Consider the following 144,179-nt stretch of genomic DNA (forward strand, 5'->3'; position numbering starts at 1 on the left):
TTTAAAGTGTAGTGAAATTGTTTTAAAAGGTATTTTGGAACTGAAGAAGAAGTAGTACAGCTGATGGGGCAGTTGCTTTGAACATGGCCAACCTGGATTTGATTCCTGGCACTCCATATGGTCCCCTGAGCCCAGAAAGGAGTGCTTCCTGGGCAGAGCCAGAGTAAGCTCCAGGAACCATTTTGTGTGACACTGAAACAAATCAAATTGAATGTTGAGAATTGGGAAAATTGTATACACATTAAGGTGCTTGTGTTGCATGTGCACAGCCCTCGTTCTACTGATGTCTAGCATCACATTGTCCCCTGAGCTATGCCAGAAGTGAGTCCTAGAACAAGGAGCTCTGTAGAGCAGTCACTGTTGGGTGTGACCCACGAACTCAGGGAAGAAATAGAGTCTGTCTCCCACATCTGTGAGAGCTCCTTTGTGTTGCTCTCTCCCATGCTGTGATTTTTCCCACAGTGATGCCCTCAATCTTTGATGTGCTTTTTGATGCATTCCAAGGAAAAGGCAGCAAACGTGAGCCTTGCCTATGTCCACAGAATTGGGTGGGTCTCGTGAAACTGAGCACATCTCCCAATGGGTGGGGAGGACTCCTCCCTGCTCCAGGGAGCACAATGTCTCACAGGACCCAAACCCTGTAACGCCCTTACCTGTTTTCATCTCAGGATTGTCCAAGGAGCATGAGCGACAGGAGATACCAAGAGTGTTTTCAATGAAATGAAATTTATTAACTATTTACACAATGACACAAAGGGGCTGCTCCAGCACAACCCCACCACTGGGCCCGCCAAACAATACACAAAAGGCCTAGCTGGATGAAGATCAGGTGGAAGACAAGGCTGCTAGGGGCAGCCAGGCTCAGGAGGGAGCCCCCCAGTGTCCTACTGGATGCTGTACCCATCCTGTACTGTACTCCTCTGGGCTACAGCAGGCTGGAACCTTCTCTTTGGGGGCAGGGAAGGGCCCACCAGCTCCACAGTCAAGGCTGAGCCCCCAGACACCCTGGGGTGCTCCCCAGGGAAGGGGGTCTTCTCAGTAGTGCCCAGTCCTGCGCTAGCACACAGAGGACGCTTCCTGGAAGTGGCAGTAGCAGGGGCAGCAGGATTGAAGGCCCTTCTTTGAGTGGGTTGGGGCCGAGAAGTCCCCCAGGCCCTCGGGCAGCGGGGGCCAGTGTCTGAGCCAGGGCTCATGGGGAAGCCCCAGGGCAGAAGGCTGTGTTGAGAGGCCTGGAGGAAAGCCAGGCTGGGCAGCTCCTCCTCCTCCTCCTCACTGGAGCCCTCTGCTGCCCCATGTGGCCCCTGGCCAGCAGGGGCCTCTCCCAGCATGAGGGAGACCCTGCTGTCCAGAGTAGGGGCAGCGAGGCCGGGACAGGGGGCCTGTTCTGCCTGAAGGGATGGGGATTCCAGGCTCCCCAAAGAGAGGACAGAGGCTTGAGTTGCCATCCCAATAGCCTCAGCCTGCACAGGACTTGAGGCATGTCCAAAGTCAGTCTCAGGGGGGCAGGATTCAGCGCTGGGCCCTGGCTTATGGCCCCAGGTAGGGGTTGGGTTGCAGTGACCTGCTGCACTCTCAGATGGACTTGAGTCCTTTGGAGTCAGTTGGTGTTGGGGACAAGCCTTCTGGACCTCCTTGTCTGGCGCAGTCCGTAGACGCTTTTCCACAATCTGAAGGAAGGACAGTGTGGGCATGTGGGGGTGCAGGGTGGGACAGAGAGTGACCGCAACTCCTCCCAGAGTAGAAAACCCAGATCTCTGTCCCACTAAGGGCCCTCACCCCCGCCAACCATTCCCTCACCCCATATTCACGTCCTCATCTTCCCTGAGGACTCAGAGGGAGGCCTCTGGCAATGGCCTGGGCAGGGAGGGCACCAAGTGACTAGGCCCCAGTGCTGCGCGCCCCTCCCTGATTCATGACCCACATGCTACTCTGAGTGCCCTGGGACCTGTCCCCTGTGTACCCTGCAGGGACTCTTTTCCAGGAATCACATGCAAAATGCCTCCTGTTTGCCGTGGTTCGCTACCCATTGCCTTACAGGAAACCCTCACATTATTCCCCTAGGTCCTGCATGGACCCCAGAGACCTATGTGCCTCACCTGTGTGGGGGTGAGTCCTTCCTCCTCCTCGAGCTCCTCAGCCAGGTCCAGGAGATCCAGCTGGGATTCTGGGGAGAGCAGGTGCGCCAGGAAGCTGGGGTGAATGACTGCCTCGACCTGGGAGGGGGAAGCGGGTGTGAGGGTTCTCATACGGACTAGGAAGGAATTAAGACGCAAACACACCCATTCTCAGCACAGTGCAGGGTCTTGGACGGTTGCAGAAAGTCTCTGTCATGTACACACATGACACAAAGTCACACACTCTTTCACCTCTAGGCACATGTACATGTATCCACACGTTTCTGCGCTGAGCCCACACAGTACACACTGATGGAGACACACAGAGATGTTCACACATCGACCAAACCCAGAAATTCTCAAACTAGGGCTAATGTTTGTACACAGGGAGACATATGTGCACACATACACACAAACACAAGTAGAAATATGTCACTACCAAGCCCTGGACAGAAGCAACCCTGCGCCCTCCCCACCCTACAGCAGCGCCCAAAACGCACCTTGGTGACAAAGGCCTCCTGGGAGCACAGCTGGTACACATAGCTCAGGAGCCCCAGGTCAGGGCAGGTCCCGGCCTCCTCCTGCTGCTCCTTCCTGCCCGCTGCCCTTCGGCCAAGGGGCGACCCGCAGACTGTATCGGGGGCCTTTAGCTGCTCGTCCATGATATCCATGTTCTCCTGCACGGTCTCAGGGGGGATCTCCCTGGGGGCCTTGGTTTGGGGGGCCCGCTGTGGTTTGTGCGTCTTGGGGTAGGCTGCCCAAGCCCGGGGTCTGGATTTCTTGGGGACACAGGCTGAGGAGGAAGAAGGAGAGAGGGACGTGAGGGGACCCCGCGTCCATTGCTCTCAGACACACAGCACTGAGCACAGAAATGGGGACGGATACCTGTGGGCTGGGTCAGGTCAGGTGTGTGTCTACATCTGTGTGTACTAGAATCCCCTAACTGCGTGAGGGATGAGGGGGCCCTCAACGGGAGGAGGGGCCAACCGTGTCCCCAGGGTCTCCAACCCCACTTCAAAGGTGAGTCTGACGCCCTCAGGCAGCGTGGTGTGTTCAGGGAGAGGGAGAAACCCAGGAACAGGGGGCCACTGAGCATAGGCCTGGGTGTCCCCGGGAGAGTGAAGGCTCCCTGGCAGGGGAGGAACCCTAGTGCCTTCCTGGGCCTATGAAAATTAGCTGGGGAACAGGGTCGGTACCTGGCTGCTGGCCTAGTGGTGGGCCTGGAGCCCCCTGAGGCTCAGGCCTGGGTGGGGCAGGGGTTGGCTGGCCCTGTACTCCGTTCATCCACTGCAGCTTCTGCGCTTCCATCTCTTCCTCAGCCTCAAACTCCATGAACCTGGTATGGGGAGCACAGACCCCATTGAGATGGGCTGGCCTAGACCACACTGGATGAGGCAGGGACAGGGAACACTCACGGCCAAGACCTCAGGAGGGTGGAGAATGGGTGGGCACAGACCCCAGCGCTCCCAGTGATTCCCCATATCAGCCTTTTGAGGGTCACAGAAAATAAGGGACTGTGACCTTCAGACTGTGGTCAGGAGCCCCAGAGTGGGGTGGGGAGAAGTGTCCCGGCCCCAGGAGGGACAAGATTCCGCAGGGGAAGGGCCTCCCAGGGATGCCAAGGACCCCTTGGCCATCTGGGAGCAGCCCCTGAAGCTCGGTACCGCAACCAGCCCCAACCCCTACTCTCTGCCCAGGACTGACTTACTTGGCAGCCATGTCATAGTAGATCATGCGGTCAAAATTGCTCATGCCCTCCCATTCCCGCAGGGCCCGGCGCAGGCCTTCCTCCAGGATCATGGTGGGCTTCAGGCGGGCCAGGGTGCGCAGCACCGGGCTGCAAGGACAGGCTCGGTAAGGGTCTGTATCTGCCAGGAGCCCCCGCTGCCCTACACCCATGCCTAGACCCCCGATGGCGGCCTGGTCTCCCCGTGCAGAGTTGACTCTGCCTCCCACACTGCAGCTCAGTGGCCATGCTGTTGTGATCCCTCAGCTCTGGGGATACGTCATGAGATGCCAAGGCCGAGCATTCATGGCCTGTCTGAACTCTGTTGCATCTGTGCTGTGTCTGGTCTTAGGAACAGAATGTCTGTCCTACAGACCACAGGTCGGGACCAACCCTGATGAGGGGACTGAGTTGAAGCTTTAGGGCATGATTGGTCACTATGGGATTTGAGCCGAAACCCCGGGATGGCATTCCTGAGGTCATGCTGTCATGGACCCTACCCTGGGCGTCACCCCAGTCCCTTCCTGTGAAGCTCCCAATAGGACTAGGACACCCGAGGGACTTACATGAGGAAGCAGGAAACGGCCTCAGTGTCTGGAGTCTGAGGAAGGTACCTCCGGGTCAGGACCTTGAAGCGCTGCCAGCGCCGAAAGTTCTCATAGACGCTACTGGGGCTGCTGGAGGTTTCAGGTGATGCCTGGTTCCAGGTGGTGGCTGGACCACTCTCCCCACAAACCCACTGGGGCAGTGGTCCACCACTGGTTGGGAGGATGATGGGAACCACCTGGGCCAGTGGCATTGGAGCCTGAGGAGGATGGTCTCCTGTCCCAGCCTGGGTAACAGTAGTAACTGGGGTGGGCATAACGGTCTCCGGCACAGATGACACCAAGTAGATGGGTGAAGGATGCCCATTCATGACAGATGGAACTTCTGGGCCCCCGCAGTTGAGTGAAGCCTGTGTCAGGATGACAGGCTGGTTCTGGGCTGATTCCATAAGCCTCACGTCAGGGTTGACCTGGATGATGACCTGGCAAGTTTCAGGAACTCGGAGACCATGCCTGGCAGCTCCTGCCACCACAGGCATCATGGTGAAAGGTGACAGCACCAGAGCGTTGCCAGCAGCGATGGCCGAGGTCACCAGAGGGGGCATCTGAATCGGCTCCCAGGGTGGTGGCTGGGGGAGCCCTGGATTGAGAAAGGGCAAGACCCGGAAAGCAGAGCCGGAGACCCCAAGGTTCATGGTCATCTCTGAGAGCAGCACAGGAGACACTGTGGAGAGGAGGGAGGGGAGTGAGAGGGAGACGGTGTGGGGGGGAGCAAGGCCTCACTGGCCCAACCATCTCTAGATCAGGCCCTTTGAAAGGAATGAGGTGGTGTGCCCCAGAGCAGCCCTGAGTCCCTGGCACAGGCCATCCCTCCTCTCCAGCTGGGTTATACTTCGTGGAGATCCTAAGGCTAGGGTTCTTGTGTTCTGGAAGAGTTCCATCAGGGATGACAGCAGGTGTGGAAATGGCCAGAGATTTCACCAGTCAGACACTTGGGGATGTTTCCAGAGTTCTGGAGCTGCTGATCATGTTAGATTGAAAGTTGGTAACATCTTCTAAATAATCTAAGACTTTATCCCAGAGACAGATACAGGATAATTAACATCAGGCATAAACCAGGTGCCAGGAAAGAAGATTGTCTGCCACCATAGTTACTCAGGTGGAATTGACGCAGAGACTCGCCCTAGAGACGTCCCAGAGCCTGTGTGCATCATGCTCAGGACAGAGGCCCTGATGTCTCCAACTGCTCTGACGATGCTCTTTCTGCCTCAGTACACTCACCTCTCCTCAAGGAACAGACCTTCACAGACTTTTCTCAGGAAAACCCCACATATCACACACACACACACACACACACAGAAACACACACTCATTCTCACAATCTCACACATAGACTCACACTTCCATTTGTCCCTTGTCTGTGAGGGAAGTATGCAATTCTCAATCAATCTTCACCTCAGAGCTGAAATGCTTGCTGGGGCTGCACCATGAGATGCCAGACCATGGAAGAACAAACTTCACCAAAAACAAAACAAGCCAGAACAACTCAGGAAGCTGAGTTGTAACTACGCTGAAGTCACCTGTCTCCCAACCTGCTGACCCAAGACAGCTGCTGGGCTCAGCCAGCAGAGAGTTTAAGTCTGCAGAAGTGTCAGGCTCTGACTGTGGCAGTTAGTCACTTGCAGCCCAGCTCTGGGGAGGACGCATCATGGCAGAAGTACACACACAGCCTCACTCAACAAGGTTCAGGCTGGACCATCTGTGCTGAGTTGTCCACATCAGGTTGAGCTCAGCCCAAGTCTAATTACTTCTAAACTTATTCTAGAGCACAGGAGGGGACATGGACTCAGCATGCCTGGGTCTTCCCTGTGCCTCCACAAAACAGTCCCTCCAGACACATGACAAGTGGCCCTGTTCCCCCATCCACCAGCGGGACACTCACATATAAAGCAGCCATATGCCTGCTGCCTCCCTCTGTCCATACCAATGACCTTCCCCCACCTAATTTGACACACCTCCAAGGATGCCCTCCCAGACCCCTCAGGTTCTCCTGGGTTCCCTTTGCTGTACAGGTGAGCTATCTATGGAGCCCAGGTCTTTCTCCTCTTTCACCCACTCAAAACGTGGTGTTCCCAGTCAGGGTGACTATGAACCCAAAGGATTTCAGGGTGGCAGAGACTTTCTCACATACACAGACACCCTCACAGGGTTACCTCCTCCTGACGCCATCGCCATTGATGAGGCCAGAGGCCACTGCAATTTATCAGCCTTCACAACGGCAAAAATCAGGACCAGGATCAGAGAGTGAACTGCTCACGCAGACGCTCAGGATCCCAGTGGGTGAGGGTACAGTTTGAATTCAAACTCAGAATCTTGGGCCCAAGACATTCTGCAGTGGGGGAGGGGAGGGCCAGGAGGGCCTGACTGGGGAAGCATTCCATGAAGGGCTCTGATTGGACGGCCAGAACCAGAACTTTCCTTCAAACTGCTCAGAGGCGGAGCAGCTCACATGGCCTCTTCCAGCCACTTAGACAAAGTTTCCCGATTCTCAGCACACAGGTTGGCTTGGTCTTCGCTTTATCCCAATACTTTATCCACCAGTCTAGTTGTGTGTCCCTCAAATCTCTCTCCTTCCTCTCTTCTTGTTGACCTCCTTCAACAGAGTCTACGCTTTCTTTGCAATATTCAGTCATTTGTGACTTGTGAACCCATGGAGGTCAAAAATTAAAAGGAGTTTTCCCAAGCAAATGCAGTGGGTTTTGCTTTTTTGTTTGTTTGTTTTGCTGATCCTTCATTAGGGTCCAATCCCTAGGACTGAAAATAATGTAGATTTGTCTAACATGTTTGACTAGCTTTTTCAAAGTTTCTATCTACTGGAAGCCCTTATCCTTCCTGGAATAGCCATGAAGTTTCATGTTAAAACAGCTACGGAGCTCAAACTTAGTTCTTTGCATTTGCAATACATTTTATGTATGATTTGCCTCCTAAATATAATGTTGAATCGAGGAATATCTTTAGTGGTTCAAAGCTAAGTTTTGCCAAAGGCTCAATGATGTGTTTTTAATGCATGGCTTGGTGTTCCCTTCAACTTCGCCTTGTAATACAATGCTCTCTCCCACACTAAACTGGTTTTCTGTTGTTAACATATTTCTAGACATGTACTATGAACTTAAATCCCTAAGGATCTCATTTTTATGAACTCATAACTGATTTCCACTCTGGTTAAAAGTACACGTACGTTCTACCAGCTGGCATGTGTAGTGATTTCTTTATATTGGTCAAACAGCTTCTGTCTTGTTCAGGAGACTCCATCCCCACAGCATGAACTTCTGCAGTCCCTAACTGAATCCTTATTATGCCTGAAAAGCCACCAATCTCGTGCATGACTGGCCGACATTTGCACCACTGCAGCCTGTAGGTGCGCGCGCATTGGGGCTGTCCTGGCTCAGTTCTAAGCAGTTAGAGGTAACGGACACGCACGCGCACCTGCATCTCTCGCGGGGTCTGCAACTGCCAATGTCCTACAGGCTATGGGTGTAATGATTCCTCTTTGGGATAGTCGCACCCATGCCTATGTCGGGCTCAACAGAGGGGTATGTGGCACTGTCCAGCTGTCTCGGGGGCGCGTCTCCCCCAGGCTGTGGCAGCGCCGCACGCCTGCGCCAGATCAGTTCCGGATCTGGACGCTGAGAGCTAGGGTGGTAAAGGACTCCTGGGACCATTCAGACTGCTACTTGGGATCGGAGCGAATGTGCAGCAGGGTAGGACCATTGCCTTGCCTATGGCCAAACTGGTTTCCATCCTCTTCATCCCAGATGGTACCCTGAGTACCGCCAGAGTAATTCCTGAGTGCAAAGGAATTCCTCAGCACAGCCAGTGTGGCTTCAAACCAAAACAAAAGAATCCCAAAATACAACAGCAATAAAACAGCAGGAGCAAACAAAGCCCTACTACCATGTGAACCTTTTGTGTAGGATGCAAAAGCAAACACAAAGTTTTTCCTTATTGAAAACTTTAGCCCTGGAACATGAAAAAAGTCAGGTCACTCCTAAATGGGGAAAATGGGAAGCTCTGACATACATAGAAAATACATACATAGAAAAGCTTCACCTTTGTTTCCCGAAACGTTTTAGAAACCAAAAATTAGGTTCCATCACTATTTCTTCGTCAATAATTGAATCAGTTTTCTTGACTTAAAATATTGAAACAATCATAATCTGACATCCAATTGTTGTGCAATTGGTAGCCTGTTTGGCAAGAGATGCAAGAATTAAGCAAATATCGACAGAGATATGTAAGGTTCAGTTGAACTTACAAAATTGACAGTGAAACTATGTTTTTGTATATTGTAATGCCTTAAAAACCTCTTAAATGTGTGTTCATCATCTGCAGTATTTTTGGACACAGACACAGGCACTTCATTTATAGAGAACAGGTCCAGCCCATAAATAAATATATAAATATATAAATATTACATATATTACATTTATATATTATATAAATATGTATTATATTTATATATTTCAGAGAGTCCGATAATCTACTGAGAGTATCCTGCCCACACTGCATCTTAGGCTATTCATCTTTGGATATTTTTTTCTTGTCAATTTTGTTTATTCTTCCAGAACCAACTGGTGAATTGGCTAATTATTCCTTTCATTTGAGAATTTTCTTATTTCTTATTTTTAATTTTATTTTTATAAATTAGTTCACAATATTTGATTAGATTTTATATTTGATCGCGAATCCCAGCACCATTACACATTCCCACTACCATATTTCGGATGTTTTCACCCCAAACCCCAACCCCTGCCCCATAGCAGAACCAAAATAATTTATTTTGCATTATTTGTTATGAATAAAGGTAAAAAAATGCTAAAAATGCTCCAAAATGTTTCTTTAGAGAAAAGTGTGTGAAGATTGTTGTATTTCACGCAGGAACCACTAAACCCTTTTATAAGAGATTATGAGCCTGTTGTTAAAGGTTCAGCCCTTTGTGCATAGATATTGGGCTGGAGCGATAGCACAGCGGTAGGGCGTTTGCCTTGCATGTGGCTGACCCGGGTTCAATTCCTTCGTCCCTCTCAAAGGCCCTGAAAGCTACTGAGAGTATTTTGCCCGCAAGGCAAAGCCTGGCAAGCTACCCGTGATTTATTCGATATGCCAAAGAAAGTAACAACAAGTCACAAAATGGAGACGTTACTGGGCTGCTCAAGCAAATCCATGAACAATGGGAGGACAGGAACAGCGATATACATATATATATATATATGTCTAAGATGGTTAAAATAATAAGCCTGTGTGCATAGTTTGAGTCATGTGAAAGCTAGAGAGAATTTTTCTCATTGCAAACCATCACTACTTCAGTCGGTAGCATTTCAAGTCCTCCTAAATGAGGATGATGGTCTAAGGTTAATCTTTGCAGGTCATATGTGCCTTCCCTGTTAACAAATAATTAATAACCAACAGTTCTAACCACTGCTTTTTGGGGGGGAACAGTATTTATTATTACAGTCATTGCATTTCATCTCACCAAAATGCCCAAGACATTCCACCACTATCCATGTGCTACTTCCAGCTTCACCTCTTGTTTTATCCAACTCCTCCCCCAAGTGCATGGTAATCTCAGGCTTGGAATTCAAGGTTAAGGGGTTGCCATGTTTGACACTCTCTCTTTCCTTGTTTTCTGACTCCCAATATCACACACGAGAGAGATTGTGTGAGTTTTGTCTTAATCTCTCTTACCTATTTCAACTAACTTACTTATTGAAATTAAGGCTTTTGTCTTAATCCCTCTGACTTATTCCAGCTCCAGTCAGAGATTTCATTATTTTGTAATAGCTTAGTAAAATTCCATTGTGTATGTCTGCATGTGTGCACGTGTGTCCTAACTTCTTTATTCATCCATCATTGATGTTTGGGTTGTCGCCATATCCTGGCTATTCTAATTAGTGCTTCGATGAACACAGGTATACATATATTTTTTCAAATTAATATTTTTTGTTTTTAGAGGGGCAATGCCAACAAGTGAAATCACTGAAACTTTTGGAAATTACATTTTTATTGTTTTGGTGAAATCTCTGGAGTGTTTACCCTAGAAGTTGAAGGAGTTCAGTTTCCCAGTGAGGGATCCTTTATTACATTCCTGCCAACAGTAGTTGTTTCTACTCTTTGTGACATATGCCATTTTCACTGGTGTGTGATAATATCTCATTGTTTTGACTTGCAATATCCTCGTAATATTTGATACTGATCATGTTTTCATACACTTATTGATCATTTGTATGTCCCCTTTGTGGATGGGTCTCACTTCTCTCCTTTTTTGATGTGATGATTTGGGTTTTGTTGAGCTTTTGCATGCTTTATACATCTTGATACTGGTCCTTTATTTGTTATATGTTTGAAAATATTTTCTCCCACTCAGTAGGACAGCTTTAAAATTTTATTTCAAGTTTTATTTGTTCTGTAATCACTTGTACATTTGTTTTAATCACCTTTGTATTTTTATTTCTTTTACCAGTGAAATCAAACCATTGCACACAGCTATGAGGTTCCTTTCCTAGACAGGTCTGTATATTCTTTCAAAAATGTATCCTATAATCGAAGTGACATCTGCACTTATTTGTTCATTGCAGCACTCTTTACAATAGCCAGAAACTGGAAGAAACCTGAGTGCCCAAGAACAGATGACTGGTTAAAGAAATTTTGGTACATCTACACAATGGAGTACTATGTAGCTGCTAGAAAAGATGAAGTCATGAAATTTACATATGTGGTACAACATGGAAAGTATCATGCTAAGCGAAATGAGTCAGAAAGAGAGGGTTAGACATAGAAAGATTGCATTTATCTGGGGAATATAAAGTAACAAAATATGAGATTAATACCCAAGAATAGCTGAGATCAGCACCAGGAGGATTGCTCCATAGCTTAGAGGCCAGCCGGGCATTCTAGGGGAAAGGGCAGCTCAGATAGAGAAGGGAGCACCAAAAAAAGGGTGTTTGGAGGATCCTCCCAGGAGGGGAGATGCATGTCGAAAGTAGACAATGGATTGAACATGTTTGTCACTCAATGCCTCTTTTGCAGACCACAACACCCAAAAGGAGAGAGAGAACACAAGGGATTGCCATGCCACAGAGGCAGGGTGGGATGGGGGGGATGGGGATGGGGAAATATTATCCATGGTGGTAGAAAATGGGCACTGCTGGAAGGATGGGTATCTAATCATTGTATAATCGAAAGCCAAGCACAAAAAATTATAAATCTAAAACTGTACCTCATGGTGTTTCACTAATAAAAAAACGTTAAAAAATAAATAAATAAATAAATAAATGTATTGTATGGATTATGGTCCAATTTCAAAGTCTATATTTGAATTAAATTCTCACTTTGAATTAAGTTTGGGTGGATATGAGATACGTATTTCTTTCTCTTTTTTTACATTTTTTTTTCCAGTTTTGCACACATGTTAGTTGAAGAGGACTTGCCTGCCCCACTTCATGTACCTAGCAACTTTGTCATAGATTTTTCAATAAATATGTGAGTTATATCTGTGTGCTGTCAATTCTACCCCATGGCCCTGAGAGTTTGCTTTTTTTTCAATAGATCACAATTTTGATTACTATGTTTTGCAACGTTGCTTCTGACCTTATCTTTAATGTGCCCCCTTCCAATCTTGATTCTTCCTATATCTTCCTATCTTATTGGTTAACCATATAGTCTTAGGCTATCCCCACCACCACCACCACCGCCAGTTAACTAATTTTCACCCATGGCCCTTTTGGGTATTTCTGGGATCTCACAACCGTACATCCTATATTGGGAAAATTTACTATAGTACAATATTAAGCCAGGAAAAGCAATACTTCCCTCCTTTTTTTCTTAGAATTGCTTTTAGTTCTCCAGGAGTTTTATGATTCTGTATTAATTTCACTAAAAGTTTTTCTAAATTGTTGATGAATGTCATCAGAATCTTGAACAGCTGCATTAAATATGTATAATTTGGGTATTATCATTTGGGCAATGTTAATTTTTCATACCCATAAACATGTAGTATTTTCCCATTCCCGGGGTTCCTTTCCTGTTCCTTTGTAAAATGACTGATAATACTCATGTAGTTTTTTACATTTGTTGTGAATATTAGTTTGATTTCTAGGTTATTTTTTTTTTGCATCACTCCCAGAGGAGCTCAGGTCTTACTGCTGGCTCAGTGACTGTGAGTGACACCCAGGGGGTTTGGGAAAATATGTGGGTGCTGAGGATCTAATTTGCCATGGCTGTGTGTTAGTTGAATCCATTTTGGATCTGTAGTTTTGCTTGGGGAGGTTTTATACTGATTTTTTTTATTTTAATTTTTGTTTGGGGTCTACACTAGCAGTGCTCAGGGCTTACTCCTAGCTCTGTACACAGAGGTCACTCTCGGTGGGACTTGGAGGATTGTGGGTGATATTCAATATTGGATCCAAGTCAGCATCATGCAAGAAGGTACCTTACCCACTACACTACTGCATTTGTTTCTTTACTGTCCTTCTAGAAATTCTATAATTCAGTGATTTTTCTCTTCTGTTGTCAGTTAAATAGCTTACATTATTTATTTAAAAATTTTCTTTTCTAGACCTCTTTTTTATTTGTTTGTGGGCCACATCCACTGGTGCTCTGGGCTTATCCTAGCTCTGCATGGAGAGAACAATCCTGACTGGCTAAGCAGACCACATGGGGAACAAGGGATCAAACAGATCAGTCATGTGCAAGTAAGCGCCCTACCTGGTTTGCTATATTTCTGGCCTCCATCTCTTGCTTATTGATGAGGACATGTGTACTGTCTTTTAAAAAAAAATTATTGAATCACTGTGAGACAGTTACAAAGCTTCCCTGTTTGAGTTTCAGTCATACAAGGATCAAACTCCCATCCATCCACCAATGCACATCTTCCACCACCAATGTCCCCAGTATACCCACCATCCCACCCCTCCCCCTGCCTCTATGGCAGACAATCTCCCCTCTGCTCCCTTTTGAATTGCTTGTTATGATTCACTTAAGAGGTCTCGTGGTCACAAGAGCCTTAGCGTGCTCTTGGAATTCTAACATTCTAGAGAAGTAAGGTGTGTAAAATCTCTGCAGCAAGCTGCTTGATTAGAGATTATTTTGTGTGCCTCTGGATCATGGCCATTAAGAAGCTTAAGTAGCAGCCAGAGGCAGTTTGTGGGCATGACAACCAGGGTCCTATGGGGATGGGGGAAGAGAGGGACCGGCCCATCCCCTAACCCTTGACGCCAGGAGTTTGTTGTCTCTGAACCCACTTACCTGCACTTCTCTCTGAGTTCTGAAAGTTGGCAACCGCCAGGGAGGTGGTGTTTAGGGGGCAGGTGGAGGGACAATGCCTGCCGCCCCCACCACCACCACCACCAAATCTGGGCATGTCAGTGAAGTTGGTCTAGCTTGAATTCTGGAGGCATCTCTGCAGTGAGCTGCTCTGTTCGAGACTCTTTTGTGTCTCTGGATCATGGCCCTTGGTTCCATCTTTTCCAGAGAAATTGGCATATGCCATACAGGGCACAACTGCTCTCCCACAGTGCACCACCGGCCTTCACTATGGCTTTTGTTCTCTTTCGAAATTTATGGGCCTCTGAAAATAAGGCCAATAAAGGAGCCTGTATAGCTGAGCCAGCGGTGGTTTGTCTGTGTAGCTCCCACATATGTCACTTTTGTTGGTTTACTTTCCTGGTAAACTTGGACCCAAGTTGTTGGGGTCCGACCAAAGGCACAGCAGCAATGAAGACACCAACAGGCTGCTGATGCGCTCGCCTGAAGGTACAGGTTGACCTGCTGGCAGAATCATACTCCCCACACCCACAGCCACGTGTGTCACTGATTCAATTTTGGCTTGTTCCATTCTAATGCTGAGTCCTACTATTGTATTCTTTACCTCTTCTGTTCAATTACTTATTATTTCTCTCCTCGGTCTTATTGTAGGTTCATTGACTCTTGTGATGCTTTAGTAGTTCAGTGGTTATATAGAACATTTTGTTGCTTTAGGTCATGTCAGTCAGTGTCAGAATTTATGAAGCACTTGAGAAGTGTTCTGGGCTTCTGTCTCTGTCCAAAGAATGGTGAAATTTCTTAACTTTTTTCATTATTACTAGTGCTTCATGTGAGTTTTGGGTTAAACCCTGGATTCAAGGTGCTCTGAGCAGTGAGGTACTGTTCCCATTGGTGTATCAGGCTACATTGATATATAAGGATTAAATTGTACTTTTGCTCTGCTTCTGCTGTACCACTTGAATTAAGAAATACCTTCTCATGATGTATTGCTATAGTGACAGCAAAGTTAGAAATGTGAGCGGGAGCTAAGCAAAGGCAACCAGGAGACAGCCAGAGGCAGGAACTCTGAGTGGCTCATTCTAGGAACCTAGCAGAGAAGAATAGGTCATCAGTAATAAGTCTTGGTTCAGAATGGAGCAGAAGGACCCAAACCCACCTGTTACCCGGGTGGAGAAGTAGTGAAGGGTCAAAGAAAGAATTAGTCAATTAATAGATGTCTCTATGGGACCTAAAGGAATGTGTCTATAACAAAGATTTCCAGCAACAGGAACCACAACTAAGACCCCTCTTGCCTCAGTGTAACTTAGTGTATTGTCACAACACAACCAATTGAAAAGCCCCATTTATTTGCTCCTCTTCTCTTTGCCCCCAGTGAGTGGTTTCAGGAATGTTCCTATGTCAAATGCTCAGTGCCCCTGTCTGGCTACAGTTCTAGAAGTTTACCTGGTTGTGGTCTGTCTTAACATGAAATAATTCACTCTCCTTTCTTAATATCCCAAAGTTTATTTTGGTGTGATGGATTAATCGAACTGTTACATTTGGAGGCCCTGGTATGATGCTAAGACAACTTGGAATTACTGGCTTGGTGGGTGAAAGGAGATCTGGGTCCTTATAGAAGGTGCCTGAGGGTACCAGCCTTTCTTAGCAGCCCACAGACTCCAGGAGAAGTTGGGCAGGCGGGCTAGGGAACAATGGGATTCACAGACAACAGGAACTTCCCTAACACCTTACCTGGACAGACTTACAGGAAAGCCCTTAGCTCCTCTCCCAGGGAGGGTTTGGATTCTGAGTCCTTTTCAGAATGTGGGGAGTGAGTTTCCCTTCTGGATGGAGTTTGATTCTCAGGTGCCAGGACTGGCCCCAAGCGGCCCACAGAGTGCTGCCTGTTCTGAACAGCGCCTTGACAATGGTTCTCACTCAGGGGCCTGGGAGAGACTGATCACCTACCTACTCAGTGTGAGGAAGGGTTAATTAGCCACCCATGTGTTGTGTTTGTCTTTTTTCTTTTGGGGAATTCCCAGGGATCCTGTATTTATTTCCCTGCTCACCATCTTTTTCTCTTTCCTTTTACCCCTCTTCATCTGGTGAGCTGAGACTTTCTTTTCGTATTACTCTGCGTGTGGAGGAGTGAGCAACTTTTCTGTCTTAGGAGGGTGGGAGGAAATATTTTGGAGTTACTCGTCTTTCTTATCTATCCTCAGAAACTCACCGTTATTTTACCAAGATTTCCATTCCCCAGGAAGCAAGGGGTTAATAGCTTCTGTGGAAGAGAGCATAAGGGGTCCCTGACAGTTTGTTTTTTAGTGGCAAGAAAACCAGAACTCCTCCTCTCTGTTGGCATCATCCAAGTTGCTTTAGTCATTTCTCTGAAACTTGTTAGCAGACAGGTTCCTACATGGAACACTGAGAAATTCTTTTTCTTTTTAAAAATGTTTGGGCCTGGAGCGATAGCACAGCAGGTAGGGCATTTGCCTTGCACGCAGCTAACATAGCCTACCCGGGTTCGATTCCCAGCATCCCATATGGTTCCCCGAGCACCATCAGGAGTAATTTCTAAATGCATGAGCCAGGAGTAATCCCTGAGCATCGCCGGGTTTGACCCAAAAAGAAAAACAAAAAACAAAAAACAAATTTTTTAAAATTTTGTAAGGTAGTTCACAATAAATGATTATATTTAATATGCAAACACCAATTCTACCACCGTTACACCTTCCCACTACCCAATCTGGGATGTTTCCATCCCAAGCCCCAGTCCCTGTCCCAAAACAGGGTCACGGTTCTCCCATTGTTCATTGATTTGGTCAAGCAGAGGGCCCAGTAACGTCTCCATCGTGAGACTTATTGTTACTATGACTGGCATATTGAATATATCTTATATTCAATGTCACCCCTTTGGGCGAGATACTCTCGTTAGCTTGCCAGCCTCTCCGAGAGGGGCAGAGAAATCGAACCCTGCTTGGCTGGGCTGGCTGTGTGCAAGGCAAACGCCCTACCTGCTGTGCTATCTCTCCAGCCCAAAACACAACTGAAATAATACATTTTGTATTGTCTGTTTTGAAAAACCACTGAAAATGCTACAAAAAAAGTCTCCAAAGAGGAAACAGTGTGAAGATTGTTCTATTTTGTCAGGGGCCATTAAAACATACTTTAGGATATCACTAACATGTTATTAAAGGTTCAGTGATATGAGCTTTCGTTTATATATATGAAAATATGTATCTATGCATATATATATTTCCCTAAAAGATTTTTTGCCTAGTATTTGTACCCCATCAAATGTGGTGTGGTACTTATGGAGAATGGGTAGGGAATGTCTTATGATGTGTTGCACGGTCCAGGAATATGTTCACTAGTCGGCCTGAGCCGACTCTCTTTGATTAGACTGTTCTTCTTTTTGAATCTCTTTGATTCCACTATTCTTCCGGCATTAATATATGCCTCAGAGACCTGGGCCCTACGCAAACAGGATGAGAATGCTATTCAGGTCTCCGAAAGAAGAATAGAGAGAGCTATGCTTGGAATATCACGTTTCACTCAAATGAGAGAAAGAATCCGGAGTTCCAACATCCGTCGATGATCAAGAATCAGGGACGCTGTCTCATTTACATAGGTGTCAAAAATCAGATGGGCTGGTCACGTAATGAGATTTAAAAACGACCACTGGACTAGAGCTGTTACCGACTGGATTCCACGGGATGTCAAAAGACCGTGTGGCCACCCACGTACCAGATGGTCAGACTTCTTCATCAAGATCATAAACGATCAGTTTGAGGCTCTTCATGCTCCCAGAGTGAACAGATGCCATTGGGCTACACTAGCACACGACAGGGACAAATGTAGACGTTACTGGCGCCTGCTCGAGCAAATCAACGTCTAACAGGAAGTTAAGTGATTAAGACGGCCTGAGCATGTGGGGAGAATCCTTGAGTGTGGTGGCAGTTGAGTTCGAGGCTTTCGGTTGCAGGAGCTTGGTCCCAGCTTTTTCTCCTTGAAGGGAGTAACATGACGCCTGACATAGCCAAGCCACCAGACTCTGCGCCAGGCTGCTTCACTCGGGGCGCCCCAAGGGGGGCGGGTAAAAGCCCTCCCTGCCCAAGAAACATTGAGAAATTCTTTTTTATTATTTATTTTTTTATTAGTGAAACAGCATGAGGTACAGTTGTAGATTTACAATATTTTATGCTTGGGTTTCGATTATACAATGATCAGATACCCATCCCTCCACCAGTGCACATTTTCCACCACCATGGATAATATCCCCCCACCCCCATCCCCCCATCTCCCCCTGCCTCTGTGGCAGGGCAATCCCTTTTTTTCTCTCTCTCTCCTTTTGGGTGTTGTGGTATGCAAAAGAGGCATTGAGTGGCAAACATGTTCAGTCCATAGTCTACCTTCGACATGCATCTCCCCTTCTGGGAGGATCCTCCAAACACCCTTTATTTGGTGTTCCCTTCTCTATCTGAGCTGCCCTTTCCTCTAGAATGCCCAGCTGGCCACTAAGCTATGGAGTAATCCTCCTGGTGCTGATCTCAGCTATTCGTGGGTATTAATCTCATATTTTGTTACTTTATATCCCCCAGACGAAAGCAATCTTTCTATGTCTATCCCTCTCTTTCTGACTCATTTTGCTTAGCAAGATACTTTCCATGTTGTACCACTTGTATGTAAATTTCATGACTTCATCTTTTCTAACAGCTACAAAGTACTCCATTGTGTAGATGTACCAAAGTTTCTTTAACCACTCATCTGTTCTTGGGCATTCAGGTTTCTTCCAGTTTCTGGCTATTGTAAAGAGTGCTGCAATGAACAAACAAGTGCATATGTCACTTCGACTACACATTTTTGCCTCTCTGGGATATATTCCCAGGAGTGGTATTGCTGGGTCAAATGGGAGCTCGATTTCTAATTTTTTGAGAATCGTCCATACTGTTTTCCAGAAGGGCTGAACCAGTTGACATTATTAAAAGATAAAATTGACATCTTCAGGGGCTGGAGCGATAGCACAGCATTTGCCTTGCACGCGACCGACACGGGTTGGATTCCCAGCATCCCATATGGTCCCCTGGAGCACCACCAGGAGTAATTCCTGAGTGTAAAGCCAGGAATAACCCCTGAGTATCACCAGATGTGATCCAAAAAGCCAAAAAAAAATTGGCATCTTTGTTCTTATGTGTGCAGCGATGCTAACTACAGTGATGATGTCATGCAACCAACTGCCTTTCATCTTCCTCTCCCCTTCCTTCTGCAGGGCAGAGACTGCTCTGTAAATAATGCACATGCTTTCCCCTCTTCTCTCCAGGAACCTGCAACCACAACTCTGTTCTGTTTCTAAGATTCCAGCTACTTATTCGAGTTCCTGTCTAAGCTGATTCAATATGTGTTTCTCTGTTTCTCACTGATTTGTTCACTTGGCAGCATGTCTTTAGTGTTCACCATGTGTCAGAATTTTCTGAGAAGCTCAGTAGTGCTCTGTTTTATGTCTATACAGCATTCTGCTACTTCCTCTTCTACCGCTAGACACTTGTGCGTTGCTTCTTCTATGCTTGTGCTATTGTGAATAATGCTGTGTGCTTGGTTGTAATATCTATTTTTGACTCTTTTCAGTCTTTTGGGCAACTGCCCTGGAGTCAAACAGCTGTACTATATGGGAGTCTTATTCTAATTTTTGTCTTTAGAATTTCATTTTAAATTACCGCTATTATTATTATTATTATCATTATTTTGTATTTGGGAGATATGGGTCCTGGAAGGAAGCCAGACCAGAAGGGTCCGTATTTAGAGGAGATGCAGAAACACTGACAGATATGGTGTCACAGTGTGTAGCCAGTCTGGTATGTGTTCTACCAAATAAACCTTCCTTATGTGGGAGTCAACAGGGTCAGTACTTAATGGACATCAAGTCGTGGACATGTGTCAGGAAGGAGGTGCCTGCAATTCTCTGTCATGCTGTGACCTGGAAGTACTGTGTCACCTGCTCCCAGGCTGCTGTCTTTCCCATTGGCTTTGTGAGGGTCCAGCTCTGACTCCAGACTTTTGAGTTACTTGTGCTTTATTGACTTCTTCACCTAGGAGCCCTTGGGTCTAATATTTTTCCCTCTCTCTTTGTTTATGAGCACTGAGGCTAGTAATGTGTATGGATTTGGGTTTATACATAATTAGGTGGTGATGGCAGGAGTGAAAAGGGGGGTTGGACTACATCCGGTGGTGCGTAGGGCTTACTGCTGGATCTGTGCTCAAGGATCACTCCAGGAAGCAGGAATACTCTGGGCGACCATATGTGGAGCTGGAGAACAAACTGGGGTCAGCTACACAGCCTTATCCTGGTTCTATCTCGTTGATCATACAAAATCGGGTTTAAGATAAACTGCTATTTAGTCATTGTATGACCATTAACAAATGAACTTTTCTTGGGTCCATTTATTTAAAAACGCAAATTATTTCTTAAGAGGTAAGTAAAAGGGATGCTGCTGGAACATAGTGTTTGTGTGTGTGTGTGTGTGTGTGTGTGTGTGTGTGTGTGTGTGCGTGTCTGTGTTTTATGATTAAAATCAGTTCTTTTATTGAGGGAGAGAAGTTACTCCAGTGTTCCCTGGTGGAGAGAAAGGGGGAAAGTGGGAAGTCAAGTTTGCTGGTGAGAACTTAAGGGTCTGCCAACATTGTCAGAATCCAGGCTTTTCCGGATCTTTCCATGCCTTGTGTCTACGGATCGGCAAAGGGTTCCGGAGAACCAAATGAGAGGATTCTTTCAGCTGTCAACCAAGAGGCTTTAGGTCTTCTCTCAGCCAAGGCATCCAGTGAAAATACAATTTATTTTTCAGAATCCTCTGGGCAATTAAATAGTCTCTTTCGCATTGTATTACCATGCCTCTGCTCCTTCTTCAAGCATTTTTCTCATCTCTCAATCAAGATCATTGCATTGACCAAAACATTTCAGAGAGCCGCGATTTTTGTGACATTCCTCAAGCAAGTTTATCAAGATGTTGCACTCTTCAGTTGTGCAAGTGTGGAGATAAGTCGGGATGCATCCTTAGGAGGAGGTGAAGGACCCTAGCAGAACAACCTGGACGGCGGCCCAGCTGGGTGCCTGCTGCAGAGCTGGTGCAGCGCTCTCGGTGCTGACCCGCCTGGCCTGGCCGAGACGCGGCTCAGGGCGCATGCGCGGGCGCGCCCAAGTACGGCGGCCGCGAGGGCCCGCGGCGGCCCCTCTGGAACTTAGTTTTGAGAAAATTAAATGTGGGGAACACTAGCCAATTAAAAATTATTATGATAATTCAGGTGATATGCTTATAATAGTGTAAATACCATTTATGGTTTTAATGGATAGTTAGAACAGTTCCCTGGAAGCCACTGCCCAGTCCCCACCTCAAATGATACTTCTAGTCTGTCGCTTCATTCCCCCCCTACATCCCTTGCTTGGTGAGAGCAGTATAATACATGTAAACGAGTATATGTATATGTATATGTATATGTATATGTATATGTATATGTATATTCCACAATTGTTAAGCAGATTGAGTAGATGATAGAACTTTGTAGACCAGCATTACTCAACAAGAGATCAAATAACTCCTAGGGGCCCTCCAGGATGTTACAAGGGGAACACAGGTTTAAATCTATAAATGGGTGATTTTTGCCTCTAGTCTTGTGACAAGGTTAGAATACCAACTGATAGAACGGGGTGCCACAAGAAGAAACAAGGCCCGAAGGGAGTTGTAGTCAGTGAAAGGGTGAGAAACAACGATTTGGGACACTAGTTTTGTTCACTGGTTCTGGAGATTACTAAGATGGTTCAAGTGTCAGCTCTGGATATTAAAGTATTTTTCTCTTCCATCAAATTTTACTCATATTGAGATAATATATTTGTGGTTTTATATATATATATACATATGCATACATATGTTGCATTTTGGTGATCAGTTCTTTGTGATTATTAATGGTTTTCTCTCTCCTTGGTGATTCTTCTTATTCTGAGGTTCATCCTAGTAGCATTCTAGCTAATTTAGATTTTATTTTTTGGGGGTCACACATGGCGATGCACAGGGGTTATTCCTGTCTCTGCACTCAGGAATCTTGGAAAATTTTCCCTGTGCATTGGAGAAGAATGTGTATTCTGCTTTTGGGGGATTAAAAGCCCTGTGAATATCTACTAGCCCTCTCTCTTCCATTTCTTCCTTCAGCACCAGTAGTTCCTTTTTTAGTTTTAGTCTCATTGATCTATCAAGAGGTGATAAAGCAGTGCTGAATTTTCTGACTACTATTGTGTTGCTAACAATGTCCTCCTTGAAGTTTTAAGCATTTTGCTGACCCCTCTTGGGCATGTATAAATTTAGGAGTGTAATTTCTTCCTGATGTACATATTTCTTGATTATTGTGAAATTAAATAAATAAATAAAATAAAATAAAATAAAACCCAGCTCCCGGAAGTGTGCGGCCACATTTGTGGCCTTGCAACCTCTTATTCTCAAGCTCTTGCTCTCAGAGAACCCAGCAGGCTACTGAGAGTATCATTCTCGCATATATTACTGACTGGGAACACCTGTAAAGGTGATTAGAGGCTGTCCCAAAAGCATCCATTGCTCTCGGAGAGCCTGGCAAGCTACTGAGAGTGTCCCGTATGGCAGAGCCTGGCAAGTCACCTGTGGCATACTCAATATGCCAAAAACAATAACAATGATGGTTCTCATTCCTCTGACCCTGAAAGAGCCCCCAATATGTCATCGGGCTACACTAGCATGTGACAGGGATGAATGGAGACGTGACTGGGACCGCTCGAGCAAATTGATGAACAATGGGGTGATAGCGATTGTGAAATGGCCTTTATTGTCACTTCTTATCTTTTTCATCCTAAAATTTATGTTGTCAGATGCTAGTATGGCTACCCTGGCTTTTTTGAAGAAATTGGTTGCTTGAAAGTTCGTTTTCCTTCCTTGACCTTGAGTCTATTTTTACTATGACTTTTTGTGTTTTTCTTATAGACAGCAGAATGATAGATTTAGATTTTTAATCCATTTTTCAACTCTGTGACTCTATTGGTGCACTTAAACCATTGACGATAAGAGGGAATATTTTCATTGGGTTTTGTGCCAACATTCTGTAGAAGATTGTTTTATTTTGGGGTTTTATTTCGTGTTACACTAGCCCCTTCAGTTTTTCATTTAAGGTTTAAATCTACAAAATTCCTGAGCTGTTATTAATTCATGAAGTAGTATATCATTCAAATCTGAATGAGAGTCTAGCTGGATACAGTATTCTGAGGAAATCATTTCATTGAGTTTTTTTTAAACTATATTCCAATATCTTTGGACCCGGAGCGTTTCGTCTGATAAGTCTGATGAAAATCTAAAAAGTTCTCCTTTGTATGTGATTTCTTCTTTGATCTTGCTGCTTTCAGTATTGTGTCTCTATCTTTGCTATTTGTCGTTCTCATTATGTTTCTTTGATTCGTTTTATTAGGGTCTTTTTTAGCTGGTACCCTTCGGGCTTCTTGGATCTGGAAGCCTGCATTCTCCAGCTCTGGGAACTTCTCAGTAGTGATGTATTTAAGAGTTACTACCAATAATGGTAGTAATTGGGCTTGCCTCCCTGTTCTGGTACTCAGATGATTTTTATGTTATGCCTTTTGAACTCAATCCATATATCTCTTACTCACCATTGAGCTATTTTGAAGTCTTTTACCATATTCTGTTGTTGCCTTTATGTTTTCCGGAGCACATCTTCAAGCTCACCGATTCTGTCTTTAGCCGTTGTTATTCTACTGTTGAGGGCATCCCCTGAGTTTTTTATTTCATCTACCAAATTTTTTATTAGTTACAATTCTGTTTGTAGCTTTTTTTTAAATTTATGCTCTCATTTCTTTCTGTATTGTATTGACTGCCCCTTCCACCATTTCTTTCATATCCTCTCTATTTTATTGGATGTCCATTCCACTGTTTCTTTGAGCTCAATAACATCCTCTTAGCTTCACCTCAGAATTCTTTATCAGAGAGATTCTTAATGTGGGTATTCCCTGTTGAGGCTTCAGCTTGATCAATAGTGTTCTCTTCTTCCCCCTTCAAGTATAGTATCTTCCTCTTTCAAGTATAGTACGTTGGTGCTCCTGTGCGAATTCTGTGGGACCTCTAACACTGATCCAGGCAATATTTTCTTTTGAATTAGGTTTGTACAGATTCTGGTGTTCACAGTTATTTTGTTGAATTTTGCTTGGAGTAGAACGGCAGACTACTGGCTTAATGCCGCTGGGGTAGCCAGGCTTTAGTCATAAGAGTTCTGTAGAGGAGGCTGAGATATGGGTCCAGTGCAGCATGAAAGGGAAATTAATTGTCATATGCATGATCTGCAGCAACCCAAGAGGCCATGACCCCTGCCACGGGTATACCTGGGGGGAAGGGTCCCTGCGTTGGTGCAGATCCTGGTTTACAATTCAAGTCTCACTTCTAGAACACTTGTAAAACCGCAGGTGTCTGCTGTCAGGTAGTTGCTCATTTGGGCCATGAGGTGCTTTTTAAAACTATTTTTGACAAGAAACTCATGTGGAAATTTGAGTCAGATTAGGAGAGTTGAACGGGTTCTGAGATACTGTTTTCATTAGAACAATGCTGCTGCACATTCCTTCAGTGCAACCTGGTTATCAGGATGGAGCTTTGTTGCTGGAATTCTGCTTGGAGCTGTACTTCTCACTGTTTCCCTACTCACTGCTGTACCTGAGAAATTTTTAGTGTTCTGCCTTCCATCTTCCTCTCCCCTTGCCTCTTCAAGGTGGAGACTGCTCTGTAAATAACGCACACGCTCCTCCCTCTTCTCACCAGGAACCTGCAACTCTTCATTCTGTCTTCAAGATTCCGACTCATTAGAGTACCTGTCTAGGCTGAATCAACATAGCATTTCTGTTTCTTGCTGGTTTATTCACCTGGTAGCATATGTTTAGGATTTACCATGTGTCAAAATTTCCTGAAAAACACAGTTTTTTGGGTCTTTTTAATTTGTATTAGTGAAACACCATGAGGTGCAGTTGTAGACTTACACATTTTTGTGCTTGGGTTTCAGTTATACAATGATCAAATACCCATCCTTCCACCAGTGCCCATTCTCCACCACCACTTATTCCAGTATCCCTCCCACTCCCCTACCCCCCATCCCACCCTGCCTCTGTGGCAGGGCATTCCCTTTTGTTCTCTCTCTCCTTTTGGGTGCTGTGGTTTGGAAAAGAGGCATTGAGTGGCAATCATGTTCAGTCTATAGTCTACTCTTAGCACGCATCTTCCATCCTGGGAGGATCCTCCCAACACCCTTTATTTGGTGCTCCCTTCTCTATCTGAGCTGACATTTACCCACAACATGTGTGACTGGCCTCCAAGCCATGGAGTAAACCTCCTGGTCCTTATCTCAGCTATTCTTGGGTGTTAGTCTCTTATTTTGTTACTTTATGTTCCCCAGATGAATGCAGTTTTTCTATGTCTGTCCCTCTCTTTCTGACTCATTTCGCTTAACATGATACTTTCCATGTAGTACCACTTGTATGTAAATTTCATGACTTCATCTTTTCTAATAGCTACACAGTACTCCATTGTGTAGATGTACCAAAGTTTCTTTAACCAGTCATCTGTTTTCGGGCACTCAGGTTTTTCCCAGATTCTAGCTATTGTAAACAGCGCTGCAATGAACAAACAAGTGCAGATGTCACTTTGATACACGTTTTTGCCTCTCTGGGATGTATTCCCAGGAGTGGTATTGCTGGGTCCAATGGGAGTTCAATTTCTAATTTTTGTAGAATCGTCCATACTGTTTTTGAAAAGAGTTGAACCAGTTGACATTCCCACCAGAAGTGAAGGAGGGTCCCTTTCTCTCCACATCTGCGCCAACACCGGTTGCTTTTGTTCTTTTGGATGTGGGCCAGTCTCTGTGGTGTGAAATGATATCTCATTGTTATTTTGATCTGCATCTTCCTGATGATTAATGGTGTAGAGCATTTTCTCATGTGCCTTTTAGCCATTCGAATTTCTTCTTTGAGAAAGTTTCTATTCATTTCGTCGCCCCATTTTTGATGGGGTCGGATGTTTTCTTCTTGTGGAAGAGTTAAAGGGGTCAGTGCTTAATGATGTGCCCAGAGGAGGGAGGTGTCTGCAAGTCTCTGGCCTTGCCATGACCTGGGGTTACTGTGTCACCTGCTCCGGGCTGCTGTCCTTCCTGCTTTCTCAAGGTCCAGCTCTGTCTCCAGGCTTTTTGTTTGTTCCCATTTGACTTGCTTGTGCTTTATTGACTTCTCCACCCAGGAGCCCTTGGGACTAATATTTTCCCCTCTCTCTTTGTTTATGAGCACTGAGACTAGTCATGTGTATGGATTTGGCTTTTTACATAATGAGGTGTTGGTGGTAGGAGTGGGGAGCGGGGGTTGGGTCACACCTGGTGGTGCTTAGGGCTAATTGCTGGCTCTGTGCTCAGGGATCACTCCAGGCAGTGCTCAGGGGGACCATATATGGAGCTGGAGATAAAACTGTGTTCAGCTACACACCTTTACTCTTGTTATATCTCTCTGAACCTACAAAATTGGGTTTAAGATAAACTGCTCCTTTGTAATTGTAATAGCAAATGAACTTTCCCTGTGTCTGTTTCTGTAAAAATGAAAACTAAGTATTTATTAAGAGGTAAGTAAAGTGGTTATTGCTGGAGCATAGTTTTGAGAAAATTAAAAGTGGGGAACACTAGTGAAATTTTAAAAAAATATGACATTTTAGGTGATGTGCTTATAATAGTTTTAATACCAGCTATGGGTTTGACAAACAGTTAGAACAGTTTCCTGGCCAACAATTGCCATGTTCCCACCTCCAGAACCATGTTATACTTTTAGTCCATCCCTTCACTATGCCACCACAACCCTTGCTAGGTAATTGGAGTATTATGCATAGAAGCATACATATTTAATACCTTTTTGTATCTTGAAATGCTGTAAACTTGTGCCTGTTTCTTATTTTCACAAAGAGTTTGAAATCAGGTTGAATATGGAAGCTATTTTTTGAAAGTAATTTATTCATATGATGCTTACTTGTATAGCCTTTATGTCTATTACATAGAGTAGGTAGGGATTGAAGGAGATTTTGTTACTGGGTTTAGGTTTGTAACATTCTTTAACTGTTATGGAATTGGAGAGTTACAGTTAAACCAGAGCCCTTAGGTAAGATTTTCAGTTGTAACTGTAGTCTGACAGTGTATGAGATGAGTTTCTAGTTCTCATCTGACAGGGTAGGAGATAAGTTTCTGTTGTTCTCGGTGAGTCTGTCTTGAGATTTCTCAGTTGTGTTAATATTTCAACATTATATATTCTGTGTCAGCTGAATCATGTCTTTATTTCTTATTTCCTTCATCTACTTTTGATATGGTAGTTCTTCATGGCCTACTTTCTTACTTTTCCTGGGTTCTCCTCAGAAATTCTCCAGAGTCACTCCTGTAGTACTCAGGGTCTCTGGATAGTGCTGGGCACCCTGTGGTTGTTAAGGATTAAGCCCAGGCCGTGCCCATACAAGTCATGCCTTCCATCTTGTGTAGCTCACGCCCAGCCCTTTCTCTAGATTTTAAGGGTAGAAACTTTGGGGATCTATTTGAAGACTTGCCCTTTGGGCTCAGAGAGTCCACAAGTCCCTGGTGGTACTTATTGACTACTACTGCCTCAGTCTGTGCGTGTTGCTGCTGGCATTTTTGGGGGGCATATGTGGTGCTGGGGGTCAAACTAGGGTTGGACATGTGCAAGGCCAGTCTCTTAACCCCTGTGATATATCTCTACACCTCACTAGAAGTGCATTAATAAGTTTTTTTTTCCTGGAGAGACTGCATTAATCACACTAATTTGTTTCACATGTTTATGCAACTAAAAATGCTGATTTGAATTTTGTATTCCACATGCCTATGCTTCTTTGGAAGTTTACTGTTTAACTTACAAGGGTATTGATGCTTTTCCAACATCTGTCTTTTCCTAATTTCTACTTTAAGCCAGGTTGTTCAGAGGATAAATTTTTGAAATCTTTTCAATCTTGTTACATTTTATCAGCATTCATTATGAGCTTTGGAGAACAAAATCAGTGTTTTTTTTTTTTTGTCCCATCTGAAAGTGCTCTGGGTGTAATGCAATCCATATGATCAGGCCTCATTCCTGGTGGAGGTCAGAGCAGCCATACTGTGTATCGGGGATCTAAGCCAGGTCAGCTATCTACAAGGCAAGAACACTTTTGCTGTTCTATCAATCCAGCACTTGAAATCAGTATTTATATTGGATTGTTGCTGGGTTTTATGTTCCAAACGAGGCTTCTGCAGCGATCACACATTCAGGACATACCACGATCATTAAGAATGCCAGGATGATCAGCATTAGGGGAAGGATTAACTCCCTCCACTTATTTAATTGCTTAATGTGCTTAATGAGACAGGAACACTGTATGTAGTAGATGATTCCACAAAAACCTGAGGCCGGGAAAGCAGATCTGCCCGGGAATGAGGCAACCAGGGCGCTCTGCTCTGATGAACTGGACTCGGGGTTTGCGGCTCCAGGCAGATTTCCTTAGAGCCCTGCAGAAGCAGCTCCAGAGTCTACAAACAGTCCGGGGAGTTCCCAGGGAGTGAAGGACCCTCTTGGGCCTCACCCCTGTACATCATCAGCAAGATTGAACCAGGAGAGCCAGGGTGGAAGGTTGGCCCCGAGAGAAGGGGCCGGGACCATCTCAATGTAGGTCACTGCTCTCCTTTAGAGGCCAGACAGAGTGCAGGGGTTCAGGGGCAAGGGGTCGCGCCAGGGGTCCCAGGACTTTGTAAGGGGCCAGATGCAGGCAAGCAGCGAGGATGCTGGCCGCAGCGCCCCCGGCGGCCGTCAGTGGTACAGCGGGGGCGGCGCCCAGCGGTACCCCTGATGTCACACTGCTGCTTTGTTACATGGAATGCGCATCCACCTATAACCTTGGACCTCAGCGCAGGGGCCTCAGAGACTTTCTGCGCTCTTTGCCTTCAGCCTTTGAGAAATGCTCGACACGTGCGTGCCTAAACTTAAGAACTGGAGGCGTTGGATCCGACCCTTAGTGCTGACCCTCTATCTGCTGGCCGTGGTCGTGACCATCCCCCTGGGTGTGTGGCACCTGCAGAAACTGGAAGTCAGTATCCACACCAAGGCGTGGTTTATCGCCGGGATCTTCGTGCTGTTCACCATCCCCGTGACCTTCTGGGAGATTTTGCAGCACTTGGTGCACTACACGAGGCCCGAGCTTCAGAAACCCATCATGAGGATCCTCTGGATGGTGCCCGTGTACAGCATAGACAGCTGGGTGGCTCTTAAGTATCCGTCCATCGCCATCTACGTGGACACCATGCGGGAGTGTTACGAAGCGTATGTCCTCTACAACTTTATGAACTTCCTATTCAACTACTTGAAGAGCCAGTACCCCAACCTGGAAGCTATGATGCAAGGCAAAGAGAAGACGCAGCCCCCCATACCCTTCTGCTGCTGCCCGCCCTGCCCCGTGGGAGAGGTGTTGCTGTACCGGTGCAAGCTGGGAGTGCTGCAGTACATCGTCATCAGACTGATCACCACCTACGCCGCCGTGATCTGTGAGATATTCAAGGTGTACAGTGAAGGAACCTTCAGCTTGCACAGAGCCTGGATGTATTTGGTCATCATCAACAACGTGTCCCAGTTCTTTGCCATGTATAGCCTCCTGATATTTCATAAAGCCCTGAAAGAGGAGCTGAGGCCCATCCAGGCAATAGGAAAGTTCCTTTGTGTGAAGCTTGTCGTTTTTGTCACATTCTGGCAAGCAGTGTTGATTGCTTTGCTGGTGAAATTTGGTGTAATTTCCCAGAACTCCACCTGGGAGTGGCAGACAGAAGAGACAGTGGCCACGGGGCTGCAGGACTTTATCATCTGCATAGAAATGTTCATTGCCGCCATAGTCCACCACTACACCTTCTCTTATGCCCCTTATATGGGAGACGAAGAACGAGGAACATGTTGCTCTTTGTTCCTAGAAATATGGGATATCTCTGACATCAAAAGTGACATTTCTAAGCAGGCGAAGAACATTAGCAAAACGTTAAGGGGGAAACCAAAAAGTAAAACTGTTCCAATGGACGAAGATGAGCAATTCAACCTGTTGTCTTCGTCACCAGACACTTCAGTCACTTCTTCCACATCACTGCCACACATTGGTAGTCACCAAGAGCTTGAAGAAGTCCTGGTAGAATAGAATGTGCCTAGTACAGTTACATATACGTAAGTCATGTAAAATGACACAGAAGAACACATGGAAGAAGCTGAGACTTCAGAATCCATAAGCCATAATCCATAATCCAGTGCTGTACTCCTCAATACTTTTTATTTCTCTGTGTTCCTCTTTCTTCCCTTCTTCATTTCCTCCTACTGTATTCCCCTCTCCCTTTCTCCTTTTTATTTTATTCTTTTTCCTCCCTCCCATCCTAGAGCAATGCAGAGGACCATCGCTTGGACAGCCAATCTATGGAGAAGACATCAGACATAAGGACGGTCGGTCCAGGTACAAGTTCCAGTTCTGCACAGACTCATTAGGCTCACCTTGACCTGCCTCCAGTGAGGCTCCCACACTCCCACAGGCAGACAGGGAGTGTCCCAGTGTCTGCCCACAGGAACTGAGGGGGGGTGTTTTCTTTCATTCTTTTCCTCCTTCCTTCCTTCCCTCCCTCCCTGCCTCCCTCCCTCCCTCCCCTACTTCCCTCCTTCCCTCCCTCCTTCCCTCCCTCCCTCCCTCCCTCCTTCCCTCCTTCCCTCCCTTCCTCCCTCCCTCCCCTCCTCCTATCCTTCCATTGTTCCTCCCTTCTTCCCTCCTTCCCTCCCTCCCTCCTTCCCTCCTTCCCTCCCTTCCTCCCTCCCTTGGTCCCCTCCTCCTATCCTTCCTTTATTCCTTCCTTCTTCCCTCCCTCCCTCCCTCCCTCCCCTCCTTCATTCCTTCCCTCCGTCCTTCCCTCCCTTCCTCCCTCCCTCCGTCCTTCCCTCCTTCCCTCCCTTCCTCCCTCCCTGCCTCCCTACATCCCCTCCTACTATCCTTCCTTTGTTCCTTCCTTCCCTCCCTCCTTCCCTCCCTCCTTCCCTCCCTCCTTCCCTCCATCCTTCCCTCCCTCCTTCCCTCCATCCTTGGCTCCCTCCTTCCCTCCCTTCCTCTCTCCCTCCCTCCTTTCCTCCCTCCTTCCCTCCTTCCCTCCCTCCCTCCCTTCCTTCCTTCCTTCCTTCCTTCCTTCCTTCCTCCCTCCCTCCCTCCCTGCCTCTTCCCTTCCCTCCCTTCCTTCCTTCCTTCCTTCCCTCCCTCCACTTCCTCCTTCCCTTTTCCTTCCTTCCTTCTCCTTCATACCATCTTTCTTTTCTATTTCTTTCTCTTTTGTTTTCTTCCTTTATTTTTTCTTATTCCTCTCTCCCTTTCTCTCCTTCCCTCTTTTCCTACGTCCTTCATCTTTCTCTTTTACTTCCTTCCTCTCTTTTTCCTTTCTCCCTTTCCTTTTTGCTCTCTCTACACCTTCCTACCTCTGTTCTTAACTCTTTCCTTCTTTCTCTTCCATTTCTTTCTTTCCTTACTTCCTTCATTCCTTCCTTCCATCCTCGTTTCTTTTTCTTCCTTTTATTTTTCTTCCTTTCTTTCTTCACTCATTTATTCCCTCCTCCCTCACTTCCTCCCCATTTCTTTTTCTTTCTTTTGTTTATTTTATTCTATTTTATTTCTTCCTTTATTTCTCTACCTTCCTTTTTCTTCCATTCTTCATTCTCTCCTACCATACTCCCCTCTCATTTTACCCCCTTTTTTTAATACGTTCGTTCTTTTTTCTTCCTTCCATCCAATTTCTTTCTTTCCCTCCCTTCCTTCAGTCCTGGAATCCTCCAGTTTTCTTCTTCTTTCCTTCCTTCTGGATTTCCTTCCTTCCTTCCTTCCTTCCTTCTTCTCCTCTTCCTTCCATTCTTTCCTTTCTTACTTTTGATACTTGCTTCTTTTGGTTTTTCTTTCCCTTATTTCTAACTTTCTTTCTTTGATTTCTTTCTTCATTCTTGCTTATTCCCTTCTCCTTCAATTCTGTCTTCTTTTAGCCTTTCCTCCCACCATTCTTTTCCTTCTTCTTTTTCACCAATTCTATCCTTTATTTATCTTCTTTTCTCAGGGCTTACTCCACAGTCCCCGCTTAGGGAACACTCCTATTGGTGATTAGGGGACCACATAAATTGCCAGGGATCCAATCTGGGTTGGCTGTGTAGAAAACAAATGCCCTACTGTAATAATAGTACAGGCCCTCCCGTTGATCATCAATTTGCTCGAGCGGGTCCAGTAACGTCTCCATTGGAGACTTTGTTGTTACTGTGTCTGGCATATTGAATACTCTCGGTAGCTTGCCGGGCTCTCCGAGAGGGGCGGAGGAATCGAAGTCGGGTCGGCCATGTTGGCTGCATGCAAGGCAAACGCCCTACCCACTGTGCTATCGCTCCAGCGTAATAATAGTAATAATAGTACAGCAGGTGGGAAATTTTCCCTGAACAAGACCGCCCTGGCTTAGATCTGCAGTATCCTGTATGGTGCCCCGAGAACTGCCAAGAGTAATTAGAGTGCCAGCAGTAACCCATGAGCATTGCCAGTGTGACCCAAAGAGCTAAAGAATGGCAAATGCCATACCTGCTGCACTCTCATTAGCAAGAAAGCGGTGGTGGGTTTGGGAGAATTGTATGAAATATTTGCACCTAAAACTCAGAAGATTGAAAGTTAGTTTCTTGTACAGAAAAATAAATGGTTCCAGGTCCTTCCCTAGATGTCCAGGCCTCACCTTTACTTGTGAATGATAGCCATGTCCTGTCCCTGACACTTTCTGGACCCGTGGAGGACTTCCCTGTCCTGTCCCAAGCTGTCTACTTGCCCCCCCACGAACAATGCCTGGGTCCTGTCCCTGCGTTGCTCTCTATCTCATCTAAGCTTTCCTCTGTCTCCAGTACAGCTGCCCAGGCAGATTAGATCCTATGTTCTGTACCATCAAATGGGCTTCACAGCTCTATCCCAGCAGTTCCTGTCATGCAGTCCTTGCTTTCCTACTCTCTGGCCATGTTCATGTGTGTGTGGGTGAGAGTCCTGTGCTCAGTGCCTTGTCACTACAGGGCATCTTGAGCCCTGCCTGGGTCTGAGCCCCATGTCTAGGAAAGACCTGATCCATGGAGAGAGGAGAGAGTCCAGAGAATGTGTGCTCAGAGACAGAGGGAGGGGGGCTTCCTTTTATCTACTGCCGAGTCCCACCCCAAGCCATCCTATTCTACGTTCTGATTGCCTGGTCCATAGGCAGAGATTGAAAGTGACCTAGCACTCTACACCTCAGCTTCTGCTGAAGAATTCCCCTAAATTATTAATTTATCCCCTAAAGCATTAACTCCTAATGTCAGGAGTTATTACCCTAAATTTATTTTAGGGATTGGGCCAAAGGCCCATCTTCTGAAATGACTTCTTGTTGACATGTGGGTGCTGGTCTTTCTTTGGACCCCTAGGATACAACTCCTGTTCCCTAACTGGAGCTCTGGTGAAGCTGTGGTTAGTTTCTATGATGGTGGTCGAATGATCATTGGGGTTTCAAGACTCTAGTGTGACAGACATGGTTAGACATGTGGCAACTAAATCCCATTTCACTAAAACCAAAGAACATTAGAGCAAATATTCTCATATGAAGAAATAGAAAGTATAAAGTACTCCCTTGCCCCTATAGAAAGACATAGAACCATTTCCAAGAGAAGAAAACAATTATTAACCTTGAAAATATATATCTATTTTGTAGCTGCTGTGCTTCAAACTTCTTGTCCCTGTGGTTTGCAGTGTTGGATTCTAGAGCAACTATTTCTGGGACCTAGGACTTGGTGGGTAGTCCTGTAACCAGTGCTTGTTATTATCATGGACGGGGTCTCTGCAGAAGTTTCTCCTATTTGGACATTCACTTTTCCAGTGCCCGTCCTGATGGCAGAAGTGGCATATCCCTTTTGAGTTTCTGTTGAAGTCCTCAAATGCAAAACCACTCTTGGGCTCTATTTCTTCCTGTGCCCTCTTGTTCTCTGTTGCAATAGATTGCCAAAGCCCCTTTCAATAGTTCTCCAAGGACAACCTCCAGACCCACACCTATCTTCTGAAACTTTCTCCGTATATCTGGGGCAGCCTGCATAAACATTTTTTTCCATAAGATTAGTTCACCTTGCATAGGATCAAGATTTAGGTAGTGTATTTTCTAATTGCTTCCCTGACACTCTAAAGATATTGTGGGTGTTTTCTCTGGTTCCTGCTCAATAATGATCAACAAAGCATAATTAAGGGGTCAGTCTCTGCTTCTTGTTATTTTCCCTACTCTGTAACTCACAGTGTCTAGGCACCAAGCAGCAGTTGGCTGGTTGTAATTCCATCCTGAGTCTACAGGAGAGACTGCCACTGCGCTGTGGAATATATTTTATTTATCAAAGGATTCTGAATTCTCCAGAAATGATTATATGACTCAGCTAAGTAAATAATCAAGTTATGTACTTTTGTACAGTACTCTTTTGTTTGTTTTTAAGTTTTGATTTAAGATGAGTATTATAACTTTCCATGCCATTTCACACATTTGCAGAAAGCCCTGGAACTTCATTATGTACTTCTCAGGGTCATTCGAGAATCTCCCTAGATCTGGCTTTATCTGGCCTATAACTTTCAAGGAGAAAGGCACATGGATCCTGGATATTTCCTGCATCCCTGGGGAGCCTCCTGAAATGGGCACAAAGCCATAAATCCTAAGTCTCCTGCTTTCCTGATAGTCAACAGGTCCACTTGTGGGTATGGATAAGGGAGAAACAACTCTGGGGCTATGAGCACTGCAGGAAGAGGGCTCTTAGGGGTTGTCCATTGTTCTAGTCTCATGGTATTTGGCAAGAAAAGAGGGTACCAATTTACAATTCCAACAAAGTCCAGGTTTTTCTCATAAAGCATAAAGCAGGTGAACATAAGGTGAACAATGTGCTTACCCATATTTTTACAAAACTAATAGAGTTCCCAGACAGCACTATGGTTTATACTTCCTTGTGCTGGCCATACTTGACCTCCCAAATTGTGTTGTGGCCAGACTTGGTACAGAAGTGGCTGAGTCCTTCTTTATGGAGAAACTTCAAATCAAACTTTCCCCAGTTGTTCATTGGACAGCCCGATAGTGTGTCCTCTGGAACCATTTGGTGGTTTCTCCATCTGAAAACATACAAGTAGAAGAAATATTTCGGTGGCTGCTGTGTCACCATTCAGTGAATTACACAAGCCTGAGGATATAGCCTTCCTGAGTTCCTCAAGTCAGTTTAGGAGACATTTTCTTGTACCACCTTAAGTCTCTTTGCTCATTTTTCAGTGCTCTCTGGTTTCATATTGGCTAGGCCTGGAACTCACAGCTTGCATTAGAAGCTTTTTCCTTATATCAAAGGTTAGCTGTCTGATAACTGTACAGGAGCAAATTATCCAAATGACAATACCTTCCTTCCCTCACCAGACTCAGCATCCTTAATGCCTGATGGTGAGCACCCATGAATGAGGCGTGTCTGTGCCTACTGGCAGCATAGACTGCCCTGGACATACAGAGAAAGTTTCAAATAGTAGGCTTGGTTTCAAGGGTTAGCCTTGGAGAACTACTGAAAGTGAGAAAGAAAGTCGATTGAAATAGGGAACAGAGGACACAGGAATCGAGCCTGAACTGCTGTTGCACTTGAGAACTTCAGAACTAGCTCCAAAGGGAGATGTTATTACTGCCATCAGGAAGGGCATTGGAAAAGTAAATGTACAAATAGAGAAAACTTCTGCAGAAACCCATTTCCATGATAATAGTCACTGATTAGAAGACTACCCACTAAAACCCAGGTCACAGAAATAATTATTTAGATTCCAACACAAACTACAAGGACAAGAACTATGAAGCACAAAATCTAGAAGATGCAAAATATCTCTTCAAGGCTAATAGTTAAATGTGTTCTTCACTTGTAAATGGTTCTATATGTTTCTATGGGTGTTAAGGGATGTTTTTATATTTTCTGTTTCTTCATATGGGAATATTCTCTCCAAAGTTCCCTGGTCTTAGTGAAATAGATTTTAGTTGTCACAGGTCTGAGCGTGTCTGTCTCTCAAGTCTTGGAGCCCCACTAATTATCTGACCAGCCATCAGGGACACTGACTCCTACCCCACTGTTCCAGTTAGGGAACAAGTGTGGCACCTAGGAGTCCCAAGCAAAACGAGCGTCCACATGCCAACAGGAAGGAGTTTTAGAAGATAGGCCTTTGCCACAATCCCTAAAAGAATTTAAGGTAACCACTACTCAGGGCGGGGGGAGGGAGACACAGCAGGAGCTGAGGTGTAGAGTCCCAGGAACAGGGAGCCAATCTCAGCCCATGGAACAGGGAGTCAATCTGAACACAGAATTGGAATGCTGAGGGTAGGATTTGGCAGCAGATTAAAGGAAGTCCCGAGTTGGGGTGCTCTCTCTATCTGTCTGTCTCTATCTCTCTTTCTCTGTCTTTCTCTGTCTGTATCTCTGTCTCTGTCTCTGTCTCTTTCTCTGTCTCTGACTCTCTCTCTCTGACTCTCTGTCTCTCTCTCTGAGAACATGCATTCTGGATACTGTCCTCCCAATAGATTAGGTAGTATGGTGTACCCTGACACGAGGCACAGTATCACTCGTGCCCAGATTCTGGCAGTTAGAGGCAAGGCTCTGATGCTCAGGATAGCTCAGGTACAGACAGGGCTCAGACATCCAGATAGTTACAAGGTACTGAGCACAGGACTCTCACCAGCAGACACATGGCCCTGGCTAGAGAGTAGCAAAACCAGGACTAAAAGACAAACTGCTGGGGCACAGCTGACAGGTCCAGTGATGGTGCGAAACCTAGGCATCTTGTCCCCATGGGTGGCGGTGGCCCCATGTGAGGATAGAGAACAGCTCCTGCTGCTCAACTATCAATTGGTTCTTTTGCCAAATGCAGCATCTCTTAGGCCCATCTCAGTTTTGAGGGGATACCTCAGTGCTCAGTGGTTACTCCTGGATCTGCCCTCATTACTTACTTCTGGCGATGATCAGGGAACCTTACTGGATGCTGAGGATTAAACCCGGGTTGGCTGTGGGAAAGTAAATGCCCTACCTCCTATACTATGGCTCAGTCCTTTCCTCCACCCACTTCTTGATAAGGTCTTTGGATATTTTTCTTTGATCTTTTTAAGTAGTTTAAATATCCTGGAGATCAACCCTTTATGATGTGTTGAATGCAAGTTTTTTCACATTTCGTTGGCTGTCTTTTAGTTTCAGCCTTTCATTTTTCCATGCAGAAACATTTTAATATAGTCCCATTTGTTTATTTTTCATTCTGTTTCCTTTGCCAATCATATTATTGAAGACATCTTTGAGGTTGAAATCTCAGACTATTCTGCCTATATCTTCCTAAATGTACTTTAGTTTCCAGTCAGATCTCAAGATCTTTTATTCACTTTGATTTGACTTTTGGATGTGGATCCAGCTTTAATGTTTTACCTGTGGTTATCCAATTTTCTCAGCAACATTTCTTGAAGAGGCTATCTTTACTCCTTTTCATGTTCTCACCTCCTTTTATCAAAGTTATGTCTATAAATATTTTTTTACCTTGAGTATTCAATTCTTAACATTGATCATAAAACCAAACGTTATTCCAGTACCTTGCAGTACCTTTATTCCAGTAACTTGAATAAAGCCTAATTTTAGGCCAGTACCTTGCAGTTTTGATCCGTATAGTTTTATAAATGTAGTTTCAAATTATAGGTAAAGAGATACCTACAAATCTCTTCTTTTTCAGTATGGATTTGACTTTTTGTGGTTTCTTGTGATTCCGTACAAACTATATTGCTGACTTTTCTAGGTCTTTGCAGAATGTCATCTGAATTTGGATGGGCATTGTGTTGAATATATGAGCTAAGGTAGATTAATAATTTTAATAAATTTAGTCTTTCTGTCTGTAATTGTGCATGGAATTGTTTTTTATTTCCTAAGGTCTTCTATGTCTTTATTAAGTGGTTGAAAGTTTTCATGATGTAGATCTACATCTTTTGTTAGGTTTAATCAGAGATTCTTGATATTTTGGAAACTGATATATTTATTTTGGACACTAATATAAATGGGATAGACTCCTTGGTGGCTTACTCCTCTCATTCACTGATTTGTATATAAGAATGACTCCAATGTTTGTGCATTGGGTTTTTTACAGCGAGTTTTACTGTATTGATTTATTAATTTTAGTAGCATTTGGTTGACTCTTTAGGGTCTTCAAAATATACTATCATGTCATGGTCAAATAGTAATGATTGGACTTCTTTCACAATTTGGGTCCCTTGATTCATTTTTCTTGCCTTGTTGCTGTAGCCAGGACTTTTAATACAATATTGAATAAAAGTGGAGGATGAAAGGATAGTGGACATCCTTGTACCTTATCTGAGAAGAAATATTTTGCATATTTTATTATTAAGAATGATTCTGGCTGTTGGGCTGGATGGATAACACAGTGATTAAGGTGCTTGCCTTGCATGTGGCTGACCCGGGTTTAATCCCTAGCATCCAATATGGTCCCTGCATCAGTCAGGAGAGTGACTCCTGAGTTTGGTAAGAAAACTGAAGGGTGTTACCAAAAATCATGAAAATAAAATAAAAACAATTAAAAAAAACAAAGATCTTGGCCTTGGGCTTGTTACAGATGGTCATTACTGCCTTGAAAAGGGTTTCTTCCACCCCTATTTTAATAAAGTTCTTTTTTTCAACATGAATGGATTCTGAAACTTGTCAGAAGTTATCTCTGCATTCACCAATATGATCTATGATTTTTTTCTTCCATTTTAGTAAAAACCTTCTTTGAAAGTCAGATAGAACTTTCCAGTAACCCCATTGGACCTGGAATGATGTTCTTGATGAGACTACTTAGTCATGATCGGTCTATTAATAAACACTACATCCTTCTCATTCAGATTTTTTAAATGATATAATTCTAAGAGGGCTGGAGCGATAGCCCAGCGGGTAGGGTGTTTGCCTTGCACGCAGCCAACCAGGCCGACCTGGGTTCAATTCTTCCGCCCCTCTTGGAGAACCTGGCAAACTACCAAGAGTATCTCACCTGCATGGCAAAGCCTGGCAAGCTACCCATGATGAATTCGATATGCCAAACACAGTAACAATAAGTCTCACAATGGAGACGTTACTGGGCCCGCTCGAGCAAATCAATTTACAATAGGAGGACAGACAGTGCTGATTCTAAGAATCTGTTCATTTCTTCCAGATTCTTCAACTTAATATCATAAAGTTTTTCATAGTGACCTCTTACATACTGAAATTCCAAGGGATCTGTAATGATCTACACTTTTGGTCTCTGGTTTATTTTATTTGAACATTTTTTTCTTTTCTCTTGATTGTGAGTGTAGTGAAAGGTTTGTCTCTCTTGCTTATCATTTGAGGAAGCAGCTGCTAGTTTTATTGATTCTTTGAATTTCTTTTGTGCTTTCTATATTATTGATTTCCTCTCTTGACTTCAATTTTATCCTTTCAGTCTTTGTATTTTATTTGTGGGCTGGAGCGATAGTACAGCGGGCAGGGTGTTTGCCTTGCACGTGGCTGACCTGGAATCACTTCCTCCGTCCCTCTTTGAGAGCCAGACAAGCTACCGAGAGTATCCCGCCCACACGGCAGAGCCTGGAAAGCTCCCTGTGGCGTATTCGGTATGCCAAACACAGTAACAACATGTCTCACAATGGAGATGTTACTGGTGCCCGCTGGAGCAAATAGATGAACGATGGTAGGACAGTGCTACAGTGCTATTTTATTTGTAGTTCCTTCTCCAGATTTTGAGACATGTATTTAGGTTGTTGATTTGGAGTTTTGGATGTGTAAGGACACCTGGTCCTGTTCCCCAAACTACAAATTGGCTTCAGGCCAATTTGTTTTCATTTTCCCAACCCCTTAGTTTCCTTGTCAGTTGCTTCTTTAAGCCTTTTCCAAAGAAGAGCCATTATCCAGTTATAATTCATGTGGGTCCAGACACACTCCGGTGTAGAAGTCAGGCTAGTATAGAGCTTGTCTCAGGGCCATCCAAGGAGGTATTAGGATTTAAGACCAATGTAAGGCAACTCAAGCTTAAAATAAGTGAATGTGATGAGTGCCCAGGTTCTTTAATCAGAGTCCACCTGCATTACTAGTATTTTAGAATTAATCCACTCACACATTAATTTATAGAAAAAGCATAGCTTTATAAGTATTCCTTGTCCAACACAACAAGAAATTGACATGAGCAAAACACACAAAAGGCATTAAGGAAAGATACAAGCAAATATCTCACTAACATCCTGATGTGTAATACTCAGGTAATTAACTGAAAGAACACAATGTTTCTAAATTCATTTCAAACAAACATTTGGTATGATCATGCACCAAATTATTTAATTTTATGCTCATCTTCAACATTTTGTTACACGCATGACAACTCTATTTTTCCTTTTCTTTGACTTTCTCTTTTTCTCTTCTTTACTTCAGTGAAAGGTTGGGAGTGAGGAAGCTGAGGTCTTGTGCCTGGCTCTGTGCTCAGGGATCCTGGCAGGACTCAGGGGACCATATAGGGATCAAACTGGCCTGTCACATGCAAGGCAAACACTCTACTTGCTGTAATATCGCTTGGGCCTCCTCTATTTCTTTTAAACTTTAAAATTGTGTAAAAACATTCTATTTGATGTAAAATTTAGCTTAACCACATTTTCCCCATCTGCAGTACACAGTTTAGATAATGTTAGACACTGTTCATATTTATATCTTTAAAACAGTGCTTGAAAATTAACACAATTTTATGAAAGGGGACAATATTTAAAATCAGTTATGTCTACCTTAGTTTGAAGTCAAATATTTCTTCTAGCTTTCTATTTTTCCTCCTTTTTAAAAAGGCCATTTTCCCACGAGACAATAACTTCTACTACAGTATTTAAAATCCTAAGTTCCCTTTACCCTAAGACATATTTTGTTTTCCTAAAATTCCCTATTCATAAAGCACTCAGAACTGTTCTTAAAAATATCATACTATCCAACCATCGCCATCCTGAGATGGTGATGTCTTCATAATCCCAGCTCTCAGTTTTGCAAAGAGGGATGGGGAGCTAACTGTCATCAGGTTGTGCTCCTTTTTCTTTCTTCATTTTACTTCATCAGGGGAACCTTTCTATGAAGAGCCCAAGTTGTGGTCTCACGTAGTAACAGAAAAGCATGGACACGTGGGTTCTCATCCTATCACAGTTCTGAGTTAAAATACTGGAGACATTCGCAAACTTGGTTTAAGAGCCACCGTTTCACAGCACCGTTTCACATGCATAGACCAGACAATATTGGTACACTGAAAATTACAAAACTTTCAAGTGTAACAAAAACCAAACACAAAAACATTATTCTATAAATAGCCAAAATCTTTAGAATACTTAAGAGTTAACTATTACATACTACACTTTTGCTCCAGCAAAACTTTGCTACGTGGCTGGAGCAATAGCACAGCGGGTAGGGCCTTTGCCTTGCACGCGGCCGACCCGTGTTCGATTCCCAGCATCCCATATGGTCCCCTGAGCACCGCCGGGAGTAACACCTGAGTGCAGAGCGAGGAGTAAGCCCTGTGCATCGCCAGGTGTGACCCAAAAAGAAAAAAAAACCCAAAAAACACAAAAAAAGCTTTGCTCCTGTTGTAAATTAACCTAGGTTTATTTTGCATCCTTAAAACCACAATTTCTAGGAAAACATATTAAAGAGTTTTAAAAACTCACATATATTATCATATATCAAGAATTATTTAATTTAATCACATATTAAGCACTATAAAAATTTCATATTTATACTTAAGACTTAGGTCATGACTGTGTTTCAGACCAGGTGTCAAAACTACCATATAAGATGATTTGTGTTAATGAAATGCATTTTCATGTTCTAGGCAAAATAGCAGTATAGCCTAAAAATTCTTATTAGGGCTCTCTGGCTTTGCAGAATCCAATAAAAAATTCAGAAACAAACAAAAAATTCTTCTTATAACTGTGTCCCGTTTTTTAAAACTTAATCCTTTATTTTAGAAATCACCCAAAGTCACAGGGTAACCTAGCAGTTTGAAGTTTAAAACGCCCCCATTTCTCTTCCCTTTCATCTGTAATCCATAGTGAAGAAACAATAAATTCCTGAGCTGGAGACTTCCTCCAGTCTCTTCAGGAGCATCGAGGAATGGAGCTATTGCTAAGGTTACCAAATCAGCCTAACAATTTAAACTTACCAAAAATCTCAGAGATCAAATATTGCTAGGTATGTTAAATTATTGGCTTTTTTGAAGTTTTTAATTGAATCACTATGAGATACAGAGTTACAAAGCTTTCATGACCAGGTTTTCAGGCATACAATGTTCCAAAACCCATCCCTCCACCAGTGTCCATTTCCCACCACAAATGACCCGGGGGAAACTCCTGTCACTGCCCCTCCCCTAGCCTGCCTTTATGGCAGGCGCTTTCCTTCTCTCTCTCTTAATTTTGTAGTCAAATACTTAATTTAAATTATGTAGCACATAATAATTATTTGAACCAGAGTGAGAGCATAGCCGGTAGGGTGTTTGCCTGTACATGGCCAACCTGAGTTTGATTCTTCCACCCCTCTCGGAGAGCCCGGCAAACTACCAAGAGTATTCTGCCCGCACGGCAAAGCCTAGCAAGCTACCCATGATGTATTCGATATGCAAAAAAAAAAAAAAAACCCAGTAACAACAAGTCTCACAATGGAGATGTTACTGGTGCCCGCTCAAGAAAATTGATGAACACGATGAACAACGGGAGGACAGAGTTATAGTGACAGTGCTATAATAATTATTTAATAATATAACATAAATTATTGTATTATATAACTAACTACAAGTTATATACTTAACTTTATAGTCATATAATTAAAATAGTAAAGATTTTTTTAAAACGACAATGTCTTCCAAATGGATCTTAATTTATATAAAAGCAAATATCATGCAATGTTTTATTATTCCATTCTTTTCATGGAATGATTATTCCTGAGCACTTCCCTTGCTTCCTATCCAAAATTTTCCTTAGAGTCTAGTTCTGGGAAGCCTTGTTCCACCAAAGTTCTCACAAAACAATAGCTACTTATTAATTTCAACATCATAATTGTAAAACTTTCAAGACAAATTTAAATCAATTACTTTAACATACATACTAACAATTTAATTAAAATGGTGATTACAATTAATTATCTTGATTTATTTGATTTGTTCTTTAATGAAACTGCAAGGAAAGACAGCTTCCAGGCTGCTCCCATATTAAAGTGGCCTCTTCCAGTTAGTATCAGGGCTAACTCTTCACAAGTAAACCCTAAGTTCTCCAGGGTATGGCTGGCTTGCTCTCCTTTCAACTTCACTAAGTAGCTGGCTGGAGTCCTCAGTCTAGTCATCCTAGAATCATTAAAAATATATCAAAAACCAGATAGTTCTAAATATTGGTACATGACACTTCACAACTGAACTCCAGCTTGTCCTAAGGGCCTTTAATTTTTATTTTAACCTGGCTTTAACGTTCCAGTATTTCAAATATACACAGATACAGTGACTAAAAAGATAGTCTCTCTCTCTCTCTCGCTTGCTCGCTCTCTCTCTCTCTCGCTCTCTTGCTCTCTCTCACACTCACGCACACACACACAGATTTGAGGGGCACTTCAAATATTTTTTATTGCATTGAATCACCATGAGATACACAGTTACAAAGTTTCTCATGATTGGGTTTCAGTCATACAATGTTCCAACATCCATTTCTTCAGCAGTATGCCAGTATGCATGTTCTCCATATGTCTTCCTTCCCCCCATCTGCCTGCCTCTATGGCAGACCACTCTCTCTCTCTCTCTCTCTCTCTCTTTCTTTCTTTCTTTCTTTCTTGAACACCCCCCCCCTCAGTTCCTGTGGGCAGACACTGGGACACTCCCTCTCTGCCTGTGGGAGTGTGGGAGCCTCACTGGAGGCAGGTCAAGGTGAGCCTAATGAGTCTGTGCAGAACTGGAACTTGTACCTGGACCGACCGTCCTTATGTCTGATGTCTTCTCCATAGATTGGCTGTCCAACCCATGGTTCTCTGCATTGCTCTAGGATGGGAAGAAGGAAAAAGGAAAGAATAAAAGAAAAAGAGGAGAAAGGGAGAGGGGAGCACGGTAGGAGGAAATGAAGGAGGGAAGAAAGGAAGATAGAGAAATAAAGGAAGAAAGAAAAAGCATAAAGAAGTGCAGCACTGGATTATGGATTCCGAAGTTTCGGCTTTTATGTGATGTTCTTTGTCATTTTAAAGGTCTTCAGGTACCTCTAACTGTACTGAGCACATTCTGTGCCATCAGTGTGTCTCCAAGCTCGTGGTAATTACCAGTGTGTGGTTGTGAAGTGGAAAAAGTGACGTTTCGAGGAACAAAGAGTTGCACACTCGTAATTCTTGATCTCCCATATAAGGTGTAGTGGTGGACTATGGCAGCAATGAACATTTCTATGCAGAATGTTTCTGTCTCTGCTGTCTGAAATCACATGAAATTTTACCAACAAAGCAATCACCACTGTTTTCCAGAAGATAATAAGCTTCACATGAAAGAACATCCCCATTTGCTAGATGGGCTCAGATCCTCCTTTGGTGTTTAATAAAATATCAGGAGGCTATACATGGCAAAGAACAGGGGCACGTTGATGATGACCAAATGCACGCAAGCTCTCTGCAAGCTGAATGTTCCTTCACATAGATGTTGCACGTCTCACAGATCTCAGCGGTGGTAGTGGTGGCCAGTCTGATCGTGACATACTGTAGCACAACCCCCTTGCACCAGGGCAGCAGAATTTCTCCCATGGAGCACGGAAGGAAGCAGAAGAAGGGAAGTGAGGACTTGTGCTTCTCTTTGCCTTTCCACATGACTTTAGGTTGAAAACAGCTCTTCAGGAAGTTGACTAGGAAGCTCGTGAATTTGTAGAGGACATAGGCCTCCTATCACTACCATAAGGTGTCCACATATTTGGTGATACTTCAGAGACACCCAGCTGTGTGACATGTGGGTGTGACATGGGCAACATCCTGATGATGGGCCTCTGGAACTTAGGCTTCGTGTAGGGCACCAAGTGCTGCAAGTTCCCCCAAGGGACATGAGGATGGTGACCATACAAGGATCCCCAAAATGAACCACACTTTGGTGTGGAAACTGACTTCCAGAGTCTGCAGCTGCCACACACAGGGACATGGCCACGACTATGGGCCATGAGAGGGTCAGCACTGCAGCTTTAGGCTACATTCAATTGCCTCCAGTTGTTTTTTTTTTTTTCATTTGTTTTGCGGCCACACCCTACAGTGCCCTGGGTTGACCCTGGCTCTGCATTTTAGAGGTCTCTCCTGGAGGCCTCAGGGACACCTGGGGTCTCAAGGATTGAGCTCCGGTTGGTCTTGTGCAGGAATCTGGCCTTTGCCCGTAGTTCTTGCACATGCACACACGCGCTAAGCATCCTTTTGCTATTATGCACCTCTTTGGAGCGAGGGGAGAGCGCAGACAGCAATATCGGTCAGGCAAGACCATTGATTGAATATGATGTGGTCAATTTCATTGTGGAATCATCCACTGGGAGACTCCCATATCCAACGTTTAGATTTAGCCTTCTGCAATTGTGAGATACCATAGATGGTCTTGGTCGACATGATGAACTCGGACAATCTCTCACCCTGTTCGTTCCATTCTAGGCCATGTGTCCTGATGTGGAGTTCTTCGGCTGATCTTCTCGGTCCTATCTTGGTATTAAAATCACTGACAATGATCTTGTAGAAGGTGTGGTCTTCTTTATAGAACTTCTCCAGCCACATCTGTTTAAGTGTAATTGTCCAATTCGGGTTGTTAGGCATTCGAATGAATCAATGTTTATGGCCAAGTTTGTGTTGACAAGGACACTGACAAGACCGACGCCTCTTTTGTCACATGTTCTGAGGAACAGCTCTTCCCCAGTGTCAAAAATGGCATGATGTGATTGATGCCTTCTCGTCTCGGTCAGACAAATGATGTTCTACTTGATTTTTCGCGCCTGCACCATCAGGTCCTCAATGGATGCATCTGATGCCAGCAGACGTGCACTGAAAGTACAGTCATTTTTGTCCTTCTTCAATTTGGCAGCCTATTTTGGCCCTGAGATTTTATCAGCCCAGCCTCTTCTTCCTCATCTTTTAATATGTGCCAGTTTTGTAGTGTAAAGTGCTATCTCATTGTTTTGATTTCCATTCCCATAATGATTACTTATGTATAGCATTTTTTCATATGCCTTTTGATCATTTGTATGTCTTTGAAGAAGTTTCGTTTTATCTCTTCTCTCCATTTGTTTATGGGGTTGGATTTTTCCCATGGTTCTATCAGTGCTTATATGCATCTTGGATATTAACAATTTATCAAATGAATGATGGTCAATTATCTTCCAGTTTGGGGGGAATCTTTGTGTTTTTGTAACAGTTTTCATTCAGATAAGTTGTTTTGATATTGTCCTGCTTATCTGTGTTTCTGTTTGCTTGGCCAGCGGCAGTTGGCTCCTTAAAGATGCCTCTAGCTTCAAGTGTCCGTAAGTGTTCTTCTGACTATGTTTTTTTTGGGTGTTGAGGTACTTAACCATTTTGATTTGACTTTTGTACATGGTATTAGAAAAGGTTCTGATTTCTTTTCTTTTTTTTTTTGCATTGACCAACTAGTTTTCCCAGCACCATTTGTGGAAGAAGTTCTCATGCTCCACCTAAGATGTTTTGCTTATTTACTCAAGATTAGCTGTCCATATACCTGAGGATCTGTTCCTGGGTTTTCAGTTCTATTTCACTGGTCTTAATGTCTGTTTATTATTTTACATACCAAGGTCTGTGGTGTTATTCTAATACCACACTGCTTTACTTACTACAGCTTTGCAGTATAGTTGAGATTGGGCAGAGTGATTCTTCCAGTTTTCTTTTTCCCTAGGATTTCTTTGGCTATTTTTGGTGGGGATTTGTCAGTCCATATAAATGTCAGGAACATTCAAGGGGCAATTTTTATAAAGAAGTGAATCTATAATGATTTATTGAATCATACAATTTCATTGAATCTGTATAATGCTTTGGAGGATTATTGCCATCTTGGCTACATTAATCCTTCTAGTCTATGAACAGATTGTATTCTCACTGGTGTGAGGTGGTATGTGTCCTTGTTGTCTTGATTTGGATTTCTCTGATAAGTGATGTTGAGCATTTTTTCATTTGCCTACTGCTCATCCACCTATCTTCCTCTGAGAGGTGTCTTTTCTCTAGCCTACTGCTTTATCATTCAATTCTCTTGTTTCTAGGAGGGTTTTTTTTTAGGTAGAGTGTTCAGAGATTTTAAGTACAGTATCATGTAATTTGCAAATCAAGAGAGCTTGACTTTTTATCTGGTTACCTTAATATCTTCTTGCGTGATTACTATGGCATGAACTTCCAGTACAATATTGAATAGAAATTGTGAGAAAGCCCATCCTTTTCTTGTGCCTCATCTGAAAGGGAAGGCTTTTAGTTTTCCTCCATGCAGTACTATGCTTTCTATGGATTTGTGTTAAATGGTTTTAACTATATTGAGGGAAATTTCTCCAACTCCATTTTTTTATTGAGAGTTTTTAATCATTAATGGATGTTGGATTTTGTCAAATGTGTTCCCTGCACCTATTGATAGGTTCATATAATCTTTATTTTTCAGGGCTACTGGTTTGTAGTTTTCCTTTTTTGTGCTGTCTCTGACTGCTTTTGGTATCAGGGTGATTGTTGGTTGCCCTGTGGAAACAAAAGAGCAGGATTTTGCTGCTGGACAGGATGGGAGATCTAAGAGAGCTCCTCACTCCTTTGACCTTTCTAAGCTATTACACAAATTCTGGAGCTTTTTCTACTGGGATCTAAGCAGATAACATCCTCTTCTATGCCTGGTGAAGGCTGTTCGTGGAAACACGAACCCATTTCATTGGGGAGCAAATGTCCTGGTTGCCTCATTTCCTGCTGCAGACCCGTTTTCCAGACCTCACAGTTCCATGGATTCACTCACTGCTCTAAAGATTCCTACTTCTCCAGCACCAACGCTCAGGTCTCTTGGCCGCATGCGCTCATCCAAACACTCATACAGGCTTTTCTTGGTAAGTGTTTGTCTAATATTACTGTGGTTACATTTGTGGCTCCTTTTTGGCTATTATTTGCATGGGAATTTTTTTTTTAATTTTTATTAGTGGAACACCATGAGGTACAGTTGTATACTTACAAATTTTTGTGCTTGGATTTCAATTATACAATGATCAAATACCCATCCCTCCACCAGTGCCCATTTTCCACCACCATGGGTCCTGGTATCCTTCCCACCCCCCATCCCCCCATAGCCCCATTCCCCCCCCCCGTCTTTGTGGCAGAGCATTACCTTTTATTCTCTCTCTCTCCTTTTGGGTGCTGTGGTTTGCAAAAGAGGCATTGAGTGGCAATCATGTTTGGTCTATAGTCTACTTTCAGCATAATTCTCCCATCATGGGAAATCTTTTTCCATTTTTTTGACCTTTGTGTGTCGCTAGAGCTGGAGAATTTCTTTAGACAATATAAAGTAGGTTACTGGCTTTTGTGTGTTTTTAAAAATTTAGCACAGCGGTAGGGCATTTGCCTTGCATGCAGCCAACATGGCCAACCCGAGTTGGATTCCTCTGCCCCTCTCAGAGAGCCCGGCAAGCTGCGGAGAGTATCTCGCCTGCACGGCAGAGCCTGGCAATCCACCCGTGATGTATTCGATATACCAAACACAGTAACAACAAAATCTCCAATGGAGACGTTACTGGGCCCGCTCGAGCAAATCGACGAACAACGGGAGGGCCTTTTTTTTTTTAATGTATTTGGCCATTTATGTTTTTTTATGGGGAAGAGTAAACTTATATTAAAAGTAATTGCCACTGGGGACAGAGTCCGTATTGCCCTTAAAAAATAATCCTCTGTTCAGAGCAATGACTCAAATGGCTTGAGAGCATGTTTTGCCATGAATCTCCTGTGCTGGGTCCCTGGCACTGCTTGGCCCCCAAAGGTCCACAGGAAGTCCCCAAGCAAATAACTGGGAGTCACTCTCAGGTACCACTGAGAATGGCCCAAATATCAGAAAGGGAAAAATGTTATTTCTGTCTCACTTTTCTTGGGTTTTGTATTTTTCTTACTGCCTTTGTTCTCTGTAGGTGTATGTTAGCACAGTGTGAATCCCTTATTTTATTCTGTAAATACATTATAGTTTTTTGTTTGTTTGTTTCACAGATAAAGTATTTTCTAGTGTTATGGTGACATGGTTAACCTGAAGTCGGCTTCAATCACAATTTGTTTCTTTAGTGCTTGACTTCCCAACGCTGTTATGGATGTAACAATATATTGAGAGCACTATTATTCAATACAGTTCTGATAGCTGCTGCCACAGAAATTAAGCAAGAAAAAAATTTAAATTTGTGTTCAAATTGGCAAAGAAATCAAATTCACTGTTTACAAATGACATATCAATAACCCTAAGACTGCATAACCAATCATTCACTAAACACTCCTAGAAGCAATAAATCTTTACAGGAAAGTTGCAGCTTACGAAAGCAAACAGGAAAATCTTTTGTGATTTTATATGTAAACAATGATAAAAGAGTGATTTAATTTAAAAATCCTGCTTATAGTTATGAAAAACATTAGGTAATGTGTAATCAATTTTTAGAAAGGAGGTGAAAGATTTACTTATTAAAACCTACAAAGCACTGTTAGGAATTTTGTATGTAGGAACCCAAAAAGGCTCCTCTGAAAAACTCCTCAAAACAATATATTTATATAGTAAAGTAGCAGGCTACAAAACCAGTGCACAGGATTCTAATTTATTCTTACATGTAAACAAACAAACAACAACGAAAAAAAAACCCAAATCCAGAATAGAAATAAACCCGATTGCAATCATGTAAAAAACAGAAACCCCTTAGTTTCACAAAGGAGGTAAAAGACCTATTTAGTGAAAACTGCAAAACTTCTGAAAGGAATTTAAAATGAACTAATGTAATAGAAAAATATTCTTGGTTTAAGGATCATAATAATTGCCATCTTGAAGATGACTATCTTAACTCAAAGTAGTTTACAGAAACAGCAATTGTGAAAAAAATTTCCATGGCATTATTCAAGGACATGGAGTAAATTTTTCTAAAATTTGCATTAAGCTACAAAACTCCTGACATAGCCAAAGCAATCTTGAGGAAAAATGGGAGGCATTGTGTCCCCAGACTTTAAATTCTGACACAAAGCTTTAGCAATCAAAATTGATTGGTACCGGAAGAAAAAAAGTCTCTTCTCAATGGCATAGGATTGAGAAGTCAGGGAGAAACCCTCAGATGCATGAGCAATTTATTTATGAAGAAGTGCATGAATTGGAGCAAGGAAACCTCTTTAGCCAATGATTACGGGAAAACTAGATAGTCACAATTAAAAAAAATGAAATTAGGTGCAAGCCTTCATCATACTTGGGTCTGGAGTGACCCTGTGCTTTCCCACAGTGCTTGCAATTATGAAACGTTGTGAGATCTTGACCTGCTCCATTCAGAGTAAGGTGTTAGAAATCTCAGACAATCGTGAAAAATAAGAAAAAGAATAAAACAGAAGCAATAAGGGAAAAATAGACCCCTCTTTCACCCTGTAAACAAAAATCAACTCAAGTAAATTAAAATATTTATATTGCACTTGAATCTTGAAAAATCCATTGGGGAAACATAGGCAAGACTCTCCAAAATCATGACCACAGTGAAGTCTGAAATGTAAGAACTCAAGTGGCAAAGGTAATAAAAACAGAAACGGAACTATATCAAACTAGAACACTTCTGCATTCTGTGAGCAATGTGCCCTACAATTAAAAGACATTCTGCTGATTGAAAGGATTTTGAGACTATACGCAAGATAAAGGACTAATATCTAAGATACATAAAGTGCTCTTAAAGATCTCCATCACTACATGCAAAAAAATGGGCTCAGAACTCTGCCTAACACCATGTACAAAAGTAAGATCAAAATGGATTAAAGACCTCAACATCAGACCAGAAACCATAAGGAACATTGAAGACAAAGTTGGCAAAACCCTCCATGACATTGAAGCTAATGGTATCTTCAAAGATGCCACGCCACTGACTGAGCAAGTGAAAACAGAGATAGATAAATGGGACTTTCTTAAACTAAGAAGCTTCTGCACCTCCAAAGAAACAGTGACCAAAACACAAAGACAGTCTACAGAATGGGAAAGAATATTCGCCGAATACACATCTGACAAGGGGTTGATATCAAGGATATACAAAGTACTGGTTGAACTCCACAAGAAGAAAACATCCAACCCCATCAAAAAATGGGGCAATGAAATGAACAGAAACTTTCTCAAAGAAGAAATCCAAATGGCAAAAAAGCACATGAGAAAATGCTCTACATCATTAATCATAAGGGAGATGCAGATCAAAACCACAATGAGATACCATCTCACACCTCAGAGACTGGCCCACATTCAAAAGAACAAAAGCAATTGATGCTGCCACAGATGTGGCGAGAAAGGGACACTCCTTCACTGCTGGTGGGAATGCCGACTAGTTCAGCCCTTTTGGAAAACAGTATGGACGCTTCTCAAAAAATTAGAAATTGAGCTCCCATTTGACCCAGCAATACCATTCCTGGGAATATATCTCAGAGAGGCAAAAATGTATAGTCGAAGTGACATCTGCACTTGTTTGTTCATTACAGCACTCTTTACAGTAGCCAGAAACTGAAAGAAATCTGAGTGCTCAAGAAAAGATGACTGGTTAAAGAAACTTTGGTACATCTACACAATGGAGTACTATGTAGCTCTTAGAAAAGATGAAATCATGAAATTTACACACAAGTGGTACAACATGGAAAGTATCATGCTAAACGAAATGAGTCAGAAAGAGAGGGTTAGGCATAGAAAGATTGCATTCATCTGGGGGATATAAAATAACAAAATATGAGATTAATACCCAAGAATAGCTGAGATCAACACCAGGAGGATTACTCCATAGCTTAGAGGCCAGCCGGGTATTCTAGGGGATAGGGCAGTTCAGATAGAGAAGGGAGCACCAAATGGAGGGTGTTTGGAGGATCCTCCCAGGAGGGGAGATGCATGTTGAAAGTAGACTATGGACTGAACATGTTTGCCACTCAATGCCTCTTTTGCTGACCACAACACAAAAAGAAGAGAGAGAACAAAAGGGAATGCCCTGCCACAGTGGCACGGGGGGATGGGGGGATGGGGGGGAGGGATATTATCCATGGTAGTGGAAAATGGGCACTGGTGGAGGGATGGGTATTTGATCATGGTATGACCGAAACCCAAGCACAAAAATTTGTAAATCTACAACTGTACCTCATGATGTTTCACTAAAAAAAAAAAAAAAACTCTCCATCAGAAAAATCGATTCAAAAATGTGGAAAGGAAAGGAATGACATGGTCTCAAGATGTGAAATTGACCCAGAGGCAAAGGAAATTCGTCATCATTGATTATAAGGGAAATGCAAATCAAAGTGAAAATAAGACATCACTCACATGGGGACTCACAAATGTGTAACACAAAGCCAGAAATGAGTAAGTGCCAGTGGGGGTGTGCCAGATAGGAACCTCATTTTTCATTGGAGAGACTGGTTTGGCTCAGCCTGAAGGACATCTCCACACCTGTACTCATCACAGCATTGTTGACTGCAGCCAGGATCTGGAAACAACGCAAGTGCCCACAAGAGATGAGTGGATAAAGAGCTTGTACAAACACACGTGCAATACCGCTCAACTGTGAGAAGAGGTGAAAGCTTCACCTGGATGAAACTTGGATGGAATTGGAAGCTGTTATAATAAGTGAGCTGAGAAGAAAAAGACAAATGCCAGATGATCGTCCTCATGTGGAGGATGAAGAAGCAAAGTAAGTGTATTTGACAGTCAGCAGTGGGAATGAACCCTGAGATGTGATTGTGACAGAACAGGGAATTGAGGGAAAACATTTGTGGGTGGGCTTTGATTAAGCCACACCTGGGCATGCTCAGGACTTACTCCTGTCCCTGTGCTCAGGGCTCAGTCCTGATGATGATCAGGGTGCTGAAGATCAAGTCTGGCTACATGCTCAATGAGAGCACTCTGCCTGTTGCACTACCTGATATTTTGCCCATTTTGTGCCTAGTATTCATTTGTCCTAGTGAATTTTTAAGCTCAATTCTTTTTATGAAGTAGTTTATTTAAAGAAACTCTTAGAGAAATTAGAAACACATAAAATATGAGAAACTAATCAGTTGCTGAAAATTTGCCTAGTTTGTGCCTACTGTTAATTTGTTCTAGTGAATTTCAAGCTCAGTTCTGTTTTATCAAGTTACTAGTTTATTTAAAGATGCTTTCTTAGAGAAAAATGATAAATATCTGAAATGTAAGAAATTAATCTATTTTTTGTTTTGATAGATTTCCTTTTTTTAAATAATTCCAAGAAATGACTGACATGTGCATCTCAAGAAGATTTTAAGTTATATATGACTGGTTAAATCAAATACTGGACACCATGCATGACTAGGTAGTTCGTATTTCTATAAAACTTTTCCCTTAATTATATTGTAAAGATTAATCTCCTTGAATTTTTTAAATTTAATTTTTATGAGTTTAATTTATAATTATATGTTGTAATGATAATATATATATATATATATATATTAGTGAGATACCATGTACAGCTACATGGTAACTAGTTTGTAAATAGACTTACAAACTGTCGTATTTGGGTTTCAGTTACACAATGATCAAGTACCCATCATCCACTAGTGCCCATCCATTCTCCACCAATGAACCCAGTAGCCTGCCCACTACCCCACCCCCACCCCACCGCACCTCTATGGCAGGGCATTCCCTTTTTCTCTCTCTTTCCTTTAGGGTGTTGGGGTTTGCAATAGAGGTATTGAGTGGCCACCGTGTTCGGTCTATAGTCTACTTTCAGCCTTTCAGCACGCATCTTGCATCCCCAGCGAGTCCTCCAAACACCCTTTACTTGGTGTTTCCTTTTCTGTCTGAACTGCCCTTTCCCCCAGCATGTGCTGCCGGCTTCCAAGATGTGGAGCAGACCTTCTGGTACTTATTACAACTATTCTTACCACTTTGTAGTAGAGTTTGAGAATGGAGAGGGTGATGCCTCCCCACCCTTTTCCCCAAGAATTGCTTTAGCTATTCGTGAGCATTTGTTGCTCCAAATGAATTTTAGGAGTGCTTGATGATCCATTTCTTTGAAGAATTTCATGGCTATCTTCATAGGGATCACATTGAATCTGTATAGTGCCTTGGGGAGTATTGCCATTTTGACAATATTAATTCTTCCTATTCATTATCAGGCGATATGTTTCCATTTCCTCATGTCCTCTTTTATTTTGTGGAGTAGCGTTTTGCAGTTTTCTTTGTAGAGGTCCTTTACTCCTTAGGCTGATTCCGAGGTACTTGATTTTCTGGGGCACAATTTTTGGGTACTGCGACTTTATTGTCCAAATCTATTGTTTCAAGGAGTTTCTTGGTAGAGGCTTTTAGGATTCTCTAGATATAGTATCATATCATCTGCGAATAGTGAGAGCTTGATTTTTTCCTTTCCTATATGGATGATAATATTATTATTACACATAGTTTAAATTCACTAAAGTCAAAGATAAAAGTTAATTTAAACCCTTTACATAATTTTATAGAAAAGAAGTATCCATTAATTTTGCTGAAGTGTATGTGTTTTAAATGTTTTGCATATTTTTTAGTCAGCAGATATACCATTTAAAATTAAAGTTGGTCGGGGCTGGAGAGATAGCACGGTGGGTAGGGCGTTTGCCTTGCACGTGGCCGACCCGGGTTCTATTCCCAGCATCCCATACGGTCCCCTGAGCACCGCCAGGAGTAACTCCTGAGTGCAGAGCCAGGAGTAAGCCCTGTGCATCTCCAGGTGTGACCCAAAAAGCAAAAAATAAATAAATAAATAAAATTAAAGTTGGTCGTATATTCATTGTGTGAATTAACGTTGAAAGCTATGTTTATTCTCAGAATTTCTTTCAAAGCGAATGGCCATAATAATATACCTATCTCTGTAATATACCTTTAATGTTATTGAGCATTATCGGAAACAATTGTTTTTACATAAATCTGAGTTGCATAACTTAAAAATGTTGTTAGTTCAGTGTATTCTTTGTTAAAAGACTAAGAAATTATATATATTATTAGGTATTAAAAGTTACTTGAAAGCCAAAATGTCCCATCTCAGTTTCTTAGGTTTCTGACAGCTCTTTCTGCAGTCTGAGCGTCCATGTGGTATAGAGGAGTAGGGGTTAAGGAGTCCAGGCGAGGCACCATTATTTCTGCTTTTAATACCTGCTCCTGTTTTCTGGGTTTTCAGACAGCATGTACGCTTTCTTGTTTTCTAAAATTTTTCTGTGAATAATGCAATAATCTATCCACATAACTAATCTGAAGATTGCAATTTGTTATTAAGGATGCAGTTTTATTTATTTTATAATGTCATGACAATACTGAGTAAGTTTCGCATTATAAACTAATGTGTTTGATTTTTAAGGTGGCATTGAACTGTATTGACTTAAACATCCTTTTTAATACATATGTAGGTTAACTTGATCTTATAATCCTATGGATAAACTTTTATAGCCAACCATTTGAAGCTGCATTGGAAGACATTTGGTCATAGTGCCTTCTTCTACTAGGTCAGTTATTAAGCACTTTCTCCTTTATGTTGATGAAATAATCCTCTATATTTGGCAGTTTGTTCAGAATTGTGGTTACATTTTCTGAAATATTTTATATGTAAAATTTGTATTTGGGGGCTGGAGCGATAGCACAGTGGATAGGGCGTTTGTCTTGCACGCAGCCAACCCTGGTTGGATTCCCAGCATCCCATATGATTCCCTGAGCACCGCCAGGAGTGATTCCTGAGTGCATGAGCCAGGAGTAACCCCTTTGCATCGCTGGGTGTGACCTAAAAAAAGCAAAATAAATAAATAAATAAAATTTGTATTTGGTAATAATATTTGCTTAAAGTTATTGTACACTTAAAATTTGAAATATTTTCAATATGCTTTGTATACTATATATTTACACTGAAAATAATTGACTTTATTTTAATGTTTAGTATAGAGCTAAACCATAATCCTATAAAAGATGAAAAACCAAGCACGTGGAATTAAAAAAAATAGGAAAAGCAAAACAAAAATTAGCAAGTACAAGTGAGAAAACAATAAAGATTAGTAATAAGAAAAATAGGAGAGATTTAAATACTTCAGTAAAATATAATTTTACTTTGGTGACACTGTGACTACAAAACATGTGGTAGAATCTTAATATAGTAATTACTTTTTAAAGCTCTTTTTGTAGGGCTGCTCTATGAAATTTTTACACCATCATATTTAATAGTAAATAATAAATTAGTTTTAGTCAACAATCATATTTAATAGTTTGCTTTTATGCATGTATTCACCCATGCTTGTAACTATAGAAAAGATTTCTTTTAGCTTCCATGAGATTTACATAGAAACGTTTATCGCAGAGGACCGAGCTCACCCTGCTGGTGAAACAGACCATGTACACATTCAGTCTCCATCACCAGACAACTGAATGGCAGCAGTCATTTGAGAAAATGATGCTGTTTTCTCCAATATCAGAATACAGTGTGATGTGCTTTTTCTCTTCAGCATTTCTTACCTGCATGCATTCCTTAAAGCTATACTTTTATTCAAATAATTTATCAGACTATTTGAAGTGTGCTTCCACTTATAAAAGTTATATTTGAGTTTTGAGAGGAGTTCATTTGACCTATTTTTTGGACTTAAAACAATATTAATTTGAGGCTGGAGCCACAAATTAAGCTGCACAGCGGGTAGGGCATTTGCCTTGCACACGGCCAACCTGGGTTCGGTCGCCAGCATCCCATATGGTCCGCTGAGCACCGTCGGGAGTAACTCCTGGGTGCATAGCCAGGAGTAATACCTGTGCATCGCTAGGTATGCCCCCTCCAAAAAAAGAAGTAATATTAATTTTAGGTAGCACTGTAGCAACGTCCACCAGTTGTCCATCGATTTGCTCGAGCGGGCCCAGTAATGTCTCCATTGTGACACTTGTTGTTACTGTGTTTGGCATATCAAATAGGCCACGGGTAGCTTGCCAAACTTTGCCATGTGGGCGAGATGCTTTCGGTAGCTTGCCAGGCTCTCCGAGAACAAAGATAAATAGTATTATTTAGTATGATTTAGGAGTGAACATTTCATTTGAGCAAATCTTTGAGAACCTAGGAATTATTGAAAGTAAATAAAACATTCCTTTACACTTGATCCCCTTAGTACTGTGAATCACTTAAAATATAGCTCAGTTTAAAAAATTAAATTTTTTCCTATTATTTTATATTTTATAGTATATCTGATGATGACAAACTTGATTCAGATTTTTCTGCCCCTAAAATAAACCTGAAAATTGAGTTATATGGCATAGTAATTGAATTTAAAGTTCAAATATTTATTTTTTTACTTGTTTTTTAATTTTTATTAGTGAAACACCATGAGGTACAGTTGTAGAAGTACAAATTTTTGTGCTTGGATTTCAGTTATACAATGATTGAGTACCCATCTCTCCATCAGTGCCCATTCTCCACCTCCAGTGCTCCCAGTATCCCTCCCACCGCCCCATCACCCCCATCCCATACCACCCCTGTGGCATTCCCTTTTGTTTTCTCTCTCCTTTTGGGTATTGTGGTTTGCAAAAGAGGCATTGAGTGGCAATCTTGTTTGGTCTATAGTCTACTTTCAGCATGCTTCTCCCATCCTGGGAGGATCCTCCCAACACCCATTATTTGGTGCTCCCTTCTCTATCTGAGCTGCCTTTTCCCTTTCCCCCCAGCATGTGCGGCTGGCCTCCAAGTCATGGAGTGAACCTCCTGGTACTTATCTCGGCTATTCTTGGGTGTTAGTCTCTTATTTTGATACTTTAGATTCCCAGATAAACGCAATCTTTCTATGTCTGTTCCTCTCTTTTTGACTCATTTCGCTTAGCCTTGGAGTGTTTTTATTCGGGTCTCTTTTAGCTGGCACTCTTCTGGCTCCTTGGATCTGGATGACTGCATTCTTTAACTTTGGGAACTGTTCAGCAAGATTTCTAAGAGTTTCATTGTATTGGTGGTGCTGTTTCTGTGCTGGTGATAGAGCCCAGGCCCATGTACATGAGGAGCAGATTCTTCATCGTTCAGCTGCTTCACCCCTCCCCCACAACTCAGTTTAAATGTAAAGGTAAAGGTAAAGGTAAAGGCCCTCCCGTTGATCGTCGATTTGCTTGAGCGGGCCCAGTAACATCTCCATTGGAGACTTTGTTGTTACTGTGTTTGGCATATCGAATACTCTCGGTAGTTTGCCGGGCTCTCTGAGAGGGGCGGAGGAATCGAACTCGGGTCGGCCATGTTGGCCGCTTGTAAGGCAAACACCCTTATTTTAAGAAATTCATTTATATAGTACTTTTTAGAATTGAGCAAGTAAAAATGTGAACAATTAAAGAGCTTTTTTAAAAAAATTTTATTTTATTTCAGTGCTATGGATCTTCTTGACTCAGTTGATATGATGAAACAAAATCTGCAAGATGGCAAATTCAAACCTGATGGATGTTTTTACAACAACACAAGAAAATAGTAAGCTTCCTTAAGTTTTTTTTTTAATTTTTAAGAATACAAATAAATTTATTGGCATTTAATGATTTTTTGAATTAAAGATCTGCTGTAAGTTATTATTTGATTTATAGCTGGAAATAGAGTGACTTTTCTTTAAAAAAATTTTAAATTGACAGGGCCAGAGAGACAGTACAGCAGAAAGGGAGCTTGCCTTGCAGGCTTCTGACATGGGTCCATCTATGGTCCCTTGAACCCTCAGAAGTGATCCCTGAGCACAGAGCCAGGAAGAAGCCCTGAGCACAGCTAGCTGTGGCGCCAAAACAAAACAAGACAAAACCAAAAAAATTGACTTGTGGTAAGTTAATTCTAATTTACAATTAGTATTACTGAAGTATCATTTACTTATATCTTTTTGAATTGCTCAATTCTATATCACAGTTTGTTATATAGCATTATCAATATAACATAATATCAGACACATTAAAACTGCATTATCAAACTTGTTTTTGAAAACCTAAAAATGTCAAGGAAGTCTATATGTTGCAATCCCTTTAGAAAATCCAAGCCTGCCCGCCCGCTCCTCTCTGGAAAGAAAGATGGCGGCCGCACGGGAGCCTTGTGGACAGCAGGTCTGAGCCGGGTTCAGCGGGAGCGGCGGGGACTTCATGGGAAGGGGGGCTTTGTGGGCCGTCCCCCACGCCCCACCGAGGTCGCCAGCTGCCCCCCACGAGCGGCTCTCCGGCACGGCCACGACTCCAGGGCACAGAAACCAATCTCTTAACTATCTAACTTTTAATAGAAATTCTTCCAGGGTCAATAAGTAAAATAGCAGAAATTCAAAACTGCGCGGCCGCAATTGCGGCCGCGCGACATCATTTTATTCTTAAACCAAGTTGTAGAAAGCAAATCATTTCACAACGCTGTTTCAGCATATCTGATTGTGGGGGGTGGGTCGTAAACTCTAAACAATAATTGTGCAGCTTCTATCCAAACAATCTATCTAGTCAAAGTAGAGAGAGTATTAACTAGAACTCATCTGCCTCACAAGAATTGGGAGGGGTGGGGGGACGTGGGGGTCTATTGGGGTTCGGGGTTAAAAATAAGTATTGGTAAAGGGAAATGTGTTTGATATTTACATGACTGAGACCTAAACCCGAGAGCTCTGTAACTTTTCCCACAGTGATTCAATAAATAAATAAAATATAAAAAAAAAAAAAGAAAATCCAAGCCTATAGTTACTCCTCTAAATTTTTTCCTTATTTCTAGAGCTGACAGTTGACTTATTAAAACTACTATTTAGGATTTAAATTACTAATTGGATTTAAATTACTATTTGGTCATTGTCATTGTCATTGTCATTGTCCTCCCATTGTTCATCAATTTGCTCAAGCGGGCCCAGTAACATCTCCATTGTGAGACTTTGTTGTTACTGTGTTTGACATATCGAATACGTCACAGGTAGCTTGCCAGGCTTTGGTGTGCGGGCGAAATACTCTCGGTAGCTTGCAAGGCTCTCTGAGAGGGGCAGAGGAATCGAACTCGGGTCAGCCATGTTGGCTGCGTGCAAGGCAAACGCCCCACCCGCTGTGCTATCACTCCAGCCCTGGGTAATTTAAATATTACCCAAAATGTTACCAAAAATATTTCAATGATTTGATAGAGCTATATTATGTTTATTCTAATAAAACTCATTCCTTTGCTTATTTTCCAAAGAGAATGATAAAATTATTGTATTAATTCAAAAAGGGTTGAATATAAGTAAATGTATAGGTAATGTTCACTTGGTATTGTATATTTAGAGAAAAATAATATAAAAATATTTAATGCTATTGGTTTGAGCATATTAAATGTATGGGTTTTTTTTATTTGAATATGGGAATTCTGCTGGTAGAACAATTCTTGAAGTAAATTTTGCTCTCCAAGTTACAGATGTAATCATGGAAGCATATTGGAAAACATAGGCTAAAAATGAAGCAATGAAAACAACTATCTTAAAAACAAATAATAAACTAACAGTAATGAAGCCATCTTCTCTGCCCATCTTCTCTGAAAACTAAAAAGAAGGCCAGGAAGGCATCCGGGACTCTGGTTTGAATTCAGGGACGCCAATTTGCTCCCCAGGTCAGTATTGAACCCCACCTATGAAGAGCATCGTCGTGGAATGAAGAGGAACAGCCATGTATTTCTTCACCTCTCCATAATTAATCATAGACATACACAGACATTCTAACTACAACAATGCACAAGAAACAACTTCAAATTACAACAGTCACAATAGTAAAGCAACACAGAAACCCACTAAACAGTGCAGATTCTAGCCCAGATGAACCAACCAGTAACAATGAACTATATAACCTCTCTGATAAAGAATTTAGAATGAGATTGATGAAGATCCATAGGAAACTCAAAGAAACAATGGAGTGCACCGCCAATGAAACACAAGAGGATATGAGAGCAGAAATAAGTAAAATACAAATGAAAATACAAGCATAAATGCCAGATCTAAAACCTGGAAGATGAAATGAAAAACTCACTGGGAAACCTCATTAACAGAGTAACAGCTTATGAACACAGAATCAGTGAACTCCAAGATGAGGTGCAGGAAATCTCCAGAAGACACCAGAAGATAGAAAATAGCCTCAAAATAAACCAACAGATCACAGGAGAACTTTGGGATAAATTCAACAACAATGTAAGAATCCTTGAGTTCCCAGAGGGACAGGGGAAAAAACCCTATGAAGAAGCAACTGTCAAGGCCATCATTTCTGAGTTCCCATAGCTGAACAGCACATGCACCCAAATCCAGGGGGCCCAACAGGTGCCAGCTAAAAGAAATAAAAATGAAAATACCATGAGATGCATCTTAATCAGAATGCTGAAAATGATAGAGATAGTATACTGAAAGAAAACATCACAAAAGGACATCACTTACAAAGGAGCATCCTTAATATGTACAACCAACTTATCGGATTAAATCTTCCATGCTTGAAGATAGTGGTGAAATACAGTGAATAAAATTCAATGAAACAAATGCCTCACCAAGAATACTTTACCCACCAGATTCTCATTCAGATTTTGAAGGAACAAAACACAACTTCACAGCTAAACTTCATAGACTTAAAGCCATTTAGATGGGTCACTTTAAGATAAGACAACCCCCACAGTCATAGCGAATTCTTACAAAAAGATGGCACAAGCCCTCCCCGCCCCTTAACGAAAATCTCTCTCAAAGTCAGTGGGCTAAATATACCAATTAAGAGAAGCAGAATGGTAGGATGGATTAAAAAATTGAAACCAACACTCTGTTGTCTGCAAGAAACATATTTAAACAGCAAACATAGACTCAAAGTCAAAGGCTAGAAAACAATTGTTAAGGATATCACTTGATCACTTGACTTCCTGTTACTCATCGATTTGCTTGAGTGGATGCCAGTCATGTCTCCATTTGTCCCTGTCATGTGCTAGTGTAGCCCAATGGCATCTGTTCGTTCTAGGAACATGAAGAGCCTCAAACAGATTGTTCAGGGTCTTGATGAAGAAGTCTGACCATCTTGTAGGTGGGCGGCCACGCAATCTTTTGACGTCCCGTGGAATCCAGTCAGTAATGGCTCTAGTCCAGTGGCAGTCTCCAAATATCATTACATGTCCAGCCCATCTGATTTTCGACGCCTTGGCAAACAAAACAGCATCCCTGATTCTTGACCATCGAAGGAGGTTGGAACTCCAGATTCTTTCTCTCATTTGAGTGAAAAGTGACACTCCAAGCATAGCCCTTTCTATTCCTCTTTGGAAGACCCGAATAGCATTCTCATCCTGTTTTCATAGGACCCAGGTCTCTGAGGCATATGTTAATGCAGGAAGAACAGTGGAATTGAAGAGATGTGCCCAGAGCCGGAGGTTCTTTGTCCTCTTAGTTATTTCTTTGATGTTCTTGAAGGCGTTCTAAGCCGCTCTCTTCCTCCTGCGCAACTCAGGTGCCAGGTCATTCGTCATGTTGACTTCTCGACATAGGTACGCATAACTGTTGCATTTGGAGATGGTCATTCCGTTGAGAGCGATTGGAACATCAGGAACAAGACTGTTTTTCACAACATTGTCTTCGTGAGATTCAGCTGTAGACCGACCTTTCCACACTCATGGTCAAAGTCGGCCAGCATTTGTGCCACTTGGCTAAAGTTTGGTGTTATTTAGAACGATGTCATCAGCAAAGCGGAGGTGATGTAGTTGCCGACCCTCTATCTTCACTCCCATTCCTTCCCATTCCAGTCATCGCATGACGTTTCCGGGGGTGGCACTGAAGAGTTTCGGTGAAATGGTATCACCCTGCTGAACCCCTCTCTTGACATCAATGATCACTTCTTTGTAGAATGGTGAGATCCTGGTAGTGAATCCATAATACAGCTCACAGAGGACCCTGATTGATGTATTGAGTTTGAATGCCTGATAGGCTAGTGCTTCAATGACTGCTTCGGTCTCAACAGAATCAAAGGCCTTCTTTAAATCAATAAACCTTAGGGAGAGCGGCATCTTGAACTCCCAAGAAACCTCAATGAGCTTGGTTATCGTGTGGATGCGGTCAATTGTGCTGAATCCTTTGCAGAACTTGGCTTGCTCGCATGGTTTTCCTTCATCTAGTGTTCTGTCAATCCTATTCGGGATGACTTAAGTGAACAGCTTGTAGATGACAGATAATAAGGCAGAACATGTGACAAAAGAGGCGTCGGAGGTGTCAGTGTCCTTGTCAACATGAACTTGGCCACAGCATTGATTCTTTCGAATGCCTTACAACCTGAATAGGACAATTACACTTGAATAGATGTGGCTCACTACTGGCAGTTTCTATCTTTGTTGTAAACGCACCAACATCCAATTATGATGAAGGAGTAATTGAGAAGTCCTACATGCAGTTGGAGAACTTCTATAAAGAAGACCACACCTTCTATAAGATCATTGTTTGTGATTTTAATGCCAAGATAGGACCGAGAAGTTCAGCTGAAGAACTCCACATTGGGACCCATGGCCTAGAATGGAACGCACAGGGTGAGAGACTGTCTGACTTTATTGTGTCGACCAAGACAAAGACTATCCCGGGTAACTCACAGTTCCAGAAGGCTGAATCTAAACGTTGGACATGAGAATAAAGACCAAGTTACCAGAAATTGTGGGATGTATCTAAAACTGTTATAAGAGGAATGTTTAGTAAGAATACTGTAAGAATTCATCAGGAAGCAAGACCCACATATTCAGCTTAACTTCTCACTTTAAGATCTTGATAAATGACCATCAAAAGGAGCTTAAACCAGGTGGCAAGAAGGAAATAAAAAAAAAAACAGTAAAAATGAACGAGCTGGAATCACAAAAGATAAGCCAAAAGATCAATGAAACCAAGATCTTGTTCTTGGAAAAAAAAAAAGAAAGACAATAAACTGCTATCAAGACATACAAAGAAAGAGAGAGAGCCCCAATAAACTGAGAAATGAAGGGGGGACATCACAACAGAAACCACAGAAATTCAAAGAATCATCAGAGATTGTTTTGAGAATCTTCATGCAACAAAACAAGAGAAACTTGAAGAACCAGATAAATTCTAGTATTCCTATAAACTCCCAAGCCTGTACCAAATTTGGAATGCCTGAACAAACCTATTACTATTGAAGAAATAGAAATGGTAATCAAATTCTTTCCAGAAACAAAAGCCCAGGCCAAGATGCATTCACTGGTGAATACTTTCCAAACTTTAAAGAGGACCTACTGTCAATCTTTATAAAGTTCTTCCAGAAAATTGAAGAAATAGAAACACTCCCAAACAATTTCTATGAGAAAAATATCACCCTCATAAACAAAGCACAGATATTAAAAAAAGTTAGAAAGAGAGAGAGAGAGAGAGAGAGAGAGAGGGAGAGAGAGAAAGAGAGAGAGAGAGAGAGAAAATTATAGTCTGATATCCGTGATGAGCATAACTGCAAAGATCCTTAACAGAATACTAACAAAACAAATCTAGCAGGTCATCAAAAAGATCATACACCATGACCAAGTAGGACTCCTCCCAAGGATGCAAAACTGATATAACACTTGTGATTCAATCAACATAATACACTCTATCAATAAAAGAAAAGATGACAATCATATAATCACATCAATCAATGCAGAGAAAGCATTCAACAAGATCCAGTACCCATTCATGATAAAAAACCCTCAACAAAATGGAAGTTGAAAGAAATTTTCTCAATATAATCAGTCATCTCACATAAGCCCACAGCAAGTATTATAGATGGCAAAAAACTAAAAACCTCTAAGATTAGTTACAAGACAAGATTGCCTAATCTCACAACTCCTATTTAATATACTACTAGAAGTACTGCTCATAGCAGTTAGGCAAAAAAAAAAAATCAAGGGCATCCAGATATGAAAGAAAAAAGTCAAGATTGAACTATTTGCAGAAAATAGGATACCACATTTAGAAAATTCTAAAGATTCTACAAAAAAAAACCTCCTAGGAGAAGCCATCTGCTGAAATCCTCAACTCTTTGGGAGGTAAGCAGTTAAAAAGAGCTTTGAATATTTTTTAATTAAATCATTAAATTGTTAGTGATTAATACCCTCTGAATTATTCATTATAATTTTGACATTCTTTTTATTTTTTGCATTCCTAAATAAAATATGTAAACAGTAACACTACCAATGTGTCTGAGTCCTTTTGCCCATGTTACCTCCTATCTGCCTCTTCTTCCTTTCCTTCCCTGTCCTTCTCAGGTTCTTTTCCTTCCCTTCCTTCTCAGGTCTATAATCCAGAGTAATCTAGGTGTTCCTCCTTTGATAGCTTGCATTATCTCTCTTCTGGAGCTTCCCTTCAGAGACTGGGGAAGTTCTGAGCTCTCTTCTACAAGCTACTTTTCTCCTTCCTCTTCATCCTCTTATCTAATATTTTCTTGGCATCTATTGATATGATTTTTAATTTTTTTGTGTTGATGTAGTGCATTGCATTGATTGACTTGAGAATGTTAAATAATTTTGGAGTTACGTTTTGTGATTTTACGTGTGGTCTATCATGGAGAATGCCCTACGTGCATTGGAGAAGAATGTGTATACACACATACATATATATTGTGTGTATATATTTATATAATATATGTGTATATATACTAAGTTCCTCTCTTCTGTTTCTCTCTTCAATTCCAGTCAATTCCAGTATTTCCTCTTTTAGTTTTAGCGTAGCTGATTTATCAAGTGGTGACAGAGTGGTGTTGAAATCTCTAACTATTATTGTGCTGTCATCAATGTCCTTCAAGTCTATTGGTCATTTTATGAATTTTAAATGTGTTTAGGAGTATGTGAGTTCTTTCTGATGTTCATATCCCTTCATCACTGAGAAATGGCCTTCTCGGTCTCTTAAAAACTTTTAATACTATAGTCAATGTTGTCTGATATCAGTATGGCCACCCAGCCTTTTTTAGGGCTTGTGTGCTTGAAATATTGTCTTCCAATCTTTGACTTTGAATCTGTTTGCCCTTACTGCTTAAATTTAATTCTTGCAAGCAGTAGAAGGTTGGACTCAATTTTTTAATCCATACTGACATTTGATGTTTCTTAATTGGTACATTTAGGCCTCTGACATTGAGTGTGATTATTGCCTTGGAGTTTGTACCGTCTTTTTGTAGAAATTTGGTCTATTTGTGAGATTTCTCTCATCTACGGTAGCCCTTTTCATTCTCTTTTTACAGCAGTTTTGAGTCATAAAGTTCCTGAACTGTTTCTTATCTGTGAAGTTGTGTATAGTTCCTTCAAATCTGAATGAGAGTCTGGCTGGGTAAAGTTGTTCATTGAGTTTAATTATCTCCCACCATTGTCTTGGGGCCTCATGTAAGAAATCTTCTGTCATTTGTACCAACACTCCTTTGCATGTCATTTTTTTCTTTAATCTTTAAGTGCTCTATACCTATCTAAGACATTCATCATTCTGAGTAGTTTGTATTTTGAGTATTTTTAGTTGTATTTCTTTAATCTGGTACCCTTCAAGTCTCTTGGATCTGGGTGCTTGCCCCCTCCAGCTCTGGGAACTTCTCAGCAGTGATGTTTCTGATTGTTGCATCTTCACAAGAGTCGCCTTCCTATCCCTCTGGGACAATGATTATTTTTATGTTGTTCCTCTTGAATTAATTCTAGAGTTATCTTATCAACTGATCCTTCCACCAGTGCCCATTCTCCACCACCAATGTTCCCAGCATCTCCCCCCATAATCCCCATCCCACCCCCCACTCCTGCCTCTGTGGCAGGTGGATAGTACCTTTTACTCTCTCTTTCCTTTAGGGTGTTGTGGTCTGCAATCCAGGTATTAAGTAGCCATAATGCTTGGTCTATAGTCTAGGAAGATGTGTGCTTAAAGTGGGTAAAGGATCAAATGTGATGGCCTCTCAGTATCTATACTGCAAAACATAATGCTCAAAAGGGGAAGGAGAGAGAGATGGGGGAGGTAAAAGAGAGAGAGAGGGAAAGAGAAAGGGGGCTAGAAGGGAGAGAGAGAGAGATAGAGAGAGGGAGGGAGGGATGGAGGGAGGACTGGGGACACTGGTGCACTGGTGAGAAATGTACACTGGTGGAGGGACAGGTGTTTGAACATTTTATGACTGAAACCAGATCATGAAAACTTTGTAACTGTGTATCTCAAGGTAATTCAATTTTTAAAAAAAAGACCTGGAATCCCCAAAACAATCCAAATGATCAATGAAATCAAGTGCTGGTTCTTTGAAAAAATAAACTAGATCAATAAACCATTGACAAGACTCTCAAAGAAAGAGAGAGAGGGAGAACTCTAATAAACTGAATCAGAAATGAAAGAGGTAACATCCCAACAGAAACTATGAAAATTCAAATCAGAGATTACTTTGAGAATCTTTATGCCGTGAAATAAGAGAACTTTAAAGAAATGGATAAATTCCTGGACTCCTATATTCTCCCAAGGCTGAACCAAGATTTGGAAGAGGGAGGGAGTGAGAGAAATGGAGACAGACAGACAGACAGGATGTATTTGCATATGGAGAGCTGTAATTCTTTCCCATTTTCATCCTTTCTCTTCATTTAACCAATCTTGGTTGACTTCTCAGGATTTTTTTTTGAGAATTACGAGGGCCTTTTTCAGTTAGAAAAACAAGATCTTCTAAGCCACAGATTCCCCTCACTCTGGAACTTTTTGCAAGATACTTGCTGTTTTTTACCTCTATAAAATGGAGGTTAATGTAGAATTCATTGAGCTGCTTTGGGATAGAGATTTTAAAAAATGAGTAAGTTCCATTTTAAACAATACTATTTGGCTAATATAACAATTTAAACTTTCAATTTATTAAAAACAAACCTTGATTCACAAGTACACTGAGCTTTAACTCCACTAACCATGAATACTAAATGCATTCAAAGTACCATATCAGAGACAGCTCAATGAGACTGAGCACATGCTTTGTTATGTAGAAGACTCTGAATTGGGTTGGATCCTTGACACTGTAAGATCCCTCAAGCACCCCCAGAAGCAACTCCAAGAACAGAACCTGGAGCTGCCAGCCCCTGCACACTACCACACAAGCAAAAAGCACCATATCAAGTACTGGGGAAATCATAATGGATGGCAACATCCCTGTCTTCCAAGAGTTTACAACCTAATGGAAGATATATGTGCAATTAAATTACTCCAGGGCAGAAATGAGGGCTGTAAAAGAACTATGACAAAGTGGTGGATAGGACATTCTGATCAAACCCTCCGAAGGCTAAATGCTGAGGACTTACTCTTACTCTTCAATTTAAGGCCTGCCAAAGAGAACAAAAGGCAGATTCCAAGAGCAGAGGATACATATGTTATCAAGATGCTTGAGTAAGTGGATGAGGGAAATACTGAGCAATGGTGAATCAGAGATGTGGGAGGGAGTCCAAAGGAAACTAAGCCTGAAGAGTAATCCTAGAGAGTCTGGACTTATCTGGAAGGGCAGTAGGAGGGACTTGGGTCTGTGAGCTCCAGGTACACTTGCAGTGCTTGTGAAAGGAGGGAGTGATTGCGATATCCTCTAGAGAGGCAGACACTGAGGCAAGAAAGACAACCTCTTAGAATACCATGAATGCTATGAGGGGATGCCGAGATTTCAATGAAAAAACACAGGTTTCAGGGAGAGAGGAAGACATGCGTCTCTGTCTGCTGGATCAATGCAAGTCAAACAAGCACCTCTGTCCCACACTTAAGAATAGGTACTTAAGTGTGGATGCTGGTGGTGGGAAATGGGCATTGGTGGAGGATGGGTTGTTCAATCATTGTATGACTGAAGCTCAATCATGAAAGTTTTGTAACAGTATCTCACAGTGATTCAATTAAAAAAATAAAGTTAAATTAAAAAAAATAGGAAATGAGAGCATGGCAGGTAGGACCCGTGTCCTGACCTGGGTTCGATCCCTGAGCACTAACAGGAGTGATTCCTAAGTGTAGCACCAGAAGTAACCCCAAAACAAAACAGGACTGGAGATGTGGACCATCAGGGACACCCACGTCCATTCCCACCTGGTGCATAAGCACTCAGAGCAAAGTCAGAATGCACAGCACAGAGAAAGCTTCCTGGGCCTCCCCTTGCAGTGCTGTGAAGGGAACATCTTCACATCTAAGGTCTTCTAGAAGTAGCTAAAGGGTTCACTCTCTAGCACTGTCAAATTTAACAATGATAAATATTTTTTGCATACCTCAGGGAACTTAGAAGAAGAACAAATTAAAGCCAAAGTCAGTAGATGGTAAAGGTAAAGGCCCTCCCGTTGATCGTCGATTTGCTAGAGCGGGCCCAGTAACGTCTCCATTGGAAACTTTGTTGTTACTGTGTCTGGCATATCTCAAGGAACTTAGAAGAAGAACAAATTAAAGCCAAAGTCAGTAGATGAAGGGAAAAAAATAAAAATTACAGTGGAAGTAAGGAAAATAGAAATGAAAACAGATCATGTAAAAGATCAGTGAAATCACTACTCACAATGAGAAAGACAAATACAGGATGATCTCACTTATATATGGTATTCAAAGAAATACACCACAAGGAGAGAAATGTCAAAGACAAACCCATAGACTCTAACTCCCAAATTGAGCACACCAAGAGGCAGGGCAGGGTTGAAAGGTCCAGGGGACTATGGCTGAGGGATACTGTCACTTTGATGGACACAGGATGGTGACATTATACCCCAAAACATTTTAAAATGGAGGGCTTGACGCATAGCACAGTGGCTAAGATGCTTGCCTTGTAGGTATATGGTCAAATGAGTTCCAATTCCATGTTGCTACATGTGCCAGGAATGTTCTTGGCACCCAAACCACTGTCACATGTTGTGACTAATAACCAAGAACCCAAGCACCACAGTCAGAAAGTGTGAGCCCTGGGAACTCTAAACAAAGCACCACAGTGACCCCTCACCCTGTGAGCACTGCAGCTAGAGCCTGCATGGCTCAGCCAGAGGTGCATGCCGGCAAGTAGAGATGCATGCACCACAGCCACAGGAGCACAAACCCAAGAACCTGCAGCCTAATACTCGACCTGCTAGGAGCACCCCAGCAGAGTGAGTGATTTATCCTGACAAATGATGCCCCATCAGCACCCCAGAAGACTATGTGAGCCCTGCACCCTGCCCGCAACCCCTGCCAGCATCACAGTGAGAACTGCGAGTGCCACAATAAGGCTGCATGTGGACCCCATATGGCAGATCAACAACAACAAGGGGGAAGGTCAGGGGAGGGAATAAGAGTGTGTTTATAGAACCTCGGTGCCTGAGAACAGATGACTGGATAAAGAAACTCTGGCACATCTACACCATGGAATACTATGCAGCTGTTAGGAAAAATGAAGCACGGAATTTTAATGTAAATGGATGGACACGGATAGTATCATGCTGAGTGAAAAGAGTCAGAAGGAGAGGGACTGACATAGAATGACTGCACTCATTTGTGGAATTAAAAGAAAAACAATATGAGACTAACACCTGAGGACAGTAGAAACAAGGGCCAGGAGGACAGGTCATGGTTGCAAGTTGGCTTCAAGTGCTGGGGAGAAGGCAGTTTGGATAAAAAAGGAACCCCTATGACAAAGACAGTTGGAAGTGATCACTCTGAATAAGAACTGAATAAGAACTGCTGAAAGTAAGTAAAGGAACAAGCATGATGACCTCTCAGTATCTGTACTGCAAACCATAGTGTCCAAAGGAGAGAAAAAAGGAAAGTGCTTGCCATAGAGAGAGGCTGGGCATGGTTTGAGGGAAACTGGGGATACTAGTAGTGGGAAATATGCACTGGTGAAGGAATGGGTGTTGGAACATTGCATGACTGAAACCCAGTCATGAACAATTTTGTAACTATCTCATGAGGATTCAATTAAAATAAAAATTATTTAACACACATACACACACACACATGTTTGAGGCCACATCCAATGGTGCTCCAGGCTTACTCCTGGTTCCATGCCCAGGGATCACTCCTGGTTTGCACAGGGGACCATATGGAGTGTCAGGGATCAAACCCAGGTAGGCCACAGGCAAGAAAGGCACCATATCTGATGCACTATGTCTCCTGTCTTCTCTAAAACAAAGACAAGTGTGGCAGAGGTTGGAGTGACCTTGATGGATTGAGTGCATGCTTTGCATGCAGGCCAAAGCTTCACAGTTCCCTGAGCAATACCACCAGCAACTCCAGAGTACAGAGCCTGTGGTAACTGAGTATCTCTAGGTGTGGGACAAAAATCAGTGGGAGAAAGAGAAAAAGTGAGAAAGAGAGAGGAGAGAGAGAGAAGAGGGGAGAGAGAGAGAAGAGAGAAAGGGAGAAGAGAGGAGGGGGGAGAGGAGGAGGAGAGAGAAAAGGAGGGAAAAAGAGGAGAGAGAAGACAGGGAGAGAGAAAGAGAAGGGAGGAGAGAAAGAGAAGGGGGGAAGAGAGAGAAAGAAAAGAGAGAAGACAGGGGAGAGTGAGAGGGGGAGAGAGAAGAGAGAAGGAAGAGGGGGTGAGAGAAAGAAATGGAGAGGGAGAAAGAGGACAGACAAGAGAGAAAGAGAAAGAGAAGAGGGGAGGGAGAGAAAGAGAGAGAGAGAGAATGTGAGAAGAGAGAGCAGAGAGACAGCGCAGTGTACCCAAACTGCTCTAGAATCAGAACTATTAATGGTTTATTTACAGGCAGTCCGAAGAAGGTCAATGGGCCATAAGGGCACAGGCCGGTCTCTGGAAGTGCAGACACCAGTGCTGACCTCTGTCCGGTCAATTCCATTCACATTCTTTAACCAGTCATCTGTTCTTGGGCACTCAGGATTCTTCCAGTTTCTGGCTATTGTAAAGAGGAGCAGGGGATATTTTCCCATTTCCTCATGCCCTCTTTTATTTCCTGAAGAAGCATTTTGTAGTTTTCTTTGTACAGGTCCTTTACTTCCCTAGTTAACTTGATTCCTAGGTACTTGATTTTCTGGGGTACAATTGTGAATGCGATTGTTTTCTTTATGTCACTTTCTTCTCTTTCACTATTTGAGTATAGGAAAGCCATGAATTTTTGTGTATTGATTTTATAGCCTCCAACTTCACTATACAAGTCTATTGTTTCAAGGAGTTTCTTGGTAGAGGTTTTAGGATTCTTAAGTATAGTATCATATCATCTGCGAATAGTGAGAGCTTGATTTCTTCCTTCCCTATCTGGATGCCCTTAATATTTTTTTCTTGATTAATTGATATTGCAAGTAGTTCCAGTACTATATTGAACAGTAGTGGAGAGAGTGGGCATCTTTGTCTCGTCCCTGATCTTAGTGGGAAGGTTCTCAGTTTTTCCCCATTGAGGATGATGTTTCCTGTAGGTTTGTGGTAGATGGCTTTAACTGTATTGAGGAAAGTCCCCTCTATCCCCATTTTGGTGAGGGTTTTCGTCATAAAAGCTTCCTGGATCTTGTCAAATGCTTTCGCTGCATCTATTGATATGATCATATGATTTTCATCTTTTCTTTTATTGATATGATGGATTATGTTGACGGATTTCCGAATGTTGAACTATCGTGCATCACCGTGATGAATCCCACTTGGTCATGGTGTATGATCTTTTTGATGAGTTGTTGAATTCTATTTGCTATTATTTTGTTGAGAATCTTCGTATCCGTGTTCATCAGGAATATCGATCTGAGTTTTCTTCTTCTTGTGGTGTCTTTGTTTCCTTTTGGTATTAGAGAGATATGGGCTTCATAGAAACTGTTTGGGAGAGTTTCTGTTTTTTCAATTTCCTGGAAAATCTTGAGAAGAACCTACAATAGGTCCTCTTTAAATGTTTGGAAAAATTGGCTAGTGAATCCATCTGGACCTGGGCTTTTGTTATTGGGAAGACTTTTGATTACAGTTTCAATTTCCTTGATGTGAATAGGTCTATTCTGGTACACTGTATCTTCTTGATTCAGCCTTGGGGGATAATAGGAATCCAAGAATTTATTCATTTCTTCTAGGTTCTCTTGTTTCGTGGCATACAGACTTTCAAAGTAGTCTCTGATGATCTTTTGAATTTCTTTGGTTTCTGTTGTGATATCCCCATTCTTAATTCTGATTCGATTTATTAGGGTTCTCTCTCTGTTTCTTTGTGAGTGTTGCTAGTTGTTTATCTATCTTATTTATTTTCTCGAATAACCAGCTCTTGGTTTCATTGATCTTTCGAATTGTTTTTTTTTTTTTTTTTGGTTTCTACGTCTTTGATTTCTGCTCCAAGTTTTATAGTCTCTTTCCTTCTGCACAATTTGGGCTCCTTCTGTTGATCCTCTTCTAAGATCTTGAGCTGTGAAGTCAGGTTGTTTATGTGCATCCTTTCTTCTGTCCTGAGATATGCTTGCAGAGCTATAAATTTTCCCCTTCAAACGGTTTTTGCAGCATCCCATAAGTTTTGGTAGCTCGTGTCTTCATTCTCATTTGTTTCCGAGTATCTTTTGATTTCATCATTGACTTCCCTCCTGATCCACTCGTTTTGAAGCATTGAGTTTTTTAATTTCCAGGTGTTTGATTTGGTTCTCCGTATTTGTGTGTGATTCACTCCTATTCTCAGTGCATCTTGGTCTGAAAAGATTGTTGATACTATTTCTATCTTCCTGATTCTATTTAGGTATATTTTGTGGCCTAGGACATGGTCTATTTTGGAAAATGTTCCATGCGCACTGGAGAAGAATGTGTATTCTTTCTTTTTTGGGTGCAAAGCCCTGTGCAGGTCTATACGCCCTCCCTCTTCTATTTCTTCTTTCAAAGCCAACGTTTCCTTGCTGAGTTTTGTTCTCGTTGATCTATCCAGAGGTGATAAGATGATGTTGAAATCTCCAGCTACTATTGTGTTGCTAGAAATGTCCTCCTTAAAATCTGTTAGCAGTTGTTTTAAATATTTAGCTGTTCCCTCATTAGGTGCATATACATTTAAGAGTGTGATTTCTTCCTGTTGTCCGTGTCCCTTGATGAAGAGAAAATTGCCTTCGTTGTCTCTTCTAATCTTTTTCAATGCAAAATTAATGCTATCGGATACTAGTATGGCCACCCCAGCTTTTCTGAGGGAGCTGTTTGCTTGCAGGATTGTTTTCCATCCTTTGACATTGAGTCTGTGTTTGCTCTGGCTGTTGAGATGAGTTTCTTGTAGGCAGAAGAATGTTGGGTTCTGTCTCTGAATCCATTTTGCCATTCTCTGTCTCTTAATTGGTGAATTTAGACCGTTGACATTGAGAGAGATTATTGTTATGGAGTTTTGTGTCATCTTTCTGTAAGGGTGTGTTGTGGTTGTAGGGTTTGTCTTGTCTTATAGTAGCCCCTTTAGCCCTTACTTTAGGTTTGGTTTTGAGTCTATGAAGTTCCTGAGCTGCTGTTTGTCTAGAAAATACTGTACCACTCCTTGAATTTTGAGTGAGAGTTTAGCTGGATAGAGTATTCTTGGTGAAGCATTCATTTCAGTGAGTTTTTTTTTCACTATAGATTGCCACTGCCTTCGGGCTTGGAGGGTTCCCCCTAATGGAACTGCTGTGAATCTAAGGGATGCTCCTTTGTATGTGATTTTCTTCTTTGACCTTGCTGTTTGCAGTATTGTATCTCTATCAGGAGCATCAATCATTCTAACTATGATATGTCTTGGAGTGTTTTTGTTAGGGTCTCTTTTAGCTGGTACCCTTCGGGCTCCTTGAACCTGAATGGCTGCATTGTGGAGCTCTGGGAATACTTCAGCAATGATTTGTTTCACCGTGTTTTTTTCACTGGGATTGTTTCCCTGAGCTTCTGGTAGTCCAATGATTCTAATGTTGTTCCTCTTGGAATCATCTCCTAGGACTCTGATTCTCTGTAGAGCTAATTTGAGGTGCCTTGCCACTGTGTGTTGTTGCCTGTTGGCTTGGTGCAGCTGATCTTCCAGCTCACTGATTCTCTCTTCAGCTGTGGTCATTCTATTTTTGAGAGAAGAGACTCAGTTTTTCATTTCATCTACGGAATCTTTTATTCGTGACATTTCTGCTCTCATTTCCTAGCGCAATTTGTCAATTTTTTCTGTCATGTTACTGGATATCTGTCTAACTGTCTGATTGAGTTGATAGAAAATTTTCATGACTTCGTATCTGAATTCTTTGTCTGAGAGGTCCCTTAGGTGAACAGTATTGACAGATTCTTCTGCATTCTTTTTGTTGTCCTCCCCATGTGGTGGGGCTTTGCATTGTTTCTTCATGTTGCTGGGTTTGGGACAAGATCAGTGCAGTGTGAGCGGTGAAGAGGGAAAGACTGAGTCTCAGAGCTGCTTTTCTGCAGGCGTCTCTCTTTGAACACTTTAAAGATACAAAGTGCAAAAATATGGAAGACTAGTTAGAAATAAAAGTTGAATTAACAGCAATTATCTAGGTGATTTATAGATCTTTTTGCCTTTCATATAATTTTCAGTATGTTCTAGCTTTTCCAATCAGTATATAAGACTTTCAGAAGTTAAGGGGCGGGGGGGAGGTTAAAGGTAAAGGTAAAAGGTAAAAGCCCTCCCATTGTTCGTCAATTTTGCTCCAGCGGGCCCAGTAACGTCTCCATTGGAGACTTTGTTGTTACTGTGTTTGGCATATCGAATACGTCACGGGGAGCTTGCCAGGCTCTGCCGTGCGGGCGAGATACTCTCGGTAGCTTGCCAGGCTCTCCGAGAGGGGCGGAGGAATCGAACTCGGGTCAGCCATGTTGGTTGCCTGCAAGGCTAACGCCTTGCCGCTGTGCTAGGGGGGAGACGTTATTTTGAATAATTAAAACTATGATTTAAATCATATAAATAAATCTAAGGATTCTTAGAATAGGGTTGAGGATACAGTACATGGATTAAGGTGCAAGCCTTGCATGAAAGGAAACTTGGTTTGATTCCTGACATCACAAAATCCCCCACCCATCTCCAGCTTCATCCCTGGGACCTGTAAATTCTGGTCTCGAGGCCCTTGACAACCAACAGCGTTGCCTGGCCAAACTCTCAGGGCACAAGCAGCATCCTGAAATGAACTTCATGCCCAGCTGTCCAGGAAATGCCAAGAAGGGTCCCAGATCTTCAGAGCACCATTTGGGAGGTAGTAGCAACATACATGGCCCAATATCCCCAAGAAATATCCTTAGAATGAGTTCATCAGAGAAACTTGATTTTTTCACAAGACTGAGTGAGACTCATTTTAAAACAATTAAAACGGGATAAAACCATGAACATATCATCCTGAAAGCTAAGTTGCACTCCCACATTTGTTCACTTTTACTCTGGTTACTGGGAGAAAATGCAGCCAGAAATGAAACACTTCTCTTCTGCTAAAACAATGCCTGGGCATAAGCATACACACACACACACACACACACACACACATCAAATATGGGTATTGTTATTTGATTATTGCTTTTTATAATTGTTAATGTTAATGTTTAGCATGTATAAAGTTACTGTACTTCCTTCCACGACCATCAAACCCCCAAAATGGCTTAGAAATAATTAAATGGTGCCAGATCAAGTTCACCTGACACAGAGCTATATGACTGTAAAGTCAGCCACAAACAGTACTCCAGAGTTCAGAACTATATCTTATGTGGATGCACTGCAAAGGGGTACTTATGGATTAGAAGGAGTCAGAGAAATTGAAAAGCCTCTAGAAGGATGAGAGAGTTAACTAACGCTTCATTGCAATGGTGAAGTTACACTTTTTAGAAAATGTTTAGGTGGAGGAAAGAACAGGAGCACAGCTGAGATATTGAAACAAAAGCAAATGTTCCCCTAAGATGGGGAAACTACACAATCACATTAGTAAATACAACTCAAATTAGCCGGGGCCAGAATGGCAAAATACTAAAGACGGAAAAAAACAATTAGTAACCCAAAAAGTGATTAATGCTCTACTTCAAACCCACTCACCAACCTACCACTGCTAAGGCAGTGAACTTGAAAAGGAGATGGTAAGTTAGACCTTGCTCTGTGTTAAATTTTAAGTATCTGGTCATCTAACTCAGATAAATTAAGCTCCACTCTGAGAAATTGTTCAGAAATATCACCGTTTCACATGTCTACAAAATAATCCTTTGTTTAAGCAAATCTCTAATGTCTCTGTCTAGAGATCTACTATGGTGTAGTGATAACTCCACCCAGTGGATGATCCCTAGGATGTCATCTAACACATAGCCTCTCATTCCAGATAAGACAGAATCCACATCATAATAAATAATTTTGAGTTTATGGGTGTTTTTTGCTTTGTTTTTCAACATTATTCCTGGCAGTGCTTGGGGGGGCCGGGATCTGTTCAGGGATTAAACTTGAGAATCTTGCATGCACTCAGTCCATTATATTACTGATCCATAAAAATTCTTTTTGTTTGGTTTGTTTTGGGGGCCACACCTGGGAGGACTCAGGAATTACTCTCAGATATGTGCTCACATATCACTCTTGGCCAGGTTGAAGGGAACATATGGAGTGCCAGGGATCAAACCTGGTTAAATTGCATATAAGACAAGTGCTCAACCCGTTGTACTATTGCTCCAGCCCTACCATAATGTTTCTTTGATTAGTTACATTTCAGAGGTTGTATAGATAAATAATGACCAATAAACGAGAAAACGTTAAAGAAATACTTGATAAAATCTAGTAGAATAGAAGAGTGTTAAGTGACTCAATTGAGCTTTCATTCACCAAATAAATAGTGACAGTCTGCTTCTCACTCACTAATGAGTCCAAACTGATATATCCTGTAACTTAGATATAAACAAAGTTGAAAAACTTAATAACGTGTTTCATGTAACCAAGTAACACCTTCATGAATATATCACCATTTGATAGTAAAAGAGGAATCCTCAGTTTACCCTTGCCAACAAGAGGCGTGTCCACTGTTTCCCCTCACCAGCAGTTCCATTTCCCCCATTGATCTACTCCACCTCATCTGCAAGGACAAATCTTAAACATTCCTGGAGCTCCCCAGGACCATATTCTCCTGTCCTAGAATTAGGAGTCACAAGGCTAAGATAAGGAACAATACCTGAGGCAGATGATCCGAAAGATAAATCAGCATGACCACCCTGTAGATTCCCTGCATTCTCTGTTACACAAAGACCTGTTTTTTTCTGTAAAAGTCTCACAAAAAGACCCACAGGCCCACACTAAGTTCTCTCCCACTCTGGGAATCTCCTATTCCTTTCTCTTCTACTTATCAATAAACTTTTCTACTTTCTAACTCTGACAATCTTTCACAGTCATGGTCCTCCCATTGTTCATTGATTTGCTCTAGCGTGCCCAGTAACGTCTCCATCATGAGACTTGTTGTTACTGTGTTTGGCATATTGAATATGCCACGGTTAGCTTGCCAGGCTCTGTCGGGCGGGCGAGATACTCTCAGTAGCTTGCCAGGCTCTGGAGAGGGGTGGAGGAATCGAACTCCGATGAGCCATGTTAGCTGTGGGTAAAGCAAACGCCCTACCCACTGTGCTATCACTCCAGCCTGAGAATGTTTAGTATTTAATATTTTCATTCTTGAAAATATTGAAGAACCTGGATTCGTGAATGAACATAGAAACCGACTGCCGCCACTTCTGCTGCACCTGCATCAATAGTATTTGGGTGGTGGTCAATTTGACCTCGTCCAACAGTGCTCCTATTTTTCTGGCTCTCATGGAACACATGTGGTGCTGTGGATCTGAACTGGATCTGCAGCATGAAGGCAAGCATCCTACCTCCTGCTCTTTATAGTTTGGATTTTGGTTCACACCTGGCTTTCCTCAGGGATTACTCTTGGTGGACTCAGCGACCATATGGGATTCCAGGCATGGATCTCGGGTCCACAAGGACCTCGGGTCCGCATGTGCAATGGAAGATCCCTACCCATTGAACTATCTGTCCAGTCCTGAAACCTGTTGCTTTAGACGATAGTGGCAAAAGTAATTAAAATACATTCTGGCTTTAGAATGCAGTGCTAGAAGGGAAATTCGGCCCCCCAACCGCCGCCCCCCAATACAGGCAATTTAATATGAGTGGAAATATGTGACATTTTGGGATATCCCTGGTTAAGGTCTGAATTACTCCTGGCTCCGTATCGCCCCCTGGTGGTGCTTGGGGGATCATGTGTTGGGCTTGACGCACTGAGCGCGAGGTTCAGAGTGCGCAGGCGCAGTGCAAGTTCCTCACCCTCAGCGCCAAGTCCAGTCCCGCTGCTGGCGCAGGGCTAGCCGGGCTGTGTCGCTCCGGCTCCGGTCGCTCCTGTCTGAGTATGACCAGCCTACGGTGTCTGTACATGCTGCGGGGGTCTTTGCAAGACCCCAGGCACGCGGGCGGTCGCAGGAGGGGAGCCGAGGGTGCGGCCCTGGGTGAGGAGGCGGTGCCGGGTCGAACTCAGGGGTCCCAGCGCGGCTCCCTCCTGTCCGGCTCCAGCCGCGGGTCTCCCGGTGTAGACCCCGTCACCGTGTAGACCAGGGTCACCCGGTGCAGACCATGGTCGCCCAGTGTAGACTCCAGTCATGGTGCAGATCCCGGTCACCATGCAGACGCCGGTTACTGGTGCAGACCCCGCTGGCCGTCCTCAGGCAGGCAGTGAGCAGTGGGTTGCTTCCCAGGCTACCCCGCACCTGGTGGGCGGCCTGCCCTGCTGTCACTCAGGGCTCCTATGTGCTCTCCTGCCCTGGACTCCTCCCAGTGCTCTCCTCTCCTGGGCTCCTCCCTAAGCTCCTTTCCCTGACTGTTGAAACTCCTTTTACCCAGGTGTCTCTAGGAATGATCACAGATTAGCGGATGTTCATGGGCTCTCCTGGTGGCTCTCTCTGGCTGTGCAGTGCTCTTGAACCGCTTCCCCACCTGGGATGACCTTTGACTGAGGCCGACAGAGGAAAAACGAGGGCCAACCTGGTTGATAATCAGTTGCCTTATTCCATCTCTTATCTCTCCCAAACTCTCTCCACCACTTTCTCCCCATCTAGCCATGACTCACTCCACAACTTGCTCCCAACTCTCTCCAGCTCTCTCCAATCTCTCTTTAACACACTCCACAATTCTCTCTCCAACCCTCACTCGCTAACTCTGTCTCTTGCTCTGCCCACATCTCCAACTCTGCCTCTCTCCGACTCTACCTCTCTTTCTTTTTTCACCAACTCTCTGCAACCACATTTTTTACCACCTCTTCTCCAACCAAGCCTTCCAAACCGTGCCTCCCCCTACACCAGGTACAATCAACATATTCTTCACGCCTTACTGACCACTGCAGCCCACCAGGCCAAAACAACAATTAAGGTGTGTTTCTCCTCTCTTTGAACCAGAAAGTTAATTAACATCTTAATTCAACTTTCTAAAAATTGCCATTCTGTATTGACACAGTAATAGACACAATTAGGCTTGTAGGACAACTCTCCTGGGGACATCTCTCTACAGACTCAGACTACAGTGCTCAGGCTGGATCAATAATTCCTAACACCAGCAGGACCCAAATCTAGTTGTTACTTTTGGATCATGACAGAATTTGTCCATGACCATGTTCTTAACTTATAGTTTAGTATTAGGCAACTTTGACCAGGCCCATTTGGATGCCAGGGTAGCTTACCGCTTGCCCTGGGTCCATCCAGTCCCTCATCAGGGCCCTGATTTGGGGGATCTAGGCAGTAAGGGCAACTGAGGCTTAAGTTGAGAGAGCAGATGTCTAGGAGGTAATATTATCTGGAGTCAATCAAATCCCAAGTCACAAAAGCATGTCTTTTTAACTGTCTTCCTGTGTCCATACAAAAAGCCATTGCTCTGAGGTAGCTAACTATGCAAAGGACATTAAGAGAGAAAAACAATATTTACAAGTCAGCAGAGTCTGATCAGGAGGCAAATGTAATTGACAGGTTGGGGGAGCAATCAACAAACCCAAACTCCCTGTGGCTAGGAAGGAAAGGCAAACCAATGTTCTCCTACAGGAGAGAAATTGGGGACATTGGTTGTCGGAAATGTTCACTGGTGAAGGGATGGGTGTGGAACATTGTATGACTGAAACCAAATCATGAACAGCTTTGTACCTACATATAATGGTGATCCAATAAAAAAAAAGAATAAAACAATGAGAATTGGGGTAGGGTAGGGTTCTGTAAAGTAAGTATTGGTTTAACTATGTTTAAAGTTGAAAAGAGAAAATCATACATAGGGCAATTGTTCATCTAGGACAGCAGTTTAGGCCAAGTATTTGATATGGGATATTATAACAATTTGAATTAGGACGTGGCTGGGGTTATTAGAGAAAGAGTGTTGGATCATTTGAGGCTAATTAGGCAGAGCCTTTGGTGTGGGTTGCTAAAGAATGTGGATTGCATTCAGGTTTGGGTTTGGATTAAAGTTTTGTTTGATAAGGGTTTGACTGCTTTTAAAACTGAAAATGAAGTAAAGTCTAGGGAGATTGTTCAGTTGAGGATAATAGATAAATTAATGCCCAGCCTTTAGGTTGGATATTATAAGAACGTGGCTTTGCTGTTTTTGGTTTACTGTTATTAGGGTTTGAGTTCTGTTTGAGTAAGGATATAGACTGGGCTACAAGTACAAGCACTGTAGTAGCACTGTCCTCCCATTGTTCATGGCTCAAGAGGGCACAAGTAACATCTCCACTGTGAGACTTGTTACTGTTTTGGGAAAATAGAATACGCCATGGGTAGCTTGCCAAGCTCTGCCGTGTGGGTAGGATACTCTCAGTACCTTGCTGGGCTCTTTGAGAGGGACGGAGGAATCGAACCTGGGTCAGCCACTTGCAAGGCAAACGCCCTATCTACTGTGCTATCACTCCACCCACAATTACTTGATGAGAGTAAAGTATAGGGAGATTGTTCGCTTAAGGCTAATAGATAAGGTTAGGTCAAGCCTTTGGTTAGGCTTATGACTAGTGTTCTGTTTTAGTGAAGGTATAGGTTTGGCTATGTTCAGTATTGAAAATTGAAGTTAAGTAGGTGGCGATTATTCAGTTGAGACTATTACGTAAGATTAGATTAAACCGTTGGTATGGGTTGTTAAAAGAATTTTCTAAAATAATTGGACGAAACAGCTTTGAGTTAAGGAACTTCTCAAGAATTTTCAATGATATGACAGTACAGAAACAAAAACATCCCACTGTGTCTTTGAGTTTCTGGAGAGATGGTAGAGCAGAAAGACTGATCTGGGTTCAGTCGCCAGAACCCCGTCTGGTCTCACCAGGAGTAAGCCCTGAACATAAACCAGTGTGGCCCCTTCAAAATGAAAGAGCAAAAGCAAAATATGTCTTGGACTGAAGGTGAATTTCATGGCAGGGATTTTGAAGATAGAATGTAGTTTACAGTTGAAGGAATATTTTCCTCACCAGATCAATTAATTCTGTTCACACTTCTTTCATTGTGATCCTCTTCAGCATGAAATAGCCAGATCTCAGTTAGCCCCTTAATTTATATCTGACAATGGAGGATAAAAACATGTATAAAAAAGGAACATTAAACCCCCTCAGCAAAACCCCTTTGGATACAGACTGTTAAATAAGCATAGATCACCTGACTGTAATCAATGCAGAATTATTGGTGTGGATAAGATACCTTGAAACTAGGATTTTGTTGGACGCCCTCTTCCTGAGTCTCTAGCCCTGCGGCGTCTCCTGTCCTGTGTGCACACACATCTCTCTTCGAGAGCCAACAGGCATTAGGATGCTGTCTGGAGTACAAAACAGCAGAAGGAACTGTTTATTTTAAATACCTAAGTGGGAACCTGAAGAAATAGTATAGCACGTAGGACAATTACTGTGCACATGGTGAACCCAGGCTCCACTTCAGGTATCCTATGTGGCTCCCTGAGCACTGTCAGGAGTGATCTCTGAGCCAGGACTAAGCTCTGGGCACAACTGAGTGTGACTCCAAAACAAAACAAACAGTAAGAAATCGCCATTTATGTGAGAGGCTGAATCTGCACTCAGGGCAAGGCTTTCATTCTTGGTGGGGACTGGCTTGAGCCACTGCTTCTGGGGTCTCTTGAGAAACTGTGTTCTAAATCAGGCAGGTGATGGGGCTGCTTCCAGGGGGAAGTTCCCTAACAGCCCTGAGTAGGCATGCTCTAGCAAGCTGAATCATCAGGGTTTAAAGGTGTGTGCTTGGTGAGGAAGGGCTCTCTGCAAGGAGGCAGCAAAGACCTTCTGAGGAAATAAAGAATCCTAATATAATCATGTATGAAAAAACATCAACGGCTAAGACCCAGAGACTATAAAAACCCAGTTCCCGGAAGCGCGTGGCCACTAATCTTATTATCTCCTTCTGACTTTGAAGAACCGGGCAGGCTACTGAGGGTGTTCTGCTCGCATGGTAGAGTCTGGCAAACTTCCCGTGGCACACTCAATATGCCAAATACCAGAAAAAATGATAGGTCTCATTCTCCTACCCCTGAAAGAGCACTGAATATGGTTCTTTTAAAATCTCAGGGCTAGAAAGAAGACATTACTGGTGCCTGCTCAAGGCAATCGACAAACAACAGGCTGATAGTGATCATGATCGTGATGGTCCTGGTACCTGTAGAACCGGTGTCTGAAAGCCATTCTTTATTTTCAGTGACAAGATATTTGAAACTCAGGATCTTATAGATTCTCAGGGAATTAGACTACAACATAGTTTTTCAAAACTACTTACAACTCTAATAATTGAGAAACAGTAGGAAAACAAATCTTCAGTGTTAAACATTTTAATTATTTGCACTTATTACGATTAATGAGGGCTGGAGCGATAGCACAGCGTGTACGGTGTTTGCCTTGAATGCGGGCGACCCAGGTTCGATTCCTCTGCCCCTCTAGGAGAGCCTGGCAAGCTACCGAGAGTATCTCGCCCGCACGGCATAGCCTGGCAAGCTGCCCGTGATGTATTCAATATGCCAAAAACAGTAACAACAAGCCTCACAATTTGTTGTGAGACATTACTAGTGCCGCTCGAGCAAATCGATGAACAACAGGAGGACAGTGCTATGGTGCTACTATTTAAGAAAAGTTAAGCAAAAAATGTGTTTCCTAAAATATTTAGTGAATTTAAATTTATATAAAATTACATTGTAGAGAGGGAAGGGACAGACTAGACATGACAAAAATCAGTGGCAGAGGTGTTTGGACACATTAGTGGAGATGGAAGTGAATAACATATACCCCCAAAGCAGAAATATTAAAACAATTTTAGCTCAGTTGAGACACACCAAGAAGTGCTTGGGCTCCTCTTGGCTCTGTACTGAGGAGTCACTCTTGAATGCTCCAGTGAACGTACACTGTGCCGGGGACCAAGCCTGTGAGTTTACCCTGCAGTGCTGCTAAACCCTGGAAGACATCTGGGGCCTCCTGGGGCCTTATTGCCTCAGAAGGTGCCTGTCTGCTGCCCCATACAGGACTGCCCCTCTGTGGGTGCTGCGCCTGGGCAGAGGCCCAGGGCATCTCGGCTATGTTCCCCAGGAAGGCTATGTTGGCTGCTGGGCCTGCAAGAGCACAGGACACAACCTGGCAGTGGTGCGGGGCTGGGCGTGTGTCCGGAAGCACATGGCCTTTGCGCCCCTCAGTATGCATGTGCAACCACTGGACTGGTTCCTCTCTTGGGGTTGGGGAGACTACCCATATGATGCTCAGATGATCTGGGGGCGCCATGAGCAATTCTTTATATTTCTAAAACATTTGGTACCATGATTTCTAATGCTCTTGCGATAGGGTTCCATGGACAAAGTGTCCCTCTAGCACACCAGCACCAGAGTGCCCACTGCCCTCTGCTATAGTGATAGGGGCCCATAGACACAGAGTCCTACACACCAGCACCAGACCACACACTGCCCACTGCTCACTGTCCACTGCTACAGAGATAGGGGACCATGGACACAGTGTCCTACACACCAGATCAGAGCGCCTGTCTGTCTGTCTGTCTGTCTGTCTGTCTCCCCCCACCCCATCTCATTTCCCTTTTAGGCGGTATGGTTAGCAATACTGTTACTGAAAGGGTATCATGTGTATCCCTTTACCTCCTTTCAGCACTGCTCACTGCTACAGTGGTAGATGTCCATGGACACAGTGTCCCTCCACCACACCAGCACCAGAGGGCCCACTGCCCACCCCAGCCATGGCTCCAGTCCCCTCTCCCCAGTCAGTTCCTCTACCCCAGATTCTCTTCCCCTGCCACTCAGGATACTCCACTCTGTAAGTCAGTTCTTAGTTTTTATAGTGTCTGGCATTTATTATCTCCTTAGTATGTCTCTTTATGTGCCACATAAAGAGGGATAGATCTATGCACACCTACGTAAAGTTCATCAGTGGCAAGATTACAGCTGTCGAGGAACCGACCACAGGGTGATGGGGGCAGAATGGAGACATAACTGGGTGTGGGGATCGAAGAAACAACGGGTGAGGAGGAGGAGACCTAAAAAAGGTAGACAGAGGGAAGGCGGCAGCAGACCAGACACTGTTCCTGCGCATCGGTTCTTGGCAAGGAAAGCATGTTTTGAAGACTGAGGTGGAGAGCCTTTGTTCACCCAGAGCAGACCACAGCAGTGGGGCACTGTGGGGGCGTGGAGTGATGAAGATGCAGGGGTGAGGGGAGCAGAGATGAGGACATGAACATCAGTGGCTGCCATCCCACTGCTCTGTGTTCTCAAGAAGAGGCAGCAAGCTCTCCAGATGAAAGGGAGAGGAGGAAGTGGATGTGCCTCTTTTCTAAATGAGATACAGTTACAAAACCATGAGATACAGTTACAAAACTTTCATATTTGAGTTTCAGTCATACAATGATCGAACACCCATCCCTCCAGCAGTGCACATTTTCCACCACCAATGTCCCCATTATTCCTCGAGCCTAGCCTCTCCCTTCCTCTTTGGCAGACAATTTCCCCCATACTCTCTCTCTCTCTAGTTCTGGGCATTATGGTTTAAAATATAAATACTGAGAGGCTATCACATTCGGTCCTTTATCTACTTTCAGCATCCCGGTCGACCTATCCAACCATCATTGACCTACTGATCCCTCCTCTATTCCAATTGCCTTCTCCCCCATCTCACAAGGCAGGTTTCCAACTGTGGAGCAATCCTTCCTGGCCCTTGTATCTACTCTCCTTGGGTGTCAGTCTTGACGGAGCACAGAACCTGAATAAGATGGTGCAAACAATGTGACAATGTAAGCATCCCCATCCCTGCAACAAGGGACACATACTTATCATGGCAAAGGGACTCCATGATGGAATTGAGGACCGGGAAATTGGAGATGTTCCTGGATCATGTCAGTGGGACCTATATCATCACAGGGTCCTTCAGCTGAAGGAGGCAGGAGACTTAGGTGAGCGAACAGATGCGGTGAGAGAGGAAGACTCAGATTTGTTCACTGAGTATGCCAGAAGGGGTACTGGGCTAGGAATGGGGGCAACATCTGGAAGCTGGAATAGCCAAAGCGACCATGTGCCATACACCATCTAAAGGAATCAGAGGCTGCACCTCGATTTCAGACTTTCACTTCCAGCGACATCATAATGCATTTCCAGGGACTGGAGCAATAGTACAGTGGATAGGGCATTAGCCTGGCATGTTGCCAATCCAGATTTGATTCCCACATCCCATATGGTCCCAGGAACACTGCCAGGAGTAATTCCTGAGTGCCTGAGCCAGGAGTAACCCCTGTTCATCGCTGGGTGTGACCCAAACATCATAACACAGTTCCACTATGTTAGTCACCTACTTTGAGTTGAGCTGTCACAGCTTCCCTGGTGCCTGAGAGCTGGGCTAATCTTGGAGAATGGGAATGTGACAATCATCCTTTTCCCTAAAAATCCCACCAGGAGTCCTTGTAACCTCCAACTCACTACCAGTCTCTGGCTCTCAAAGGACAGAGGAGGTTTTCGGCATTTCAGTTACCCCCACCTCACTCTGCCACTCTCTAGCACTCCCAAAGAACAAGGTTTTTCAGCCCAGCTGAGCCTCAGCACTGCCTCAGCCCCCTACCCACCAGCAAGAAAAGCCTCCTCCTGTTTCCCTATGCCTCCTAACTTATCTTAATTTTTTTCATCTCCCTCCCATAAATAAATACCCAACCCTGTTATTAAACACAAAAAATGTCAAATTCCCCCACCAATGCATGCAACACAGAGAGCAGAACCAATCACCAGCACAACTCCCCTTTCAGGATCCATTCATTCTCCATGAGTCAGTTTTCTCCCGACCTTCCATATCAGCACTCACCCTTCCGTTGGCCTCTCTCTCCTTGTGTACATTCACTCACACACCTTCCTATCCCTTGGTTATCCATTCACCTTTGTCCATCTATCCATCCATTCTCCCATCATTCTCATAGAAATCCCCGATCAGTCAATATATCTTCCCTTTCCACCATCCAATGACAGACCCACCATCTTCCCTGTTACCCTCCCACCTGGCTTCCAGCACTCATCTTCCATCGAATTAATACCTTTAGACAACAAAAATACAGGAGAATATATTTAGTTCAGAGATAAAAAGGTAAGTAAAAGAAAAAGAATTATTTTAGAGCTAAACCTAGAAAATAATGTGAAGAAAATTCGGTAGGGAGATGAAATTATAGGGAGAATTTATTTAGCTGATACCAAAATTCAAGCCCCTCAGGAAAGGAGAAAAATGATAAACTCAAAGGAAAAATGCACTATTTCATGAATAAACAACAACTCAGGAACTTCGTAGACTCAAAACCAATCTTAAAAGAAGGACTAAAGGGGCTACTGTAAGACAAGACAAATCCCTACAAGCACAACAAACCTCTACAGAAAGATGGCACAAAACCCCATACAATAATCTCTCTCAATGTCAATTAAGAGACACAGAGTGGCAAAATGAATTAAGAACCTGAACCAAACATTCTGCTACCTACAGGAAACATATCTGAACAGCCAGAGCAAACACAGACTCAAAGTCAAAAGATAGAAAACAATCCTTCAAGCAAACAACTCCCTCAAAGAATCCAGGGTGGCCATACTAATATCCAACAACAAAGATTTTAGGCTGAAAAAGATTATAGGGGACAACAAAGGGCATTTTTTTAATAATCAAGGAATATGTACAGCAGGAAGAAAATCATGCTCCTAAACATATGCACATCCAATGAGGGACCACCAAAAAACTTAAAGCAACTTCTAAGAAACTTTAAGGAGGATATTGGTAGCAAAACAATAGTAGTTAGAGAATTCAACACCATCTTATCACCTCTGGATAGATCAACAAGATTAAAACTCAGAAGGAAGACATGGAAGAATGCCTTTGGAGGAAGAATGGCTTTGAAGAATGGCTTTGAAGGAAGAAATGGAAGAGAGAGAGAGCTAATAGATGTATACAGGCCTTTCCATCCCCCAAAATGTGAATACACATTCTTTTGTGCAAATGTACACATGGAACATTTTTCAAGATAGACTATGTGCTGGGTCCCAAAACATACCTTAATAGAATCAGGAAGATAGAAATTGTATCCACTAACTTTTCAGACTGATGCATTGATGTCTTACAGAAAACCCTCATAAAGTTGTGTGGACACTAAATCATATAGAGCATGGGGCAGGGATAACTGTCTGAAGATATTGCCTGGACATAAGGATCTTGGGTCAGAGAGATGGTTGGGTCAAAGTGCTGAGCATATGTTCTGCATGCAGGAGTAAAGGTCACTATCCAACACTGCAGGTCCCCTTAAAGCTAAAGGAGTGAAACCCTCACCCCCAGAGTCAGAAATTTCCCGGAAATTTCTGAGAAATGGTCAAAATACACAGAGAAACACATACAGAGAAATGTTGTCTATAAAATCATAAAACACACAGAAGAAAAGTTAGGGGGTATATTCTGGGATTTCAACATTAGGGATATGTTCAGACACATCTCCAATGGGGAGGGAAAAGCAATCAAGAATACATGAATGGTGCGAGTTTCCAAATAAAGGAGCGGGCACACAAGTGGGACTCAAGTGTTTGGTGGCCGAGAGCCACCTTTCAGGCTAGATGACAGCAAGAGATGGACAAAGGATTGCGGGAACAGGGGAACTGGGCCCCAGACTTGTCAGTAGCCAGTTTATTTCTCTCTCCTCCCAAAATGTAGTCTCATCTCTCTCCGTACTGCACAACCATCATTGTACTTTTGCTCATAGTCCCAGTCATCATACTTCCATCATCCTAGTTTCCTCATAGATCTCAAAGTCCTCTACTTCCAGTCATCGTCCTTGGATTCCTTGTCATCCTCCTAGTCCCCTCTTTCCCCTTACAGTATAAAGAAAGTTAAGTAAAAGCCCTCCCGTAGATCATCGATTTGCTCGAGCGGGCCCAGTAACGTCGCCATTGGAGACTTTGTTGTTACTGTGTTTGGCATATCGAATACTCTCGGTAGCTTGCCGGGCTCTCCGAGAAGGGCAGAGGGAATCGAACTCGGGTCGGCCATGTTGGCCGCTTGTGAGGTGAACGCCCGACCCGCTGTGCTATCGCTCCAGCCACTCACTCACTAAATGACTAATCCATTATTGTGAATAACTTTATGAAAATAAAACTTAAAAAATTATTTTGCATACCAAAAAAAAAAAACCTATTCCTGACAGGAACTACCTGTGATTTTGAACTCTCTCCAAATAGGCAGAAAGTAACAGAGCACCAAAGGCAATATAGATGCTGAGCTATCAGGGATAAAGAAAACTTTAGGTACAGGACACCATGCTCAGTTCCAGAAGTCGAGACGGGACAGAGAAGGAAAGATTAAGGACCTTGCTGTTTGTCTTAGTGTAAAGAAAACACCAAGAGAGGACAAATGTTCTCTGGATAACAAAAATATTTGCATCGCTAATACAGTTATCAGAATCTTCGTGCTTGGGTTGCATTACACAGTGCATAAAATCTCTACTCCACAATCCCAAATTTGGGGTTCTCTGCCAGCAGTGAGAGGGTTTTTCCCAGGCTTGCGTTCTCAATAAAATTCTTTGAGAACCTCACTTGAAGTCTGCGTATCTGCTGTTAGCTAGCACAAGGGAGTAGAAAGAAGCTCATTGTTCATCAACCATTGAAGGAATTGCCAGATGTAGCCCTTCTGCACATGGAATATGATTCTGTAGTTAACGTTTGAACTGTGGACATGACCTGATGTAGGTGGACCAGGAAAAGCTGTTCTCAGTGAAAGAGGCCACAGAACCACAGAACGCTAGATGGCCAGAGTGTGGGAAACTAGAGGAAGAAAGGAATATGGGGTTAAAGACTCAAGGATCAATGGGGAGGGAGAGGGTGATGGCTGAGTGGAGGAGGTTATGCACACCTTCTGAGGATACGAGCTCTATTTTAAAGTGTGGTGAAATTGTTTTAAAAGGTATTTTGGAGCTGAAGAAGCAGTACAGATGATGGGGCAGTTGCTTTGAACATGGCCAACCTGGATTTGATTCCTGGCACTCCATATGGTCCCCTGAGCCCAGAAAGGAGTACTTCCTGGGCAGAGCCAGAGTAAGCTCCAGGAACCATTTTGTGTGACACTAAAACAAATCAAATTGAATGTTGAGAATTGGGAAAATTGTATACACATTAAGGTGCTTGTGTTGCATGTGCACAGCCCTCGTTCTACTGATGTCTAGCACCACGTTGTCCCCTGAACTATACAAGGAGTGAGTCCTAGGACAAGGAGCTCTGTAGAGCAGTCACTGTTGGGTGTGACCCACAAACTCAGGGAAGAAATAGAAAGAGTCTGTCTCCCACATCTGTGGGAGCTCCTATGTGTTGCTCTCTCCCATGCTGTGATTTTTTCCAGCGTGATGCCCTCAATCTTTGATGTGCTTTTTGATGCATTCCAAGGAAAAGGCAGCAAACGTGAGCCACGCCTATGTCCACAGAATTGGGTGAGTCTGGTGAAACTGAGCACATCTCCCAATGGGTGGGGAGGACTCCTCCCTGCTACAGGGATCACAATGTCTCACAGGACCCAACCCCTGTAACGCCCTTACCTGTTTTCATCTCAGGATTTTCCAAGGAGCATGAGTGACAGGAGATACCAAGAGTGTTTTCAATGAAATGAAATTTATTAACTATTTACACAATGACACAAAGGGGCTGCTCCAGCACAACCCCACCACTGGGCCCGCCAAACAATACACAAAAGTCCTAGCTGGATGAAGATCAGGTGGAAGACAAGGCTGCTAGGGGCAGCCAGACCCAGGAGGGAGCCCCCCAGTGTCCTACTGGATGCTGTACCCATCCTGTACTGTACTCCTCTGGGCTACAGCAGGCTAGAACCTTCTCTTTGGGGGCAGGGAAGGGCCCACCAGCTCCACAGTCAAGGCTGAGCCCCCAGACACCCTGGGGTGCTCCCCAGGGAAGGGGGTCTTCTCAGTAGTGCCCAGTCCTGCGCTCCCACACAGAGGACGCTTCCTGGAAGGGGCAGTAGCAGGGGCAGCAGGATTGCAGGCCCTTCTTTGAGTGGGTTGGGTCCGAGAAGCCCCCCAGGCCCTCGGGCAGCGGGGGCCAGTGTCTGAGCCAGGGCTCATGGGGAAGCCCCAGGGCTGAAGGCTGTGTTGAGAGGCCTGGAGGAAGGCCAGGCTGGGCAACTCCTCCTCCTCCTCACTGGAGCCCTCTGCTGCCCCATGTGGCCCCTGGCCAGGAGGGGCCTCTCCCAGCATGAGGGAGACCCTGATGTCCAGAGTAGGGGCAGCAAGGCCGGGACAGGGGGCCTGTTCTGCCTGAAGAGATGGAGATTCCAGGCTCCCCAAAGAGAGGACAGAGGCTCGAGGTGCCATCCCAGTGGCCTCAGCCTGCACAGGACTTGAGGCGTGTCCAAAGTCAGTCTCAGGGGGGCAGGATTCAGTGCTGGCCCCTGGCTTATGGCCCCAGGTAGGGGTTGGTTTGCAGTGACCTGCTGCACTCTCAGATGGACTTGAGTCCTTTGGAGTCAGCTGGTGTTGGGGATAAGCCTTCTGGACCTCCTTGTCTGGCGCAGTCCGTAGACGCTTTTCCACAATCTGAAGGGAGGAAGGACAGTGTGGGCATGTGGGGGTGCAGGGTGGGACAGAGAGTGACCGCGACTCCTCCCAGAGTAGAAAACCCAGATCTCTGTCCCACTAAGGGCCCTCACCCCCGCCAACCCTTCTCTCACCCCATATTCATGTCCTCATCTTCCCTGAGGACTCAGAGAGAGGCCCTTGCCCATGGCCTGGGCGGGGAGGGCACCAAGTGACTAGGCCCCAGTGCTGGGCGCCCCTCCCTGACTCATGACCCACCTGCTGCTCTAAGTGCCCTGGGACCTGTCCCCTGTGTACCCTGCAGGTTCTCTTTTCCAGCAATCACATGCAAAATGCCTCCTGTTTGCCGTGAGCCGCTAACCATTGCCTTACAGGAAATCCTCACATTATTCCCCTGGGTCCTGCATGGACCCCAGAGATCCTATGTGCCTCACCTGTGTGGGGGTGAGTCCTTCCTCCTCCTCGAGCTCCTCAGCCAGGTCCAGGAGATCCAGCTGGGATTCTGGGGAGAGCAGGTGTGTCAGGAAGCTGGGGTGAATGACTGCCTCTACCTGGGAGGGGGAAGCGGGTGTGAGGGTTCTCGTAAGGACTAGGAAGGAATTAAGATGCAAACACACCCGTTCTCAGCACAGTGCAGGGTCTTGGACTGTTGCATAAAGTCTCTGTCATGTACACACATGACACAAATTCACACACTCTTCCACCTCTAGGCACATGTACATGTATCCCCACGATTCTGCGCAGAGCCCACACAGTGCACACAGATGGAGACACACAGAGATGTTTACACATCGACCAAACCCAGAAATTCACAAACTAGGGCCATGTTTGTACACAGGGAGACACATATACACACATGCACACAAACACAAGTAGAAATATGTCACTACCAAGCCCTGGACAGAAGCAACCCTGCGCCCTCCCCACCCTACAGCAGCGCCCAAAGCCCACCTTGGTGACAAAGGCCTCCTGGGAGCACAGCTCATACACATAGCTCAGGAGCCCCACGTCAGGGCAGGTCCTGGTTTCCTCCAGCTGCTCCTTCCTGCCTGCTGCCCTTAGGCCAAGCGGCGCCCTGCAGACTGTGTCGGGAGCCTTTAGCAGCTCGTCCATGATATCCATGTTCTCCTGCACGGTCTCAGGGGGGATCTCCTTGGGGGCCTTGGTTTGTGGGGCCCACTGTGGTTTGTGCGTCTTGGGGCAGGCTGCCCGAGCCCGGGGTCTGGATTTCTTAGGGACACAGGCTGAGGAGGAAGAAGGAGAGAGGGACATGAGGGGACCCCGCGTCCATTGCCCGCAGACACACAGCACTGAGCACAGAAATGGGGACGGATACCTGTGGGCTGGGTCAGGTCAGGTGTGTGTCTACATCTGTGTGTACTAGAATCCCATAACTGCGTGAAAGATGAGGGGGCCCTCAAAAGGAATAGGGGTCAACCGTGTCCCCAGGTTATCCAAACCCACTTCAAAGGTGAGTTTGACGCCCTCAGGCAACGTGCTGTGTTCAGGGAGAGGGAGAAACCCAGGAACGGGGGGCCACTGAGCATAGGCCTGGGTGTCCCCGGGAGAGTGAAGGCTCCCTGGCAGGGCAGGAACCCTAGCACCTTCCTGGGCCTATGAAAATTAGCTGGGGAACAGGGTCGGTACCTGGCTGCTGGCCTAGTGGTGGGCCTGGAGCCCCCTGAGGCTCAGGCCTGGGTGGGGCAGGGGTTGGCTGGCCCTGTACTCCGTTCATCCACTGCAGCTTCTGCGCTTCCATCTCTTCCTCAGCCTCAAACTCCATGAACCTGGTATGGGGAGCACAGACCCCATTGAGTTGGGCTGGCCTAGACCACACTGGATGAGGTAGGGACAGGGAACACTCATGGCCAAGCCCTCAGGAGGGTGGAGAATGGGTGGGCACAGACCCCAGCGCCCCCAGTGATTCCCCACATCAGTCTTTTGAGGGTCACAGAAAATAAGGGACTGTGACCCTCAGACTATGGTCAGGAGCCCCAGAGTGGGGTGGGGAGAAGTGTCCTGGCCCCAGGAGGGACAATCTTCCGCAGGGGAAGGGCCTCACGGGGATGCCAAGGACCCCTTGGCCATCTGGGAGCAGCCCCTGAAGGCCGGTCCCGCAGCTAGCCCCAACCCCCACTCTCTGCCCAGGACTGACTTACTTGGCAGCCATGTTGTAGTAGATCATGCGGTCAAAATTGCTCGTGCCCTCCCATTCCCGCAGGGCCTGGCGCAGGCCTTCCTCCAGGCTCATGGTGGGCTTCAGGCGGGCCAGGGTGCGCAGCACCGGGCTGCAAGGACAGGCTCGGTCAGGGTCTGTATCTGCCAGTAGCCCCCGCTGCCCTACACCCATGCCTAGACCCCCGATGGTGGCCTGGTCTCCCCGCGCAGAGTTGACTCTGCCTCCCACACCCCAGCTCAGTGGCCATGCTGGTGTGATCCCTCAGCTCTGGGGATAGGTCATGAGATTCCATGGCCGAGCAGTCATGGCCTGTCTGAACCCTGTTGCATCTGTGCTGTGTCTGGTCTTAGGAACAGAATGTCTGTCCTACAGACCACAGGTCGGGACCAACCCTGATGAGGGGACTGAGTTGAAGCTTTAGGGCATGACTGGTCACTATGGGATTTGAGCCGAAACCCCCGGATGGCATTCCTGAGGTCATGCTCTCATGGACCCTACCATGGGGGTCACCCCAGTCCCTTCCTGTGAAGCTCCCATTAAGTCTAGGACACCCGAGGGACTTACATGAGGAAGCAGGAAACGGCCTCAGTGTCTGGAGTCTGAGCAAGGTACCTCCGGGTCAGGACCTTGAAGCGCTGCCAGCGCCGAAAGTTCTCATAGACACTCCTGGGGCTGCTGGAGGTGTCAGGTGTTGCCTGGTTCCGGGTGGTGGCCGGAGCACTCTCCCCACAAACCCACTGGGGCAGTGGTCCACCAATGGATGGGAGGATGATGGGAATCACCTGGGCCACTGGCAGTGGAGCCTGAAGAGGATAGTCTCCTGTCCCAGCCTGGGTGACAGTAGTAGCTGGGGTAGGCAATACTGTCTCTGTCACAGATGACACCAGGTAGATGGGTGCAGGATGCCCATTCACAGCAGATGGAACTTCTGGGCCCCCCCAGTTGAGTGAAGCTTGTGTCAGGGTGACAGGCTGGTTCTGGGCTGATTCCACAAGCCCCACCTCTGGGCTGACCTGCATGATGACCTTGCAAGGTTCAGGAACTCGGGGACCATGGCTGGCCGCTCCTGCCACCACAGGCATCATGGGGAAAGGTGACAGCACCAAAGGGTTGCCAGGAGCGATGGCCGAGGTCACCAGAGGGGGCATCTGGATCGGCTCCCAGGGTGGTGGCTGGGGGAGCCCTGGATTGAGAAAGGGCAAGACCCGGAATGCAGAACCGGAGACCCCAAGGTTCATGGTCATCTCTGGGAGCAGCAAAGGAGACACTGTGGAGAGGAGGGAGGGGAGTGAGAGGGAGACGGTGTAGGGGGGAGCAAGGCCTCACTGGCCCAACCATCTCTAGAGCAGGCCCTTTGAAAGGAATGAGGTGGTGTGCCCTGTCTCAGCCCTGAGTCCCGGGCAAAGGCCATCCCTCCCCTCCAGCTGGGTTATACTTCGTGGAGATCCTAAGGCTAGGGTTCTTGTGTTCTGGGAGAGTTCCATCAGGGATGGCAGCAGGTGTGAAAATGGCCAGAGATTTCACCAGTCAGACACTTGGGGATGTTTCCAGAATTCTGGAGCTGCTGATCATGTTAGATTGAAAATTGTTAACAACTTCTAAATAATCTAAGACTTTATCCCAGAGGCAGATACAGGATAATAAACATCAGTCATAAACCAGGTGCCAGGAAAGAAAATTATCTGCAACCATCATTACACAGGAGGAATTCACGCAGAGACTCGCCCTAGAGAAGTCCCAGAGCCTGTGCGCATCATGCTCAGGACAGAGGCCCTGATGTCTCCAACTGCTCTGACGATGCTCTTTCTGCCTCAGTACACCCACCTCTCCTCAAGGAACAGACCTTCACAGAATTTTCTCAGGAAAACCACACATATCACACAAACACACACACACACACAGAAACACACACTCATTCTCACAAACTCACACATAGACTCACACATCCATTTATCCCTTGTCTGTGAAGGAAGTATGCAATTCTCAATCAATCTTCACCTCAGAGCTGAAATGTTTTCTGGGGCGGCACCATGAGATGCCAGACCATGGAAGAACAAACTTCACCAAAAGGAGAACAATCCAGAACAACTCAGGAAGCTGAGTCGTAACTACGCTGAAGTCACCTGTCTCCCAACCTGCTGACCCAAGACAGCTGCTGGGCTCAGCCAGCAGAGAGTTTAAGTCTGCAGAAGTGTCAGGCTCTGACTGTGGCAGTTAGTCACTTGCAGCCCAGCTCTGGGGAGGACGCATTATGGCAGAAGTACACACAGACAGCCTCACTCAACAAGGTTCAGGCTGGACCATCTGGGCTGAGCTGTCCACATCAGTTTGAGCTCAGCCCAAGTCTAATTACTTCTAAACTTATTCTAGAGCACAGGAGGGGACATGGACTCAGCATGCCTGGGTCTTCCCTGTGCCTCCACAAAACAGTCCCTCCAGACACATGACAAATGGCCTTGTTCCCCCATACACCAGCGGGACACTCACATATAAAGCAGCCATATGCCTGCTGCCTCCCTCTGTCCATACCAATGACCTTCCCCCAGTTAATTTGACACACCTCCAAGGATGCCCTCCCAGACCCCTCAGGTTCTCCTGGTCTCCCTTTGCTGTACAGGTGAGCTATCTATGGAGCCCAGGTCTTTCTCCTCTTTCACCCACTCAAAACGTGGTGTTCCCAGTCAGGGTGACTATGAACCCAAACGATTTCAGGGTGGCAGAGACTTTCTCACATACACAGACACCCTCACAGGCTTACCTCCTCCTGACGCCATCGCCATTGATGAGGCCAGAGGCCACTGCAGTTTATCAGCCTTCACAACGGCAAAAATCAGGACCAGGATCAGAGAGTGAACTGCTCACGCAGACGCTCAGGATCCCAGTGGGTGAGGGTGAAGTTTGAATTCAAACCTCAGAATCTTGGGCCCAAGACATTCTACAGTGGGGGAGGGGAGGGCCAGGAGGGCCTGGCTGGGGAAACATTCCATGAAGGGCTCTGATTGGACGGCCAGAACCATAACTTTCCTTCAAACTGCTCAGAGGCAGAGCAGCTCACATGGCCTCTTCCAGCCACTTAGACAAAGTTTCCCGATTCTCAGCACACAGGTTGGCTTGGTCTTTGCTGTATCTCAATAATTTATCCACCAGTCTAGTTGTGTGCCCCTCAAATCTCTCTCCTCCTCTCTTCCTGTTGACCTCCTTCAACAGAGTCTACGCTTTCTTTGCAATATTCAGTCATTTGTGACTTGTGAACCCATGGAGGTCAAAAATTAAAAGGAGTTTTCCCAAGCAAATGCAGTGGGATTTGCTTTTTTGTTTCTTTGTTTTGCTGATCCTTCATTAGGGTCCAATCCCTAGGACTGAAAGTAATGTAGATTTGTCTAACATGTTTGACTAGCTTTTTCAAAGTTCCTTTCTTCTGGAAGCTCTTATCCTTCCTGGAATAGCCATGAAGTTTCATGTTAAAACAGCTACGAAGTTCAAACTTACTTCTTTGCATTTGCAATACATTTTATGTATGATTTGCCTCCTAAATATAATGTTGAATTGAGGAATATCTTTAGTGGTTCAAAGCTAAGTTTTCCCAAAGGCTCAATGATGTGTTTTTAATGCATGGCTGGGTGTTCCCTTCAACTTCGCCTTGTAATAAAATGATCTCTCCCACACTAAACTGGTTTTCTGTTGTTAACATATTTCTAGACATGTACTATGAACTGAAACCCCTAAGGATCTCATTTTGATGAACTCATAACTGACTTCCACTCTGGTTAAAAGTACATGTACGTTCTACCAGCTGGCATGTGTAGTGATTTCTTTATATTGGTCAAACAGCTTCTGTCTTGTTCAGGAGACTCCATCCCCACAGCATGAACTTCTGCAGTCCCTAACTGAATCCTTATTATGCCTGAAAAGCCACCAATCTCGTGCATGACTGGCCGACATTTGCACCACTGCAGCCTGTTGGTGCGCGCGCATTGGGGCTGTCCTGGCTCAGTTCTAAGCAGTTAGAGGTAACGGACACGCACGCGCACCTGCATCTCTCGCGGGGTCTGCAACTGCCAATGTCCTACAAGCTATGGGTGTAATGATTCCTCTTTGGGATAGTCGCACCCATGCCTATGTCGGGCTCAACAGAGGGGTATGTGGCACTTTCCAGCTGTCTCGGGGGCGCGTCTCCCCCAGGCTGTGGCAGCGCCGCACACCTGCGCCAGATCAGTTCCGGATCTGGACGCTCAGAGCTAGGGTGGTAAAGGACTCCTGGGACCATTCAGACTGCTACTTGGGGTCGGAGCGAATGTGCAGCAGGGTAGGACCATTGCCTTGCCTATGGCCAAACTGGCTTCCATCCTCTTCATCCCAGATGGTACCCTGAGTACTGCCAGAGTAATTCCTGAGTGCAAAGGAATTCCTCAGCACAGCCAGTGTGGCTTCAAACCAAAACAAAAGAATCCCAAAATACAACAGCAATAAAACAGCAGGAGCAAACAAAGCCCTACTACCATGTGGACCTTTTGTGTAGGATGCAAAAGCAAACACAAAGTTTTTCCTTATTGAAAACTTTAGCCCTGGAACATGAAAAAAGTCAGGTCACTCCTAAATGGGGAAAATGGGAAGCTCTGACATACATAGAAAATACATACATAGAAAAGCTTCACCTTTGTTTCCCGAAACGTTTTAGAAACCAAAAATTAGGTTCCATCACTATTTCTTCGTCAATAATTGAAACAGTTTTCTTGACTTAAAATATTGAAACAATCATAATCTGACATCCAATTGTGCAATTGGTAGCCTGTTTGGCAAGAGATGCAAGAATTAAGCAAATATCGACAGAGATATGTAAGGTTCAGTTGAGCTTACAAAATTGACAGTGAAACTATGTTTTTGTATATTGTAATGCCTTAAAAACCTCTTAAATGTGTGTTCATCATCTGTAGTATTTTTGGACACAGACACAGGCACTTCATTTATAGAGAACAGGTCCAGCCCATAAATAAATATATAAATATATAAATATTACATATATTACATTTATATATTATATAAATATGTATTATATTTATATATTTCAGAGAGTCCGATAATCTACTGAGAGTATCCTGCCCACACTGCATCTTAGGCTATTCATCTTTGGATATTTTTTTCTTGTCAATTTTGTTTATTCTTCCAGAACCAACTGGTGAATTGGCTAATTATTCCTTTCATTTGAGAATTTTCTTATTTCTTATTTTTAATTTTATTTTTATAAATTAGTACACAATATTTGATTAGATTTTATATTTGATCGCGAATCCCAGCACCATTACACATTCCCACTACCATATTTCGGATGTTTTCACCCCAAACCCCAACCCCTGCCCCATAGCAGAACCAAAATAATTTATTTTGCATTATTTGTTATGAATAAAGGTAAAAAAATGCTAAAAATGCTCCAAAATGTTTCTTTAGAGAAAAGTGTGTGAAGATTGTTGTATTTCACGCAGGAACCACTAAACCCTTTTATAAGAGATTATGAGCCTGTTGTTAAAGGTTCAGCCCTTTGTGCATAGATATTGGGCTGGAGCGATAGCACAGCGGTAGGGCGTTTGCCTTGCATGTGGCTGACCCGGGTTCAATTCTTTCGTCCCTCTCAAAGGCCCTGAAAGCTACTGAGAGTATTTTGCCCGCAAGGCAAAGCCTGGCAAGCTACCCGTGATTTATTCGATATGCCAAAGAAAGTAACAACAAGTCACAAAATGGAGACGTTACTGGGCTGCTCAAGCAAATCCATGAACAATGGGAGGACAGGAACAGCGATATACATATATATATATATATATATGTCTAAGATGGTTAAAATAATAAGCCTGTGTGCATAGTTTGAGTCATGTGAAAGCTAGAGAGAATTTTTCTCATTGCAAACCATCACTACTTCAGTCGGTAGCATTTCAAGTCCTCCTAAATGAGGATGATGGTCTAAGGTTAATCTTTGCAGGTCATATGTGCCTTCCCTGTTAACAAATAATTAATAACCAACAGTTCTAACCACTGCTTTTGGGGGGGGAACAGTATTTATTATTACAGTCATTGCATTTCATCTCACCAAAATGCCCAAGACATTCCACCACTATCCATGTGCTACTTCCAGCTTCACCTCTTGTTTTATCCAACTCCTCCCCCAAGTGCATGGTAATCTCAGGCTTGGAATTCAAGGTTAAGGGGTTGCCATGTTTGACACTCTCTCTTTCCTTGTTTTCTGACTCCCAATATCACACACGAGAGAGATTGTGTGAGTTTTGTCTTAATCTCTCTTACCTATTTCAACTAACTTACTTATTGAAATTAAGGCTTTTGTCTTAATCCCTCTGACTTATTCCAGCTCCAGTCAGAGATTTCATTATTTTGTAATAGCTTAGTAAAATTCCATTGTGTATGTCTGCATGTGTGCACGTGTGTCCTAACTTCTTTATTCATCCATCATTGATGTTTGGGTTGTCGCCATATCCTGGCTATTCTAATTAGTGCTTCGATGAACACAGGTATACATATATTTTTTCAAATTAATATTTTTTGTTTTTAGTGGGGCAATGCCAACAAGTGAAATCACTGAAACTTTTGGAAATTACATTTTTATTGTTTTGGTGAAATCTCTGGAGTGTTTACCCTAGAAGTTGAAGGAGTTCAGTTTCCCAGTGAGGGATCCTTTTTTACATTCCTGCCAAAAGTAGTTGTTTCTACTCTTTGTGACATATGCCATTTTCACTGGTGTGTGATAATATCTCATTGTTTTGACTTGCAATATCCTCGTAATATTTGATACTGATCATGTTTTCATACACTTATTGATCATTTGTATGTCCCCTTTGTGGATGGGTCTCACTTCTCTCCTTTTTTGATGTGATGATTTGGGTTTTGTTGAGCTTTTGCATGCTTTATACATCTTGATACTGGTCCTTTATTTGTTATATGTTTGAAAATATTTTCTCCCACTCAGTAGGGCAGTTTTAAAATTTTATTTCAAGTTTTATTTGTTCTGTAATCACTTGTACATTTGTTTTAATCACCTTTGTATTTTCATTTCTTTTACCAGTGAAATCAAACCATTGCACACACCTATGAGGTTCCTTTCCTAGACAGGTCTGTATATTCTTTCAAAAATGTATCCTATAATCGAAGTGACATCTGCACTTATTTGTTCATTGCAGCACTCTTTACAATAGCCAGAAACTGGAAGAAACCTGAGTGCCCAAGAACAGATGACTGGTTAAAGAAATTTTGGTACATCTACACAATGGAGTACTATGTAGCTGCTAGAAAAGATGAAGTCATGAAATTTACATATGTGGTACAACATGGAAAGTATCATGCTAAGCGAAATGAGTCAGAAAGAGAGGGTTAGACATAGAAAGACTGCATTCATCTGGGGGATATAAAGTAACAAAATATGAGATTAATACCCAAGAATAGCTGAGATCAGCACCAGGAGGATTGCTCCATAGCTTAGAGGCCAGCCGGGCATTCTAGGGGAAAGGGCAGCTCAGATAGAGAAGGGAGCACCAAATAAAGGGTGTTTGGAGGATCCTCCCAGGAGGGGAGATGCATGTCGAAAGTAGACAATGGATTGAACATGTTTGTCACTCAATGCGTCTTTTGCAGACCACAACACCCAAAAGGAGAGAGAGAACACAAGGGATTGCCATGCCACAGAGGCAGGGTGGGATGGGGGGGATGGGGATGGGGAAATATTATCCATGGTGGTAGAAAATGGGCACTGCTGGAAGGATGGGTATCTGATCATTGTATAATCAAAAGCCAAGCACAAAAAATTGTAAATCTAAAACTGTACCTCATGGTGTTTCACTAATAAAAAAACGTTAAAAAATAAATAAATAAATAAATAAATAAATGTATTGTATGGATTATGGTCCAATTTCAAAGTCTATATTTGAATTAAATTCTCACTTTGAATTAAGTTTGGGTGGATATGAGATACGTATTTCTTTCTCTTTTTTTACATTTTTTTTTCCAGTTTTGCACACATGTTAGTTGAAGAGGACTTGCCTGCCCCACTTCATGTACCTAGCAACTTTGTCATAGATTTTTCAATAAATATGTGAGTTATATCTGTGTGCTGTCAATTCTACCCCATGGCCCTGAGAGTTTGCTTTTTTTTCAATAGATCACAATTTTGATTACTATGTTTTGCAACGTTGCTTCTGACCTTATCTTTAATGTGCCCCCTTCCAATCTTGATTCTTCCTATATCTTCCTATCTTATTGGTTAACCATATAGTCTTAGGCTATCCCCACCACCACCACCACCGCCAGTTAACTAATTTTCACCCATGGCCCTTTTGGGTATTTCTGGGATCTCACAACCGTACATCCTATATTGGGAAAATTTACTATAGTACAATATTAAGCCAGGAAAAGCAATACTCCCCTCCTTTTTTTCTTAGAATTGCTTTTAGTTCTCCAGGAGTTTTATGATTCTGTATTAATTTCACTAAAAGTTTTTCTAAATTGTTGATGAATGTCATCAGAATCTTGAACAACTGCATTAAATACGTATAATTTGGGTATTATCATTTGGGCAATGTTAATTTTTCATACCCATAAACATGTAGTATTTTCCCATTCCCGGGGTTCCTTTCCTGTTCCTTTGTAAAATGACTGATAATACTCATGTAGTTTTTTACATTTGTTGTGAATATTAGTTTGATTTCTAGGTTATTTTTTTTGCATCACTCCCAGAGGAGCTCAGGTCTTACTGCTGGCTCAGTGATTGTGAGTGACACCCAGGGGGCTTGGGAAAATATGTGGGTGCTGAGGATCTAATTTGCCATGGCTGTGTGTTAGTGAATCCATTTTGGATCTGTAGTTTTGCTTGGGGAGGTTTTATACTGATTTTTTTTTATTTTAATTTTTGTTTGGGGTCTACACTAGCAGTGCTCAGGGCTTACTCCTAGCTCTGTACACAGAGGTCACTCTCGGTGGGACTTGGAGGATTGTGGGTGGGTGATATTCAATATTGGATCCAAGTCAGCATCATGCAAGAAAGTACCTTACCCACTACACTATTGCATTTGTTTCTTTACTGTCCTTCTAGAAATTCTATAATTCAGTGATTTTTCTCTTCTGTTGTCAGTTAAATAGCTTACATTATTTATTTAAAATTTTTCTTTTCTAGACCTCTTTTTTATTTGTTTGTGAGCCACATCCACTGGTGCTCTGGGCTTATCCTAGCTCTGCATGGAGAGAACAATCCTGACTGGCTAAGCAGATCACATGGGGAACAAGGGATCAAACAGATCAGTCATGTGCAAGTAAGTGCCCTACCTGGTTTGCTATATTTCTGGCCTCCATCTCTTGCTTATTGATGAGGACATGTGTACTGTCTTTTAAAAAAAATTATTGAATCACTGTGAGACAGTTACAAAGCTTCCCTGTTTGAGTTTCAGTCATACAAGGATCAAACTCCCATCCATCCACCAATGCACATCTTCCACCACCAATGTCCCCAGTATCCCCACCTTCCCACCCCTCCCCCTGCCTCTATGGCAGACAATCTCCCCTCTGCTCCCTTTTGAATTGCTTGTTATGATTCACTTAAGAGGTCTCGTGGTCACAAGAGCCTTAGCGTGCTCTTGGAATTCTAACATTCTAGATAAGTAGGGTGTGTAAAATCTCTGCAGCAAGCTGCTTGATTAGAGATTCTTTTGTGTGCCTCTGGATCATGGCCATTAAGAAGCTTAAGTAGCAGCCAGAGGCAGTTTGTGGGCATGACAACCAGGGTCCTATGGGGATGGGGGAAGAGAGGGACCGGCTCATCCCCTATCCCTTGACGCCAGGAGTTTGTTGTCTCTGAACCCACTTACCTGCACTTCTCTCTGAGTTCTGAAAGTTGGCAACCGCCAGGGAGGTGGGGTTTAGGGGGCAGGTGGAGGGACAATGCCTGCCGCCCCCACCACCACCACCACCAAATCTGGGCATGTCAGTGAAGTTGGTCTAGCTTGAATTCTGGAGGCATCTCTGCAGTGAGCTGCTCTGTTCGAGACTCTTTTGTGTCTCTGGATCATGGCCCTTGTTTCCATCTTTTCAGAGAAATTGGCATATGCCATGTAGGGCACGCCTGCTCTCCCACAGTGCACCACCGGCCTTCACTATGGCTTTTGTTCTCTTTCGAAATTTATGGGCCTCTGAAAATAAGGCCAATAAAGGAGCCTGTATAGCTGAGCCAGCGGTGGTTTGTCTGTGTAGCTCCCACATATGTCACTTTTGTTGGTTTACTTTCCTGGTAAACTTGGACCCAAGTTGTTGGGGTCCGACCAAAGGCACAGCAGCAATGAAGACACCAACAGGCTGCTGATGCGCTCGCTTGAAGGTACAGGTTGACCTGCTGGCAGAATCATACTCCCTCCACCCCCACCACGTGTGTCACTGATTCAATTTTGGCTTGTTCCATTCTAATGCTGAGTCCTACTATTGTATTCTTTACCTCTTCTGTTCAATTACTTATTATTTCTCCCCTCGGTCTTATTGTAGGTTCATTGACTCTTGTGATGCTTTAGTAGTTCAGTAGCTATGTAGAACATTTTGTTGCTTTAGGTCATGTCAGTCAGTGTCAGAATTTATGAAGCACTTGAGAAGTGTTCTGGGCTTCTGTCTCTGTCCAAAGAATGGTGAAATTTCTTAACTTTTTTCATTATTACTAGTGCTTCATGTGAGTTTTGGGTTTAACCCTTGGTTCAAGGTGGTCTGAGAAGTGATGTACTGTTCCCATTGGTGTATCAGGCTACATTGATATATAAGGATTAAATTGTACTTTTGCTCTGCTTCTGCTGTACCACTTGAATTAAGAAATACCTTCTCATGATGTATTGCTATAGTGACAGCAAAGTTAGAAATGTGAGCGGGAGCTAAGCAAAGGCAACCAGGAGACAGCCAGAGGCAGGAACTCTGAGTGGCTCATTCTAGGAACCTAGCAGAGAAGAATTGGTCATCAGTAATAAGTCTTGGTTCAGAATGGAGCAGAAGGACCCAAACCCACCTGTTACCCGGGTGGAGAAGTAGGGAAGGGTCAAAGAAAGAATTAGTCAATTAATAGATGTCTCTATGGGACCTAAAGGAATGTGCCCATAACAAAGATTTCCAGCAACAGGAACCACAACTAAGACCCCTCTTGCCTAAGTGTAACTTAGTGTATTGTCACAACACAACCAATTGAAAAGCCCCATTTATTTGCTCCTCTTCTCTTTGCCCCCAGTGAGTGGTTTCAGGAATGTTCCTATGTCAAATGCTCAGTGCCCCTGTCTGGCTACAGTTCTAGAAGTTTACCTGGTTGTGGTCTGTCTTAACATGAAATAATTCACTCTCCTTTCTTAATATCCCAAAGTTTATTTTGGTGTGATGGATTAATCGAACTGTTACATTTGGAGGCCCTGGTATGATGCTAAGACAACTTGGAATTACTGGCTTGGTGGGTGAAAGGAGATCTGGGTCCTTATAGAAGGTGCCTGAGGGTACCAGCCTTTCTTAGCAGCCCACAGACTCCAGGAGAAGTTGGGCAGGCGGGCTAGGGAACAATGGGATTCACTGACAACAGGAACTTCCCTAACACCTTACCTGGACAGACTTACAGGAAAGCCCTTAGCTCCTCTCCCAGGGAGGGTTTGGATTCTGAGTCCTTTTCAGAATGTGGGCAGTGAATTTCCTTCTGGATGGAGTTTGATTCTCAGGTGCCAGGACTGGCCCCAAGCGGCCCACAGACTGCTGCCTGGTCTGAACAGCGCCTTGACAATGGTTCTCACTCAGGGGCCTGGGAGAGACTGATCACCTACCTACTCAGTGTGAGGAAGGGTTAATTAGCCACCCATGTGTTGTGTTTGTCTTTTTTCTTTTGGGAAATTCCCAGGGATCCTGTATTTATTTCCCTGCTCACCATCTTTTTCTCTTTCCTTTTACCCCTCTTCATCTGGTGAGCTGAGACTTTCTTTTCGTATTACTCTGCGTGTGGAGGAGTGAGCAACTTTTCTGTCTTAGGAGGGTGGGAGGAAATATTTTGGAGTTACTCGTCTTTCTTATCTATCCTCAGAAACTCACCGTTATTTTACCAAGATTTCCATTCCCCAGGAAGCAAGGGGTTAATAGCTTCTGTGGAAGAGAGCATAAGGGGTCCCTGACAGTTTGTTTTTTAGTGGCAAGAAAACCAGAACTCCTCCTCTCTGTTGGCATCATCCAAGTTGCTTTAGTCATTTCTCTGAAACTTGTTAGCGGACAGGTTCCTACATGGAACACTGAGAAATTCTTTTTCTTTTTAAAAATGTTTGGGCCTGGAGCGATAGCAGAGCAGGTAGGGCATTTGCCTTGTACGCAGCTAACATAGCCTACCCGGGTTTGATTCCCAGCATCCCATATGGTTCCCCGAGCACCATCAGGAGTAATTTCTAAATGCATGAGCCAGGAGTAATCCCTGAGCATCGCCGGGTTTGACCCAAAAAGAAAAACAAAAAACAAAAAACAAATTTTTTAAAATTTTGTAAGGTAGTTCACAATAAATGATTATATTTAATATTCAAACACCAATTCTACCACCGTTACACCTTCCCACTACCCAATTTAGGATGTTTCCATCCCAAACCCCAGTCCCTGTCCCAAAACAGGGTCAGGGTTCTCCCATTGTTCATTGATTTGGTCAAGCAGAGGGCCCAGTAACGTCTCCATCGTGAGACTTATTGTTACTATGACTGGCATATTGAATATATCTTATGTTCAATGTCACCCCTTTGGGCGAGATACTCTCGTTAGCTTGCCAGCCTCTCCGAGAGGGGCAGAGAAATCAAACCCTGCTTGGCTGGGCTGGCTGTGTGCAAGGCAAACGCCCTACCTGCTGTGCTATCTCTCCAGCCCAAAACACAACTGAAATAATACATTTTGTATTGTCTGTTTTGAAAAACCACTGAAAATGCTACAAAAAAAGTCTCCAAAGAGGAAACAGTGTGAAGATTGTTCTATTTTGTCAGGGGCCATTAAAACATACTTTAGGATATCACTAACATGTTATTAAAGGTTCAGTGATATGAGCTTTCGTTTATATATATGAAAATATGTATCTATGCATATATATATTTCCCTAAAAGATTTTTTGCCTAGTATTTGTACCCCATCGAATGTGGTGTGGTACTTATGGAGAATGGGTAGGGAATGTCTTATGATGTGTTGCACGGTCCAGGAATATGTTCACTAGTCGGCCTGAGCCGACTCTCTTTGATTAGACTGTTCTTCTTTTTGAATCTCTTTGATTCCACTATTCTTCCGGCATTAATATATGCCTCAGAGACCTGGGCCCTACGCAAACAGGATGAGAATGCTATTCAGGTCTCCGAAAGAAGAATAGAGAGAGCTATGCTTGGAATATCACGTTTCACTCAAATGAGAGAAAGAATCCGGAGTTCCAACATCCGTCGACGATCAAGAATCAGGGACGCTGTCTCATTTACATAGGTGTCAAAAATCAGATGGGCTGGTCACGTAATGAGATTTAAAAACGACCACTGGACTAGAGCTGTTACCGACTGGATTCCACGGGATGTCAAAAGACCGTGTGGCCGCCCACATACCAGATGGTCAGACTTCTTCATCAAGATCAAAAACGATCAGTTTGAGGATCTTCATGCTCCCAGAGTGAACAGATGCCATTGGGCTACACTAGCACACGACAGGGACAAATGTAGACGTTACTGGCGCCTGCTCAAGCAAATCAACGACTAACAGGAAGTTAAGTGATTAAGACGGCCTGAGCATGTGGGGAGCATCCTTGAGTGTGGTGGCAGTTGGGTTCGAGGCTTTCGGTTGCAGGAGCTTGGTCCCAGCTTTTTCTCCTTGAAGGGAGTAACATGACGCCTGACATAGCCAAGCCACCAGACTCTGCGCCAGGCTGCTTCACTCGGGGCGCCCCAAGGGGGGCGGGTAAAAGCCCTCCCTGCCCAAGAAACATTGAGAAATTCTTTTTTATTATTTATTTTTTTATTAGTGAAACAGCATGAGGTACAGTTGTAGATTTACAATATTTTATGCTTGGGTTTCGATTATACAATGATCAGATACCCATCCCTCCACCAGTGCACATTTTCCACCACCATGGATAATATCCCCCCACCCCCATCCCCCCATCTCCCCCTGCCTCTGTGGCAGGGCAATCCCTTTTTTTCTCTCTCTCTCCTTTTGGGTGTTGTGGTATGCAAAAGAGGCATTGAGTGGCAAACATGTTCAGTCCATAGTCTACCTTCGACATGCATCTCCCCTTCTGGGAGGATCCTCCAAACACCCTTTATTTGGTGTTCCCTTCTCTATCTGAGCTGCCCTTTCCTCTAGAATTCCCGGCTGGCCACTAAGCTATGGAGTAATCCTCCTGGTGCTGATCTCAGCTATTCTTGTGTATTAATCTCATATTTTGTTACTTTATATCCCCAGACGAATGCAATCTTTCTATGTCTATCCCTCTCTTTCTGACTCATTTTGCTTAGCAAGATACTTTCCATGTTGTACCACTTGTATGTAAATTTCATGACTTCATCTTTTCTAACAGCTACAAAGTACTCCATTGTGTAGATGTACCAAAGTTTCTTTAACCACTCATCTGTTCTTGGGCATTCAGGTTTCTTCCAGTTTCTGGCTATTGTAAAGAGTGCTGCAATGAACAAACAAGTGCAGATGTCACTTCGACTACACATTTTTGCCTCTCTGGGATATATTCCCAGGAGTGGTATTGCTGGGTCAAATGGGAGCTCGATTTCTAATTTTTTGAGAATCGTCCATACTGTTTTCCAGAAGGGCTGAACCAGTTGACATTATTAAAAGATAAAATTGACATCTTCAGGGGCTGGAGCGATAGCACAGCGTTTGCCTTGCACGCGACCAACACGGGTTGGATTCCCAGCATCCCATATGGTCCCCTGGAGCACCACCAGGAGTAATTCCTGAGTGTAAAGCCAGGAATAACCCCTGAGTATCACCAGATGTGATCCAAAAAGCCAAAAAAAAAATTGGCATCTTTGTTCTTATGTGTGCAGCGATGCTAACTACAGTGATGATGTCGTGCAACCAACTGCCTTTCATCTTCCTCTCCCCTTCCTTCTGCAGGGCAGAGACTGCTCTGTAAATAATGCACATGCTTTCCCCTCTTCTCTCCAGGAACCTGCAACCACAACTCTGTTCTGTTTCTAAGATTCCAGGTACTTATTAGAGTTCCTGTCTAAGCTGATTCAATATGTGTTTCTCTGTTTCTCACTGATTTGTTCACTTGGCAGCATGTCTTTAGTGTTCACCATGTGTCAGAATTTTCTGAGAAGCTCAGTAGTGCTCTGTTTTATGTCTATACATCATTCTGCTACTTCCTCTTCTACCGCTAGACACTTGTGCGTTGCTTCTTCTATGCTTGTGCTATTGTGAATAATGCTGTGTGCTTGGTTGTAATATCTATTTTTGACTCTTTTCAGTCTTTTGGGCAACTGCCCTGGAGTCAAACAGCTGTACTATATGGGAGTCTTATTCTAATTTTTGTCTTTAGAATTTCATTTTAAATTACCGCTATTATTATTATTATTATCATTATTTTGTATTTGGGAGATATGGGTCCTGGAAGGAAGCCAGACCAGAAGGGTCCGTATTTAGAGGAGATGCAGAAACACTGACAGATATGGTGTCACAGTGTGTAGCCAGTCTGGTATGTGTTCTACCAAATAAACCTTCCTTATGTGGGAGTCAACAGAGTCAGTACTTAATGGTGTGTCTGGACATCAAGTCGTGGACATGTGTCAGGAAGGAGGTGCCTGCAATTCTCTGTCATGCTGTGACCTGGAAGTACTGTGTCACCTGCTCCCAGGCTGCTGTCTTTCCCATTGGCTTTGTGAGGGTCCAGCTCTGACTCCAGACTTTTTGTTTGTTCCCTTTTGAGTTACTTGTGCTTTATTGACTTCTTCACCTAGGAGCCCTTGGGTCTAATATTTTTCCCTCTCTCTTTGTTTATGAGCACTGAGGCTAGTAATGTGTATGGATTTGGGTTTATACATAATTAGGTGGTGATGGCAGGAGTGGAAACGGGGGGGTTGGACTACATCCGGTGGTGCGTAGGGCTTACTGCTGGATCTGTGCTCAAGGATCACTCCAGGAAGCAGGAATACTCTGGGCGACCATATGTGGAGCTGGAGAACAAACTGGGGTCAGCTACACAGCCTTATCCTGGTTCTATCTCGTTGATCATACAAAATCCGGTTTAAGATAAACTGCTATTTAGTCATTGTATGACCATTAACAAATGAACTTTTCTTGGGTCCATTTATTTAAAAACGCAAATTATTTCTTAAGAGGTAAGTAAAAGGGATGCTGCTGGAACATAGTGTGTGTGTGTGTGTGTGTGTGTGTGTGTGTGTGTGTGTGCGTGTCTGTGTTTTATGATTAAAATCAGTTCTTTTATTGAGGGAGAGAAGTTACTCCAGTGTTCCCTGGTGGAGAGAAAGGGGGAAAGTGGGAAGTCAAGTTTGCTGGTGAGAACTTAAGGGTCTGCCAACATTGTCAGAATCCAGGCTTTTCCGGATCTTTCCATGCCTTGTGTCTACGGATCGGCAAAGGGTTCCGGAGAACCAAATGAGAGGATTCTTTCAGCTGTCAACCAAGAGGCTTTAGGTCTTCTCTCAGCCAAGGCATCCAGTGAAAATACAATTTATTTTTCAGAATCCTCTGGGCAATTAAATAGTCTCTTTCGCATTGTATTACCATGCCTCTGCTCCTTCTTCAAGCATTTTTCTCATCTCTCAATCAAGATCATTGCATTGACCAAAACATTTCAGAGAGCCTTGATTTTTGTGACATTCCTCAAGCAAGTTTATCAAGATGTTGCACTCTTCAGTTGTGCAAGTGTGGAGATAAGTCGGGATGCATCCTTAGGAGGAGGTGAAGGACCCTAGCAGAACAACCCGGACGGCGGCCCAGCTGGGTGCCTGCTGCAGAGCTGGTGCAGCGCTCTCAGTGCTGACCCGCCTGGCCTGGCCGAGACGCGGCTCAGGGCGCATGCGCGGGCGCGCCCAAGTACGGCGGCCGCGAGGGCCCGCGGCGGCCCCTCTGAAACTTAGTTTTGAGAAAATTAAATGTGGGGAACACTAGCCAATTAAAAATTATTATGATAATTCAGGTGATATGCTTATAATAGTGTAAATACCATTTATGGTTTTAATGGATAGTTAGAACAGTTCTCTGGAAGCCACTGCCCAGTCCCCACCTCAAATGATACTTCTAGTCTGTCGCTTCATTCCCCCCACCCTAAAACCCTTGCTTGGTGAGAGCAGTATAATACATGTAAACGAGTATATGTATATGTATATGTATATGTATATGTATATGTATATGTATATGTATATTCCACAATTGTTAAGCAGATTGAGTAGATGATAGAACTTTGTAGACCAGCATTACTCAACAAGAGATCAAATAACTCCTAGGGGCCCTCCAGGATGTTACAAGGGGAACACAGGTTTAAATCTATAAATGGGTGATTTTTGCCTCTAGTCTTGTGACAAGGTTAGAATACCAACTGATAGAACGGGGTGCCACAAGAAGAAACAATGCCCGAAGGGAGTTGTAGTCAGTGAAAGGGTGAGAAACAACGATTTGGGCCACTAGTTTTGTTCACTGGTTCTGGAGATTACTAAGATGGTTCAAGTGTCAGCTCTGGATATTAAAGTATTTTTCTCTTCCATCAAATTTTACTCATATTGAGATAATATATTTGTGGTTTTATATATATATATATACATATGCATACATATGTTGCATTTTGGTGATCAGTTCTTTGTGATTATTAATGGTTTTCTCTCTCCTTGGTGATTCTTCTTATTCTGAGGTTCATCCTAGTAGCATTCTAGCTAATTTAGATTTTATTTTTTGGTGGTCACACATGGCGATGCACAGGGGTTATTCCTGTCTCTGCACTCAGGAATCTTGGAAAATGTTCCCTGTGCATTGGAGAAGAATGTGTATTCTGCTTTTGGGGGATTAAAAGCCCTGTGAATATCTACTAGCCCTCTCTCTTCCATTTCTTCCTTCAGCACCAGTAGTTCCTTTTTTAGTTTTAGTCTCATTGATCTATCAAGAGGTGATAAAGCAGTGCTGAATTTTCTGACTACTATTGTGTTGCTAACAATGTCCTCCTTGAAGTTTTAAGCATTTTGCTGACCCCTCTTGGGCATGTATAAATTTAGGAGTGTAATTTCTTCCTGATGTACATATTTCTTGATTATTGTGAAATTAAATAAATAAAATAAAATAAAATAAAATAAAACCCAGCTCCCGGAAGTGTGCGGCCACATTTGTGGCCTTGCAACCTCTTATTCTCAAGCTCTTGCTCTCAGAGAACCCAGCAGGCTACTGAGAGTATCATTCTCGCATATATTACTGACTGGGAACACCTGTAAAGGTGATTAGAGGCTGTCCCAAAAGCATCCATTGCTCTCGGAGAGCCTGGCAAGCTACTGAGAGTGTCCCGTATGGCAGAGCCTGGCAAGTCACCTGTGGCATACTCAATATGCCAAAAACAATAACAATGATGGTTCTCATTCCTCTGACCCTGAAAGAGCCCCCAATATGTCATCGGGCTACACTAGCATGTGACAGGGATGAATGGAGACGTGACTGGGACCGCTAGAGCAAATTGATGAACAATGGGGTGATAGCGATTGTGAAATGGCCTTTATTGTCACTTCTTATCTTTTTCATCCTAAAATTTATGTTGTCAGATGCTAGTATGGCTACCCTGGCTTTTTTGAAGAAATTGGTTGCTTGAAAGTTCGTTTTCCTTCCTTGACCTTGAGTCTATTTTTACTATGACTGTTTGTGTTTTTCTTATAGACAGCAGAATGATAGATTTAGATTTTTAATCCATTTTTCAACTCTGTGACTCTATTGGTGCACTTAAACCATTGACGATAAGAGGGAATATTTTCATTGGGTTTTGTGCCAACATTCTGTAGAAGATTGTTTTATTTGGGGGTTTTATTTTGTGTTACACTAGCCCCTTCAGTTTTTCATTTAAGGTTTAAATCTACAAAATTCCTGAGCTGTTATTAATTCATGAAGTAGTATATCATTCAAATCTGAATGAGAGTCTAGCTGGATACAGTATTCTGAGGAAATCATTTCATTGAGTTTTTTTTTTAAACTATATTCCAATATCTTTGGACCCGGAGCGTTTCGTCTGATAAGTCTGCTGAAAATCTAAAAAGTTCTCCTTTGTATGTGATTTCTTCTTTGATCTTGCTGCTTTCAGTATTGTGTCTCTATCTTTGCTATTTGTCGTTCTCATTATGTTTCTTTGATTCGTTTTATTAGGGTCTTTTTTAGCTGGTACCCTTCGGGCTTCTTGGATCTGGAAGCCTGCATTCTCCAGCTCTGGGAACTTCTCAGTAGTGATGTATTTAACAGTTACTACCAATATTGGTAGTAATTGGGCTTGCCTCCCTGTCTGGTACTCAGATGATTTTTATGTTATGCCTCATGAACTCATTCCGTATATCTCTTACTCACCATTGAGCTATTTTGAAGTCTTTTACCATATTCTGTTGTTGCCTTTATGTTTTCCGGAGCACATCTTCAAGCTCACTGATTCTGTCTTTAGCCGTTGTTATTCTACTGTTGAGGGCATCCCCTGAGTTTTTTATTTCATCTACCAAATTTTTTATTAGTTACAATTCTGTTTGTAGCTTTTTTTTAAATTTATGTTCTCATTTCTTTCTGTATTGTATTGACTGCCCCTTCCACCATTTCTTTCATATCCTCTCTATTTTATTGGATGTCCATTCCACTGTTTCTTTGAGCTCAATAACATCCTCTTAGCTTCACCTCAGAATTCTTTATCAGAGAGATTCTTAATGTGGGTATTCCCTGTTGAGGCTTCAGCTTGATCGATAGTGTTCTCTTCTTCCCCCTTCAAGTATAGTATCTTCCTCTTTCAAGTATAGTACGTTGGTGCTCCTGTGCGAATTCTGTGGGACCTCTAACACTGATCCAGGCAATATTTTCTTTTAAATTAGGTTTTACAGATTCTTGTGTTCACAGTTATTTTGTTGAATTTTGCTTGGAATAGAATGGCAGACTACTGGCTTAATGCAGCTGGGGTAGCCAGGCTTTAGTCATAAGAGTTCTGTAAAGGAGGCTGAGATATGGGTCCAGTGCAGCATGAAAGGGAAATTAATTGTCATATGCATGATCTGCAGCAACCCAAGAGGCCATGACCCCTGCCACGGGTATACCTGGGGGGAAGGGTCCCTGCGTTGGTGCAGATCCTGGTTTACAATTCAAGTCTCACTTCTAGAACACTTGTAAAACCGCAGGTGTCCGCTGTCAGGTAGTTGCTCATTTGGGCCATGAGGTGCTTTTTAAAACTATTTTTGACAAGAAACTCATGTGGAAATTTGAGTCAGATTAGGAGAGTTGAACGGGTTCTGAGATACTGTTTTCATTAGCACGATGCTGCTGCACATTCCTTCAGTGCAACCTGGTTATTAGGATGGAGCTTTGTTGCTGGAATTCTGCTTGGAGCTGTACTTCTCACTGTTTCCCTACTCACTGCTGTACCTGAGCAATTTTTAGTGTTCTGCCTTCCATCTTCCTCTCCCCTTGCCTCTTCAAGGTGGAGACTGCTCTGTAAATAAGCACACGCTCCTCCCTCTTCTCACCAGGAACCTGCAACTCTTCATTCTGTCTTCAAGATTCCAACTCATTAGAGTACCTGTCTAGGCTGAATCAACATAGCATTTCTGTTTCTTGCTGGTTTATTCACTTGGTAGCATATGTTTAGGATTTACCATGTGTCAAAATTTCTGAAAAACACAGTTTTTTGCGGCTTTTTAATTTTTATTAGTGAAACACCATGAGGTGCAGTTGTAGACTTACACATTTTTGTGCTTGGGTTTCAGTTATACAATGATCAAATACCCATCCTTCCACCAGTGCCCATTCTCCACCACCACTTATTCCAGTATCCCTCCCACTCCCCTACCCTCCATCCCACCCTGCCTCTGTGGCAGGGCATTCCCTTTTGTTCTCTCTCTCCTTTTGGGTGCTGTGGTTTGGAAAAGAGGCATTGAGTGGCAATCATGTTCAGTCGATAGTCTACTCTTAGCACGCATCTTCCATCCTGGAAGGATCCTCCCAACACCCTTTATTTGGTGCTCCCTTCTCTATCTGAGCTGACTTTTACCCACAACATGTGTGACTGGCCTCCAAGCCATGGAGTAAACCTCCTGGTCCTTATCTCAGCTATTCTTGGGTGTTAGTCTCTTATTTTGTTACTTTATGTTCCCCCAGATGAATGCAGTTTTTCTATGTCTGTCCCTCTCTTTCTGACTCATTTCGCTTAACATGATACTTTCCATGTAGTACCACTTGTATGTAAATTTCATGACTTCATCTTTTCTAATAGCTACACAGTACTCCATTGTGTAGATGTACCAAAGTTTCTTTAACCAGTCATCTGTTTTCGGGCACTCAGGTTTTTTCCAGATTCTAGCTATTGTAAACAGCGCTGCAATGAACAAACAAGTGCAGATGTCACTTTGATAAACGTTTTGGCCTCTCTGGGATATATTCCCAGGAGTGGTATTGCTGGGTCCAATGGGAGTTCAATTTCTAATTTTTGGAGAATCGTCCATACTGTTTTTGAAAAGAGTTGAACCAGTTGACATTCCCACCAGAAGTGAAGGAGGGTCCCTTTCTCTCCACATCTGCGCCAACACCGGTTGCTTTTGTTCTTTTGGATGTGGGCCAGTCTCTGTGGTGTGAAATGATATCTCATTGTTATTTTGATCTGCATCTTCCTGATGATTAATGGTGTAGAGCATTTTCTCATGTGCCTTTTAGCCATTCGAATTTCTTCTTTGAGAAAGTTTCTATTCATTTCCTCGCCCCATTTTTGATGGGGTCGGATGTTTTCTTCTTGTGGAAGTGTTAAAGGGGTCAGTGCTTAATGATGTGCCCAGAGGAGGGAGGTGTCTGCAAGTCTCTGGTCATGCCATGACCTGGGGTTACTGTGTCACCTGCTCCGGGCTGCTGTCCTTCCTGCTTTCTCAAGGTCCAGCTCTGTCTCCAGGCTTTTTGTTTGTTCCCATTTGACTTGCTTGTGCTTTATTGACTTCTCCACCCAGGAGCCCTTGGGACTAATATTTTCCCCTCTCTCTTTGTTTATGAGCACTGAGACTAGTCATGTGTATGGATTTGGCTTTTTACATAATTAGGTGTTGGTGGTAGGAGTGGGGAGCGGGGGTTGGGTCACACCTGGTGGTGCTTAGGGCTAATTGCTGGCTCTGTGCTCAGGGATCACTCCAGGCAGTGCTCAGGGGGACCATATATGGAGCTGGAGATCAAACTGTGTTCAGCTACACACCTTTACTCTTGTTATATCTCTCTGAACTTACAAAATTGGGTTTAAGATAAACTGCTCCTTTGTAATTGTAATAGCAAATGAACTTTCCCTGTGTCTGTTTCTGTAAAAATGAAAACTAAGTATTTATTAAGAGGTAAGTAAAGTGGTTATTGCTGGAGCATAGTTTTGAGAAAATTAAAAGTGGGGAACACTAGTGAAATTTTAAAAAATATGACATTTTAGGTGATGTGCTTATAATAGTTTTAATACCAGCTATGGGTTTGACAGTTAGAACAGTTCCCTGGCCAACAATTGCCATGTTCCCACCACCAGAACCATGTTATACTTTTAGTCCATCCCTTCACTATGCTACCACAACCCTTGCTAGGTAATTGCAGTATTATGCATAGAAGCATACATATTTTAATAACTTTTTGTATCTTGAAATGCTGTAAACTTGTGCCTGTTTCTTATTTTCACAAAGAGTTTGAAATCAGGTTGAATATGGAAGCTATTTTTTGAAAGTAATTTATTCATATGATGCTTACTTGTATAGCCTTTATGTCTATTACATAGAGTAGGTAGGGATTGAAGGAGATTTTGTTACTGGGTTTAAGTTTGTAACATTCTTTAACTGTTATGGAATTGGAGAGTTACAGTTAAACCAGAGCCCTTAGGTAAGATTTTCAGTTGTAACTGTAGTCTGACAGTGTATGAGATGAGTTTCTAGTTCTCATCTGACAGGGTAGGAGATAAGTTTCTGTTGTTCTCGGTGAGTCTGTCTTGAGATTTCTCAGTTGTGTTAATATTTCAACATTATATATTCTGTGTCAGCTGAATCATGTCTTTATTTCTTATTTCCTTCATCTACTTTTGATATGGTAGTTCTTCATGGCCTACTTTCTTACTTTTGCTGGGTTCTCCTCAGAAATTCTCCAGAGTCACTCCTGTAGTACTCAGGGCCTCTGTATGGTGCTGGGCACCATGTGGTTGTTAAGGATTAAGCCCAGGCCGTGCCAATACAAGTCATGCCTTCCATCTTGTGTAGTTCACGCCCAGCCCTTTCTCTAGCTTTTAAGGGTAGAAACTTTGGGGATCTATTTGAAGACTTGCCCTTTGGGCTCAGAGAGTCCACAAGTCCCTGGTGGTACTTATTGACTACTCCTGCCTCAGTCTGTGCGTGTTGCTGCTGGCATTTCTGGGGGGCATATGTGGTGCTGGGGGTCAAACTAGGGTTGGACATGTGCAAGGCCAGTCTCTTAACCCCTGTGATATATCTCTACACCTCACTAGAAGTGCATTTATAAGTTTTTTTTTTCCTCGAGAGACTGCATTAATCACACTAATTTGTTTCACATGTTTATGCAACTAAAAATGCTGATTTGAATTTTGTATTCCACATGCCTATGCTTCTTTGGAAGTTTACTGTTTAACTTACAAGTATATTGATGCTTTTCCAACATCTGTCTTTTCCTAATTTCTACTTTAAGCTAGGTTGTTCAGAGGATAAATTTTTGAAATCTTTTCAATCTTGTTACATTTTATCAGCATTCATTATGAGCTTTGGAGAACAAAATCAGTGTTTTTTTTTTGTCCCATCTGAAAGTGCTCTGGGTGTACTGCAATCCATATGATCAGGCCTCATTCCTGGTGGAGGTCAGAGCAGCCATACTGTGTATCAGGGATCTAAGCCAGGTCAGCTATCTACAAGGCAAGAACACTTTTGCTGTTCTATCAATCCAGCCCTTGAAATCAGTATTTATATTGGATTGTTGCTGGGTTTTATGTTCCAAACTAGGCTTCTGCAGCGATCACACATTCAGGACATACCACGATCATTAAGAATGCCAGGATGATCAGCATTAGGGGAAGGATTAACTCCCTCCACTTATTTAATTGCTTAATGTGCTTAATGAGACAGGAACACTGTATGTAGTAGATGATTCCACAAAAACCTGAGGCCGGGAAAGCAGATCTGCCCAGGAATGAGGCAACCAGGGCGCTCTGCTCTGATGAACTGGACTCGGGGTTTGCGGCTCCAGGCAGATTTCCTTAGAGCCCTGCAGAAGCAGCTCCAGAGTCTACAAACAGTCCGGGGAGTTCCCAGGGAGTGAAGGACCCTCTTGGGCCTCACCCCTGTACATCATCAGCAAGATTGAACCAGGAGAGCCAGGGTGGAAGGTTGGCCCCGAGAGAAGGGGCCGGGACCATCTCAATGTAGGCCACTGCTCTCCTTTAGAGGCCAGACAGAGTGCAGGGGTTCAGGGGCAAGGGGTCGCGCCAGGGGTCCCAGGACTTTGTAAGGGGCCAGATGCAGGCAAGCAGCGAGGATGCTGGCCGCAGCGCCCCCGGCGGCCGTCAGTGGTACAGCGGGGGCGGCGCCCAGCGGTACCCCTGATGTCACACTGCTGCTTTGTTACATGGAATGCGCATCCACCTATAACCTTGGACCTCAGCGCAGGGGCCTCAGAGACTTTCTGCGCTCTTTGCCTTGAACCTTTGAGAAATGCTCGACACGTGCGTGCCTAAACTTAAGAACTGGAGGCGTTGGATCCGACCCTTAGTGCTGACCCTCTATCTGCTGGCCGTGGTCGTGACCATCCCCCTGGGTGTGTGGCACCTGCAGAAACTGGAAGTCAGTATCCACACCAAGGCGTGGTTTATCGCCGGGATCTTCGTGCTGTTCACCATCCCCGTGACCTTCTGGGAGATTTTGCAGCACTTGGTGCACTACACGAGGCCCGAGCTTCAGAAACCCATCATGAGGATCCTCTGGATGGTGCCCGTGTACAGCATAGACAGCTGGGTGGCTCTTAAGTATCCGTCCATCGCCATCTACGTGGACACCATGCGGGAGTGTTACGAAGCGTATGTCCTCTACAACTTTATGAACTTCCTATTCAACTACTTGAAGAGCCAGTACCCCAACCTGGAAGCTATGATGCAAGGCAAAGAGAAGACGCAGCCCCCCATACCCTTCTGCTGCTGCCCGCCCTGCCCCGTGGGAGAGGTGTTGCTGTACCGGTGCAAGCTGGGAGTGCTGCAGTACATCGTCATCAGACTGATCACCACCTACGCCGCCGTGATCTGTGAGATATTCAAGGTGTACAGTGAAGGAACCTTCAGCTTGCACAGAGCCTGGATGTATTTGGTCATCATCAACAACGTGTCCCAGTTCTTTGCCATGTATAGCCTCCTGATATTTCATAAAGCCCTGAAAGAGGAGCTGAGGCCCATCCAGGCAATAGGAAAGTTCCTTTGTGTGAAGCTTGTCGTTTTTGTCACATTCTGGCAAGCAGTGTTGATTGCTTTGCTGGTGAAATTTGGTGTAATTTCCCAGAACTCCACCTGGGAGTGGCAGACAGAAGAGACAGTGGCCACGGGGCTGCAGGACTTTATCATCTGCATAGAAATGTTCATTGCTGCCATAGTCCACCACTACACCTTCTCTTATGCCCCTTATATGGGAGACGAAGAACGAGGAACATGTTGCTCTTTGTTCCTAGAAATATGGGATATCTCTGACATCAAAAGTGACATTTCTAAGCAGGCGAAGAACATTAGCAAAACGTTAAGGGGGAAACCAAAAAGTAAAACTGTTCCAATGGACGAAGATGAGCAATTCAACCTGTTGTCTTCATCACTAGACTCTTCAGTCACTTCTTCCACATCACTGCCACACATTGGTAGTCACCAAGAGCTTGAAGAAGTCCTGGTAGAATAGAATGTGCCTAGTACAGTTACATATACGTAAGTCATGTAAAATGACACAGAAGAACACATGGAAGAAGCTGAGACTTCAGAATCCATAAGCCATAATCCATAATCCAGTGCTGTACTCCTCAATACTTTTTATTTCTCTGTGTTCCTCTTTCTTCCCTTCTTCATTTCCTCCTACTGTATTCCCCTCTCCCTTTCTCCTTTTTATTTTATTCTTTTTCCTCCCTCCCATCCTAGAGCAATGCAGAGGACCATCGCTTGGACAGCCAATCTATGGAGAAGACATCAGACATAAGGACGGTCGGTCCAGGTACAAGTTCCAGTTCTGCACAGACTCATTAGGCTCACCTTGACCTGCCTCCAGTGAGGCTCCCACACTCCCACAGGCAGACAGGGAGTGTCCCAGTGTCTGCCCACAGGAACTGAGGGGGGGTGTTTTCTTTCATTCTTTTCCTCCTTCCTTCCTTCCCTCCCTCCCTGCCTCCCTCCCTCCCTCCCCTACTTCCCTCCTTCCCTCCCTCCTTCCCTCCCTCCCTCCCTCCCTCCCTCCCTCCTTCCCTCCTTCCCTCCCTTCCTCCCTCCCTCCCCTCCTCCTATCCTTCCATTGTTCCTCCCTTCTTCCCTCCTTCCCTCCCTCCCTCCTTCCCTCCTTCCCTCCCTTCCTCCCTCCCTTGGTCCCCTCCTCCTATCCTTCCTTTGTTCCTTCCTTCTTCCCTCCCTCCCTCCCTCCCTCCCCTCCTTCCCTCCTTCCCTCCCTTCCTCCCTCCCTGCCTCCCTACGTCCCCTCCTACTATCCTTCCTTTGTTCCTTCCTTCCCTCCCTCCTTCCCTCCCTCCTTCCCTCCATCCTTCCCTCCCTCCTTCCCTCCATCCTTGGCTCCCTCCTTCCCTCCCGTCCTCCCTCCCTCCTTCCCTCCCTTCCTCTCTCCCTCCCTCCTTTCCTCCCTCCTTCCCTCCTTCCCTCCCTCCCTCCCTCCCTTCCTTCCTTCCTTCCTTCCTCCCTCCCTCCCTCCCTGCCTCTTCCCTTCCCTCCCTTCCTTCCTTCCTTCCTTCCTTCCTTCCTTCCTTCCTTCCCTCCCTCCAATTCCTCCTTCCCTTTTCCTTCCTTCCTTCTCCTTCATACCATCTTTCTTTTCTATTTCTTTCTCTTTTGTTTTCTTCCTTTATTTTTTCTTATTCCTCTCTCCCTTTCTCTCCTTCCCTCTTTTCCTACGTCCTTCATCTTTCTCTTTTACTTCCTTCCTCTCTTTTTCCTTTCTCCCTTTCCTTTTTGCTCTCTCTACACCTTCCTACCTCTGTTCTTAACTCTTTCCTTCTTTCTCTTCCATTTCTTTCTTTCCTTACTTCCTTCATTCCTTCCTTCCATCCTCGTTTCTTTTTCTTCCTTTTATTTTTCTTCCTTTCTTTCTTCACTCATTTATTCCCTCCTCCCTCACTTCCTCCCCATTTCTTTTTCTTTCTTTTGTTTCTTTTATTCTATTTTATTTCTTCCTTTATTTCTCTACCTTCCTTTTTCTTCCATTCTTCATTCCCTCCTACCATACTCCCCTCTCCATTTACCCCCTTTTTTTAATACGTTCGTTCTTTTTTCTTCCTTCCATCCGATTTCTTTCTTTCCCTCCCTTCCTTCAGTCCTGGAATCCTCCAGTTTTCTTCTTCTTTCCTTCCTTCTGGATTTCCTTCCTTCCTTCCTTCCTTCTTCTCCTCTTCCTTCCATTCTTTCCTTTCTTACTTTTGATACTTGCTTCTTTTGGTTTTTCTTTCCCTTATTTCTAACTTTCTTTCTTTGATTTCTTTCTTCATTCTTGCTTATTCCCTTCTCCTTCAATTCAGTCTTCTTTTAGCCTTTCCTCCCACCATTCTTTTCCTTCTTCTTTTTCACCAATTCTATCCTTTATTTATCTTCTTTTCTCAGGGCTTACTCCACAGTCCCCGCTTAGGGAACACTCCTATTGGTGATTAGGGGACCACATAAATTGCCAGGGATCCAATCTGGGTTGGCTGTGTAGAAAACAAATGCCCTACTGTAATAATAGTACAGGCCCTCCCGTTGATCATCAATTTGCTCGAGCGGGTCCAGTAACGTCTCCATTGGAGACTTTGTTGTTACTGTGTCTGGCATATTGAATACTCTCGGTAGCTTGCCGGGCTCTCCGAGAGGGGCGGAGGAATCGAACTCGGGTCGGCCATGTTGGCTGCATGCAAGGCAAACGCCCTACCCACTGTGCTATCGCTCCAGCGTAATAATAGTAATAATAGTACAGCAGGTGGGAAATTTTCCCTGAACAAGACCGCCCTGGCTTAGATCTGCAGTATCCTGTATGGTGCCCCGAGAACTGCCAAGAGTAATTAGAGTGCCAGGAGTAACCCATGAGCATTGCCAGTGTGACCCAAAGAGCTAAAGAATGGCAAATGCCATACCTGCTGCACTCTCATTAGCAAGAAAGCGGTGGTGGGTTTGGGAGAATTGTATGAAATATTTGCACCTAAAACTCAGAAGATTGAAAGTTAGTTTCTTGTACAGAAAAATAAATGGTTCCAGGTCCTTCCCTAGATGTCCAGGCCTCACCTTTACTTGTGAATGATAGCCATGTCCTGTCCCTGACACTTTCTGGACCCGTGGAGGACTTCCCTGTCCTGTCCCAAGCTGTCTACTTGCCCCCCCCCCCACGAACAATGCCTGGGTCCTGTCCCTGCGTTGCTCTCTATCTCATCTAAGCTTTCCTCTGTCTCCAGCACAGCTGCCCAGGCAGATTAGATCCTATGTTCTGTACCATCAAATGGGCTTCACAGCTCTATCCCAGCAGTTCCTGTCATGCAGTCCTTGCTTTCCTACTCTCTGGCCATGTTCATGTGTGTGTGGGTGAGAGTCCTGTGCTCAGTGCCTTGTCACTACAGGGCATCTTGAGCCCTGCCTGGGTCTGAGCCCCATGTCTAGGAAAGACCTGATCCATGGAGAGAGGAGAGAGTCCAGAGAATGTGTGCTCAGAGACAGAGGGAGGGGGGCTTCCTTTTATCTACTGCCGAGTCCCACCCCAAGCCATCCTATTCTACGTTCTGATTGCCTGGTCCATAGGCAGAGATTGAAAGTGACCTAGCACTCTACACCTCAGCTTCTGCTGAAGAATTCCCCTAAATTATTAATTTATCCCCTAAAGCATTAACTCCTAATGTCAGGAGTGATTACCCTAAATTTATTTTAGGGATTGGGCCAAAGGTCCATCTTCTGAAATGACTTCTTGTTGACATGTGGGTGCTGGTCTTTCTTTGGACCCTTAGGATACAACTCCTGTTCCCTAACTGGAGCTCTGGTGAAGCTGTGGTTAGTTTCTATGATGGTGGTCGAATGATCATTGGGGTTTCAAGACTCTAGTGTGACAGACATGGTTAGACATGTGGCAACTAAATCCCATTTCACTAAAACCAAAGAACATTAGAGCAAATATTCTCATATGAAGAAATAGAAAGGATAAAGTACTCCCTTGCCCCTATAGAAAGACATAGAACCATTTCCAAGAGAAGAAAACAATTATTAACCTTGAAAATATATATCTATTTTGTAGATGCTGTGCTTCAAACTTCTTGTCCCTGTGGTTTGCAGTGTTGGATTCTAGAGCAACTATTTCTGGGACCTAGGACTTGGTGGGTAGTCCTGTAACCAGTGCTTGTTATTATCATGGACGGGGTCTCTGCAGAAGTTTCTCCTATTTGGACATTCACTTTTCCAGTGCCCGTCCTGATGGCAGAAGTGGCATATCCCTTTTGAGTTTCTGTTGAAGTCCTCAAATGCAAAACCACTCTTGGGCTCTATTTCTTCCTGTGCCCTCTTGTTCTCTGTTGCAATAGATTGCCAAAGCCCCTTTCAATAGTTCTCCAAGGACAACCTCCAGACCCACACCTATCTTCTGAAACTTTCTCCGTATATCTGGGGCAGCCTGCATAAACATTTTTTTCCATAAGATTAGTTCACCTTGCATAGGATCAGGATTTAGGTAGTGTATTTTCTAATTGCTTCCCTGACACTCTAAAGATATTGTGGGTGTTTTCTCTGGTTCCTGCTCAATAATGATCAACAAAGCATAATTAAGGGGTCAGTCTCTGCTTCTTGTTATTTTCCCTACTCTGTAACTCACAGTGTCTAGGCACCAAGCAGCAGTTGGCTGGTTGTAATTCCATCCTGAGTCTACAGGAGAGACTGCCACTGCGCTGTGGAATATATTTTATTTATCAAAGGATTCTGAATTCTCCAGAAATGATTATATGACTCAGATAAGTACATAATCAAGTTATGTACTTTTGTACAGTACTCTTTTGTTTGTTTTTAAGTTTTGATTTAAGATGAGTATTATAACTTTCCATGCCATTTCACACATTTGCAGAAAGCCCTGGAACTTCATTATGTACTTCTCAGGGTCATTCGAGAATCTCCCTAGATCTGGCTTTACCTGGCCTATAACTTTCAAGGAGAAAGGCACATGGATCCTGGATATTTCCTGCATCCCTGGGGAGCCTCCTGAAGTGGGCACAAAGCCATAAATCCTAAGTCTCCTGCTTTCCCGATAGTCAACAGGTCCATTTGTGGGTATGGATAAGGGAGAAACAACTCTGGGGCTATGAGCACTGCAGGAAGAGGGCTCTTAGGGGTTGTCCATTGTTCTAGTCTCATGGTATTTGGCAAGAAAAGAGGGTACCAATTTACAATTCCAACAAAGTCCAGGTTTTTCTCATAAAGCATAAAGCAGGTGAACATAAGGTGAACAATGTGCTTACCCATATTTTTACAAAACTAATAGAGTTCCCAGACAGCACTATGGTTTATACTTCCTTGTGCTGGCCATACTTGACCTCCCAAATTGTGTTGTGGCCAGACTTGGTACAGAAGTGGCTGAGTCCTTCTTTATGGAGAAACTTCAAATCAAACTTTCCTCAGTTGTTCATTGGACAGCCCGATGGTGTGTCATCTGGAACCATTTGGTGGTTTCTCCATCTGAAAACATACAAGTAGAAGAAATATTTCGGTGGCTGCTGTGTCACCATTCAGTGAATTACACAAGCCTGAGGATATAGCCTTCCTGAGTTCCTCAAGTCAGTTTAGGAGACATTTTCTTGTACCACCTTAAGTCTCTTTGCTCATTTTTCAGTGCTCTCTGGTTTCATATTGGCTAGGCCTGGAACTCACAGCTTGCATTAGAAGCTTTTTCCTTATATCAAAGGTTAGCTGTCTGATAACTGTACAGGAGCAAATTATCCAAATGACAATACCTTCCTTCCCTCACCAGACTCAGCATCCTTAATGTCTGATGGTGAGCACCCATGAATGAGGCGTGTCTGTGCCTACTGGCAGCATAGACTGCCCTGGACGTTCAGAGAAAGTTTCAAATAGTAGGCTTGGTTTCAAGGGTTAGCCTTGGAGAACTACTGAAAGTGAGAAAGAAAGTCGATTGAAATAGGGAACAGAGGACACAGGAATCGAGCCCGAACTGCTGTTGCATTTGAGAACTTCAAAACTAGCTCCAAAGGGAGATGTTATTACTGCCATCAGGAAGGGCATTGGAAAAGTAAATGTGCAAATAGAGAAAACTTCTGCAGAAACCCATTTCCATGATAATAGTCACTGATTAGAAGACTACCCACTAAAACCCAGGTCACAGAAATAATTATTTTAGATTCCAACACAAACTACAAGGACAAGAACTATGAAGCACAAAATCTAGAAGATGCAAAATATCTCCTCAAGGCTAATAGTTAAATGTGTTTTTCACTTGTAAATGGTTCTATATGTTTCTATGGGTGTTAAGGGATGTTTTTATATTTTCTGTTTCTTCATATGGGAATATTCTCTCCAAAGTTCCCTGGTCTTAGTGAAATAGATTTTAGTTGTCACAGGTCTGAGCGTGTCTGTCTCTCAAGTCTTGGAGCCCCACTAATTATCTGACCAGCCATCAGGGACACTGACTCCTACCCCACTGTTCCAGTTAGGGAACAAGTGTGGCACCTAGGAGTCCCAAGAAAAATGAGCGTCCACATGCCAACAGGAAGGAGTTTTAGAAGATAGTCCTTTGCCACAATCCCTAAAAGAATTTAAGGTAACCACTACTCGGGGCGGGGGGAGGGAGACACAGCAGGAGCTGAGGTGTAGAGTCCCAGGAACAGGGAGCCAATCTCAGCCCATGGAACAGGGAGTCAATCTGAACACAGAATTGGAATGCTGACGGTAGGATTTGGCAGCAGATTAAAGGAAGTCCCGAGTTGGGGTGCTCTCTCTATCTGTCTGTCTCTATCTCTCTTTCTCTGTCTTTCTCTGTCTGTATCTCTGTCTCTGTCTCTGTCTCTTTCTCTGTCTCTGACTCTCTCTCTCTCTGACTCTCTGTCTCTCTCTCTGAGAACATGCATTCTGGATACTGTCCTCCCAATAGATTAGGTAGTATGGTGTACCCTGACACGAGGCACAGTATCACTCGTGCCCAGATTCTGGCAGTTAGAGGCAAGGCTCTGATGCTCAGGATAGCTCAGGTACAGACAGGGCTCAGACATCCAGATAGTTACAAGGTACTGAGCACAGGACTCTCACCAGCAGACACATGGCCCTGGCTAGAGAGTAGCAAAACCAGGACTAAAAGACAAACTGCTGGGGCACAGCTGACAGATCCAGTGATGGTGCGAAACCTAGGCATCTTGTCCCCATGGGTGGCGGTGGCCCCATGTGAGGATAGAGAACAGCTCCTGCTGCTCAACTATCAATTGGTTCCTTTGCCAAATGCAGCATCTCTTAGACCCATCTCAGTTTTGAGGGGATACCTCAGTGCTCAGTGGTTACTCCTGGATCTGCCCTCATTACTTACTTCTGGCGATGATCAGGGAACCTTACTGGATGCTGAGGATTCAACCCGGGTTGGCTGTGGGAAAGTAAATGCCCTACCTCCTATACTATCGCTCAGTCCTTTCCTCCACCCACTTCTTGATAAGGTCTTTGGATATTTTTCTTTGATCTTTTTAAGTAGTTTAAATATCCTGGAGATCAACCCTTTATGATGTGTTGAATGCAAGTTTTTTCACATTTCGTTGGCTGTCTTTTAGTTTCAGCCTTTCATTTTTCCATGCAGAAACATTTTAATATAGTCCCATTTGTTTATTTTTCATTCTGTTTCCTTTGCCAATCATATTATTGAAGACATCTTTGAGGTTGAAATCTCAGACTATTCTGCCTATATCTTCCTAAATGTATTTTAGTTTCCAGTCAGATCTCAAGATTTTTTATTCACTTTGATTTGACTTTTGGATGTGGATCCAGCTTTAATGTTTTACCTGTGGTTATCCGATTTTCTCAGCAACATTTCTTGAAGAGGCTATCTTGACTCCTTTTCATGTTCTCACCTCCTTTTATCAAAGTTATGTCTATAAATATTTTTTTACCTTGAGTATTCAATTCTTAACATTGATCATAAAACCAAACGTTATTCCAGTACCTTGCAGTACCTTTATTCCAGTAACTTGAATAAAGCCTAATTTTAGGCCAGTACCTTGCAGTTTTGATCCGTATAGTTTTATAAATGTAGTTTCAAATTATAGGTAATGAGATACCTACAAATCTCTTCTTTTTCAGTATGGATTTGACTTTTTGTGGTTTCTTGTGATTCCGTACAAACTATATTGCTGACTTTTCTAGGTCTTTGCAGAATGTCATCTGAATTTGGATGGGCATTATGTTGAATATATGAGCTAAGGTAGATTAATAATTTTAATAAATTTAGTCTTTCTGTCTGTAATTGTGCATGGAATTGTTTTTTATTTCCTAAGGTCTTCTATGTCTTTATTAAGTGGTTGAAAGTTTTCATGATGTAGATCTACATCTTTTGTTAGGTTTAATCAGAGATTCTTGATATTTTGGAAACTGATATATTTATTTTGGACACTAATATAAATGGGATAGACTCCTTGGTGGCTTACTCCTCTCATTCACTGATTTGTATATAAGAATGACTCCAATGTTTGTGCATTGGGTTTTTTACAGCGAGTTTTACTGTATTGATTTATTAATTTTAGTAGCATTTGGTTGACTCTTTAGGGTCTTCGAAATATACTATCATGTCATGGTCAAATAGTAATGATTGGACTTCTTTCACAATTTGGGTCCCTTGATTCATTTTTCTTGCCTTGTTGCTGTAGCCAGGACTTTTAATACAATATTGAATAAAAGTGGAGGATGAAAGGATAGTGGACATCCTTGTACCTTATCTGAGAAGAAATATTTTGCATATTTTATTATTATATATTATATATATTATATATTATATAAAGGCCAGGATCCAAAGATTATCACAACAAGCTCCCGGGAGAGCACAAGGCAGAGTCTCCTACCCTGTGTCTGACTATCCTCGCCAGGGCCCAACAGCTGAAGACTTCCAGGCCCCAACCAAGGCCTTACTGGAGCCACTCTCCACACACTTGGATAAGCCTCAGACATAACCGAACTGGCAGAGGAACCCAGGTGTGTGGGACCCGGGACTGAGATCTCTAAGCCTGCACGGTTTGGGACTGGACCTGTCAGTAGCTAAACAGTTACACCCTCCAACTGCCGTGTAACCCCAACAAAGGCCAGGATCCAAAGATTATCACAACAAGCTCCCGGGAGAGCACAAGGCAGAGTCTCCTACCCTGTGTCTGACTATCCTCGCCAGGGCCCAACAGCTGAAGACTTCCAGGCCCCAACCAAGGCCTTACTGGAGCCACTCTCCACACACTTGGATAAGCCTCAGACATAACCGAACTGGCAGAGGAACCCAGGTGTTTGGGACCCGGGACTGAGATCTCTAAGCCTGCACGGTTTGGGACTGGACCTGTCAGTAGCTAAACAGTTACACCCTCCAACTGCCGTGTAACCCCAACAAAGGCCAGGATCCAAAGATTATCACAACAAGCTCCCGGGAGCGCGCGGCCGCATTCGCGGCCGCGCAACTATTTATTTAATAATTTTCCGGATACCTTAAATATCCTTAAATATCCAACCCACACGGCAGAGCCTGGCAAGCTATCCGTGATCTATGCCAAATAGACCAAATTGATATGCCAAATCCAGTAATAAATGGATCTCATTCCCCTAGCCCTGATTATGCAGAGTCGAGAAGGATATGGAAGGAGAAGCTGATAAAACACCAAGGCAGACATGGGCTGCCAAAACGCAGAAAAACAAAAATGATTGTCTGTACTTTTAATGCTCGTACGCTGGCATCTGCTGCATCCATTGAAGACCTTATGGTACAAGCACGAAAGATCAAGTACGACATCATTGGTCTGACCGAAACGAGAAGACATCAATCCCATCATGCTGTTTTCGACACTGGAGAAGAACTGTTCCTTGGAACATGTGATAAAAGAGGCGTCGGTGGTGTCGGTATCCTTGTCAACACAAACTTAGTCACAAGCATTGATTCATTTGAATGCCTAACAACCCGAATCGGACGATTACACTTGAATAAATGTGGCTCACTACCAGCAGTTTCTATCTTTGTTGTCTACGCACCAACATCCAGTTATGGTGAAAAAGAAACTGAGAAATTCTACATGGAGCTGGAGAAATTCTATAAAGAAGATCACACCTTCTACAAGATCATTGTTGGTGATTTTAATGTCAAGATAGGACCAAGAAGATCAGTCGATGAACTCCACATCGGAACCCATGGCCTGGAATGGAACGAACAAGGTGACAGACTGTCTGAGTTCATCATGTCAACCAAAACCTTCCATGGTAACTCACAATTCCAAAAGGCTGAATCTAAACGTTGGACATGGGAGTCTCCCGATGGACGGTTCCACAATGAAATAGACCACATCATATTCAATCGGCGGTTTTGCCTAACCGATGTTGCTGTTGTCCCAAAATTCCAAACGGGATCAGACCACCGTCTTCTTCGTGCAAAATTCTACCTCACAGAACGAGGAGAAAAGAATGCAAGGTTTAAGAAGAAGACTCCCAGAACAACCACCAACTGGGAACTCTTTGGCTCTGTTGCAGCAACATGGGAAGATGCCGTCATTGACAACATTGATGAGGAATACGATCGAATGATTCAGCACCTCCATGATTGTGCAAGGAATGCCAAGAGAGAGATAACCACAAAAAACCGTCTTTCTTCGAACACTCTTGAACTTATTCGCCAACGTGGCGTGGCACGTGCCTCAGGCAACCACAAGCAAACGTCCGAACTGGCAAAACAGTGCAGAAAAGCCATCAAGGATGACCTCAAAAACAGGAGAGCAGCAGTACTGGTAGATGCAGCAGAAGCTGGGAAAAACATTCGTAATGCCCGCCTGTCCTTCACCAACTACAAAACCAAGATGACTGCCCTCCGACATCATGATGGATCTATCACATCTTCCAGAAGGGCAATGGAGAAGATTATTCATGACTTCTACTCAGATCTCTTTAATAGCCACATCCACTTGCCCACATACCACATACCACATGATGGATATGTCGTTCCCAATGTTCTCCCTTCCGAAATCCAACATGCCATCTCGTCGGTAAAGAAACAAAAAGCACCTGGCCCAGACAAGATCAGACCTGAACACCTGAAGAACTTACCATCAGTACTCATCAATACATTAGCTCGACTCTTCACACGCTACCTGTCTGAATGCAAGGTTCCATCCCAATGGAAAACCAGCAAGACTGTACTACTATACAAGAAAGGAGACATCCACGACATTGGCAACTATCGCCCAATCTGCCTATTGTCTGTCATCTACAAACTATTCACTCGAGTCATCCTGAATAGGATTAGCAGAACACTAGATGAAGGACAACCATGTGAACAAGCTGGATTCCGAAAAGGATTCAGTACCATCGACCATATCCACACAATAACCAAGCTCATTGAGGTATCTCGGGAGTTCAAGATGCCGCTCTGTCTAACGTTCATTGATTTAAAGAAGGCCTTTGATTCTGTTGAGACGGAAGCGGTCATGGAAGCCCTAGCCAATCAGGGCGTACAAACTCAATACATCAGGATCCTTCGTGAGCTCTATTGCGGATTCACTACCAAGATCTCACCATTCTACAAAGAAGTAATCATCCATATCAAGAGAGGGGTTCGGCAGGGTGATACCATTTCACCAAAACTCTTCAGTGCCACCCTCGAGAACATCATGCGACGACTAGAATGGGAAAACATGGGAGTGAAGATAGATGGTCGGCAACTACACCACCTCCGCTTTGCTGATGACATCGTTCTAATAACACCAAACATCAGCCAAGCAGCACAAATGCTTGCGGACTTTGACCGTGAGTGTGGAAAGGTTGGACTACAGCTGAATCTTACGAAGACAATGTTTATGAGAAACAGCCTTGTTCCTGACGCTCCATTCGCTCTCAACGGAACCACCATCTCCGAATGCAACAGTTATATATACTTAGGTCAAGAAATCAACATGATGAATGACCTGGCACCTGAGTTACGCAGGAGGAAGAGAGCGGCTTGGAATGCCTTCAAGAGCATTGAAGAAATAACTAAAAGGACAAAGAACCTCCAACTACGAGCACATCTCTTTGATTCCACTATTCTTCCTGCATTAACATATGCCTCAGAGACCTGGACCCTACGAAAACAGGATGAGAACACTATTCGGGTCTCTCAAAGAGGAATCGAAAGAACTATGCTTGGAATATCACGATTCACTCAAATGAGAGATAGAATCCGGAGTTCTGATCTTCGTCAACGCTCAAGAATCAGAGACGCTGTCTCATTTGCCAAGACATCAAAAATCAGATGGGCTGGACATGTAATGAGGTTTACAGACAACCGCTGGACTAGAGCCATTACTGATTGGATTCCACGAGACATCAAAAGATCACGTGGACGCCCACCTATAAGATGGTCAGACTTCTTCGTCAAGACCCTAAATGATCGGTTTGAGGCTCTACATGTTCCTAAAACGAACAGATACCATTGGGCTACGCTAGCACGCAACCGTGAGGAATGGAGACGTTACTGGCACCCGCTCGAATAAGTCGATGAATAACGGGGATTAAGTGATTAAGTGATTTTATTATTAAGAATGATACTGGCTGTTGGGCTGGATGGATAACACAGTGATTAAGGTGCTTGCCTTGCATGTGGCTGACCCGGGTTTAATCCCTAGCATCCAATATGGTCCCTGAATCAGTCAGGAGAGTGACTCCTGAGTTTGGTAAGAAAACTGAAGGGTGTTACCAAAAATCATGAAAATAAAATAAAAACAATTAAAAAAAACAAAGATCTTGGCCTTGGGATTGTTACAGATGGTCATTACTGCCTTGAAAAGGGTTTCTTCCACCCCTAGTTTAATAAAGTTCTTTTTTTCAACATGAATGGATTCTGAAACTTGTCAGAAGTTATCTCTGCATTCACCAATATGATCTATGATTTTTTTCTTCCATTTTAGTAAAAACCTTCTTTGAAAGTCAGATAGAACTTTCCAGTAACCCCATTGGACCTGGAATGTTGTTCTTGATGAGACTACTTAGTCATGATCGGTCTATTAATAAACACTACATCCTTCTCATTCAGATTTTTTAAATGATATAATTCTAAGAGGGCTGGAGCGATAGCCCAGCGGGTAGGGTGTTTGCCTTGCACGCAGCCAACCAGGCCGACCTGGGTTCAATTCTTCCGCCCCTCTTGGAGAACCTGGCAAGCTACCAAGAGTATCTCACCTGCATGGCAAAGCCTGGCAAGCTACCCATGATGCATTCGATATGCCAAACACAGTAACAATAAGTCTCACAATGGAGACGTTACTGGGCCCGCTCGAGCAAATCAATTTACAATAGGAGGACAGACAGTGCTGATTCTAAGAATCTGTTCATTTCTTCCAGATTCTTCAACTTAATATCATAAAGTTTTTCATAGTGACCTCTTACATACTGAAATTCCAAGGGATCTGTAATGATCTACACTTTTGGTCTCTGATTTATTTTATTTGAACTTTTTTTCTTTTCTCTTGATTGTGAGTGTAGTGAAAGGTTTGTCTCTCTTGCTTATCATTTGAGGAAGCAGCTGCTAGTTTTATTGATTCTTTGAATTTCTTTTGTGCTTTCTAGATTATTGATTTCCTCTCTTGACTTCAATTTTATCCTTTCACTCTTTGTATTTTATTTGTGGGCTGGAGCGATAGTACAGCGGGCAGGGTGTTTGCCTTGCATGTGGCTGACCTGGAATCACTTCCTCCGTCCCTCTTTGAGAGCCAGACAAGCTACTGAGAGTATCCCGCCCACACGGCAGAGCCTGGAAAGCTCCCTGTGGCGTATTCGGTATGCCAAACACAGTAACAACATGTCTCACAATGGAGATGTTACTGGTGCCCGCTGGAGCAAATAGATGAACGATGGTAGGACAGTGCTACAGTGCTATTTTATTTGTAGTTCCTTCTCCAGATTTTGAGACATGTATTTAGGTTGTTGATTTGGAGTTTTGGGTGTGTAGGGACACCTGGTCCTCTTCCCCAAACTACAAATTGGCTTCAGGCCAATTTGTTTTCATTTTCCCAACCCCTTAGTTTCCTTGTCAGTTGCTTCCTTAAGCCTTTTCCAAAGAAGAGCCATTATCCAGTTATAATTCATGTGGGTCCAGACACACTCCGGTGTAGAAGTCAGGCTAGTATAGAGCTTGCCTCAGGGCCATCCAAGGAGGTATTAGGATTTAAGACCAATGTAAGGCAACTCAAGCTTCAAATAAGTGAATGTGATGAGTGCCCAGGTTCTTTAATCAGAGTCCACCTGCATTGCTAGTATTTTAGAATTAATCCACTCACACATTAATTTATAGAAAAAGCATAGCTTTATAAGTATTCCTTGTCCAACACAACAAGAAATTGACATGAGCAAAACACACAAAAGGCATTAAGGAAAGATACAAGCAAATATCTCACTAACATCCTGATGTGTAATACTCAGGTAATTAACTGAAAGAACACAATGTTTCTAAATTCATTTCAAACAAACATTTGGTATGATCATGCACCAAATTATTTAATTTTATGCTCATCTTCAACATTTTGTTACACGCATGACAACTCTATTTTTCCTTTTCTTTGACTTTCTCTTTTTCTCTTCTTTACTTCAGTGAAAGGTTGGGAGTGAGGAAGCTGAGGTCTTGTGCCTGGCTCTGTGCTCAGGGATCCTGGCAGGACTCAGGGGACCATATAGGGATCAAACTGGCCTGTCACATGCAAGGCAAACACTCTACTTGCTGTAATATCGCTTGGGCCTCCTCTATTTCTTTTAAACTTTAAAATTGTGTAAAAACATTCTATTTGATGTAAAATTTAGCTTAACCACATTTTCCCCATCTGCAGTACACAGTTTAGATAATGTTAGACACTGTTCATATTTATATCTTTAAAACAGTGCTTGAAAATTAACACAATTTTATGAAAGGGGACAATATTTAAAATCAGTTATGTCTACGTTAGTTTGAAGTCAAATATTTCTTCTAGCTTTCTATTTTTCCTCCTTTTTTAAAAGGCCATTTTCCCACGAGACAATAACTTCTACTACAGTATTTAAAATCCTAAGTTCCCTTTACCCTAAGACATATTTTGTTTTCCTAAAATTCCCTATTCATAAAGCACTCAGAACTGTTCTTAAAAATATCATACTATCCAACCATCGCCATCCTGAGATGGTGATGTCTTCATAATCCCAGCTCTCAGTTTTGCAAAGAGGGACGGGGAGCTAACTGTCATCAGGTTGTGCTCCTTTTTCTTTCTTCATTTTACTTCATCAGGGGAACCTTTCTATGAAGAGCCCAAGTTGTGGTCTCACGTAGTAACAGAAAAGCATGGACACGTGGGTTCTCATCCTATCACAGTTCTGAGTTAAAATACTGGAGACATTCGCAAACTTGGTTTAAGAGCCACCGTTTCACAGCACCGTTTCACATGCATAGACCAGACAATATTGGTACACTGAAAATGACAAAACTTTCAAGTGTAACAAAAACCAAACACAAACACATTATTCTATAAATAGCCAAAATCTTTAGAATACTTAAGAGTTAACTATTACATACTACATTTTTGTTCCAGCAAAACTTTGCTACGTGGCTGGAGCAATAGCACAGCGGGTAGGGCCTTTGCCTTGCACGCGGCCGACCCGTGTTTGATTCCCAGCATCCCATATGGTCCCCTGAGCACCGCCGGGAGTAACACCTGAGTGCAGAGCGAGGAGTAAGCCCTGTGCATCGCCAGGTGTGACCCAAAAAGCAAAAAAAACCCAAAAAACACAAAAAAAGCTTTGCTCCTGTTGTAAATTAACCTAGGTTTATTTTGCATCCTTAAAACCACAATTTCTAGGAAAACATATTAAAGAGTTTTAAAAACTCACATATATTATCATATATCAAGAATTATTTAATTTAATCACATATTAAGCACTATAAAAATTTCATATTTATACTTAAGACTTAGGTCATGACTGTGTTTCAGACCAGGTGTCAAAACTACCATATAAGATGATTTGTGTTAATGAAATGCATTTTCATGTTCTAGGCAAAATAATTAGCAGTATAGCCTAAAAATTCTTATTAGGGCTCTCTGGCTTTGCAGAATCCAATAAAAACTTCAGAAACAAACAAAAAATTCTTCTTATAACTGTGTCCCGTTTTTTAAAACTTAATCCTTTATTTTAGAAATCACCCAAAGTCACAGGGTAACCTAGCAGTTTGAAGTTTAAAACGCCCCCATTTCTCTTCCCTTTCATCTGTAATCCATAGTGAAGAAACAATAAATTCCTGAGCTGGAGACTTCCTCCAGTCTCTTCAGGAGCATCGAGGAATGGAGCTATTGCTAAATCAGCCTAACAATTTAAACTTACCAAAAATCTCAGAGATCAAATATTAAACTTACCAAAAATCTCAGAGATCAAATATTGCTAGGTATGTTAAATTATTGGCTTTTTTGAAGTTTTTAATTGAATCACTATGAGATACAGAGTTACAAAGCTTTCATGACCAGGTTTTCAGGCATACAATGTTCCAAAACCCATCCCTCCACCAGTGTCCATTTCCCACCACAAATGACCCGGGGGAAACTCCTGTCACTGCCCCTCCCCTAGCCTGCCTTTATGGCAGGCGCTTTCCTTCTCTCTCTCTTAATTTTGTAGTCAAATACTTAATTTAAATTATGTAGCACATAATAATTATTTGAACCAGAGTGAGAGCATAGCCGGTAGGGTGTTTGCCTGTACATGGTCAACCTGAGTTTGATTCTTCCACCCCTCTCGGAGAGCCCGGCAAACTACCAAGAGTATTCTGCCCGCACGGCAAAGCCTAGCAAGCTACCCATGATGTATTCGATATGCAAAAAAAAAAAACCCCAGTAACAACAAGTCTCACAATGGAGATGTTACTGGTGCCCGCTCAAGAAAATTGATGAACACGATGAACAACGGGAGGACAGAGTTATAGTGACAGTGCTATAATAATTATTTAATAATATAACATAAATTATTGTATTATATAACTAACTACAAGTTATATACTTAACTTTATAGTCATATAATTAAAATAGTAAAGATTTTTTTAAAACGACAATGTCTTCCAAATGGATCTTAATTTATATAAAAGCAAATATCATGAAATGTTTTATTATTCCATTCTTTTCATGGAATGATTATTCCTGAGCACTTCCCTTGCTTCCTATCCAAAATTTTCCTTAGAGTCTAGTTCTGGGAAGCCTTGTTCCACCAAAGTTCTCACAAAACAATAGCTACTTATTAATTTCAACATCATAATTGTAAAACTTTCAAGACAAATTTAAATCAATTACTTTAACATACATACTAACAATTTAATTTAAAATGGTGATTACAATTAATTATCTTGATTTATTTGATTTGTTCTTTAATGAAACTGCAAGGAAAGACAGCTTCCAGGCTGCTCCCATATTAAAGTGGCCTCTTCCAGTTAGTATCAGGGCTAACTCTTCACAAGTAAACCCTAAGTTCTCCAGGGTATGGCTGGCTTGCTCTCCTTTCAACTTCACTAAGTAGCTGGGTGGAGTCCTCAGTCTAGTCAACCTAGAATCATTAAAAATATATCAAAAACCAGATAGTTCTAAATATTGGTACATGACACTTCACAACTGAACTCCAGCTTGTCCTAAGGGCCTTTAATTTTTATTTTAACCTGGCTTTAACGTTCCAGTATTTCAAATATACACAGATACAGTGACTAAAAAGATAGTCTCTCTCTCTCTCTCGCTTGCTCGCTCTCTCTCTCTCGCTCTCTTGCTCTCTCTCACACGCACGCACACACACAGATTTGAGGGGCACTTCAAATATTTTTTATTGCATTGAATCACCATGAGATACACAGTTACAAAGTTTCTCATGATTGGGTTTCAGTCATACAATGTTCCAACACCCATTTCTTCAGCAGTATGCCAGTATGCATGTTCTCCATATGTCTTCCTTCCCCCCATCTGCCTGCCTCTATGGCAGACCACTCTCTCTCTCTCTCTCTCTCTCTCTCTCTCTCTCTCTTTCTTTCTTTCTTTCTTTCTTGAACACCCCCCACCTCAGTTCCTGTGGGCAGACACTGGGACACTCCCTCTCTGCCTGTGGGAGTGTGGGAGCCTCACTGGAGGCAGGTCAAGGTGAGCCTAATGAGTCTGTGCAGAACTGGAACTTGTACCTGGACCGACCGTCCTTATGTCTGATGTCTTCTCCATAGATTGGCTGTCCAACCCATGGTCCTCTGCATTGCTCTAGGATGGGAAGAAGGAAAAAGGAAAGAATAAAAGAAAAAGAGGAGAAAGGGAGAGGGGAGCACGGTAGGAGGAAATGAAGGAGGGAAGAAAGGAAGATAGAGAAATAAAGGAAGAAAGAAAAAGCATAAAGAAGTGCAGCACTGGATTATGGATTCCGAAGTTTCGGCTTTTATGTGATGTTCTTTGTCATTTTAAAGGTCTTCAGGTACCTCTAACTGTACTGAGCACATTCTGTGCCATCAGTGTGTCTCCAAGCTCGTGGTAATTACCAGTGTGTGGTTGTGAAGTGGAAAAAGTGACGTTTCGAGGAACAAAGAGTTGCACACTCGTAATTCTTGATCTCCCATATAAGGTGTAGTGGTGGACTATGGCAGCAATGAACATTTCTATGCAGAATGTTTCTGTCTCTGCTGTCTGAAATCACATGAAATTTTACCAAAAAAGCAATCACCACTATTTTCCAGAAGATAATGAGCTTCACATGAAAGAACATCCCCATTTGCTAGATGGGCTCAGATCCTCCTTTGGTGTTTAATAAAATATCAGGAGGCTGTACATGGCAAAGAACAGGGGCACGTTGATGATGACCAAATGCACGCAAGCTCTCTGCAAGCTGAATGTTCCTTCACATAGATGTTGCACGTCTCACAGATCTCAGAGGTGGTTGTGGTGGCCAGTCTGATCGTGACATACTGTAGCACAACCCCCTTGCACCAGGGCAGCAGAATTTCTCCCATGGAGCACGGAAGGAAGCAGAAGAAGGGAAGTGAGGACTTGTGCTTCTCTTTGCCTTTCCCCATGACTTTAGGTTGAAAACAGCTCTTCAGGAAGTTGACTAGGAAGCTCGTGAATTTGTAGAGGACATAGGCCTCCTATCACTACCATAAGGTGTCCACATATTTGGTGATACTTCAGAGACACCCAGCTGTGTGACATGTGGGTGTGACATGGGCAACATCCTGATGATGGGCCTCTGGAACTTAGGCTTCGTGTAGGGCACCAAGTGCTGCAAGTTCCCCCAAGGGACATGAGGATGGTGACCATACAAGGATCCCCAAAATGAACCACACTTTGGTGTGGAAACTGACTTCCAGAGTCTGCAGCTGCCACACACAGGGACATGGCCATGACTATGGGCCATGAGAGGGTCAGCACTGCAGCTTTAGGCTGCATTCAATTGCCTCCAGTTGTTTTTTTTTTTTTCATTTGTTTTGCGGCTACACCCTACAGTGCCCTGGGTTGACCCTGGCTCTGCATTTTAGAGGTCTCTCCTGGAGGCCTCAGGGACACCTGGGGTCTCAAGGATTGAGCTCCGTTTGGTCTTGTGCAGGAATCTGGCCTTTGCCCGTAGTTCTTGCACATGCACACACGCGCTAAGCATCCTTTTGCTATTATGCACCTCTTTGGAGCGAGGGGAGAGCGCAGACAGCAATATCGGTCAGGCAAGACCATTGATTGAATATGATGTGGTCAATTTCATTGTGGAATCATCCACTGGGAGACTCCCATATCCAACGTTTAGATTTAGCCTTCTGCAATTGTGAGATACCATAGATGGTCTTGGTCGACATGATGAACTCGGACAGTCTCTCACCCTGTTCGTTCCATTCTAGGCCATGTGTCCTGATGTGGAGTTCTTCGGCTGATCTTCTCGGTCCTATCTTGGTATTAAAATCACTGACAATGATCTTGTAGAAGGTGTGGTCTTCTTTATAGAACTTCTCCAGCCACATCTGTTTAAGTATAATTGCCCAATTCGGGTTGTTAGGCATTCGAATGAATCAATGTTTATGGCCAAGTTTGTGTTGAAAAGGACACTGACAAGACCGACGCCTCTTTTGTCACATGTTCTGAGGAACAGCTCTTCCCCAGTGTCAAAAATGGCATGATGTGATTGATGCCTTCTCGTCTCGGTCAGACAAATGATGTTCTACTTGATTTTTCGCGCCTGCACCATCAGGTCCTCGATGGATGCATCTGATGCCAGCATACGTGCACTGAAAGTACAGTCATTTTTGTCCTTCTTCATTTTGGCAGCCTATTTTGGCCCTGAGATTTTATCAGCCCAGCCTCTTCTTCCTCATCTTTTGATATGTGCCAGTTTTGTAGTGTAAAGTGCTATCTCATTGTTTTGATTTCCATTCCCATAATGATTACTTATGTATAGCATTTTTTCATATGCCTTTTGATCATTTGTATGTCTTTGAAGAAGTTTCGTTTTATCTCTTCTCTCCATTTGTTTATGGGGTTGGATTTTTCCCATGGTTCTATCAGTGCTTATATGCATCTTGGATATTAACAATTTATCAAATGAATGATGGTCAATTATCTTCCAGTTTGGGGGGAATCTTTGTGTTTTTGTAACAGTTTTCATTCAGATAAGTTGTTTTGATATTGTCCTGCTTATCTGTGTTTCTGTTTGCTTGGCCAGTGGCAGTTGGCTCCTTAAAGATGCCTCTAGCTTCAAGTGTCCGTAAGTGTTCTTTTGACTATGTTTTTTTGGGTATTGAGGTACTTAACCATTTTGATTTGACTTTTGTACATGGTATTAGAAAAGGTTCTGATTTCTTTTCTTTTTTTTTTTGCATTGACCAACTAGTTTTCCCAGCACCATTTGTGGAAGAAGTTCTCATGCTCCACCTAAGATGTTTTGCTTATTTACTCAAGATTAGCTGTCCATATACGTGAGGATCTGTTCCTGGGTTTTCAGTTCTATTTCACTGGTCTTAATGTCTGTTTTTTATTTTACATACCAAGGTCTGTGGTGTTATTCTAATACCACACTGCTTTAATTACTACAGCTTTGCAGTATAGTTGAGATTGGGCAGAGTGATTCTTCCAGTTTTCTTTTTCCCTAGGATTTCTTTGGCTATTTTTGGTGGGGATTTGTCAGTCCATATAAATGTCAGGAACATTCAAGGGGCATTTTTTATAAAGAAGTGAATCTATAATGATTTATTGAATCATACAATTTCATTGAATCTGTATAATGCTTTGGAGGATTATTGCCATCTTGGCTACATTAATCCTTCTAGTCTATGAACAGATTGTATTCTCACTGGTGTGAGGTGGTATGTGTCCTTGTTGTCTTGATTTGGATTTCTCTGATAAGTGATGCTGAGCATTTTTTTGTTTGCCTACTGCTCATCCACCTATCTTCCTCTGAGAGGTGTCTATTCTCTAGCATTCTGCTTTATCATTCAATTCTCTTGTTTCTAGGAGGGTTTTTTTTAGGTAGAGTGTTCAGAGCTTTTAAATACAGTATCATGTAATTTGCAAATCAAGAGAGCTTGACTTTTTATCTGGTTACCTTAATATCTTCTTGCGTGATTACTATGGCATGAACTTCCAGTACAATATTGAATAGAAATTGTGAGAAAGCCCATCCTTTTCTTGTGCCTCATCTGAAAGGGAAGGCTTTTAGTTTTCCTCCATGCAGTACTATGCTTTCTATGGATTTGTGTTAAATGGTTTTAACTATATTGAGGGAAATTTCTCCAACTCCATTTTTTTATTGAGCGTTTTTAATCATTAATGGATGTTGGATTTTGTCAAATGTGTTCCCTGCACCTATTGATAGGTTCATATAATCTTTATTTTTCAGGGCTATTGGTTTGTAGTTTTCCTTTTTTGTGCTGTCTCTGACTGCTTTTGGTATCAGGGTGATTGTTGGTTGCCCTGTGGAAACAAAAGAGCAGGATTTTGCTGCTGGACAGGATGGGAGATCTAAGAGAGCTCCTCACTCCTTTGACCTTTCTAAGCTATTACACAAATTCTGGAGCTTTTTCTACTGGGATCTAAGCAGATAACATCCTCTTCTATGCCTGGTGAAGGCTGTTCGTGGAAACACGAACCCATTTCATTGGGGAGCAAATGCCCTGGTTGCCTCATTTCCTGCTGCAGACCCGTTTTCCAGACCTCACAGTTCCATGAATTCACTCACTGCTCTAAAGATTCCTACTTCTCCAGCACCAACGCTCAGGTCTCTTGGCCGCATGCGCTCATCCAAACACTCATACAGGCTTTTCTTGGTAAGTGTTTGTCTAATATTACTGTGGTTACATTTGTGGCTCCTTTTTGGCTATTACTTGCATGGGAATTTTTTTTAATTTTTATTAGTGGAACACCATGAGGTACAGTTGTAGACTTACAAATTTTTGTGCTTGGATTTCAATTATACAATGATCAAATACCCATCCCTCCACCAGTGCCCATTTTCCACCACCATGGGTCCTGGTATCCTTCCCACCCCCATCCCCCCATAGCCCCATCCCCCCCCCCGTCTTTGTGGCAGAGCATTCCCTTTTATTCTCTCTCTCTCCTTTTCTGTGCTGTGGTTTGCAAAAGAGGCATTGAGTGGCAATCATGTTTGGTCTATAGTCTACTTTCAGCATAATTCTCCCATCATGGGAAATCTTTTTCCATTTTTTTGACCTTTGTGTGTCGCTAGAGCTGGAGAATTTCTTTAGACAATATAAAGTAGGTTACTGACTTTTGTGTGTTTTTAAAAATTTAGCACAGCGGTAGGGCATTTGCCTTGCATGCAGCCAACATGGCCAACCCGAGTTGGATTCCTCTGCCCCTCTCGGAGAGCCCGGCAAGCTGCGGAGAGTATCTCGCCTGCACGGCAGAGCCTGGCAAGCCACCCGTGATGTATTCGATATACCAAACACAGTAACAACAAAATCTCCAATGGAGACGTTACTGGGCCCGCTCGAGCAAATCAACGAACAATGGGAGGGCCTTTTTTTTTTAATGTATTTGGCCATTTATGTTTTTTTATGGGGAAGAGTAAACTTATATTAAAAGTAATTGCCACTGGGGACAGAGTCAGTATTGCCCTTAAAAAATAATCCTCTGTCCAGAGCAATGACTCAAATGGCTTGAGAGCATGTTTTGCCATGAATCTCCTGTGCTGGGTCCCTGGCACTGCTTGGCCCCCAAAGGTCCACAGGAAGTCCCCAAGCAAATAACTGGGAGTCACTCTCAGGTACCACTGAGAATGGCCCAAATATCAGAAAGGGAAAAATGTTATTTCTGTCTCACTTTTCTTGGGTTTTGTATTTTTCTTACTGCCTTTGTTCTCTGTAGGTGTATGTTAGCACAGTCTGAATCCCTTATTTTATTCTGTAAATACATTATAGTTTTTTGTTTGTTTGTTTCACAGATAAAGTATTTTCTAGTGTTATGGTGACATGGTTAACCTGAAGTCGGCTTCAATCACAATTTGTTTCTTTAGTGCTTGACTTCCCAACGCTGTTATGGATGTAACAATATATTGAAAGCACTATTATTCAATACAGTTCTGATAGCTGCTGCCACAGAAATTAAGCAAGAAAAAAATTTAAATTTGTGTACAAATTGGCAAAGAAATCAAATTCACTGTTTACAAATGACATATCAAGAACCCTAAGACTGCATAACCAATCATTCATTAAACACTCCTAGAAGCAATAAATCTTTACAGGAAAGTTGCAGCTTACGAAAGCAAACAGGAAAATCTTTTGTGATTTTATATGTAAACAATGATAAACGAGTGATTTAATTTAAAAATCCTGCTTATAGTTATGAAAAACATTAGGTAATGTGTAATCAATTTTTAGAAAGGAGGTGAAAGATTTACTTATTAAAACCTACAAAGCACTGTTAGGAATTTCGTATGTAGGAACCCAAAAAGGCTCCTCTGAAAAACTCCTCAAAACAATATATTTATATAGTAAAGTAGCAGGCTACAAAACCAGTGCACAGGATTCTAATTTATTCTTACATGTAAACAAACAAACAACAACAACAAAAAACCCAAATCCAGAATAGAAATAAACCCGATTGCAATCATGTAAAAAACAGAAACCCCTTAGTTTAACAAAGGAGGTAAAAGACCTATTTAGTGAAAACTGAAAAACTTCTGAAAGGAATTTAAAATGAACTAATGTAATAGAAAAATATTCTTGGTTTAAGGATCATAATAATTGCCATCTTGAAAATGACTATCTTAACTCAACGTAGTTTACAGAAACAGCAATTGTGAAAAAAATTTCCGTGGCATTATTCAAGGACATGGAGTAAATTTTTCTAAAATTTGCATTAAGCTACAAAACTCCTGACATAGCCAAAGCAATCTTGAGGAAAAATGGGAGGCATTGTGTCCCCAGACTTTAAATTCTGACACAAAGCTTTAGCAATCAAAATTGGTTGGTACCGGAAGAAAAAAAGTCTCTTCTCAATGGCATAGGATTGAGAAGTCAGGGAGAAACCCTCAGATGCATGAGCAATTTATTTATGAAGAAGTGCATGAATTGGAGCAAGGAAACCTCTTTAGCC

The 144,179-nt window shown here is 43.3% G+C and overlaps 2 protein-coding genes and 1 non-coding gene across 3 annotated transcripts; 2 read left to right on the top strand and 1 right to left on the bottom strand.

The window, feature by feature from the left end:
• Positions 1 to 2,111: 2,111 nt before the first annotated feature.
• On the bottom strand, positions 2,112 to 95,026 carry LOC130031246 (NUT family member 2G-like; the record flags this gene model as incomplete). Its single annotated transcript, XM_056122507.1, has 6 exons — positions 94,799 to 95,026; positions 4,407 to 4,645; positions 3,823 to 3,951; positions 3,311 to 3,450; positions 2,615 to 2,907; positions 2,112 to 2,213 (listed from the first exon to the last, which is right to left on the bottom strand). Coding segments are annotated over exons 1-6 (1,131 nt in total), but the record flags the coding sequence as incomplete, so codon positions are not given.
• LOC130031327 (small nucleolar RNA SNORA9) lies at positions 50,240 to 50,366 on the top strand. The gene has a single exon (XR_008793674.1). It is a non-coding gene; the product is annotated as a small nucleolar RNA SNORA9 (small nucleolar RNA).
• A 23,874-nt stretch (positions 95,027 to 118,900) lies between the features above and the next one.
• LOC130031247 (transmembrane protein 184C-like) lies at positions 118,901 to 120,118 on the top strand. Its single transcript, XM_056122509.1, has one exon. It carries the CDS (start codon positions 118,901 to 118,903, stop codon positions 120,116 to 120,118), a length of 1,218 nt encoding a protein of 405 aa, XP_055978484.1.
• The last annotated feature ends 24,061 nt before the right edge of the window (positions 120,119 to 144,179 follow it).

Source organism: Sorex fumeus, unplaced genomic scaffold (assembly GCF_029834395.1).
Source record: "Sorex fumeus unplaced genomic scaffold, SorFum_2.1 ptg000046l, whole genome shotgun sequence".
NCBI lineage: Eukaryota > Metazoa > Chordata > Mammalia > Eulipotyphla > Soricidae > Sorex > Sorex fumeus.

Coding starts and splice junctions, on each gene's coding strand:
- LOC130031247 (XM_056122509.1), top strand. CDS start 118,901: ATGCTCGACACGTGCGTGCCTAAACTTAAGAACTGGAGGCGTTGGATC.